Here is a 144,179-nt window from a genome sequence, read left to right as displayed (position 1 = left end):
AGGAAAGCTGCAGGACCAGACGGGATCAGCCCCAGACTGCTTAGGGACTGTGCTGACCAGCTCTGTGAGGTGGTCTCGTACATCTTCAACCTGAGCCTTAGCCTGGAGAGGGTCCCCGTCCCGTGGAAGACCTCCTGTGTGGTTCCAGTTCCTAAGACTGCACACCCCAAGGAGCCAAACCACTACAGGCCTGTCGCCTTGACCTCTCACCTGATGAAGACCATGGAGAGGCTCATCCTCAGTCACCTTCGCTCTGTGGCGAGTACAGCGATGGACACGCTGCAGTTTGCCTACAGGCCAAACATTGGGGTGGATGATGCTGTCATCTACCTGCTGCACCGGGCGCTGACTCACCTGGAGAGTGCTGGGAGCGCTGTGAGAATCATGTTTTTTGATTTCTCTAGCGCATTCAACACAATTCAGCCGGTGCTGCTGAGAGAGAAGCTGGAGAGAGCAGGTGTGGACGGACATTTGGCTGCTTGGATCATCGATTACCTCACCAACAGGCCACAGTATGTGAGACTGCGTAACTGTGTGTCTGAGGTGGTGGTCTGCAGCACGGGGGCCCCCCAGGGAACAGTACTCTCACCTTTCCTCTTCACCCTCTACACCTCGGACTTCACCTACAACACCAGCAGATGTCACCTCCAGAAGTTCTCTGACGACTCAGCCATTGTTGGCTGTGTGTCTGAGGGGAATGAGACGGAGTACAGGTCAGTCATCGTGGACTTTGTGGACTGGTGTGAGCGCAACCACCTGTGCTTAAACACCAGTAAAACAAAGGAGATGGTGATTGACTTTCGGAGAAGGTCATTACCACATACACCAGTGAACATCCAGGGCTTGGACATTGAGATTGTGGACAGTTTCAAGTACCTGGGTGTCCACCTCAACCATAAACTGGACTGGTCACATAACACCGATGCCCTGTACAAGAAGGGCCAAAGTCGCCTCCACCTTCTGAGGAGACTGAGGTCCTTTGGAGTGTGCAGGCCCCTCCTAAGGACTTTTTATGACTCTGTGGTAGCCTCTGCTATTCAGTATGCTGTGGTCTGTTGGGGACCGGGCAGCACGGACCGGGACAGGAAGAGACTAAATAAGCTGGTCAGGAGGGCCAGCTCTGTCCTGGGCTGCCCACTGGACTCCGTGGAGCAGGTGGGTGAGAGGAGGATGTTAGCCAAGCTGACATCCATCATGGACAACACCTCTCATCCTCTGCATCAGACAGTGGAGGCTCTGAACAGCTCCTTCAGTGGCAGACTGCTACACCCTCAGTGTAGGAAGGAGCGCTACCGCAGGTCTTTCATTCCCGCTGCTGTTAGGCTGTATAATTCTATGGTCTAGTCCTCTTTCTTCCCTTATGAGGACTTGTATATAGCTTTATAGTGTACTATTTTTACTTACCTTGTAAATTGTTAATTTATTTCACCTCTATATTTTTTTGTAACTGTTTATGCACACTTTTTGCACTCTTCTTGTGTTCTTGTGAGCTGCCACAACAAGTGAATTTCCCCACTGCGGGATCAATAAAGTTCATCTTATCATCTTACTTAATCTCCTCAAAATAATGGAATCATTTTGAGTTGAATTTCCCCCGGTATCAATATCTATTTCTATCTATCTATCTATCTATTTATATCTATCTACCCTATCTCACAGCAGGACCAAGACAAGTTGTAAATACCAGGACTTTCTCTAAAACTCATATGACAATCTACATAGAGAAATGAAGCTTTCTGAAGATAGACTTTCTCTCTCCCTCAACAAAGAACAGTTTTGACTTGGAAAAGTGTCCATGCAAGTGCTCCTTTATTATGGTTATTGTTGTCATTGTTATCATTTGAATGTGTCTATTGTAGCCTGTAGGAACATTAGAGGTTAGTAGTTTAATTAGATGTGATCTAAAAGACATGTTGTTGGTTGTCCTGATTGTGGTACATTTCCTAAGTGCTGGACATATGTTATCAAAGATGTTTTCTCAATTGAATTACTTTTTGTGCATTTGCATGTGTTTTCTGTAGTTGACGTGCTTTGAGCTTTTTTGGTGTCCAAACATTGTTAGCAATGATTTAATAAAAGTTTTAAATTTAAAAAGTCTTGTAAAGATAGGGTTAAAACACAGTACATTCACAACAAAAGATAAAGGTTTTTTATTTATGATATCTTCTTTGATGCTAGGAAAGCTAATTTGTGTTAAAGACAAAAAGAATGTACAGCATGTAGCAGGATGGGAAATGATGGTGAGCTAGGGCAGGGTGCTGATGAAGAGATAGTGATGAGAGGCGTATGTTCAAAGAGGGCAGATAAGGAGAAGTGCGCCTAATAACTGCTGGGTGGGTTGCCTATGGGGGATAGTTGTTTATGAAGTCTGCCTTATTATCTGCTATAGCATCCTTTACCATTCTCACCACATCATTAACTCCAGAGTTCATTAACTGTGTCACCATAGCAACCCAAAAATCTGAATTTATGTGACCTTATATGGTTGGTCTGAGATGATAAGTGCTGGGTCAGTGGGGTGTTTAAAGCTTGAACATGTTTATTTGTACAAGGACAGTAACTCTTCCCTGATTATGCTTATCATGATCATCTTTATTCTGTTTTCAGCGTGGGACCCATACGGAAAGAAAATCACAGAAGAGAAATATATTTATTTTCTCAAAATGTTCCTATGTCAACTTGGATACTGAAGAACCGAGGCAGTCAATGCATGAAAAAGCTTTTTTTGTTTTCCAGTAGGTGTCTTGAACCTGGATAGCCTTTACGCAAGAAAAAGTGTATAACATAAAGAAACAATTGCCACTTCCATCTTTCAGCTATGAATGTTGCGTTTCTCCATTTACAGTATTAGAAATGGCATCATTGCTATTTCTTTTAGGCCAGCGACATTTCGTACTGTGTATCTAGTTGGAGCTTTATTTGTACTGGGTGGAGGGATCTCCTAAGAGGAAATTCACTCTAACACAGGCAGGAAATACTGCTGTTCAGACACTGAAATAAACTAGAAAGGCACTCAGGGAGCACAAACCTCTGCTGAGGCCAATAGTTAGCTCTTATATGCAAATCAAGCATAAGCACATAAGCATACCACAACTTTTACAATTATGCCCAAATAATTTTCTTACGTGTATATTTTTGCTTCCACATTCACACTATTGAGAAAAAAGTGTTGTTACAATAGTCACTATATTGCAAATGTAATAGTTCTCGCATGAAACCAAGTGCTCCATAACGACTGCTTTCTGTTTCAACAACTATATGTGTACCCCGAAGGATTACTATCTGTGTTAATGTCATTATTAATATAATATTAATATCCGTGAATGTGGATTGTAAAGTGATTAAGATTAAAGATTAAAGTGACATATTTTGTCATTGGAGGGAACTCACTCCAACGAAATTTGTCCTCTGCATTTAACCCACCCAAGTGACGTGCACACACACACACAGCAAACCCGGGGCAGTGGGCGACCGCGTGCAGCGCCCGGGGAGCAGTGGGGGTTAGGTACCTTGCTCAAGGGTACCTCAGCCATGGACACCGGGACGGGGAATCGAACCAGCGATCCACCGGTTACGGGTCCGACACCCTAACCGCTGATCCACGACTGCCCCATGTAACATGGAGTCATCATATTTTTCAACAAATTGATATTTTTTTGTCATGACTGAATCTTGCATTTGCTTCAGAATTCCTTTATTTATCCCTGAAGGGAAATTCTTTTAAGATGTATGACATTTATCCCACTAATAGCAAATACCTGTTTGACCTTGTAAAGTTAATGAAAGTGAAAAAATAATTTGTGTGTCATGTGATTCAAATTTGCTACAAAATTTAATGGGTTCTTCCCTGACCAATGCAATACCCTTTCACCCAGTTTCATTAGAATTGGGCCAGTAGTTTTTCCTTCTGACCCTAATGAAATGTGAAAGTTTGACAAACTCTGCAAAAATTGAAATCTGGTACGGGTTTTGGGTAGGGGTATAGCAAAACCGTTCTGTAGTGCCTTGGACTTACGTGCATGACATTTGGTAGACCTGTATAACATGTTTAGACCTACAATAATGTCCTTTTGTATGAAATCTGGTGAAACACATCTGAAACACACACAACATATTTTGATAAATCAAAGGGAGTTAATCCAATTCACCTCCAAATTGTTCAGCATATTTTAAAGACCTTAAAAATGGTACATCATCAAAACCTTGAGTTTTTGTTGCAGAGCATGGCCATGAAATTACTGGTCAGGCATGACATTATGACCGCTGACAGGTGAAGTGAATAACAGTTATTATCTCATTATAATGGCAACTATGTTGTTTGTTTGTTTGTTGTTTTTATATTTATAGCATTAGTATTGTAGGTTTTGGGCTTATACCAGGACCAGGGAAACTAATTTCGTTCCACCTCATGTTTCTACATGTGTGAAATGACAATAAAACTCCTCCTCCAACTGGCAGTGGGTGGGATTTATTCGGCAGCAAAGAAACATTTTGTCCTTGAAGTTGATGTGTTGGAAGCAAAAAAAGTGCAAGCATAACTTTGACATAGGCCAAATTGTGATGGCTAGATGACTGGATCAAGAGCACCTCCAAAACTGGAACTCTTGTGGGAAGTTTCCTGTCTGCAGTGGTCAGAACCTACCAAAGGTGGGCCAAGGAAGCAAAGCCAACAGGATCATGGGCAGCCAAGGCTTACTAATGCACATGGGGAACAAAGACTGGTCCGTGTTATCCAATCAAATAGAAGAGTACAACAGAAGACACTCCTTCTTGGAAACGATATTCCCTGATAGCAGTGGCCTCTTTCAACAGGATAATGTGTCATGCCACACTGCAAAATGGTTGAAGAACGGTTTGAAGAACACAGTGAGGTGTTGACTTGTCCTCCAAATTCCACAGATCTCAATCTGATTGAGCATCTGTGGTATGTGCTGGAAAAACAAGTCCAATCTATGGAGGCCATGATGCCAGTGCTAGCAACTGGAAGTGACATGTTGTACAGTGTTACATGTTGGTGTAATCTGCCCCAAACTTCACTTGTTTGAAGAGAGTTGTGGCCTGAAGACACTTGTATGCAAAGTTTTAGCCTCAGTCTTAGCACCACCTATCGGCAACAGGAATTGACATTTGTCATGTGACATGTTGTATACTATGATGTACAAATCCTAGCAGGTTAACCAGATCCACCCCTTATTTGGTCACATTGGCCTTAAGGGGCCTTAAGACCTTAATGATGCTCACTGTTAAATGAGCTTTTATCAAATGCCATTGCCATGGCAATGCATTGTTCTCTATGAAACAGGCGATTGAGAGACTAGTGATGGTCAAAAACTCTTAAAACTTGATACAATTGTCCTAGTGATGAAAACTGATATTTGATATAGTTGTCTGGATTGTGAGTGTGGCAAAATGACTTCATAACACCCCCTACAAAATTTAAATGAAGTGGCCCTTGCAATATGTTTCAACTAGAAGACAGGCCATTTAAAGGAATCATATATTAACAAACTCCTTCTAAGGGATTGCTCTGACCTCAGACATGGTCAGCTTATATAAAAGACCTTGATGAGTAAAAGGTATTAAGGATTGTCACAAAACTTGAAAGATGTGGCAACAAAGTTTCATTGAGAAACAGGAAACTGGTCTAATTCCAGTATGCATTGTCCATTCTAAATCAAATTTTGATGTATTGCCATGAAACAGGAAGCTGTTGTAACTCAAACAGGTGTTGTTCAATCCACCCCAAACTGTCTGAAAAGTTATGGGCCTTCTGTTTTTAGAAATTATACCTAGCAGGTAAACCACTAAAGTCTAGAGACCTTGATAATGCTAGAGATTGATGCTTATACTTTCATCAAACATCTTTGCCATGATAATGCATCATTTGCTATAAAACAGAAAGCTGTTCTCACTTGAGTGTACATTGTCTAGTGAGCCTCAAATTTCATGTTTCATTTTCTCTGATGCATATACATAGAAATAAGGAGTCATAGTCATTGCACCACCTGCTGGCATCAGGAAGTAAGCCTTGTGTGATCATCGTTTGATTTACACGGTGTTGTTTACACGTTGTATGCTAGACATAACACAATTGTCATTCCGTGTTCTCTAGTGCCACATAGTGGAGAAATAAAGTGACATTTATCTCGTTTGTGTCCAAAACACATGAAAATTCAGAACTGTGTCAGCTGGTCAGTGTTCAGTAATGAGTTGCGATTGTTGCACGTCCTGAGCAATGACTGCATATAAAGATGGACAACATTGTAATTGTGACATCTATGGTCTGTCCATCCTGGAGGAGGGATCTCTCCTCTGTGGCTCTTCTTGAGGTTTCTTCAATTTTTAAAAATATTTTTTGGGGTAGGTTTTCTCACTGGAATTGAGGGTCTCAGGATGTGGCATTCACTGTACAGATTGTAAAGGCAATGTGATTCAAATAGAGTAGAATAGGGTTTGTTACCATTTGCACAGGTACTTTATAGTACAGGCACATTGGAATTCTTTGTGCTTTTCTCAGAGTCAGCTTTGTATGGAGGATAAAGGTAAAAAAAATAAAAGCAAACATGTTCAAAGAGTGCAAAAGAGAGACACTATATACATAAATAGACTTTCTGAATAAAATAGGTCAACATTATAGAGTAGGAGTTCTAATTACCCTGAGTATGTAATGTATCGCACATATTAGTCATGCAGATGGATGATACAGTGGTGTACATGGCTATACATGGTCAGCCACAGTAACAAAGACATTGTTTATAGGGGGATGGTGGAGAGGGTGTTCAGGGTGGTCAGAGCCGATGAGTCGCTCTGCAGTTTTGATGCAGTGATTGTAGAGATTTCCTCTCAGCCATGGTGGTGCTGCCAAACCACACTATGGTACCCCTGGTAAGGATGCTCTCAACAAGGCCTCTGTATGAGGATGAGGGGCTGACATCTAAGCCCAGCCTTCTTCAGCAGTCTGATTAAATGCAACCTCTGCTGAGCTCTTTCCACTGTTTGCAGTGTTTTTAGCCCAACTAAGGCTAACTAAGTCGGAATTCAGTAAGTACAAGGAAAAGGGGAACTGCTCCCCTGTCAGCATTTAGCTTAATTTCAGACTTATATATGTATATTTTTACATATACCGAAATTATTGTCTGCAAAAAACTCATCACTTATTGAACACACACATGCAGCATGCAGTGAAACACACAGGAGCAGTGGGCTGCAGTGTCAGCCCGCCCGTCGCTTTTCTGGGGAGGGGGGGACTCATTAATCACTCCACCCCCACCCAAGTTTTTCTTGCCAGTCAGGGGGGGAATCTCCGATCACAAGCCGCTTCTCCAACTTCTAGGCCATGGAATTTAGTAAGGGAGTTGTTTTGTTTGTTTGTTTGTGTGTTTTTGTTTTTCTTGTGTAAATCAAAAGAAAAAACCCGCATACTCCGATACAGTAGGTGGCGATGTGCACCTTCAAAGTTACTGTGACGTGCGATCCGGCATTAAACGTGAAGGAGAAGCGGGGGCAAAGGCAGGAAATGTAGCGGATGACGCAGTTCTTGTTGTATCGGTGGTTAGCTGCTTAATATACACATTTTCTTCCCCAGGTATACTCTCTTATTGGCTCCACTTTAGAGCTGTTCTTTATCGTTAGCCGCAGTTCGTTTTTTGTCTTTTTTTAATGTGACCTTTTCTGAATACGTTACGTTTGTGCATGTGTCTTGTATAATTGTGTTAAGCTACAGATAATTTTAGCATGTTGGCTTCAATGCTCACAGTAATATGAACACCAGTATTTCTTTCCAGTGCTTCCAGATTAATTTATTAAATTAGAAAACACCCTGACGCACAATGACTCGTCACGGAAAGAACTGTACAGCTGGAGCTGTCTACACATACCACGAAAAGAAGAAAGATACAGGTGAGACTCATAACAGGCTAGAAAACCGTCACTCAAGTAACATCTACTATTAAACTTTTAAAGTAGCAGTAAACTTTCTGAAAGCCACTTTGGAAACATCGAACGAAGACCAACAGGGCATCAAATTTTAGAAAAGTCTTGCGGAAGAACTAATTTCAGTATTTGTGATGTGATTAGTAGCGTATTGCAAATTATCTCGTCATTATTCTGAGTTTTTGCTGCAAGATGTCATGCTGGCACAGTCAAAGTGAGACAACATCCATATGGAGTAATATTGGAGAGAGGGTTACTGTAACATTTTCCTGTACACCATGTAAGTGTGGCGCATGTGTTTCTACTTCTGTTCAGCTTCATCTGGTTATGGAACACAAAGCATTCGACTAGGTAAAGATGCCATCAAGGACTTTGACTGCTGCTGCCTGTCCCTGCAGCCCTGTCAGGATCCTGTGGTCACGTATGTTTCTTTGTCCAACACATACACACACTCAAACATATGCTAGATTTGTTGATTTCCATTTGTAAACATACCTTTCAAACCCATAAGTTGAGAGAAATTGAGTGAGCAGCTCTGATCAAGTGAGCTAGGCAGTGAATGAACCGAGGGAGTGGCATTAGCAAGAACAAAGCAGTGCCTTGTAATTGCTTCACAGTAGTTAGATTATAAAGCACAAATAAATACATACTACCCCACAGAGACACATGCTTAATCCTGTCTGCTGTTTGCTGCTTTGACCTGTGTGCGTGCGTCTCACCACAACCCTTGAACAAACACTGAGACCTGCAATTCTTTCATATCCATGACAGAGAGAGCACAGAGGGAGACAGACATTTAACTGCTAGCTGCTATGTTTCAAAGAGTCCTTACCACACTCCCAGCTCACTGTTATTGCCTATGGGCTACGACTGTCCTAGGGCTGATGCCCAGGAATGTCCGAAACACTGCACAATACTAAGAAAATAAGGAGATACAGGCACAGGGCAGTCTCTCTACAGAATCAAACACTGCCCCACACTTCTAGGGGGTCATAAGTGATGATTGAGGGGGATTGTTTTATATGAGACTGTACATTGTTCTTTGGGGAAATCCCAAATATCATACTTTTAACATGTAACTACATATGTAAACATTTAATGTCTTGTTTGTTGTCCATAGTCCAGATGGATACTTGTATGAAAAACAGGCCATTCTTGAATATATTCTGCAGCGGAAGACAGATATTGCCAAAAAAATGAAGGTAAGCTCTGGTATCTGTCTGTAATGAATGTAAGCACTAGCATTTCCATGTTGTTTTTGTAGCGAAAATTGAATACTGTAAAAAGGTGAAGTTGGGTACAGACTCCAAATTCCAGGTACCAGGATTCTTTGTTTCATATGTGAACAGACAGTATGCAACCTTAATTTCAACATTGTCTCATAAAGTTGACATAAATACAAGTTAGTGACTTTGCTGCATGATCAGCTTTGTCAACGTTTAAAATGTGTGAAATGTATGGAGGAGGGTTGAATTGACAGTCTAAACACCTAAAATATCATAATGCCCACTGAGGCATTGTGATTTGTGATGTTGGACTGGAGAAATGAAATTGACCTGACCATCTCATGAGCTACATTTTTTGATGAGAAATACATTCATCAGGCACAGCTGACGTCTGCCGTTGGGTCTGTATCGATGATGTCTAGATGGTCGATGTTGTTCATATGCCTGAAACGTGTTACTGTTTGCGTGAAACCTCTGTGTTTTGATTGAACATAGAAATATTTTTGGTCTCTGCACTGGCAATAGCCATGGCTGGAGTCATTATGTTTTCAGGTTGTCCGTCTCATCTTGTGAACACAGTATATTGGGAATAGATTAACTGATTATATGTTGGTACACAAAGGTCACTGTGACCTCGTAAAAACACACGAATTGGTGACAATTCAGTATCTGACTGAATTGTAATTTTGGATGCCCACCTTGAAACTGTGTTGATTGTATAGATCTTCTGTGCAGCCAGGGTATAGATGTCTTTGCTGTAAGATCCAAATTTGAAGCAGTTTTAGTCTGCCACAAGCTCACTGGTTTTGCTGACACTGAACTTCAGGAATTTGCAATTACGCCATGTGAAAAAGCTCTTTTATAAAAAGCTCTATCAAAAAGCTGCAGCTTGACTGTTTTATCCATTTTATCCTCTTTTCTACTATTCTAACTTCAAATTCTGAATGCTCAGTTGTGTTTTCCTCCTCCAATTCCTTAGGCATATGAGAAGCAGAAGAAAGAGCAGAAGAGCAACAGCCAACTTGAGTCCAAGTCAGAGGAAAGAGAGAGGGTGGAGAGGTTTAAAACCAGGGAGAACAGCATTGTGTCCAAACCCATCAATCCATTCACAACTGGTATGTGTCTTTGGTGTTCACTCTGTTATTTCATGCCTTCTGTCTGACTGAACTGAGATACTGGGCTGTCTAATCATGAAAAGGAAAGAACATACATCCACACTGCAGAAAATCTCCCCCCTCACTGGAGTATCTGAACTGTGCATCACCATGAAGATGTGCTAAGGGGGAAGGACAGACTGGTCTCTGCTGAGTTGTAGTCCTCTTCTGTTTTGTTCCTGTCATCTCTTATATTATGTCTTAATCCAGCTGATGCCACTTAGCTGTTCCTAGGACTGCACTCTTCTGGACAGAGACCACAGATGTCATACCTGGAATCTGCTGAAGCTTCCAGCTTGAGGGTCAGAGTCCCCAGTGCCCTGATTACTACCACATTTTTCGAGCTCCTCTTTCAGCCCTTGGTATTGTTTTCAGCTTCTCGTGTTCCTTCTTCTTGATATTGCTTGGAATCACTACGTCTATCACCACTGCCTTCTTCAGTTGTTTGTTGACCACCACAATGTCTGACTGGTTTGCCATCACCTTTTTGCCAGACTGACAAAAGGTGATCTGGAAGTCCCACAGGATCTTTGTGTGGCCATTGTCAGACACCTTGGGAGGCATCTTCCATTCTGACTTTGGGAATTCCAGCCCATACTCAAAGCTGTTCCTGTATACCATGTCACCCAGTTGGTTATGGTGCTGTTTCTGCTACCATCTTACACCCTGCTGTTATGGGGCATCTTTGTATAGCCTGAACCTGAGGTCCTGGGGTGTGGTAGACCCAGGCCTCTATTGATCTTGTACCATGTACCTGTTTTTGTGCTGCCATGATTAGTACATCTGTGGACTTCAGTTCAGCCTTCTCTAGCCATTGGTAGGATTTCTTGATATCAGCCACTTCCTCTATCTGTCAGTGGTACATGCCATGCAAGGGGCTTATCCCTCCATGATGGTTTGTCCTCTTGTTCCTCATCGTTACCAGGTGTCTGTTGCCTGAGGTATTCATTCAGCAGTTCATCTCTGGGGGTCATCTTCCTGATGTGTTCCTGGATCTTTGTTGTGTCATCCTGGACAGTGGCTCTGACACTCACTAATCCTTGGCCTCCCATTTTCCGCCTCGTGAACAGTCTCAGGGTACTGAACATGAGGTAAAACCCTCCATGCATCGTTAGGAGCTTCCTTGTCTTGATTTTCTTTATTCGCTGTCACTGTACCACAACTACTTGCTCGCTTTCTCTCGCTCTCTCTCTGAACTGTTTCGTAGCATTCGTACTACGAAATCAACAACAGCTTAAAGATCTTGTGTATTATGCATTTATAAAAAGAACACATTAAGGGTTGTCTCATCAAACCTTTTCTGGAGCATTCCAGCACTTGCTCCTTATTTAATTTTACTTACTTCTTTAATCTAATTTGTTGTGTAACATTTGTTGTCTTAAGTAATTAAGTCTTCATTTATTTTTAAACTAAAAAAAATACAGCAGCCAGTGCAGCAAAAATACCTGGAAACTAATTACATGGGATAAAATCATTTTTAGTATCACGTTACAAACGATTACATTTACTATGGGCATAAGAAGTATTTTGGTATTTGGTATGAAAACATTTTCATTTAACCAGATATCCCATATCATTAATACATGTCTTGTATTCATTGTATTCATTCATTCAAACCATGCTAGTTGATGCTTAAGTGAGTAATGATGATAATTTGTGAACAAATGAGTGAATGCTGGCTTGTGTTTTAAAGTGCTTTGAGTCAGACTAGAAAGTTCTATATAAGTACAGTTTATCACTAGATTTGCAATATTAAAGCAGCAGAAACTGTCAAGTAGAACTGTTTTATCTCTTCAGGGCAGAACAAAGGAGCTGAGAAGGGCAGGACAGACAGCAGTTCAGCAGAAGTCTCCACTGGATCAGCTGCCACTTCCAGCCAAACCCTACCCAGTTTCTGGATTCCTTCCCTGACACCAGAGTCCAAGCCCACCCTGCTCAAGAAACCAGTGCGTGACTTCTCCTACCATGCAGTTATTTGATTATTAAACAAACAGGGATACAGAATTTTAGGTTGGGTTTCTGGATTTACTCAGAACAGGCAGAACTGACAGTGTTTTTCATTGCAACGTGAGTGTTTTTTCCTTCATATCAAGGGGGGTTGAGATAGGGAGAGGGGCGTGGGGTGTGAGAGAAGGAGCGCACAAACAGAGATGCCTAGTAACAGCAGTAATAGCACAAGTACGGAACGCTGCAGCACAACTACTGACAAGAACCAGCATGAGAGATCATATTTCTCCTGTTCTGGCTTCTCTACATTGGCTACCTGTAAAATTCAGGATAGATTTTAAAATTCTCCTCCTCACTTATAAAGCCCTGAACGGTCAGGCACCATCCTATCTTAAAGAGTTAATAGTACCCTATTATCCCACCAGAACTTTGCGTTCCCAAAATGCAGGGCTACTTGTAGTTCCTAGAGTCCTCAAAAGTAGATTGGGAACCAGAGCCTTTAGTTATCAAGCTCCTCTACTATGGAACCATCTTCCGGTTTCGGTCCGGGAGGCGGACACCCTCTCTATATTTAAGAGTAGACTAAAAACTTTCCTGTTTGATAAAGCTTATAGTTAGGGCTGGCCTAGGCCGGCCCCTAGCTATGCTGCTATAGGCTTAGACTGCCGGGGGCCCTCCCATGACACACTGTGCTCTTTCTTCCTCTCCCTCTCCTTCTGCACACATTCATGTCCCATTAATGCATATTACTAACTCAACTTCTTCCCTGGAGTCCTTGTGCTTTCTTGTCCCGCAGATTCCTATCGATCATGACTGGACCTCCTGCTGCGGTCCTGCTGTCGTCCTGCTCAAAACCTGCTGCAATTACTACTGTTTAGTCATAATCTGATTTAAATCTGTTACGACTCAGTACAGCTACTACCATTATTGTTACTACTATTGTTATCAAAATCACCATAATACCTTCTGTATACTTCATAGTCATTATCATTATCTACATTTCGGATACTTCTGGTATTATTACTGCTGCTATGCATCTCTGCTTGTGTGCTCCTTCTCTCACACCCCACCCCCTCTGCCTTTCTCCCTTGCTCTCGCTCTCCTGCTCTCTCTCTCTCTCTCTCTCTCTCTCTCTCTCTCTCTCTCTGTCTCTCCCTCCCCCTCTCTCTCAACCCAACCGGTCAAGGGAGATGGCCGCCCATCTTGAGCTGGGGTCTGCTCCGAGGGCAGTTTTTCCTCGCCACTGTCGCCAAGTGCTTGCTCAAGGGGGAATGTTGGGCTCTCTCTATTTACAATTTAATTAAAGAGTTTGGTCTAGACCTGCTCAAATTGGAAAGTGTCATGAGATAACTTTTGTTGTGAATTGGCACTATATAAATAAACTGAATTGAATTGAATTGAAAGTATTGGAACTGTAGATAATGATAATGACGAAGCATACAGAAGGTACTACGGTGATAATGATAACAATAGTAGTAACAATAATAATGGTAGTAGATGTACGGATTAATAATAGAATTAAAATAGATTATGACTAAACAGTAGTAATCGCAATATGTTTCAAGCAGGAGGTCCAACCACGATCCACGGGAACCTGCAAGACGAGAAAGCACAAGGACTCACAGGGAAGAAGTTGAATTAGTAACATGTATTAATGGGACATAAATGTGTGCAGAAGGAGAGGGAGAGGAAGAAAGAGCTCAGTGCCTCCTGGGCGTTCCCCTGGCAGTCTAAACCAACAGGAGCATAACTATGGGGCAGCCCTAACTATAAGCTTTATCAGAAAGTAAAGTTTTAAGTCTATTCTTAAATATAGAGAGGGTGTTAGCCTCCCGAAACCGGAAGATGGTTCCACAGTAGAGGAGCTTGATAACTGAAGGCTCTGGTTCCACGATCTGCTTTTGAAGACTCTAGGAACCACAGATAACCCAGCATCTTGGGAACGTAAATGCCTGGTGGGATAATAGGGTACTATCAACTCTTTAAGATATGATGGTGTTTAGGGCCCATAACAATAACTTCAGTTTTGTCTGAATTTAGAAGTAGGAAATTGCAAGTTATCCAGGTTTTGATGTCTTTAAGACATGCCTCAAGTTTGGCTAGCTGATTTGTTTCATCTGGTTTCATTGACAAGTACAATTGTGTGTTATCTACATAACAGTGAAATTGTATGGAGCATTTCCTAATAATATCACAGATGGGGAGCATATAAAGGGTGAATTATTGGACCAGGCACAGAACCTTGGGGAACCCTGTGACTAACTTTTGTGAGTGTGGACGATGTATCATTAACATGAACAAATTGAGATCGATCTGATAAATAAGACTGAAACCAGCTTAATGCAGTTTCTGTAATGCCAACGAAGTGTTCCAATTTGTGTATTAAGATAGAGTGGTCAATGGTGTCAAATGCAACACTAAAGTCTAACAGTACAAGGACAGAGATAAATCCCTCATCTGATGCCAGTAGAAGATCATTTGTGACTTTGACCAATGCTGTTTCTGTGCTATGGTGAGCTCTAAAGCCAGATTGAAAATTGTCAAATAAGCTATTATGTAGAAAGTCACGTAGTTAACTGGCGACTGTTCTCTCAAGGATCTTGGAGAGAAATGGGAGCTTAGATATTTGTCTGTGGTTGCTTAAAACCTCAGGATCAAGTGTGTGCTTTTTAAGGGGAGGTTTGACTACAGCTACTTTAAAAGACTGGGGTACATAGCCTGTTATTAGGGACAGATTGATCATGTCTAATAGACAGGTGCTAAGTAAGGGTAAAGCTTCTTTGAGCAGTTTAGTTGGGATGGGGTCTAAGAGGCATGTTGTTGGTTTAGATGAAAATGTGAATGAATTTAACTGATGAAGGTCAATGGGTGAAAAGCAGTCAAGATAATTATCTGGTTCTACTGTTGTTTCTAATTTTCCACTGTTTGAAGGTAGATCAATACCTACTTAGGTCAGTAGGTGTTGAATTTTGTCTCTAATGTTTTAAATCTTTTATAAAGATGGCCGTTTATAAAAGGCCATAAAGTAATTGCTGCTGAGGGTTACAGGGATACAAGGCTTGATAGCACTATGGCTCTCTGTCAGGCTGGCTACAGTGCTGAAGAGAAAGCTGGGGTTGTTCTTGTTATCCTCAGTTAATTTTGAGTAATAGGCTGCTCTGGCAGTCCGTAGGATTCAAGGATTCAAGGAGCTTTATTGTCATTTCACACATGTAGAAACATGAGGTGGAACGAAATTAGTTTCCCTGGTCCCAGTATAAGCCCAATTACCTAACAAAATACCTAATGCAAATAAATATAAACAACGCTATATAAATATAAAAAAACCCAATCAGAATAAGAGATATAAACAGTACTGCGATATTATGCAAATGGCGGAGTAGTGCAAATGAAATGAGTAGTTCAGAGTTCTGTGCAAATGGCTGCATTGTGCAATGTTCCATAGGTGGTTGTCGGGAAGGGGTGGGTGCGTGGGTGGGGTGTAAGGTATAGGGTAGCAGCAGGGGCTACAGAGGACCTCCAGAGTTCAGAAGTCTCACAGCCTCTGGGAAGAAGCTGTTCCTCAGTCTGGTGGTCCTGCTCTTGATGCTCCGCAGCCTCCTGCCTGAGGGGAGAGGGGCAAACAGTTTGTGTGAGGGGTGGGTGGGGTCCTTCATGATGCAGGAGGCCCTTTTCCTGCACCTGGAGGTGTAAATGTCTGTGGTGGTGGATAGGCTGTGTCCCACAGTCTTTTGTGCAGCTTTCACCACCCTCTGCAGAGCTTTTTTCTCTGCTGCAGAGCAGCTGCCGTGCCACACAGTGATGCAGGAGCACAGGACGCTCTCCACCACACATCTGTAGAATGATGTCAGGACTGAGCTCCCCAGTCCGGCACGCCTCAGCCTCCTGAGGAAGTAGAGGCGCTGGTGTGCCTTCCTGATGAGGCAGGAAGTGTTGATGCTCCAGATGAGGTCGTCCGTTATGTGGACGGCCAGGTACCTGAAGCTGGAGACCACTTCCACCGCTGTCCCTCCGATGTACAGGGGAGGAAGGGGGAGATGTCTTCCCCTTCTGAAGTCCACGGTCATCTCCTTGGTCTTTTTCACGTTGATGCAGAGGTTGTTCTCTCTGCACCAACCCTCCAGGCGTTCCACCTCCTGCCTGTAGTCGGACTTGTCGCTGTTGACGATGCGTCCAACCACAGCTGTATCATCCGCAAACTTCACGATCAGGAAGCTCGGATGTTGTGCTGAACAGTCGTGTGTTAGCAGGGTGAACAGGAGGGGGCTCAGCACACAGCCCTGGGGAGGGCCGGTGCTGAGGGTGATGGGGAGGAGGAGATATCATGGATCTTCACTGTTTGCGGCCTGTCCATCAGGAAGTCCAGGACCCAATTGCAGAGGGTGAAGCTCAGTCCGAGAGCACTGAGCTTGTGGATCAGTGTCTGTGGAATGATTGTATTAAAGGCAGATGTAAAATCCACGAAGAGAAGGCGGACACAGGAGTCTTTATTCTCTAGGTGGGTGAGAGCTGCGTGGACCACAGAAGATATGGCATCCTCTGTGGATCTGTTCTTTCTATAAGCGTACTGGTGTGGGTCCACAGTGACGTCGATGCAGTCTTTGATGCGGGCCTTCCTGTATGATCTAACGCTGTCTTGCCAGATTGAGCGAGATTCAATGAGTTTACTTTACTATGCGAACCTCAGTATTATACCATTATACCAAGTCTCTTTTGCTTTATGTGTTACTTTTTTAGCAGAGCAATAGAGTCGATTGCTGTCTTTAATGAGCTTGCAGCACTGTCCACAAAATGGTCGATTTGAGACGGACTACAATGGGCATAACACTTTAGTATTGTAATGTTCTGCAGCGCCAAGACATGATTCTGAATTAAATGACAACAGAATTGCTTCCTTAAATTTAGCACTATTAGACAGGTACCTAGTGTAGGAGTATTTTCTTGGTGGTATGTGGTCAAGTACTATAAACTCAAAAGTTATTTAACAATGGTCAGATAAAAGAGGATTTTGTTCAGAGACAGTTAAATGTTCTATTTCAATGCCATATGTCAAAACAAGGTCAAGAGTGTGATTCAAACAGTGAGTGGGTTTATATACACACACAGAAGCCGACTGAGTCTAATAGAGAGATAAATGCTGTGCAAAGGCTATTGTTATCATTGTCCACACAGATATTGAAATCTCCCATAATAATAACTTTATTAGTTTTAAGGACGGGACTCAATAGAAACTCTGAAAATTCCAGTAGAAATTCAGAGTATGGGCCAGGAGCGCGGTACACTACAGCAATAAAAAATTGGTTGTTTTGTTTTCCAGGTAGGGTGTGAGAGTCTAAGAATAAGGCTTTCGAATGAATGGTAGGCTTGTGGAATGTGAGTATTAATATAACGGGGGAGTGGATTCATTTAGGCGGACATCTGAAACCTGGCCAGGTTTCGGTAAGACAAAATAATTATAATAATTCCCCTATTTGTTGTAGCTGTAGGGATGTTGTTGTTAATCTTTATTAGATTTTTATAAATAATTCCTCTTTTAGTATCTGGTTTAATTAATTTAGGTGGTCGAGGGACAGACATAGTCTCTATCGGATTTTCGGTGGGTAACTATGCTAATGGGAGCGCGGAGAGGCGTGTAGGACTGCAACTCTGCCTCCTGGTCTCAACTCAACAAGTTCAAAACAGCCGTCACAGCTACAGCTTTCCACTGCTAGACTAAAGTGCAGGCAAACATTTTTTAACATAGTTTTTTTTGTCGAAAAGAAGTCACATAACACACATAACAATGGGAAAATAACTGAGAGATCAATTTTTAATCACCACTCTCCTTTTCTCTCCTTGCCTTCTGTTTGTCAGAGTAAAGTTGTTTTGTGTCCCATGTCAGGACGACCCATTAAGATGAACGAGCTTATTACAGTGCATTTCACCCCACTGGACTCAAGCCTGAACCGAGTGGCCCTGCTCACCCGCCAGGTCAGTTTGCATCTGCCATCATCTAAGTACCCAGGCTTGATAGTTGTGAGCATCTTAATTTAAAAAAAAAGTAAAAACAAATGATTGGTAAAGAACCTCTCATTAAAATAACATAACCAAACATTACTGATAATACAGATATAATAAGACCCACTACCCTGGCTCTGTAGAGGGTGATTTATGCCACTGTCCTTCAGTGCCTTTAAAAAGTATTCTTCCCAATTGATGGTTTCCCCTTTTATTGCTTTTATAAATGGAATTCTAGTCAATACAGTTTGGCTTTTTTATTTACAAGAAAAAAACTCTTCAGTCAGTGAAAACAACTTTCTATAAGGTAATGTCAGTTAATTAAAAATATATAATTTATTATAAATAGGTTCATTTTATGAAGCTTGTTCAGTAAGATTGCAATTTAATCATACAGAAAGTTACTAGAGATGTCATGTCACAGCATTATCATAACGATGTTTCATAAGTTTATCTCAGCATGAATTCATTAGTTCTTGTATGTAGATGCGCTGATACCAAAGTTTGGTATCAGTCTGAGACTATTATTGTAAAATTACTCTGATGGAACAGCAACTAATACCACTTTGTTGTAACTTGATGTTCACCTTTTGTCAGTTGAACAGGTTAAAGGAGTATATTATTGCATAAGTGATGATGTTAAAAGTAGAGTAGACTGCACAAATTTTCAAGTTCAACACAAGCAGTTTGATAAAACCGTTAAAGTAGAGTCCCAGGGGTTAACTAAGGTGTTGCAGGTTACATTTAAGTGAAATGTGTTGCCTTGCCATATTTGTTCTAGAAAACACAAAGTTGAAAGTTAAAATGCCAGCTTATAATGACTTATAACTTATAACTAATGATAATGATAATACCATAGATCATGATGCCATAAATGTTGTTTGTGCAATGTAATTGCCAAAGAACAATGATTGGCATTTAGATGGCGGCCATAATGCCAAGTTCACATATGTCATAGTGCCATCTTGGTTTTTTAAAAATAGAAGTGAACATATGTGCACATGAGGATGCACATTGCTTCGTATCTGTCCTGACTGGATCTGACTGAAAATCCACGACATTCTGTAGCCGTGATTTGTCACACACAAGATAGCCACACAACAAATGGAACCATAATTTATAAACCTTACCTGTTTACTGAGATAAAAGTTAGTGAGAAGTTTTTAATTTTCTCATAGGCTTCCACCCAGTTTTACTTCTTTTTGACAATAGTGGAGTTGCTGGGCATTAGAAAGAATGCAGGTTTAATTACACTGGCTTCACTTTTCAGACCCTGATGCTCCTTCCACTTATAGTTCTGTCTAGGACACTTGGTCTGAAAAAAAAGTGGTATCGGTGCCTCCCTTTTTGTATACACAGTCATTTCAGTTACATCTTATGGACAACTTGTCATCACTGAGCAGAGCAATTGGAAATGATTTCGGTAATCTCAAGCCCCTTCATTATGTGATGCCAGCAGTTTGCTTTTTTGTGATAATAATTAAAAGTATCAGAGTATTCCATCATACACTACAAGTGATGTTATATTCTTATCTTTCTTACTGGTTCTCTGAAAAATAAGAATATGCTAGAATAGGCCCTGCGATTGACTGGCGACCAGTCCAGGGTGAACCCCGCCTCTCGCCCGTAGTCAGCTGGGATAGGCTCCAGCTCCCCTGCGACACTGATGGATAAGCGGTATAGAAAATGGATGGATGGATGGATATGCTAGAATAGAAAATACTTAATGAAATCATTCCCAAATCTTGTTCTGTGTGTTGTGAACAGATGTATTTCCCCTGTGCTATTTGTCTTTATGCTGTCCCTATGCTGTCTTTAGGATAGGTATGTATGTGCCGTAACAAGAGATGTCCTCGGCAACAGTGTCCCCTGCGCTGTTCTGCGACCCTCGTGAGTACACTCTAACATTCAGATATGTTCACTGTTCAGATTCTGAGGGAATAACTGACAAACTCTCTGTCCTGTGTTCAGGGGTGCTGTGGTAACTCAAGAGTGTGTGGAGAAGTTGATCAAGAAGGACATGATTGATCCTATGACTGGGGACAAACTGTCTGACAAAGACATCATACCACTGCAAAGGGTATGGGTGTACTTCTATGTGTGTGGGGGGGCAGTTTGCATAATTCCCTTAGGATTTACATAGTTTCTTGTTCAGTGGATTTAATTATCTCCTGGGTAAGGAGACAAACGTAAGTTTGCTTTTAGACAAAGAGTATTTGTTGCTACCATCTCCATTGTTTTCCAATTTTGACATGCTGTGCCCTGGGGGCAGACACAGCAGCTGTAGTAGCAAGCTTTTAGGGTTTCATTTTTCTGTTTACTGCTGTATGTTGCACACTAATGCTGAAACAGTATTTACTAATGTTTTTAGGCCTGCAAATAGTGCAAAAGTGAAGCTGATGGTCTCATATGTTCTTACAGGGTGGGACTGGCTTCACAGCCTCCGGGGTTGACCTCTGTGCCAAAGAAGCTCGTCCAGTGATGCAAGTGTGAGAAAATGTAGGATCTGAGAACTTCACACCATTATCACAATTTTATGTACATCCTAATTGTAGTTCTATGGAGTGTAACTGGCCTTTGTTGTTTGCTGGCATGTTTTCCTTGTTCCCATGGGTAACTGCCAATCTGTCATAGATGTTATTCATGTGAAATAAAATTCCTTTCTAAATGACATTTTATCTTTAAAAGTTGAACATTGATTGAGTCCATGTCCATTTTAAGGCCCTGCATGAAAGTGTATGGATGACATGCTGTCCAAAAAGCCTAATTAACCCTCTGGAGTCATGTATAATTGTCAGTTTTTGACTATTTAGACTACTTAGAAATTTTTTACCTTGTCATGTTTGGTATCATTTTTGTTCAGCACAACCTCACAAGTCAAGTCAAGTCAAGTCAACTTTATTTGTATAGCCCATTTTTACAAGCAGTTTGTCTCAAAGGGCTTAACATAACATCAGCAACATCCTCTGCCCTTCGACCCTCACATCGACTAAGGAAAAACTCCCAGAAAAACCTTTAACAGGAAAAAATGGAAGAAACCTCAGGGTGAGCAACAGAGGAGGGATCCCTCACCCAGGACGGGCAGACGTGCAATGGATGTTGTACAGGCAGGAAAGCAATTAACAACATGAGAAATGACATTACTAAAAAGATAAGCAAAACAAAATCTCAACTGTTTAGTTTCACTTTTTGCTACCACCTCAATATGATTTTAACATTTCACAAGTTATAAGAAAATTATAATGAACTGCTGTAACATTCATGTATTCTTTTTTTTTTTTTTTTTTTTTTTATGTGATGTTGAGAATCACTATCCTATCAGTTCGATTTCGGCCCGTAGGGAGAACCACCCCGCCCATAGTCGGTACATAGAGGAATGACAGGCAGATGTCAACAATACACATTGGGTTGGTCATAGATCCGGCTACAGTTCAACTTGAAGATCTGGATGGAGAGATACCTGCAGAAAGATACAGAGAGAGAGAGAGAGAGAGAAAGGGAGGGAGAGACACAAGACTATGAGGAGCATTGGACACACAGTTAGTGACATAAAATAATGAACTGCATGTTAATCTGACGAGGGGAGAGGATAGAAGAGGAAAAGGAGGAGGGGATACTGCTTGGTTGATAATGTTTGTGTCCCCTGGCAGCATAGGCCTATAGCAGCTTAGCTATGATAGAGATTTAAAGATTAACAGTTAGTCAGACCTATTCTACCTGTGGCTATATATCATGAGGTGAGTGAAACTATGCCTACCAGCCCTACACACTTTATTTGGTGCTAACTATATGCTTTACTAAACAGAAAGGTTTTAAGTTTAGTCTTAAAAGTGGAGGTGGTGTCTGCCTGCCGAACCCAGATTGGCAACTGGTTCCACAGCAGGGGTGCCTGATAGCTAAAGGCTCGTCCTCCCATTCTACTTTTATAAATTCTGGGAACTGTAAGTAAACCTGCGCTCTGTGATCTGAGTGATCTATTGGGAATATATGGGACTATTAGATCCTGCAGGTATGATGGGGCTAGTCCATTTAGGGCCTTATATGTAAGTAGGAGAATTTTAAAGTCTATTCTGAATTTTACCGGAAGCCAGTGAAGAGAAGCTAAGATGGGGGAGATATGATCCCTTTTACTGATTCCTGTTAAAACTCTAGCTGCTGCATTTTGGATCAGCTGCAGGTTATTAATAGAATAATTTGGACATCCTGACAATAGTGGGTATATAATAGATCTGTTTAATGTGATGAATAAATGACACGTCTTGATCAAAGATAACACCGAGGTTCCTCGCAGTCGTACTGGAGGCCAAAGTAATGCCGTCCAGAGAGAGAATATTATCAGCTATTCTATTTCTAAGGTGTTTGGGGCCTAGAACAATGATCTCAGTTTTGTCTGAGTTTAATAATAAAAAATTGGAGGTCATCCAGTCCTTTATGTCCTTAAGACATGCCTGGAGTCTGGCTAACGGCTCTGTTTCTTCAGGCTTTAAGGATAAGTACAGCTGAGTGTCATCAGCATAACAATGAAAGTTTATGCCATGTTTCTGAATAATATTTCCTAGAGGGAGCATGTATAAGGTGAACAGGATCGGCCCAAGCACTGAACCTTGTGGAACACCGAGGCTAACCCTTATATATGAAGAGGAAACATTATTAACTTGAGCAAAGTGAAATCTATCTGTTAAATATGATTTGAACCAGCGTAGCGCAGTCCCTGTGATCCTAGTCTCATGTTCTAATCTGTGTAATAAAATGCTGTGATCTACAGTGTCGAAAGCAGCACTGAGATCTAGCAAAACAAGTATGGAGACAAGCCCGCGGTCTGATGCCATGAGGAGGTCATTTGTGACTTTAACCAGTGCTGTTTCTGTGCTGTGATGGGCTCTGAAACCAGACTGAAACATCTCAAAGAGACTGTACCTGTGTAGGTGATCAATCAACTGATTTGCAACCACTCTTTCGAGTATTTTAGATAAGAACGGGAGGTTGGATATCGGCCTATAGTTTGCTAAGATGTCTGGGTCAGGTGAAGGTTTTTTAAGTAAAGGTCTAATACAAGTGTGACTTTACTGTTATTTTTTTCATTTTGACATACTGTATGAACACACTGGACCTAAAATCACACAAAAACTATAAAATCCGAGTGGGAAAAATGCGCTGAAGTGTGCTGAATGAAGTGCGCTCAATGCGCTGGTGTTTACTGCGTCTTCTTGCATAAAACTCGCACCAAACGCGCAACAAACGTGACAGCAATGTTCAGGAAAAAAACATTGCGTATATTGTTTATCATAACTCAGGTTTTACTTGACATATTAACAAAATTTAAAAACCTGTATATAGTTTGAAGTGCCCACTTTCGACACAAATTAAAACGGAGATTCAGCGAGGCTGTGTCTTGCAGCTACGTCGTCTTAAATTGGTCTTGTGATAAGGACGCACCGGCGCGTCTGTCTACTCCACGGTGTTAAAAGAGTGGTATGAGCGTTGTTGTGGTAGTCCCTCTGAATGTCTAAATGAACTAGGAACTTCAACTTTGTAACTAATGTAACTTTTAACTTAATAATAACAGTAACTTCAGTCAGACACCAATGACAGGGGGTGAAATCCTATTTAAAGAGGTTTACTGAAAAAAATTCAACTTCAGTTGTGTTTTATGGTAGACAAATATGCTCTCTGCCTGACTATGGTACATCACTGTTAGAAGAAGTATCATTAATCAACATTCAATATATATGTGCCTTTACTTTGTTCAACTACTTAAACAATTAAATTATGAGCTACAAATTTTGCTGTATATTTAAAATAAGAAAATATAATCTCACAATTTGAGACTATATTAAAAGAAATTTCCAAGGCTAAAGTTTTCTGGACCCACACTGCAAGAAACACATAAGACTCAGACACAGTGGATAAAAAGTTTTCATTTATACAATGTTTCTCAAAATGAGGTTGGAGTTCTTTACTATTAATCAAACCTTCATCCAGAAGGCTCAGCAGAGGCAAGTAAGTCTGGAGTCCTTGGAGGCCAGTCTGACAGGTGAGTGTTTGTGGTCTGGTGGAAACAGCAGAAAGCCAGGTAGAATAGTGAATCAAAGAGAGTAGGGAACCCTAACCCCTAAATAAAGACACATGCAACTCAATGCAAGAAACAGGAGCAGGTATAACTGGACCTGAGGCATAAGGAAGCGTTTTACCATAGTAGCTGACTGAAGAATTGGTGAATGAGAAGGTCCTTACGCTGAACGAGGTGGAGTTGAATCAAATGCAGCTGGTGAGCTTATTATATTAGTAAGGAACTTGAAAAACATTGTAGGCCTAATATTAATTAACGCTTTGATGTGTTGATTGAAAGCCAGTGATGGAAAATGTAGAAGAGCTTAAGTTGGGGCAGCTGGATTTCAGTTGAAAAGTGAAGACGTTTCACCTCTCATCCAAAAGGCTTCTTCAGTTCTGATTAACTGGGTGGGAGTCCCAGGTATTAAACCTAGATGGTAGAACCACCCAGCGAAAAGAGTCTGCCAAAGGGGTTGAATGGGTCATTGTCACACACAGCCATCATGTGAGTCGTTAGAATCTCATGTGTCCAGGTGTGAAAGACCGCCCCCCCCCAAAAAAAAAAAAACATCACTGAGGATTTTCTCCTGACATGACATTGCAGTACACTTCACCACCACACACTACACCCTAAGACAGAAACTGGTTCATCCTAAGGACAAAACTCCGAAAGCCAACCTAGTACAATCCAAATACATGTGTGTTGTCAGACTTACCTGACACCAATTGCTCTTGTCGTCTCTGGTGACTGTGTCAGTCCTGTCCCTGGGAGTTTAGTCTGAAGGCATTGGGGAAAACTATATCAGAATCTGGTAGTGGTGGACTGAATGCTCTGGTAGCCGATACCAGACAGCAAGATTGTATGTGAGGGATGGCTGTCATCCACGATGAGATAAGATAAGATTTCCTTTGTTGTCCCACAATAGGGAAATTCACATTGTTACAACAGCAAAGTTGTAGGCAGTTGTAGGTTGTAGGTGCCTACAACAATACAGTTGTAGGCATTGATAAAAAAAGAAGTTACAATTTACGTAAGTGTAGGAAAAAAGAAGAGAAGAGCTAGCAATATATCTATATCTTTATATATATCTATCTATCTCTATATATATATATATATATATATATATATATAGATAGTATAGAAAGAATAGCAATATAATATAAAACACTGTGTACAAGAAAAGACAACAAAAACACAAAACAGATAACAACACAATAGCAACAGTTGCACATGGGCTAATAAATTGCACAGTGGGACAGTGGCATAGTAGAATAGTGATTATTTCACATTAATTATTGCACATTATTACTATTATTATTGCTGAGATGTATTTCACAGTATTTAAGTGATTGAGTCCTTAATTGGGTGTGTGTGTGTGTGGTCTACTGGGGGAAATGCTGATTGTTAAACAATCTGACAGCAGCAAGGACCTACCATATCTCTCCTTCACACATTTGGAGTGAAGGAGTCTATCGCTGAAGGAGCTGCTTAGTGCACTGATGGTGTCCTGCATGGGGTGGGAGACATTATGGTTATACAATACTGTTGGCTGTGTGGGTGCACTGTGTGGTGTAAAGGTCAGTGATGGAGGGGAGAGAGACTCTGGCGATCATCTCAGTTGTCTTCACTATCCACTGTAGGGAGTTGCGGTCCAAGACTGTGCAATTCCCGAACCAAGCAGTGATGCAGTTGCTCAGGACACTCTCAATAGTCCCTCTGTAGAATTTAATCAGAATGGAGAGAGCATTCAATGAACTTTAGTGTTGTTTCACGAACTCATCCTGCCACGCTCCTGCACATTACACAAAATAAGTTAAAATGTAGCTACAAAATTTCCCTGTTGACCAGCCAGGCCTCTGCCTTGACAATGCATGTGTATGTGGATATGGAAACCTAGAAAACATCCATCCATCCATCCATTTTCTATACCGCTTATCCATCAGGGTCGCGGGGGAGCTGGAGCCCATCCCAGCTGACTACGGTCGAGAGGCGGGGTTCACCCTGGACTGGTCGCCAGTCAATCGCAGGGCCAACACACAAAGACAGACAACCACACACTCTCACACTCACACCTAGGGGCAATTTAGAGTAGCCAATTAACCTAATGTGCATGTTTTTGGTATTGTGGGAGGACGCCGGAGTACCCGGAGAAAACCCACGCAGGCACAGGGAGAACATGCAAACTCCACATAGAAGGGTCCAGACCGGGATTCAAACCTGGAACCCTCTTGCTATGAGGCAACAGTGCGAACCACTGCACCACCGTGCCACCCAACCTAGAAAACAAGTATAAGAAAAATCTAATCTACAGAGGACACAGGAAGACTGAGGAGGCAGAGACAATAGATTCAATAAAGTAAATAATTTTATTGAAATACTACAAATTAATCAAAACAAAACCTAGAAGAATGAGGGATGTGAACTGCTGGGGAAAAAGAAAATGCATACATATGATAAATATGACAAATGGTTTTATTAATGGCCAGCTACAGCAGTAAAATTCTAATAACTGTAACAGAAAAGTAAAATCAGTTGGCTGGGTCCTCAGGGGGAGGCAAACTACTAGGGAAGTGCCCCTGCTCAACCTGGTTGCAACACTGCAAAAAAATAAATAAATAAAAAAACACAACATACACTAAAAGCATCCCAGTGCCTATTTGCATGCAAATGTGAGGTCCTAACCACAGTACCTATTCAATTCGATTCAGTTTATTTATATAGCGCCAATTCACAACAAGTTATCTCATGACACTTTCTAATTTGAGCAGGTCTAGACCAAACTCTAATTAAACTGTAAATAGAGAGAGCCCAACATTCCCCCTTGAGCAAGCACTTGGCGACAGTGGCGAGGAAAAACTGCCTTTTAGAAGGCAGAAACCTCGGAGCAGATGGGCGGCCATCTGCCTTGACCGGTTGGGTTGAGAGGGGGGGGGGGGGTGTAGAAAAGTAGCACACAAACAGAGATGCATAGCAGCAGTAATAATACCAGAAGTATCCGAAATGTAGATAATGATAATGACAATGAAGTACACGTAAGGTATTATGGTGATTTTGATAACAATAGTAGTAACAATAATAATGGTAGTAGCTGTCCAGAGTCGTAACAGAATTAAATCAGATTATGACTAAACAGCAGTAATCGCAGTAAGTTTTGAGCAGGATGACAGCAGGACTGCAGCAGGAGGTCCAACCACGATCGATAGGAATCTGCGGGACAAGAAAGCACAAGGACTCCAAGGAAGAAGTTGAGTTAGTAATATGCATTAATGGGACATGAATGTGTGCAGAAGGAGAGGGAGAGGAAGAAAGAGCTCAGTGTGTCATGGGAGGGCCCCCGGCAGTCTAAGCCTATAGCAGCATAACTAGGGGCCGGCCTAGGCCAGCCCTAAATATAAGCTTTATCAAAGAGGAAAGTTTTTAGTCTACTCTTAAATATAGAGAGGGTGTCCGCCTCCCGGACCGAAACCGGAAGATGGTTCCATAGTAGAGGAGCTTGATAACTAAAGGCTCTGGTTCCCAATCTACTTTTGAGGACTCTAGGAACCACAAGTAGTCCGGCATTTTGGGAACGCAAAGCTCTGATGGGATAATAGGGTACTATTAACTCTTTAAGATAGGATGGTGCCTGACCGTTCAGGGCTGTATATGTGAGGAGGAGAATTTTAAAATCTAACCTGAATTTTACAGGTAGCCAGTGTTATTGGGGCAGCCTGATAGAAGGGAATTACGATAATCCAGTCTAGAGGTAATGAATGCATGGACTAATTTTTCTGCATCTTTATGACTCAGGATGTGCCTAATCTTTGCGATATTGCGGAGGTGAAAGAATGCAGTCTTTGAAATATTCGCTATGTGTGAGTTAAAGGACATGTCCTGGTCAAAGATAACTCCTAAATTCCTTACAGTGGAGCTTGAGGTCACCGCTAAGCCATCTAACACTGCTATATCACTGCATAATTTGTTTCTAAGGTGTTCAGGGCCCAGAACAATAACTTCAGTTTTGTCTGAACTTAGAAGTATGAAATTGCTGGTCATCCAGGTTTTTATGTCTTTAAGACATGCCTGAAGCTTGACTAGCTGATTTGTTTCATCTGGTTTCACTGTACAAAATGTGTCATCCACATAACAATGAAAATGCATGGAGTGTTTCCTAATAATATCACCAATGGGGAGCATATACAGGCTGAATAATATTGGCCCAAGGACAGAACCTTGGGGAACTCCATGACTAACCTTTGTGAGTGTGGACGATGTATCATTAACATGAACAAATTGAGATCGATCTGATAAATAAGACTGAAACCAGCTTAATGCAGTTCCTTTGATGCCAATTAGGTGTTCCAATCTGTGCAGTAAGATAGAGTGGTCAATGGGCAGGAAAAATTTGAGTGTGGTGGAGTGATAATGTCCCCACCCCCCATTAGCCGGCTGATGTGCCCTTGAGCAAGGTACTTAACCCCCAATATGCTCCCCAGGCACTTGATACAGCCCACTGCTCCTGTGTGTTTCACTGCATGTTGCATGTGTGTGTGTTTCAATCAGTGATGGGTTAAATGCAGAGAAGTAATTTCCCAGCTTGGGATTAATAAAGTAAAGTAAAAAAAAAAAAAAAAGAAAAAAAAGAAGACAGAATCGCATGGTCTCTAGGATTTTGTTTGGTGTATAGAATATTCAGTAGCCTACGTGTGTTGTGAAAAGCTTGTCTGCCAAGAACGAATCCATTCTGGTCGTTAGCAATTAAGTTGGGTATTAAAGATTCTATCCGCCTGGCCAGAGCCTTACATATCTTGGTATCACATGACATTGAAGATATGGGGTGATACAATGTTTTGTCCGAGGGACATTTATCCGGCTTTAAAAGGAGGGAAATTACAGCAGTTCTTAAAGATGGGGGCAAAATTCCTTTTTCATATGATTCATTAAACACCTCTAAGAGGTGAGGTAAAAATTTCCCTGCAAATGTTTTATATAATTCTATGGGCAATGAAATGCCTCATGTTAAACAAAACATCACCAGGGATCTCAACCATTTTGCTAGTATGGTGGCTGACAAAATCAGACGGTGAGGGCTTGCACCCCAAGTCAAGGCAACAGAACACCTTCCAACAAAAAGAGAAAGTCTGTTTTGACTGGAACCACAAATATGAAGGTTTGGGGAAGAAATAAAAATACTGATCCAGAGATGCATGACTGAGGCAGTCACGAAACCAGACAAAAAAACAGACATCGGGCTGCTATCAGCAGAACTTCACACAGCATCCTCTTCACTCACTGCCTAAGCTGATTTCTTAAGGCAGGGAAGTGGACCAGGGGAGCGCAAGACACCCCCTGAACTCCCTGAAAACCCTCCCGATGCTGCACCCTCTCCTTTTTGCAAACTTCTTGGATGACACCCCCAAACCACTTAGTCCTGACATCAATTTGTCAGTCCCAGATGAGGGCAATGTCACCATCACACACCACAGGCACTTGCAGCATTCTGGTCTGAGAGGTCCACTGTCAAAGCTTGTACAAAGACTCTCCTCCCACCTTCGTTTGGCACAGCCACCACCTTAGGTCCGCAGATGTACCACAAACTCCTCTCAAGACAATTGGAGTATGCATTCCCTCTGTGCAGAGTGGGAGCATGAGGACCAGACTCCTCACAAGGTGACAAATGCCTCCCCACACGTGCATTCACCAAGTGGAGTGCCTCCCAGCACCTAACAACAATCTCTGGCTGAAGAAACCAAATCATTCAAGTTTAGCCTCAAACCAACTGGGCTTACCACCACATTCCTTAATCATGTGAACTAGTCATCACTGTGTCCCATTGAGCACCCTGTCAGCATGGTTGCACTTGGGTTCCTCCTTAGTGGGTGGTTCATCACAGCAAATGCTGCATGCAAGCACATCCAGGGGCTAAAAACCAAAGGGATGTTCTCATGCCATGTGACTGAGATTAACAATAGAGAGGCCTGTATGTTGCTGAAGCCAGGATTTGTTTGAATGAGCACCAAAATCTCATTCTCCACACCTAGGTGTGACGTTTAGTTTAAATTCAAGCTCACCTACAGAAGCAGAGAGCTACCACCTGTGTTTTAGCTGCAGTGTGCAGGTGAATGGCTAACAGAAGACCATTCTGACCAGGTCCTCAGCCAGACGTTCCCAGCAGACTCTCACTGTTCATTTAGATCCTCCAGGTCTATCCGTCCTCCTCCACCACCACCAGGCGGTGATCAGTTGACAGCTCTGCTCCTCTCTTCACCCCAAGTGCCCAAAACATACAGCTGCGTATCCACTGATAGGACTGCAAAGTTGATCATCGACCTGCGACCTAGGCTGTCCTGGTGCCAGGTGCACTTGTGGACACCCATGTTCAAACATGGTGCTAGTTATGGACAAAATCACTGTCTTATGTGTCTTGTTTTTTTAAATAATTTTTTATTCAACATCATTTTTCTTCCATTCATTTCCTCTATTGAATATCTAATTCTGTCAGATGTCTATGCTTAATCTTAATGCCATTGTGGGGGTAAAATTTATTTTTCCATTTCTTCTTTATCTTTCATTCCACAAAAACAAAGTTGGAAAGATGGGCTTGGGAGTTAAAGGGACACTCAAATAGTTTTACACGTGAAGGTCACGTTTACTCACCCTGAAGAGGACTACTTAGTCAAAACAATTGTACAATGTCATGAAAAGGGTTGAACAATGTCATTAAGTTGCATTATGTAAGTGTGAAATGCAGTGTTTTTGGAGCTTGCCCTTACAGTATACCGAGAACAAAACATTTGGATGTCTTAGTTGTAAACAATTTACAAGCAGTAAATGTAACAAAGAGCAACTGACATTTAGTGAACCCAAGGCTTTCAGGAGCTGTCTTTGCGCAATTTGTTTTGAATGTTTGGTGCTATAGAGGAATCAGCAGCTGTTATAGCTACTAGTCCCTAGCTACTCGACTCATTTATTGCAAGCAGTCTCATCTTTTCTTGAGCCAGGATACTTCTCCATAGCACTAAAATCTAAACCAAAATTTCTATCGGTTTCAACACAATGTAATCCATGTGATATTTTACTGTAGGGAGATCTGCCAGAAACTACTAAAACACCACCTACAGAAGCAGAGAGCTACACTGCTGAATTGATAATATTTTAGCATTTAGTGTTTCATTTTTCTAACCCTAACCCTATAACGGAGTATGATCTAGACCTGCTCCATCTCAAGTGCCATTTGGGACTTGTGATTTGGCACTATGAAAAATAAAGAAGAATTTCTCAGAATTACAATCAGTAAAGTAAAAAGGGTTGGTACAAAATACAAACTTGTAGAAAAAGCAAGACATTTAATATTCAAACCCAAAAATTAACACAGCCCTTCAGTTACAAACTTATTCGTTTTCTCCTAATTATGCATTTCATACACATTTTAACTGCAAACTTCCACATTTCAAATACCTTCTGAGATATGCAACCATATCAGTCTCGCAAAATGAAACTCTGTATGCCTAGAACTGGCTTTTCTTAAATTACATAAGAACAACTATACACCCCCTGTGTTAAGATCACCTTCGTACTATTTAGACAAGAGCATCATTTCAACTGGATGCCAGCACACTGTGGACATTATTCACACTTTTGCTGGTTTGTAAGTTAGATTTTTTGGGTATACAGTTTCCACTGAACAACAACATTTCATCTGTGTGGATATGAAACTCAGTTAAAAATCAGATGTATATGTAAATAAAACAAAAGGAGAACTCTTTGTGTGTATGTGTGGAATCATTAGCATCATCTGTATTTCCATACACATTGAATGTACACATTGAATTAGAATGTCTGAACATCTGAATATGAATATGAAGGTGTGTGGGTTCAAGGTTCCTTACTTCACCAATTTCAATAAGTCCCTCTCCATATCATCAAACCATTGTAACTCTCCAGGGTAATGAAATATAAACCCAAATGAAAACAGCTCAAAGTTCATCATGTCTCTTCGTTAAATCTTCCCCATAATTGGTCGCTTGGCTGCCCACAAACATGTTCCAGTTGGCCAGAATTTCCTTCTTGGTTATTTTCTCGTCCTGATTGACAGGATTCCATCCAACATTGGTTTATGATGGGAAACATGAAAGGGAGGGCGAGAGGATGAAACACATTAGTAAGAGAAACAAAGGCACAAAGAGAATGTTAATAATTAACTTAGAATTACTTCAATTATTACCACTAAGTTAACATACTTGACAGTTCAGAAAAGTGATGGACTATTAGTCTGTGTGTCAGTACATTTTTGACCTCTCACCCTACATGCACTATATTTGACAAAAGGATTGGGCCAACTGACCATTACACCAATAGGGACTTTAATGACATTGCATTCTAAATATATGTACAGCTTTGTAACAATAACATGAGTATGAGTATACAGACTTGACTGGACTGCAGGAACACCCACCCACAGTGCAGAAACATCCAGGAGCAGACGTGTGATCTTAATATCAGCCATAAATGATACGAGCAGATTCCCAGAGGCATTTGTCAGTCCAGGGCAATTCTTTCCTTTCAATTGTTTCAAATGGCTACTGTTATTTTTCCGTTAGCAACAAGACAGTAGCAATATTCCGACCACCTTTCTTGTTTTTTTCTTGACAGTGCTGGTGATGTATTTTTTTATTCATGTACAAGACAAAAAAGACAGCATTAGTGAAATGAGATTGAGTTTTTTTATTATTATTTTTTGCGGAGATACAGGAGTGAATGACCACTGCAATCGATATTTAAGAATATTTAAAATATTTAAAAGGAACAGCTGGCCCAAAAAGCAATTCAGTCATTATTAGTCAGTCTGGGAAAGCTTTCCACAAGATTTTTCTGTGGAGTATTTCTGTGGAAATTTTTGCCCATTCATGCAGTAAAGCATTTGTCAGGCACTGATGGTAGACAAAGAACCTGGCTCACAACCTCTATTCAAGTTCATCAAAAAGTGTATGATATGTTTTGAAGTCAGGTCTCTGTGTGGGCCAGTCATGTTCTTCCACACCACCTCATCCAATGTCTTTAAGGACCTTGCTTTGTGCACTGGGGCAGTCCCACTATATTGTTGAGTATGCACAGTCCATATTGAACACTGAATTTGAGAATGGAGTATGGACTTGTTTTTGGTTCAGTCTCAATTAATATTTTTTTTTTTATTATTTCTTGTTATTGTTTATTATTAGATATTTAAAATTTTTGTTTCATTCATTTGGTCTGTGATGCACAGTCAAAATATAAATGCAAAACTTTTGTTTTCCCTTTCATTTTTCATGAGTTGAAATAAAAGATCTTAATGATAAAACACTGCATACAAAAGGCTTAAAAGTGCTGGTTTATTCCTTTCATCATTATGAATCTCATCTTGTGGACGCATTAAACATTTCAACTTCAGTTACAGTAACCGTGGATGGAATTTCAGTGGCAATTTAAAACTCATTAAAACCATGTTTATTGCCACATACTGGGAAATTATTTTTTGAATAATTAAGTGATTAAATGTATTGGCAGTTACTGTGCCTTGCTACAAACTTGTGATGTTGGATGGTTCATATGGAAGGGAGGTTCAGCTTCTATGGCATGTCAAAGATAACATAATCTATGGCACAAGGTTGGAGCAGTGGCAGTTTACCTTGTCAGTGTCAGTCTCATGGATCAAGTGTTTGGCTTCATTGTCAGCATGGTCAACTTCTCCTGGTAAAATCCAGTGTGCCACCTCACCAGCATCTAGGTAGCCATCCTGTATAACAAACAATTGCATTACTCAGGATGAGGCTAACTGTTTGGGAAACCTTCGGGCGTCCATTAATAATTTGCTTGTTGTTGATTTTTTTTTTTTTTACCGCAATGTGGGCAACATGCTCTCTCCTGTGTCTGTTGGGGGGGGGGCGCCCTCCCAAATACAGTATAGGGGAAACACTGGGCATGATACATTCTTTTCTGAAAATACTGATTATAGCTGCTTCACACAGTTGTAGTCAAAGTTATTATTACATGCATTTGTTTGGTCACTCTTTTCTTTAATCCCACCCAGGAAAATAGCACATAGCTAATAGCTTTGGTCAGCTGTCACAATATCATGTTGCTGTATTGAGAAAGTAACTCAAACTTGGAAAGCTGTTCAATTTTGGAGTGAGTAGCTTGTACCTTGTTGGCATCTCTGAAATCTGAGAAATGTTTCCTCTCTGTTTGGACCCAGTCAGGCTCACTCTCCTCATTCTCTGGTGTGTACATATCACCTGTAGAGCAGAAGCAGTACACTGGCTCAGGACAGATGACCCACTGGTTATGAGTAGAGGGGGTAACTGGTCACAGATAAATGGGAACCACCTACCAATGTATTCTTCTAAGTTGATCTTGCCATCCCCATTCTTATCAATGTCTTCCATGGTTTCCTAAATTTGAAAATGAATGAATTCTCTTGTTGTTCTACATGTAGTTCCTGCTGCAAAACAGAACTTAATGACCCAGTAATTTTCTTTGAAGGTTGTAAACATTAGGAGCAATGTGACCTGACTGTACTATCTCACCATTATATAAACAATATCATAGCTGTCTGGACAGAAGCATTGTGAACAGACATTTGAAGATGAAAGATGAAGATGATGAAAGAAAGATGAAAGTGACATATTTTGTCATTGGAGGAAACTCACTCCAACGAAATTCGTGCTCTGCATTTAACCCACCCATGTGACGTGCACACACACACACAGCAAACCCGGGGCAGTGGGCAACCGCGTGCAGCGCCCGGGGAGCAGTGGGGGTTAGGTACCTTGCTCAAGGGTACCTCAGCCATGGACACCGGTACGGGGAATCGAACCAGGGATCCACCAGTTACGGGTCCGACACCCTAACCGCTGATCCACGACATATGTCACTTTCATCTTCATCTTTCATTTCAGTGCATCTCAAATCCTGCCAAATACACAATTCTGCTTAATTATATGTGCTGTGTGTGCCTGGTTTGATTTTAACCCAAAAGAAGAGGCTCCCCAAGGATGTTAGAGCAGAAATAAATAATGATGTGAAAATCCATGCTTGGATTACTAGTGGTTGCAAGTGTACACTTATGCTTTTAAAACAATGGGACATGCAACAATATAAGCTCTGTACCAATTTTAAATGTCAAATCTCTCAGCACAGCTGCTGTCACTGACCCATGCTTTTGTCAGACAATGATGGAGTCAAATGTGCGGTGAATGTCTGTACAAAATTTGGTCCCAATCAGTAAAAGCTGAGATACTTTAGTCAGAAACAAAGCCATGGACAAACTAATGACATTGCAGTGCCTCGTAATTAGCATGGTGAGTAGATTCTACCTGCACCACCACATCTTTCATGTAATCAAACTCCTCAGGATGAAGGAAGGCCGTGAACTCCTCACGTGTGGCAACACCATCACGGTCTCGATCAGCTGTCTTAAAGCGCCTTTCGTCCCGGATGAGCATGGACTTATAGGTGGCCTTGTCCTCAATGTCATCAAACTCCTCATCTGGAAATAAAGCATCAATTTTAAGCACTACAGACATTCAGACAATGTTTCTTAGTATCTCTGTGTGGTTAAGTCATCTGTCTGGTCAGATACACATCTATTCCTAAAAGGGGTCTTTTTTGTGTAGAAGCCATGATAAAGGTGCACAGAAGAATGGACGTTTGAGCATAGTTTCATCTGCTGGTGAAGACCACATGAAAGCTCCAGAATAGCTAATACATGGATCTTTTTCCAGCTGAGCCTGAAAGGTCATTCTTTGGCATGTGTGACCAAATAATTTTCACCCAAGACAAATAAGCCAGTTCCATGTCCTAAAAAAAGACAGTGGGATTAAGTGGACATTTGAGTTGAGATTATTTTGTCATATTTATTTTCTCAAGTGTGCGTAAGTGTGAATTTATTTGTCTGTTTATACCACATACGTGTCAGCCCTCTGACTGTCAATCACACGATTATAAGTGGTTTACTCTGGGGAAAATTTACTTTTCTGATTGGAAGATCTGCATTTAAGAATGCCTGTTAAGTGAAGCAGGGTTCAAGCTGTCTCTTCAGTCATAAGCGTAGTGGTTTGATCGAAGATACTTCTGTTTCCTAAAGCACTAAAACACAATTACCCAGATAATAGCCATAGGTGATGTTTTTGTACTCCTCCCAGCCTATCTTGCCATCTTGGTTCTTGTCGTAGTCATTCCAGTGTTTGTTCACATTCTCCTCGATGTACCTCCTCTGTCGGTGTTTGATCCAATAGTGTAGCTCAGCATGACTGACATAGCCATCCTTGTCAGTGTCAATGCGGTCCACAATCTTGCTGTGGGCAGAGATGGGGTCAGGGTTACAGATAAGGTTGGTGCAAATCATCTGCTATCTCCCTGACCCACCCACACTCCAAAAGCAATGATATCTGCAGCCCAAAATAAAAAAATGAAGACACACAAATCCAAACCTTTAAGTTTTAGAGGCAGCAATTTCTTATGACTGTTGCTAAGGCAGTTTGTAGCAACAACTGTATAACAATGCCCAAGGCCTATAATACCTACGCTAATTTGTCTTTGCTCTCCTCAGGTGTTAGCTGGTCAAAGGTCTTGGCTTCCTCCTTGCCCAGGAAGGCCTCGTGGTCATACTGGAAGCCGTGAGCATCATTGTGGACATGATCACTCAGATCAGCGTGATGATGTATTCGCTTCTCCTGAGCAGGTACAGCAAATGCAACAACAGCCAGGATGCAAAGAGATGCTATTGACTTCAGCAGCATCGTAATTGAATGGTAGGGGGCTAGCGTAGAGAAAACTGAAAAACAGAGGTGAGCATGGTGAGTGGCACAGAGACACAGATAACACAAACTGCTCTGAATACAACTGAATATAACAGAAGACAACTATATTGTTCACCAAAGTCAAAAACAAAAGGAAGATTAAAGCATAAAACATAATGACATAAAATGAAACACTGTGGAGTAGGATAGGCAGCTGAGTTTTACATTTTGCATACCTACAGTTTTACTTTTACATTGCTGACTAAAATGCTGAAAGACTACAGCTTATAGCTGGAGGTGAGAGTTTAAAAACTGAAAGAATATAGACAGGGAAATGTCCCTGACATCTCAAACAGGGACACTCAGATTCATCTGGGCTTTACTTATTCTTGTGCTACCATGCCATCTATTCAAATCAGCTTCTTCATGAGGGCACAGTTCAAGCCACAAATCTGGGACACACTTTTTGTAGAGTGTTACTAAAATTATTTTTATTATTTCTATTTTATCAATTGTTAGGAGAGGAGGCCAGAGTTAAAGAAGAGGAGAAAAATATAGGACTGGAGGGGATGAGGGGAGAGGGGGCAGGAAAACAGAAGACAACAACACACTACTCATAAATATATATAAGAAACAGCAAAACCTTGGCCACAATATCTGGACTTGACTTCATATGACAAAGCATAGATTTCTGTTCATATGATTATGATGGTGGTGGTGGGGTAGAACTGGTCCCACCCTAGTGGAACCAGACACCATGGTTTTACAGCCTTGCCTTCACATGGGGCAGGCTGTGCTGTGAAATCCTACTTCGCAAAAATAATAATTTCTTTAATCTAACACATACATCAATGTCCTATGTGTTAGTTTTGAATATATACATACATATGTATACTGCTGGCAGTAAAAGGCCAGCTAAGACCATGTGATCACCATAATTTGACTGGCAAAAAATTTTAAATCATAAATTCATATACGATTAGAATCATACAGGACCAAGAGCACATCACCGAGAAGCACCTGAACTCACTGAGAAAGTCATGCATCATTTCACTGACTGTTTGTGGTCAACAGAAAGAGTTTTTTCATCTACAAGTCACCGTTAACCCCATACTGTTACACATGTGCGTTATCATACAGTTAAAAGCTTAACAAAAATACACAGAAATCATACTACTGCAATAAAAATTAGCATGTAGTGTTCTTACTTTCCGATAGCCGTGCAGTCTACACTAATCCCATCATTTCCCATCACACTTTCGGACTTTTACTTCATACTGCTGGATAACATTTAAACCACAAAAGCTTTGAACAATTTCCGTAATCCAGTGTTCTTCCAAAATAAGTTGTTAGCGGCAAGATGAAATGACTTACCACTGTCTTTACAGCTTTTTGCAACGCCTCCTTATGTCGTTTGTTAGCCGTATAACATTCCGCGTTGGCACTCTGCACGTTTAAATAACAATGGCAGGTAGGCGGGCGTTGTTGTGGGCCCGCTGCCCAATCACCAATGCCCTACAAGAATTCTAACAAATAAAGAGAGCTATTTCAGTGAAATACAGTTTGGTGAATTCTTATTGGCTGTTAACCGCCACGTTGTCACGCGTGCCACCATGGGGGAGTAGGATCATAGACATAACAAAGAGTAGACACTGTATCGACCGCTACTGCCTTTTGGCGCTGACGAGCCGTGGGGCCGCCATCTTGGACCGGTCAACCACTCCACTCAGTGTAATCTGTTTAGCAGGCGCAATGAAGTGTCAGCCCATTTAATCAATTCACTGATTTTCACGAGTTTTTTTGCTGCAAACGTCATACATGTAGTTATGATACAGGACACATGGTTTGGCCTATATTAATATTCATAGTGGGCTAAACAGTAATAGAATATTCTGAAATATGATATATGCAGTGGCGGTTCTACATTGAATTACTACCCGGGCGAGACCCCCTCCAAGCGCCACCCCCCCCCCCTCAACTATTGCAATTACAACAGGAAAAAAGACAATTAACACAATTCTGCACAAAAGAGTATAAGTTATCAGAACTTAAAAAATATACATAAATGTGGAAAAAATATATATAATCAGATATATAAACCAGACATTCATCCATCCATTTTTTATACTGCTTATCTGTCAAGGTCGAGGGGAGGCTGGAGCCTATCCCTATAAAACAAACAATGATATAAAATATTAAGAATAATATACATATATACAAATAACACACTGGCAAATGTTCATCTTTGAAACTACCTACATATATGAAAATTCTGTTGGCTAATTACAGGATCCAACGTGATGGAAATAACTTTTAACTTGTAACAGTTTTGTTGCAAAGCACAATCTTATGGTGAAATTAGATTCAGTGTTTGTTAAGATGAATTACTGTTGTATAAGCATAGCAAGCATCATAGCAAGAAGGCTAACAAACATATACCACCAATTAACATTAGCCCTTCATTTATGACATGGATACTGTAATCATACAGAGAGAACATAGCAAACCTTCATCTTTTGCTCGTTTCACCTCTCCTTCTTTTCTTTTTTTCTTAAATTGGGAATCTGATGGCTTTGGCCTTTTTTCTGTCCATCTATGCGTTTACTTGACACTCGACAATCAACAAATTTCCCAACGCTGTCATTCACGACCAGGAGTCGACTAAGGCAAATCACCTTGGTGACCACATAATTGTTTTCAATTACCTATTTTTCTTTGGCCATTTCACACAATTCAGAAAAACAAAAACGTGCAGGAATTATAGGCCTGTATGTATAATATTATGAATGAAATGTGCTTTATATGGAAGAAAGTCAAGGTGTGACTGACTTTAGCCATTTTATACAGTGGATTCCCCCCCGCCCGTTCAATTTGGGAGAGACCCAGAGGTGAACTGTCCCCCGCCCCTCCTTTCTTTCCTTTCTCACACACAGCTTCAGTGCACGGCACCTTCTCAGCAAGCAGGTGCGCCTGCAGCTGAAGGGGGCGCCAATTTGCCGATTCTCCACACGGTGATATCACAAATAATAGAAAACCATGTAGCGGTGCAGATTTTTTTTTTTTCCAAGCGCTCATCCCTACCCCCTTGTGTAATGAAAAAATGCCACCCCGGTTCGCCCGTGCCTAAAACAGCTACAGGATATATGTGATGTATGATAGGTATTTAGCAAACCACACAATGCAGAAGCAGATAGTGGCAGTAAAAGTAGTACTCAGCAAGGAAGTGGAAATGCTGCTACACACTCTCATCTTGCATTTCAGACTTGCTTAACAAAGCGGGGAGAGAATAAAAATGTAGATTCTCAAGTTGAACACAAGAAATTGACACCCCCTCGCCCCAAACCACATTTACACATGTACAAAGTCGCTGATGAAAGTTTTAGTTTTTAATTTTTTTTAATCATGAAAGTTTTTTAAAATTTTTCCTCAAATCCCCCAAAAGACTCTTTACTGTGGTGTTTGCCCTCTTTTCTCTTGCCATGGCATTCTTCTTCTCTCCTTCCAGATTTCAGATTTTGTGTGTGTGTATGTGCCAGGAATGCATGTTCAACATGTCTTCACTTGTGTGTGAATAGGTTTATTTGTGAGTGTGTTTAATATGAGTGGCAGCAGATAAGTGAGATTTTAATATGTCCAGGATCATTAAGATGTTTAAAATAGAAATACTCACATCATTAGGCTGAGGTTGTGGGTGTGAGGTTGCAGTTTTTGGGGCCTCTTGAGAGGCTCTTCTGGAGGAAGCCCTGCCCTTTTCCAATTAAAATGAAGAAGAATAATACTAAGTGATATGATTGATAATAGAATATTTACATTTATGAATGCTAATAGTCTTATGATGATACACCTTGACTCCTCCTGCGTTGGGTAACGTATTGCGTATGCAATGCGTGCACTTCCTGTTCTCGCACTACTCATTCACTTGCTAGCGTTTGGTGTTCGGTGGTATTGGTGTACTTGAGTCGACATATTTTGTGTTAGCTTTTACTGTGGTTGGTTCTTACAAATAAGTACACAAGCACTTTAGGAAAAGTTTATTAACCGCACGATCATCTAGATTCTTTCCTTTTCCGATCCCCGTCCTGTTTGTCGTTAAGCTTAGCTTAGTGCTAACATGGCTTCTTCCACTCACTCTCCCTCTGCCTCTCCCTCTCCCGTCTTCTGTAAGGTGTGTGAAATGTTTAGCTATTCCTCTGCCTCCTTTAGTGAGAGTGAGATGTGTAGAAAGTGTAACTTATTCATAGCCTTGGAGGCGAGGCTAAGTGAGTTAGAGGCCCGGCTTCGTACTGTAGATCACAGTCCATTAGTCCCGACAGCTAGCCAGCAGCAGTTAGCCTGTGCGGACCGGCCTATTTTAGCTACTTTAGCTGATGTCAGCCGTCCCCCGGCAGCCCCCGAGCAGCCGGGAAGTCAGGGAGGTTGGGTGGCGGTTCGAAAGAAGCGTAGTCCAAAACAAAGGCCCGTGGTTCACCACCAACCGCTTCATGTGTCTAACCGCTTTTCCCCACTCAGCGACACACCCGCTGAGAAACCGACCCTGGTTATTGGCGATTCTGTTTTGCGATATGTGAAGCCGACACCAGCGACCATAGTCAAATGCATCCCGGGGGCCAGAGCGGGCGACATAGAGGGCAATTTAAAGCTGCTGGCGAGAGATAAGAGTAAATATGGTAAGATTATAATTCACGTCGGCGCTAATGACACTCGACTACGCCAGTCGGAGGTCACCAAAGTCAATATTGAGTCGGTGTGTAATTTGGCAAAAACCTTGTCGGACTCCGTAGTATTCTCTGGTCCCCTCCCGAATCTGACCAGTGATGATATGTTTAGCCGCATGTCATCGCTCCGTCGCTGGCTGTCACGGTGGTGTCCAGAAAACAACGTGGCCTTTATAGATAACTGGGAGACTTTCTGGGGAAAACCTGGCCTCATTAGCAGAGACGGCGTTCATCCCACTTGGGGTGGTGCGGCTCTTATTTCTACCAATATGGCCAAGTTTATTAGACAACCAACACCCTGACAACCCAGGGTCGAGGCCAGGAAGCAGAGTCGCTGTCTTACACACTTCTCTGCTGCTTCTGTAGGACTGCCGCCCTCCGTTAAAATTAGAATAAATAAAAATATAAATTCACACAGTAATACTAAGATTAATAATCCCATAGAAATAGTGTCAGTGCCTCGTCCTCCCATAGTCCAACCAGCACAAAATTTAAGAAGTGTTAATCATAATAACCTCATAAAAATATAGGACAGTCAGATGTGGATTGTTAAATATACGATCCCTCCACTCTAAATCCCTCCTAGTCAGTGATCTAATTATTGATCATCAGTCTGATATATTCTGCCTCACTGAGACTTGGTTACGGGATGAAGAATATGTTAGTTTAAATGAATCAACTCCATCTGGTTATATTAACTATCATGTTCCTCGAGGCACAGGCCGAGGAGGAGGAGTGGCAGCAATCTACCACTCCAGTCTTCAGATTAACCCCAAACCTAAATCCATCTATAGCTCATTTGAGAGTCTCACTCTCAGTCTGTCTCACCAAAACTGGAAGTCAGAAAAGCCAGTTTTATTAGTTGTTGTGTATCGCCCACCTGCTGCTGCTTACTCAGAGTTCCTGTCTGAGTTTTCTGACTTCTTATCTAGTTTAATGCTCAGCACAGATAAAGTCATTATAGCAGGTGACTTCAACATTCATATGGATGTTGACTCTGACAGTCTTAAGACAGCCTTTAGTTCACTCTTAGATTCAATAGGTTTCCTTCAGAGAGTGAATGAACCAACACACTGCCACAATCACACACTCGATCTGGTTCTCACCTATGGCCTAGAAACTAAGAACCTGTCAGTTGCCCCTCAAAACCCTCTCCTTTCAGACCATTCGCTTGTAGTTTTTGAACTAACTCTAGAAGACTTTACAGCACACAACAAAAAGGTCTATTACACCAGATGCCTCTCTGAAGATAGTGTAGACAGATTTAGGGATGCAATCCCATCACAGCTCCCCTCAGCTCCATGTACCAGTACAACAGACCGTACTGATTTAAACGTTACTCCTGCAGTAATTGATTCCTTTGTCAACAACACTGCAGCCATGTTGCACACAGTTTTAGATATGGTTGCCCCACTGAGAAAGAAGGTTAGAAATCATAGGAGGCTAGCTCCTTGGTATAATTCAAATTTACGAAAACTTAAACAAACATCAAGACGGATGGAGAGGAAGTGGTACTCCACCAAATCAGCTGAATCCCAGAGAGCCTGGAAAGATAGTCTATTGACATACAAAAAGGCCCTTCGTGAAGCCAGAACTGCCTATTATTCAACATTAATAGAGAAAAACAAGAACAACCCACGTTTTCTCTTTAACACTGTAGCCAGGCTGACCAAGAGTCACAGCTCTGTTGAACCTTGTATTCCTGCAGCTCTTAGCAGTGAAGACTTCATGAGTTTCTTCACCAATAAAATCAATAACATTAGAGAAAAAATCAATAAAGATCTTCCCAGAATAGCCAATATAGTGCCATCTCCAGTAATCTCTTTTAATCCTACTCCATCCCTGGACAGGTTCCTGCCCATAGACCTCCCCGAGCTGACCTCCAGCATTAACAAATCTAACCCAACTACATGTCTCTTAGACCCCATCCCAACTAAGCTCCTCAAGGACGTCTTTCCCTTGATTAGCGTTTCCCTCTTAGATCAGATAAACTTATCCTTAACAACAGGTTATGTACCACAGGCGTTTAAAACCGCTGTTATTAGACCTTTACTTAAAAAACCTTCACTTGACCCAGACATCTTAGCAAACTATAGGCCGATATCCAACCTCCCGTTCCTATCTAAAATACATAAAGGACTGGATGACCTCCAATTTTTTATTATTAAACTCAGACAAAACTGAGATCATTATTCTAGGCCCCAAACACCTTAGAAATAGAATAGCTGATAATATACTCTCTCTGGACAGCATTACTTTGGCCTCCAGTACGACTGCAAGGAACCTCGGCGTTATCTTTGATCAAGACGTGTCATTTATTCATCACATTAAACAGACCTCTAAGACCGCCTTCTTTCACCTCCGTAATATCGCTAAGATTAGGAGCGTCCTCTCTCAGAGTGATGCTGAAAAACTTGTTCATGCTTTTGTTACTTCTAGGCTGGACTACTGCAACTCACTATTGTCAGGATGTCCAAATTATTCTATTAATAACCTGCAGCTGATCCAAAATGCAGCAGCTAGAGTTTTAACAGGAATCAGTAAAAGGGATCATATCTCCCCCATCTTAGCTTCTCTTCACTGGCTTCCGGTAAAATTCAGAATAGACTTTAAAATTCTCCTACTTACATATAAGGCCCTAAATGGACTAGCCCCATCATACCTGCAGGATCTAATAGTCCCATATACTCCCAATAGATCACTCAGATCACAGAGTGCAGGTTTACTTACAGTTCCCAGAATTTATAAAAGTAGAACGGGAGGACGAGCCTTTAGCTATCAGGCACCCCTGCTGTGGAACCAGTTGCCAATCTGGGTTCGACAGGCAGACACCACCTCCACTTTTAAGACTAAACTTAAAACCTTTCTGTTTAGTAAAGCATATAGTTAGCACCAAATAAAGTGTGTAGGGCTGGTAGGCATAGTTTCACTCACCTCATGATATATAGCCACAGGTAGAATAGGTCTGACTAACTGTTAATCTTTAAATCTCTATCATAGCTAAGCTGCTATAGGCCTACGCTGCCGGGGGACACAAACATGATCCACCAAGCAGTTTCCCCTCCTCCTTCTCCTCTTCTATCCTCTCCCCTCGTCAGATTAACATGCAGTTCATTATTTTATGTCACTAACTGTGTGTCCAGTGCTCCTCGTAGTCTTGTGTCTCTCCCTCCCTCCCTCTCTCTCTCTCTCTCTCTCTCTGTATCTTTCTGCAGGTATCTCTCCATCCAGATCTTCAAGTTGAACTGTAGCCGGCTCTATGACCAACCCAATGTGTATTGTTGACATCTGCCTGTCATTCCTCTATGTACCGACTATGGGCGGGGTGGTTCTCCCTACGGGCCGAAATCGAACTGATATGATAGTGATTCTCAACATCACATAAAAAAAAAAAAGAATACATGAATGTTACAGCAGTTCATTATAATTTTCATTACTATAATTTTCTTATAACTTGTGAAATGTTAAAATCATATTGAGGTGGTAGCAAAAGTGAAACTAAACAGTTGAGATTTTGTTTTGCTTATCTTTTTAGTAATGTCATTTCTCATGTTGTTAATTGCTTTCCTGCCTGTACAACATCCATTGCACGTCTGCCCGTCCTGGGTGAGGGATCCCTCCTCTGTTGCTCACCCTGAGGTTTCTTCCATTTTTTCCTGTTAAAGGTTTTTCTGGGAGTTTTTCCTTAGTCGATGTGAGGGTCGAAGGGCAGAGGATGTTGCTGATGTTATGTTAAGCCCTTTGAGACAAACTGCTTGTAAAAATGGGCTATACAAATAAAGTTGACTTGACTTGACTTGACACCTACTCTTTGGAGATGAATTGGGAAGCTGAAGATGGATGGAATAACACCATCTCTGAGTCGGACAATCTGACCTGTCCTATCAAAACACCCCTGTTTAAAATGTTCACTGCAAAGTACGGGTGAATCACTAGCAGTGAATCTTTCCCTCCTCAAAACCACTTCCCACTTGCGAAACCTTCAAAATGAAAACGGGAGAAACATTTTACAAAGGAAGTCAAGCTTATTTTCTACCTTCTTCTTCCTATTTTTCTATATCCTCTCTTCCTATTTCCTATTATTCCTATTTACTTCTTCTTCATATTTCCTTCCTTCAAATGTCTTAGAACTTTTCTTCAACAAAACTCCTATTTTGATGTTGATAATGAACCAAAGCTGCTGAAATTGTGAGTAAGATAATTTGCAAACTATTCTACAATCATTTGTTCTGTTGTCTGATTTTGCTGGTGGACATAAATACAGTACAGTAATGTTCTGTTCACAAAGTACAACCAATAATAATGTTCAATCTTACTTGTGAAAAGTAATCCCCCAAGCCCTGTTTTCAATAGTCTGCCGATTTGTACAGCAATACGCCGCGCAGTGCTCAGACATCTTGCTGCTTTGGTAGTTTGAATGAATGACCGGTTCAAGATGGCGGCCGCATTTCTCGTGCCCCAGCAGCCAATGCGGCATCTACTCTTTATTATGTCCATGAGTAGGATCAATTTAAACCAGCCATTGCTCGCCCCTTTAAGAGAGTATGATCTATTCGTGATCTATTCTTTCCAATGGGAGAAGGGAACATAAGCAGAGGTTACAGCCACCTTATAGTCACTAAAGTCTACATAGGACCTATTTTGCACAAGGGTAGTATCTTCCCAACATTCTGACACTAAAATGACATTTTTCAGACAGACACAAAACGGACTTTGTCTTAAACCTCTCTCTGTCTCAGCAGCATATTCCCGAGAGATTTGGAGACATGTCTATTTCAACAACAGTTTCTCAAGACAAAATTTATAGTGAAAACATTAAGACAACACGGACAAGCAATACCCCTCAGTAATGTAGACTTTTTGTGAATTAAGAAAATAAATGCCAGGCTGGGATGGGGAGAGAGGCGGTCGTACCCATCTAGCATACCGGAAGTGTATACCATTTCATTCTACGCAATGTAATATGTTAGTATGTTATGTTATGTTAAGGCGTGTTAGGTCAGGCAACATCTGTTCCTCCACCATCACACTCAACACAGACGTACCACAGGGCTGTGTGCTGAGCCCATTCCTCTACTCCCTCTTCACCCATGACTGTAGGCCTGCACATGGATCCAATTCCATCATCAAATTTGCTGATGACACCACAGTTGTTGGCCTCATCAGCAACGACGATGAAACAGCCTACGGGGAGGAGGTACAGCACCTGGCCACGTGGTGTGCAGACAATAGCCTGCTTCTTAACACCAGCAAGACAAAGGAACTCATTGCGGAATTCAGGAGGGAGAGAGGAGGCACGCATGCCCCCGTTCCTGCATCTCAGAGGACCTGACCTGGACCACCAACACCTCCAGCCTTGTGAAGAAGGCTCACCAGCGCTGAGGACACTGAAGAAACACCATCTGTCTTCAGCCATCCTGGTGAACTTTTACCGCTGTGCAGTCGAAAGTATCCTGACCAGCACACAGTATGGTATGGGAACTGCTCGGTTGCAGACCGCAAGGCGCTACAACGAGTGGTGAAAACCGCCCAGCGCATCACAGGGACTCCACTTCCAGCCCTTGAAGACATCCAGAGGAAACACTGTCTGCGTTGAGCTCGCAGCATCCTCAAGGACTCCTCCCACCCTGCTCATGGTCTATTTGCACTCTTGCCGTCTGGCAGGCGCTTCAGGAGCCTCAAGGCCAGGACCAGCAGGCTGAGCAACAGCTTCTTCCCCAGGGCTGTCTCCTTACTGAACTCAGCCCCCCACTAACACCCTCACCCTACACCACACTCCACTACACCACCCTATCCTAACTGAGTACTACGTACTGAGTGTTGCACTAGTTCCTCTACCTCACTGTTAATATAGTTAGCCTACTGCCTATCGCTGTACACACCATATTGTCCATTGCACTAGTGATTTATAGTTAATTTAACATCTGTAAATATAATTTGTAAATTGTGTTATAGTTTCCGCCTACACTGGATGCACATTTAAGCACATATCCATCTGTATAGTATGTTCATAGTACTTAGAAACCCTGTATATTATGACAACTACCTGTATATCATGTTTATATTATATCTGTAGCATAGACACCTGTACATACCCTGTACATACTGTAAATTATTGTATATCTGGCACTTACTGCTTATTGCACTTCTGGTTAGATGCCAAACTGCGTTTCGTTGCATTGTACTTGTACATGTGTAATGACAAGAAAGTTGAATCTAATCTAATCTAATCTAATCTAGTAATTTAAGCATCTTAATAAAAAATACAAAAATGACAGCAGACATAATATACTGACGGACGTTGGTATATCATATCTGCTCTCAGATATAATATACTGACAGGTGGATGGTATTAAGAATATGTTTAAGGACAGATGTATGGTAAATATTGGATAGCAAAGCGGGGCAAACATTTATTATTGCAGAATTAAATATGACTGGGAGCTTGGAGCGGCACTTTGGTGCAGTGGTTAGCATTGTCACCTTACACGGCCAGATGGTTTAAGGCTTGAATCTTGGTCTGGGCCCTTCTGCGGAGTTTGCATGTTCTCCCTGTGCCCACATGGGTTTTCTCTAGGTACTCCGACCACAATCTCCCACAATCCTTAAAACATGCACATTAGGTTAATTGGCTACTCTACGTTCCCCTATAGGTGTGAATGTGTGCGTCCAGTCATTCGCAGGGCTGATTGACTGGCGACCCCAGTCAATAGCAGGGCTGTATGCAGCAGGGCTTTCTCGAGACCTAATACTACTACTACTTTTTTTTTTTTTTTTTTTTTAGGACAATGCATCTCTTGAATTCCTCCCACTAAAAATGTGAAACACAAATATTTAGCTTATAATTAAATGACTAATACAGCTTCCCATAACATCAAGAATCCTCAAGGCTTTTGAGATCTACTGTACATAATTTGTCACAGATTACAGATTCCGAACACTCTTAGATCACTAAACGATTTTAGTGATCTAATGACTGTTACCAAGATCAAGAATGACCTAATTTCTTTCACCCTCAAGAAATAGGAAGTCTACTAAGTTGCTCAAAACTTTTATTCATCACAGTACATAAACAGTGTTTTACACATAACAACAGTTAGAGTCATCTTAAATTACATCAATAATCATCAATCTCAGATCACAAGTGCAAATAGTTATGTCAAATGTATTGCGGTCATCACAAGTACTCAAGGGCACTGACAGACAACAAGTAGACTGTTGTCATCATCACCAATGTATTGCTCAACCTCAACACTTTATAACTTAACCCTACTTGAGTTGTTAAACTAATTCAAGCAAGACAAAATGACACTGTAAACTATGTATAACAAATACTTTACATTAGGCTTACAGATATCATTTCTGCAACATGAATGTACAAAGATGTAAATATATTCATATTTATAATAGATTATAGCAGGTCAATAGTCAGAAAGAACACTTTTTATGAACTGCTACACATTCCATGGAAGCTCCATGGAACATTTACAGATACTGATGAGGTTCTGAATCAATAGTGTTAGCTTGAGCATATTTACAGATAGAAATGGCAATTCTAATGGTATAAAATTTGTGCTGTGAAGTTTTAGACTTTAGATGTCCAACATCTTGTATTAGGCATGACCTAATGTGATTACAGACTATACTGTTCAATGGACCTGTGCATAAAGTTCAAGTTGAGCAACAGTTTAGGAGCAAGCTAGAGCTGTTTGGGTCTGTCTCAACAACTAGAATTTAATTGGACACTGGCATTTTCTAAACCAACCAGTTGAAAGTACTAACAACAGCATAAATCTCATCTTTGTGTTGCTTCTCAAATTTGTTTTCTAGTGTGGAATGAACTACTAGTTACCACTTAAGGCCATTGGAGAAAATCATCCAGTACAACTGGGGCAGTAATGGGTCTTTGCAGCTTGGTCCACCACAATAAGATGAAGAAGATATCACATTTGACAACATAATTGCAAGTGACACAAAGGTGAAGTTTATGCTTTATTGAAAGTGTTTTCAAAGTTTAATCTGAAGTGAAGTGTTTTCTGTGGCTCAGTTTAAAATGGGACTAGTAAAGAGTATGATTGGCTACCTGTAATTAACAACTACTACATCCATGAAGATTCATAGACAGACATACATCACATCTGTGTGAACCACCCTATAAAGGTTGAATCCCTCTAAACTGAAGACACCTTTTAGATGACAGTAAAACGTTTTCAAGAATCTAAAGCAAGCCCAACTGCCTTTGAGTTAACACCATACAATATAATCTGTTGTCATCTAACATAACATGCAATTGTCCCTGAAAACAAATTGGAGTATTAATATATTTTTAAAACTCTTAGCATTACGTTACATCACAAAAGCATTACATTATCATGGGATTACACATAACTTAGTGTATCTAACATAATGCATAAACTTATGAAAAAAGCTACAACTGGATGGACTGCCTGTAAGTACAGTAATACAAAAGAAAGGTAGTAGCAGTTAGCTGGCTGAGCTATAAGCACAAATCCATGATGTTTGAGATTTCACATTTATAGTCTATTGTATTTGTTGCTTTTTTGGAGGTAATTAAGTTTTGATTAAGAGTATTTGTGTCACAACGTTTCTTTTCTTAAACAATTTGGATAAGGGGGGCAGCCGTGGCCTCGAGGTTGGAGAAGCGGCTTGTGATTGGAAGGTCGCTGGTTCGATTCCCCCACCGGACGGGCAGGAAAAATTTGAGTGTGGTGGAGTGATAACGTCCCCACTCCCCATTAGCTGGCTGATGTGCCCTTGAGCAAGGCACTTAACCCCCAATATATGCTTCCCGGGTGCTTGATGCAGCCCACTGCTCCTGTGTGTTTCACTGCATGTTGGATGCTGCATGTGTGTGTGTTTCAATCAGTGATGGGTTAAATGCAGAGAAGTAATTTCCCAGCCTGGGATTAATAAAGTAACTTAAATGAAAAAAATTAAAGTAAAATTTCGATTTAGAGTGCATTTCCTTCTTGTTTGTGCTTTCTCTTAAGTTATGTGTTTTGTCCTTGTTTGTCTACATGACAACATTCATCATCTTAGAAATAGCTATATGTCAACTGAAAATAATCAGTTTCACTGCTCAGTGCTTAAGGTACTTACACTCTCTCTGTTCTGCCAAGTTAAGTGTTAAATATAAAATCAAGTGAAACATGAAAATGAAAAGGTTGAATGAAACAGGTTTTCAGAAGTAAATGTGGCAACTGATATGAAGCTCGTGTTCAAGAATAAAGTGAATGTGTCCAGAATTTTATTCAATTAATGTTACCAAATGGCTGTACTCTGATCTGAAGGAGTAAAAAAGAAAAAACTAACACATTTTTAGCACATTTAAGTGACATGGAAGTAACAAATAATCATAATGACATTTTTGTGGTCTGTTTAAGATTCACATTTTTCTGGGATGCAACATTTCAAACTGAAAAGTCATTCATATTGAGAGCAACACAACAGTCAGAAACATAACAAGGGCATTTCTAATGGACAGCGTTAAATAACATGCAGGCTGGTGCCTTAGCTTTACTGAGTGTTCCTACATTAAGTTATCACTGAAGGAGAATTCTGCCTGCCTTCTTAAACAAGCATGAAGAGTAACTAAAGTCACAGGCAGTGAGATGATGCTGGCATATCAGCACTAAAATGAAACTTTGTTTTGAGCCATTAGGGGAGGTTAATAAGGAGTTCTAATCTTGTACATCTTACCACATTTTTTGCCTCGGCTCAGACCTCTGAATTCAAAACAGAAACTTCTGGGTTTGCTGACATGATTCACTTTACAGAAACTGAAACAGGGGTCATCTGTTCTGAATGGTTTTCATGTACATCTTTAATGAGTGTACCTGGATATCATCATTATTATTATTTCTTGCTCAGGAGATGAATATTTGTCAGAAGTTACAGTTATAAATTCAACAGGCCCCAGACCTTGAAACACAGGTTATAATGGGTATAAGTGTGACTTAATTGTTTGTGCTTATCATGAAATGGACTGTCTGGACATTCCCTCCCACCATTCTGTATGATCTTGTTCAGTGTCACTCCAGTTCCTTCAGGGCTGAGATTTATTTGTGCTGGGCCAGCACGTCATTGAAAATGTTGAGGAAGATGTGAACATGAAATTCTTTGAAAACCAGTGCTGGACGGAAACGGATTGATCGATCCCCACAACCTCCCAGGAGAACACCTGTCAATAACAAGCAATTTTACTACACATGTATATCCACGCAGATCAATGACAGCCAGTTATCATCAATTGGTATCCGTGTTCACATGAATGCTACTGGTTAAAACAACACATTTTATTTTGGTTTATTTTAGAAAGTGCAAAACCTTCTCAAAAATGTGTTGGTGTTTGTACTGCCCATTGACAGTTTGAGAACCTGTAGAGCTAATGTGTTGTATTTTTACCACTACATTCACTGCAAGTAGCTGCCATTTCTAGTCATATTAACTATTTTGAGATTGTGTCAGAGTGTTACTTTTTGTGTGCCTGTGTGATCATGCCAGGAAACCTTTTTTGCCTTGTCTTGCCATGCCATGCTAGGAGTTATTTGCCACAGTTTATCATTGATCCCAAGACACAGTAAGAGTGTGCTTTTTTGAGTTGGTCTTTTGATTTTGAAAATAAAGACCATTGTTTGGACCTCTGCCTCGCCTGCCTGCCCTTTTTAGACTCTGTATCGGGGCTCAGCTTTTTCTGCGTCAGCGACGCCAACTCTTTTTGTAAATATATACTTAACATTATGCAATGGTGGTGCCTTTATGTACTTTTGGTCCTTATATGTACAGATGTGACTACACTTAAAGGTGTGGAAAACAGGGCCATTGTGATGTTGGATTTGTTGGATTTTGTTTTACTGTAAATTGCATTATAGTACATTATATGTGTCTTATACACAAATATACTGTACATACAACCTTGATTTCAAAAAGGTTGGGATGTGTAAAACCTAAGGTATAAAGAGATAATTTGCTAATCCTTTTTGACATATATTTAATATAAAACAATAACATTGTATTATCTCATCAACTTCACTGATTTTTGTAAATATGTGCTTATTATGAATTTGATGCCGGAACCAATGTTCATGCACTTAGAATGCAATGGCAGCAAAGTCTCCATTGTTGTAATGTCAGTCAGTTGTTCCAATACTTTTGTTTATAAATAGTGTGTGTATATGTGTGTGTGTATGTGTGTATATCTGTAAATATTGCTCTGTGCTCAGGCTTTCTGGTAGATTATTTTGCTAATCTACTGGGCTAAAACCAGTTCTTGAATATAAAAGCAGTATAGAAAATGGATGGACGGATAATCTAAAATCCGCTCTGTTCAAGTGGATATTCCAAAAAATACTTGCACTTTATGGTAAAATTCAAATTCTACATAAAGCATAAAATTAACATTTCTAAACATGAAATAAGTGTCAGTTGTTGTATTTTCAGTCAGCTAACATGTCATTACAGCATTAAAATGAACACTTTTACATTGTTAAATTATCCATCCAAATTCTTACATCATCAGTACAATGTTAATACAATATTATATCAGGAGATACATTATTTCCTCACATTAAGTTTAATTTTGGATATGGTTAAATGGAAATTATATTACAATTATACAATTGCACAAATTATATAATTATACAATTATATACAATTATCACATATTCACAAAATAATTACATTATTGTGTGGTACAAAGGGTGATGTAGCCTGCTTCATACCTTTGTCTCTGGCCTTGAGCAGGATGCTGTTGCGTGTTGCATCATCGCAAATGTCAATGGCACAGAAAGTCCCCTGTCCTCGCGCACGGCTCAATATAGAAGGGTACTGAGCCTGGGGATCAGATACATGTAGTTCATGTTCACAAACATTTAGGTCAAGTCCATGTCAAACATGCTCCATGTAAATTCCATAAAGCCCATTCATGATTGAGAACATATAATTTCAATACTGTTGTACATCAACTCTGATCTATGATTTACAGCTTAGGAAACAATGGTATAACACACACAGTTATTATGGGGATAGCTACTGCAGTAAAAACAGCTTGACAAAATCTCTGAGGGTTATGGTAGGTATCAATAGTATTACTACTCGGTTTTACTACTCATTTTTATTGCTGTACAAGAAAAAAATCAACAAAATGGAAACAGGATTAGATTTTGTTTATATTTTTTTATTAGTAAATATTCTAAACTGGAAACAAGTTGATGTAACTATATTATATCCCTGAAAACAAATCTATATTTCTAAATAAAATTAATAATATTCTTGACATTAAAACGCTGATTAAAGTTTAAAGGAATGTATGCTGCTGAGATGTTGGTAGTGCAGTCAAAAGAGTCAAGGCTGCAACCATGACCATAGATTATCTAATACACTCTAATTACACTCTCTGGTTTCTTCAAGTATTTATTCATTTAGAACCAGTTCCAGTTCAACACAGGTTTTTGGGAGGCATCCCAAATGAGGGTAAATAAAGTTATACTGTCTCGTTTTATAAAATATCATATTACACAACACTTTATGAGTTTATGAAGACTGAAGACATCAGAGATCAAGTATTTCTTGAAGTTGTAAAAGCTGAAAACTTGCCATAACAAAATCAACCTAGAACATTGAGTCAACATGAGGTGACGAGGTGCAAGAAAGCACGTACAATATCTATACAGTACACATTTTATTTCTCATGCTGCTATATTCATTCTTAGCTGAAGTGACTTAAATTTGGGTGGTCTGAACCTCGGCAAATGATATCCCAAAATGAATAACAAGTTCTAAAAATTAAAACATAATAAAACAAAGTGCACCTTTACACATGCAAACCCACACACACAAACACATTACCTGTAGCTCATAAAGGCCATTTAGCAAAGCTTTCCCAGAACGGGACACCTCCTCCAGAAGGTTTTCTCTGCGAATAACATTGAGAACCTCAGCCAAGAACAAGTTCTTTGATGGGTCACCCATCCATGTGTTAAAGATCCGGTATGGCTAAAAAGAAGCAAAAAGAAAAAACAAAAAAAAAAAACAGCAAATACACCTGTAAGTAACAAATGGCAATGATCATATGAATGACAGTGACATAACAGTACAGCACATCTGACATATCCAAAGGCAACTAGACTTGTTGAGGTACCTGAAGACTTTTCACCTCTCAGTTTAAAATTGAAGAGGTTTTTTGGATGAGAGGCATCTTCAGACCCTTCAAGACTTGCAAGACCCTCAAGCAAGTCCAGAAGCCTTTAGGTAAGCTTTCAGATATGCTGTGACCCGGAAGACTGAGAATCTTCATAGACAACTCTACAACACTACTGAATTGACTTTAATTTTTGTCTCAATAACACAAGTTTTAAAGACACTATGTATGTTTGACAGCATGTAAATACACAAAAACCTAGGGTTCAAAATACACCCATAATGCTGATAGAGGTATGTTGTTTTAGGTCACGGCACACATATAAATTAAGAAGCAAATAGCTAGATCATCAGTATATTGCATGGTTTACCCATTAAATTCATACTGTAATAAGATCAATGTGTGAATCGAATTTCTTTTTATAGAACGCACAAAAGAACCAAACCTTATCAGCCTGTAACTCATCCCTGTAGTAGTAGCCACCAGTCAGAAGCTTTTTGCTAAAAGAGACAATGTCAGCAGGATCATCCATGCCCCAGTGCTCATGAGCCCAGAACTTTCCTGTGGTCCCTCCACCAGTTTGGACTTCATCAACATGGAAAGCACAGCCATGCTGGGGGGATAAAGCATTTTCTTATGTAATCCCTTATTTAAGCACATAGTCTGATTGAGATTAGGATCTCTATCTGACCTATGTTAAAAATCCTAACATACAATTCAAGCATGGACAGACACACAGACAGTTCACACACATACATACAGTACATTATCACAATAAAAAAACAAAACAAAACAATTACAAGTGAGATTGCAAATTTGCAAATACAACCGTAAAATGTTCAAATGAAATAAGAGATTTTAAGTTTATCATTTTTGGAGTTCATTCCACTTGTTTGCAGCTTACTATACAAGCTCACTTTGCCAAGTTCACTGTGAACAGGAGAGTATAACTAATATAACTAATGTTTAAATGTCCTCTGACCTGACACTGTAAGTACCACATTTAAATTCAACCAGAGAGCAAAGGTATCTGCGTAGTTTTTGTAACAGAGCCGTATAAATAAACTACATACAATGCTGCTCATTCTGTTTTCTAAGAGGACCATTCCACATTTTCATATAAGGTGCAATGGTGAGTGAGAAATATGTCAAATGTGATGACATGCAGTGCACTGTCATACACAGAGACAAGAGACTTTAAAGTGGAGGGGGAAGCATCCAAGCATGTAATTTAACTATAATGAAGTGCAGAAAAATGTAGATTGTACAATGGCATTTCGTTTAGCTGCGGAAAAAGAAGGACAAACGAAAAAAAAACGAAAAAGTTGTTTTACATGATGCAGCCCAATCCAGTACTGATTAACCAATTATTACTCCATAGTAAGATGTTGTTAGTGGTGATATTTGATGTCCCCAGTGTTCAGCAAGCTCAAAATATTCCCGCAGTCTATTGATGTAAATATATAAATTAAAAAATTGCTATGCTATGACAGGATTTGCAAAATAAAGAGATTTAACTACTGGTGATAGTCTTCATCAGCATTCTGTTAACCTGCTAGGCCAGGGGTCAGCAACCTTTAGCATGAAAAAAGCCATTTTGCCCGTTTCCCACCAAATTAAAACCCATTCGGAGCCACAAAACCTATTTGACCACTAAAATGAAAGTAACACATACACATATAGTTTCCTTAAACTTATGCTTTATATATGAGAACTATAATATGTTACTTTTATGAAATCAATAAACAGACACATTTTTATTTTCCATTTTTAACAGCGCAAAACACCTAATTCTTTTGTACTTTGAGAGAAAAAGACACTGGCACTTATACATTTATTTTCAAATAAAATAAATAAATAAAAATAAATAAATATATATAAATATGTAGGGCTGTGGCAACATTAACGTGTTATCGCATTAGGGCTGGGCAAGTCAATGCTTAAATTAATTAATGCTGTCAATTATTATTTTTTATTTTATCGCGCATTAATGCAGTTTTGTAGTGAGCAAGTGAGCATGAAAGATGATGAAAGATTCGCATGCGGCTCCAGAGCCACGGGTTGCCAACCCCTGTGCTAGGCAATGACTTGAATTTAAAAACCGTTTATTTACAGGAAAGTACTGCACATGTTCAACAAATTTACATCACTAATATCATTTCTAGTATTACTGAACTCTATGTGTGGTGCTGTCGCCATACCCCAGCAGAGAAGCTGTGGGTAACCATACAGACTCCATGGTAACTGCCTTGAACTGTTACCTTGCGTGCAATGTTGCGGAGGCTTCTGAAGAACTCTGGGGAGGCATGGTTATCTCCGCCTTCAGCCTGGATTGGTTCAATTACAATCCCTGCCACAGGCTTCCCTTTTTGCCTCCACTTCACAATTAGGTCCTCCACCTGGAGATAACGACACACACACTATTTTCTCAGAGGTATGTTAGTAGCCATAAAATTGGTCAAATTAATGAAATAATAAAGAAAAATGCTTACGTGAAACAACCATTGCATATTGCTACAAACTGTATATGTATATGTATATGATTCTGAACAGCTGGCCAGACAAACTAAATACATCATCATTAGATCATTAATGAATCAGTAAAAGATTGTAACATACAAACTTTGTTATCTGTATGCATCCTGCTGCTGAGATATGATAATGACACCTGTGAGTAGGCTAAAGCATATAAACCAGACACTGTTTGTTTCCCTGATGATGTCAGCACAATGATTATTACAACAAGCATTGGGTAGATGTCAACAATGAAGCAAGTGATGCTGATAGTCCTGCAATTTCACATGGGAATCACATGGGAATCACATTGTAACGGTACAGCAAAAGCAGTAAGTTGCAACATGTCTGTGAAATTGACATTTGGACATTTTCATGACACAAAGATAGTAGATAGTGCTCGGACTGTTATTCTTCTTTTATCCTTTCTATTCATAGTATGCTTGAGGAGCCATGGCGCTCAAAAGCTGTCAGTCTCAAAGACAAAAATGACCAATTATTGGATAGGATTATCTTAAAGCAATGGTCGTCAAGTGGCAGTCCCTTAAAGCAATGATCATCAAGTGGCAGTCCATAGGTCACACTCAGCCCTTGCTGAACCAAGTAAGTTTATTGTGGGTAGATCATTTTGAATTGGCCATTTTAAAAATGGCTTGCACACCAAAAAAGTGTGGGCACCCCTGCTCTACACTACGGACTCACCATCAAACTTTCTAGTTCTCAGGCTGACCCATGTCTGTAGCCTAGCTGAGAGCAATGCACTGGCCAGATTATTGGGATAACTCAACTGTAATGGACAATCACAATGACTGTCTATTAGAAGCAAGAGACATTACTTGGGTTTCTTTACATGGATGGTACAGTACTCATAAAAACCAAAATTCATTATTTGAACTGTCAGTTTTGTATTAAGACAAGACAACTAGACAAGACAACTTTATCTGTATAGACCATTTTTACAAGCACTTTGTCTCAAAGGTCTTTACTTAACATCATATCAACATCCTCTGCCCTTCGACCCTCACATCGACTAAGGAAAAACTCCCAGAAAAACCTTTAACAGGAAAAAATAGAAGAAACCTCAGGGTGAGCAACAGAGAAGGGATCCCTCACCCAGGACAGGCAGACGTGCAATGGATGTTGTACAGGCAGTAAAGTAGTTAACAACATGAGAACAACATTACTAAAAAGACAAATAAAACAAAATCTTAATACAAAGGATTAATATTAAGATTAAAACAAAAGATTAATATTAAGCACTGAGTGTCTCCTTGGTTGAGGTCTGACAGCCACAGGTGCACTAATTGCAATTTTTTGGCCTGATTTTCCAAATTTCCAATGTTTTTGTAAGTGTGACCTACTGATTTTTGCCAGTTCTGATTTTTTCTTTCTAAGAACTATAATTGACAGCATATACAAACAAAATTAACTTGCCTTTAATGTAAAATTGTACTTTAATAATGAAAGAAATTCTTAAACTTTACAGTTTCCACAGAAAACAAAGTGCTCTGCAACTGGAAAGAGCTACAAATAACATTAACTGAAGATAAGTTGTACAACCAGCTTTATCTGGCATATTTTACTTTACCAAACAAAAGCAGGTACAACCAGTGTTGGGAACGTTCACTTTCTACATGAACTAGTTCAAAGTTCAGTTCACAAATTTCTAAATAATCTGTTCATTTCGTAGTTCATAATTGAAAATTTTGAACTACGTTCAAGGTTCCAAAAATGAACTAGTTCATAGTTTCTTTTTTTCTTCAATACGCATCTGCAAGCTATCCTTTGTCAAAATTATTGCCACAGACCACAGACAGTAATTATTTTAGACAGTAACTATTTTATCAGTTTTAACACTGAAACTATCTGTCAGATTCATCTTCGTATACAATTTTGAATCCTTATCCAACCAGGGTTTACATTTGCATTTCCCTAACCCACCAATTCAATCCACTTTAGTGGACTGAATCTCATATTCACTTTCAGTTTCACTGATCATTTTTACCATCTGGGTTAGCACTGACATTTGCATAAAATTCTTTAAAAAAGTCAAATGCCGTAGAATCTGAGCTGTCCGAGCTAGTGCTGCCGTCGTCCATGCTCCATATTTTGATAACATATTCGTTAGTGCTACAGCTATGACAGCTGTTGCCAGGTTGAGTGGTTTTTCCGCTATATGCAGTCATGGAAAAAATTATTAGACCCCCCTTGTTTTCTTCAATTTCTTGTTCATTTTAATGCCTGGTACAACTAAAGGTACATTTGTTAAATATATATATATATATATATATATATATATAATGATAATATAATCAATTATAATATAAATATAATGATAACAACAAAAAAGGCTCATAAGAGTTTAATTTAAGAGCTGTTATCTAGTCATTTTCCATGGTTTTCTTGATAATAACCAAAATCACTTAATTTCTTACATCAATAGCAATGGCATTGTACTGCCCAAAACAGTGCTTTTAGGCATTCCATGTTTTCTTTTCTGTCTGTTAATCACAAGATACACACAGTAGTTAGTACTTGATTGCATAATCATTATTTTTGATGACTGCAGCCATGCTTCTTGGCATGCTCTCCACCAGCTTCTGATTATTCTGCTGTCACAGCAGCCCATTCCTGTTGCAAATATTCAAACAAATTTTCTTTTTTTTTTTTGGGCTTGTGGTTCTCCATTTTGAGTTTGATGATGTTCCACATGTATGAATGAATGAATGTATTAAGGGCTGTATACAGTGTGTTTAGCGTGGGTTTTCACGTGAAAGGCTCTATGGAAATCTGGTGCGCTCTTGAACGAAGTTATATTATGAGAGAGCGCCATTTACAGTAATGTTCACCAAGTGGAAATACAGCACGTTCAGTTCACGTTTGCCCAAAATATGAACGAGTTCATGAACGATTGTTCATTGAACGTGTTCAGGCAACACTGGATATAACAAATTTATGTGACAATACAACATGTCAGTTACCTGTATTATTTTATAGAGAGTTGTGAAGCCTTTAAGGCAAAGGGTGGTCACACCGAATACTGATTTGAATTTATATTTCTCTTCTGTTCATTTTCTACATTTTGTTAATTGATGAAAATGAACTATTAACACTTCCATTTTTGAAACCATTCGTAGTTTAAGTATTTTTTCACACCTGCCTAAAAGTTTTACACAGTACTGTATATATTTTAAATATGTGTCACCGCCATGTATTGTCTGAAAATACAGCACATACACCTTACCTCTTCCAGACAGCGAGCCTCTTCCTGTGCATTCTCTCTGGTAAATTCGTCAAGTGGATACTGCAGTCTTGGGAATGGGGCGATTGGCCAATCAAACGAAGGCACATCCAACTTGTGGATTGATTTGGAGTGTGTTGTTGCCAAACAACCTTAACAAGGCAAAAACACTGTGTTAGACATGAATCTAGTAAGTCTAACTTTTATAAAAGAAAAGATAGACATGAAGATATTATATGTATTTTGTTGTTCACATTACTAGTTTCTGTCTTAAAAATGTATCATTCTAGTATGAAAGGATAACTCTGAAAAGAGCTGCTACGCTCACATATCTGAAGTCTAGCACAGGAGAGAGGTCTATGTGGTCCCCCTACCACACAGCAGCACAGGAGAACAGAAATTAGTTGTGTTTATGTAAGTTAAGTACCCATCGTTCTTCCATGGAATCCTCCCATGAAAGACAAAATACTGAGGTCTGGACAACCTGGGGCCTGAGACAGAGAGAGAAACATAAATAGAAAGACAACACAGAAGAAGTAAAGAAAAGTTTAGTATAATATAGATAATAATCTATCATTTACTCATGATTTTTGAGATTAGATAATCTTTTATTAGTCACACAGTGGGGACTAATAAAGGATTTCACCCACCTGGTTTATCATGCAGGTGCTGAGGTCTTCATCGGATGGTGTGTTTTGGCCTCGCTCCTTGCTCTACAGGAAAAGCAATGTTAGGACGTCACACTGAGATAAAGCTAAATGAACATTTGATTGTTGAGATAACATTTAAGTTTTTATTTCATCAAGTTTTTATCTTGGGAACAGAAAAATGAACATATATACAAAACAAAACTTGTCATTTGGAATGAATGAATGTAATGAAAATCCCTCTAGGGGTTCCAGAGATATGCTCACGGGAATGGGATCTACAATGCTGATACTGATGACATTTTTGCGGACAACCCGCAGTAATACGTGCAACAGACTACAAAATCCATAATTGTTATTATTTTGCCAACACCATCCATCTTCTTCCATTTTATCCAGAACCGGGTCAGGTCGGTCATGACCCAAAGTTCATGACCATAGGTGAGCGTAGGAACGTAGATTGACTAGTAAATTGAGACCTTCACCTTACAGCTTAGCTCCCTCTTTACCACGACGGACCGATACAATAACCGCATTACTGCTGTCGCTGTACCGATCACGTTCCCATCTTCCCTTACTCGTGAACAAGACCCCGAGATACTTAAACTCCTCCACTTGAGGCAGGAACTCTCCTCTAACCTGAAGCCTGCCAACAGTGTGTGTAGTAGTGTAACCATGTTTACCAGCTTTCACAGCGTTTTAACATTGTAGCCTGGCAATGTTTGCTGCAGGAGGATACCATAAGTATTATGAATGCTAAGTAAACTAAATTGCAATTATGCAGCTGTTACTTTTCTGTCAATCTAGTTCACTTAATTTTTCTATATTTATTAGATTACACAAAGATTACAACAGCTTCAGACCTAACTAGAATGCATTATGGATCATCCTAGCCTCGTGTGTTTGAATGTGTTGTCACTACAGAATGCAGTTAACATCTGCAGAGCGAACTGGGTCCTTAAAATCTGAGAGGAATAAAGCAGTAAGTTATTATTGTAATACAAATATGATTGAGAAAGGAAATATAACAAATCACACCATCATGACATAAATAGTGGAAGCGCACAAAACAGTTCACATAAATCTTTATTAAAAGAAAGATTGCTATAACAAATGCCAGACAATTTTTGTGATAAACTTACATAAACTTCCATTACAGTTACCCACCCAATATCCCATAGAGACTGTGTCTGTCCCCCGATGACTTAAATTAATTAAATCAAATACAAAAAAAGGAGTTATACACACTAATCTTATAAAGATCAACACCAACACCCCCATAGCTACAACAAATAGGAGAATTAAATGTGGACTGTTAAATGTTAGATCTCTCTCATCTAAAGCTGTACTAGTAAATGAGTTAATATTGGACTATAATATAGATTTATCTTGTTTAACTGAAACCTGGCTTTGGCCAGAAGAATATGTCAGCTTAAATGAATCCACTCCCCACAGTCATATTAACACCTACATTCCTCGAGACACCGGCCAAGGAGGTGGAGTTGCAGCCATTTTTGACCCAAACCTATCATTCAATCCAAAGCCCGAAGTCAACTACCATTCACTAAAAACCCTTATTCTTACTCTCTCACACCCTACCTGGAAAATAGTACAACCAATTTTTATAGTTGTAGTGTACCGCACTCCTGGCCCATACTCAAAAAATTTGTACAAGAATTTTCAGAGTTCCTATCGAGTCTCATCCTTTAAACTGATAAAGTTATTATTGTGGGAGATTTACCTACATCCACGTGGATGATAGTAATGATAGCCTTCGCGCAGCATTTATCTCTCTCTTAGATTCAATCGGCTTCTGTCAGTGTGTACATGAACCCACTCACTGCTTCAGTCACACTCCTGACCTTGTTCTGACATATGACATTGAAGTAGAACATTTAACAGTCTTTGAACAAAATCCTCTTCTATCTGACCATTGGTGGAACAGCTCCGGCCCATGGTCCAACCACTTCAGGATCCCCTTCAGTTCGCCTACCAGCCCCGCCTTGGAGTGGACGATGCCATCATCTACCTGCTGAACCTGAGTCTACACTCACCTAGACAAGCCGGCAAGCACTGTGAGAATCACGTTCTTTGATTTCTCAAGTGCGTTTGACACCATCAGGCCGGCTCTGCTGGCTGAGAAGCTGACAGCGATGCAGGTGGATGCCCCACTGGTGTCCTGGATCGCAGACTATCTGACGGGCAGACCGCAGTACGTACGCCTGAAGTGCTGCCTGTCAGATGAAGTGATCAGCAACACCGGGGCTCCACAGGGGACTGTCCTCTCTCCCTTCCTCTTCACTATTTACACCACAGACTTTACGCACTGCACAGAGTCCTGCCATCTTCAGAAATTTTCTGATGACTCTGCAGTGGTTGGGTGTATTACTGGGGGGGATGAGAGAGAGTACAGGATGGTAGTGGACAACTTTGTCACATGGAGCGGGAAAAACCACCTACAGCTCAATGTGACAAAGACCAAGGAACTGGTGGTGGACCTGAGGAGGACTAAGGCTCCAGTGACCCCTATCAACATCAAAGGGGACACTGTGGAGGTGGTGGAGGAGTACAAATACCTGGGGGTGTACTTAGACCACAAACTGGACTGGTGCAAGAACGTGAACATGGTCTACAGAAAGGGCCAGAGCCGCCTCTACTTTCTGAGGCGGCTGAGGTCCTTCAACATCTGCAGGACGATGCTGAGGATGTTCTACGAGTCGGTGGTGTCCAGTGCCATCACATATGCTGTTGCCTGCTGGGGCAGCTGCCTGAGGGTGAGGGACACAAACAGACTCAACAGAATCATCAAGAAGGCCAGCCATGTTGTGGGAGAGGAACTGGACTCTCTGACAGTGGTGTCTGAGAGGAGGATGTTGTCCAAAATAAGAACTATACTGGACTTTCCCTCTCACCCTCTCCACAATGTGTTGATCAGCTACAGGAGCTCGTTCAGCAACAGACTCATACTGCCACGATGCACCACAGAGCGACACAGGAAATCATTCCTGCCTGTCGCAATCAAACTGTTAAACTCAGCACTGTGACGGACACACTCACTTGTATATACAATGTACATATTGGCTACTTTTACACATTGTACATACCTGTATTTTTAAATTTTCTTAAAAAATTTTGAATACAGTTTTTGTAAATACCTGTACTTGAGATTTTAGTTTTTGTTTTATCCTATTTTTATACTCTGCACTTTTCTCCTTTCTTGGTCGGGAATACTGCATGTGCAATTGTCTGTAGAAACAAGAATTTCCCTCCAGGGATTAATAAAGGAATTCTGATTCTGATTCTGATTCTGATTGTTTAATAACTTTTGAATTTGTACTATTTGACTTCATACCACCAAGTAAAAACTCCTACACTAGATGCTTGTCTGATAGTGCTGTGGCTAAATTTAAAGAAGCAGTTCTATTGTCATTTACTTCAATATCATATCCTGATAATAGTGAAAATTACAACAATCCCTCTCAAACTGACCATTTTGTGGACAGTGTTGCAAACTCATTAAGGACAACGACAGACTCTGTTGCCCCGCTAGAAAAGAAAGGCATTAACATTAAGAATTAGCATTAAGCATTAAAAGAAACTTGCACCCTGGTATAATACAGAGGTTTGCAAATTAAAGCAAAATGCGCAAAAACTTGAGAGGAAATGGCGTTCCTCCAAACTTACTGAATCTCAATCTGGCAAGACAGTCTTAGATTATATAGGAATGGACTGCCAGAGCAGCCTATTACTCGAAATTAACTGAGGATAACAAGCATAATCCCAGGTTTCTCTTCAGCACTGTAGCCAGGCTGACAGAGAGCCATAGTGCTATCGAACCTTGTATGCCTGTGACCCTCAACAGCAATGACTTCATACCCTTTTTTTAACGACAAGATTTTAAATATTAGAGACAAAATTCAACACCTACTAAACTCAGCTGCTACTGACCTACCATCAAACACTGGTGCCTTAGAAACAGATAATCATCTTGACTGCTTTTCTCCTATTGACCCTCGACAGCTACATTCACTTATATATTCATCCAAGCCAACAACATGCCTCTTAGACCCCATCCCTACTAAGCTACTCAAAGAAGCTCCACCCTTACTTAGCACCTGTCTATTAGACATGATCAATCTGTCCCTGATAACAGGCTATGTACCCCAGTCCTTTAAAGTAGCTGTAGTCAAACCTCTCCTTAAAAAACACACACTTGATCCTGAGGTTTTAAGTAATTATAGTCCAATATCTAACCTTCCATTTATTTCCAAGATCCTTAAAAGAACAGTCGCCAATCAGTTATGTGACTTTCTTCAAAATAATAACTTATTTGAGAATTTTCAATCTGGCTTTAGAGCTCATCACTGCACAGAAACGGCATTGGTCAAAGTCACAAATGACCTCCTAATGGCATCAGACAAGGGACTTATCTCTATCCTTGTACTGTTAGACCTTAGGGCTGCATTTGACACCATTGACCATTCTATTTGATTACACAGATTGGAACACCTAATTGGCATCAAAGGAACTGCACTGAGCTGGTTTCAGTCCTGTTTACCAGATCGATCTCAATTTGTTCATGTTAATGATACATCGTCCACACTCACAAAAGCTAGTCACGGAGTTCCCCAAGGTATATATATTGTTAACAAAAATCTGCCATTACAAAAGGTTTCACAGAAACAATATTTCTGAACTAAGTATGAACTATACTATAAATGGGTATCATCATTGACTGAAAAATTATTAATACTCTGCTAAGCTATTACAAAAACTTGGAGTACAGAAGCTTTGTGGGGGCTTTCTCAGCCGGACAGACTGAGCGGTTCTGTCTGCCTATGTGGTGCTATGGACAGGCTGGATCCGAGAAAACCTTCTCAAGGTAGAGGTCCAAGAGCTCATCGGTGTAATCAGTAGCATAAAATAAGAAGATTTTGTATTCTTTGTGAATCTGTCCACTGCACATTTGTTTTTCTTTTTTAATTAATTCTGTATTATTTACATAGTTTTCAGTATTAGCCTCTACTTATTATGACAGCTACAACTATTTTATATTATATATATTTTGCTTGCTGTATAATGGCTGTCTGCACATTGTATCTCACAGGGTCCATTTAAACCAATGCCTACACAATGGGGAACAAACAAATAGATATCCCATAACCATTTATGCAAGTAATCCAAAGTATTCCATTAGAATTTTTACAGTATTTATAGTTTTGATAGTTGGCCAATGCGAGCTTTACACCACAGGCAGTCAGTTACATCTGTAAGCAAAATAGTGATGAAGTTGTTTCATTCTGCGCCGTTATTTACTAAGCATACAGAATGGACAGTTAAAGCATTATCATTGCTTAAACATAAAGAAACAATAATCCTGTTGCTACAGAAGCAAGAAAAAATACTATTGGGGATACTAATCACATGAGAGTGAATCGCTACTCTCTGATGTTTCCAGGTTAAAAACCTGCACAGCAAGAGAAATGGGTCGCATCCTAAATAAATTAGGGATTGCACTGCTGTAGCCATATTATACTCAGTTTGCTCAGAGACTATGTCTCCGCTCATTACAAAACAAACACACATAGTTTCATACATACATATACGGTTAACTCAAGTTCATTTTACATTGAAATGAGAAAGTTAACGGGGGACTGCAGCTAATAACAGATAACTTTACATGTGATATTTATCTCAGCTGTTAGCGTGATTATTTTTTAAATACTTTAATTTCCTTTAACTGCAGTTTTACCATGGAGTGTTGGTATTGATCCCTCTTTAGCAGCAGTTTCTGATCATCTTCAGCGTTGTACTGACCCAGATTGTAGAAGCAGTCGGGCAAAAATTGGCTAATTAGTAAACGCAAACAGTTTTTCTTTTTTTTGGCGAGTGTTGTTGGGATGTTGCCATCAATAAATAAAGTTAATCCACACAGCTTTTATGTCCTGTGAGACTGGAGGGCAATAAAGCAATTTATGCTAGTCGATTCAACCAAAAACAGAGCAGTTCCCATGCTTAGCTCTAACCTTCGACATAATGCTTGCTGGTCCTGCATTTGAGAGCTTGCGAACTTGCACAAAGGGAGATCTGTGGGTGTAGATATTCATTTATGGCCGGGCCTGACTACTGCCACACCTGTTCTCAATCAAGAAATCACTTAAATAGGACCTGCCTGCCAAAGTGGAGTAGACCAAAAGATCCTCAAAAGCCAGACAGCATGCTGCGATCCAAGGAAATTCAGGGACAAATGAGAAACAAAGTAATTGAGATCTATCACTCTGGAAAAGGTTATAAAGACATTTCTAAAGCTTGGGACTCCAGCGAACCACAGTGAGAGCCATTATCCTCAAACGACAAAAACATGGAACAGTGGTGAACCTTCCCAGGAGTGGTTGGCCAACCAAAATTACCCCAAGAGCGCAGCGATGACTCATCCAAGAGGTCACAAAAAACCCCAGAACAACATCCAAAGAACTGCAGGCCTCACTTGCCTCAGTTAAGGTCAGTGTTCATGACTCACCATAAGAAAGAGACAAAAATGGCCAAAAAGAGTTCCAAGATGAAAACCACTGCTGAGCAAAAGGAACATGAAGGCTTGTCCCAGTTTTGCCAGAAAACATCTTGATGATCCCTAAGACTTTTGGAAAAATACTCTGCGGACTGACGAGACAAAAGTTGAATTTTTTGGGAGGTGTGTGTCCTATTACATCACACCAACAGTAAAATATGGTGGTGGTAGTGTAATGGGGCTGTTTTGCTGCCTCAGGACCCGGAAGACTTGCTGTGGTAAATGGAACCATGAATTCTGCTATCTACCAAAACATCCTGAAGGAGAATGTCGGGTCATCTGTTTGTGATCTCAAGCTGAAGCGCACTTGGGTTCTGCAGCAGGACAATGATCCAAAACACACTAGCAAGTCCACCTCTGAATGGCTTAAGAAAAACAAAATGAAGACTTTAGAGTGGCTGTGGTATCATTTCTAAGTAAGTGGTGATGAGCTAGAGTTGTAGTATGCAATGCCTTACGATAGCATGAAGTAGTCATGTTACGTTCTGATTATGATTGAAAGAAAAGCAAGATACAGTTGTATTAAAAAGGTACAACTGTTTAAGGGCTTGTAAGCTATGGAAGGTAAAAACTGTGTAGTTGTGAACTGTTTATGATAGTTAAACACTGTCTATGGTAATAAAACACTGTTTATGTAACCTCATTATAATCCCCGTAAGTCTGAAAAGAGCATCTCATTGTAATCTTGTATAAAATAATTATTTTTAAAAAATATTAAACAAAGAGGCCTGGAAATAATGGTGTCTGATGCCAGCAATAACTTAGGCTAAAACTGGAAGCAGGCCAGGGGGAGAGAAAAATTTGTGCTTCAGAAGTAATTAAAAAATAAAGTGGAAAACCCCTGAAACAGCCAAGGAATAGACAAGCAGGTGCAAGATAAATTAAAATGAAGCCTATGGAAAGTCCGCAACAGACCCAGGACAAAAAGATGACTTAATGGTGTAAAAATGAAGATGGTAAAGGGATGGACAATAGGTGTGGAAAGATCCAGACCCTAAGGTATATAAGATGAAGCTTCCAGCCATTTTATTCAGAGGCCTCCATGTGTACACAGTATGCACTGTGTACTGTTATATTTTTTGTCGACATTAAAGTGTTTTCTGGTCAGAATCCCGTCTCCTGCTGATGATTCTACTGGACTTCGAGAGAAGATTTTTTCTGAACAATTTTCTGAACAATGTCTGTGGCCTTGAGCCTTGGCTCTGAGTCCACGCGACATGGCCTAGTCAAAGTCCCGACCTGAATACGATTGAGATGCTGTGGCATGACCTTAAAAAGGCGTTTCATGCTTGAAAACCCTTCAATGTGGCAACAATTCTGCAAAGATGAATGAGCCAAAATTCCTCCACAGCACTGTAAAAGACTCATTGCCAGTTATCGCAAACACTTGATTGCAGTTGTTGCTGTTAAGGGTGGCCCAACCAGTTATTTGCTTTAGGGGGCAATCAATTTTTTCACACAGGGCCATGTAGTTTTACCTTTTTTCCTAAATACCTTCATTTAAAAATTGCATTTTGTATTTATTTGTGTTATCTTTGTCTAAAATTTAAATTTGTTTGATCTGAAATATTTAAGTGTGACAAACATACAAAAACAATAAGAGCTCACGAAGGAGGCTAACACTTTTTCACACCACTGTATGTCCCCTTTAATATTATATCACCATCCACACCACTTACATTATCTTACCTTTTTCTTAAATGCCAGGGTGCTGGCTTGCATAGTTTTTTTGCTGCTTTCAGTGTAACTCAAAGTGTAAAAGTATAAGAATTTGGTCCATAAATCTGTTTTTTTACAAGAACCGCTAATATCACAATGGTACTAAATTCAAAATGCTTCTTATTAACAGTAGTGGAACAGATCATGCAGCTTTGATTTAGCTGTCTTACTTGTTCCACGTCTCAATGAGAGATATTTTGACTGGTGGGTAAACAGGAACAACAATAATAACGACAACAAAAATAATAATAATAATGATGATGGTGATAGTAGAATTTCCTTTAACTGTTGTATCCAAGTTGTACTAACCGTTATACCCTACTGACCCAAGGCTTTAAAGTCAAAATATTGTCTGTTGCATCATGAATTCTGATCTCAAATTTTAATTTTTTCCCTGCCTAGCATTTGTTTTTCTACCTTATTTTAGACCATGGAATAGTTAACAAAAACCCACTGCACACGCACTCACCCTGTACCAGAAAAACATTGCTTTGTAAGCATTTTCGTTGGAGCAAGATCCACAGGCCATTGTCTGGACACGTGTCATTCCACTGGGAGCCACCTGACACGAGGGAAGACAAATTGTAGTACTGTTGTTTAATAAAGCATATATATGTATATAATTGTGCACAGTTTCAATACAACAATAATAAAAAAACAAAAATTATAGTATTTGATGATTGTATTTGAATTCTGAGTTGTAAGTTTGTGTGCCCGTGCCACTAACAGAGAGCAGACTTTCAGTGAGCTTGTCTGGAAAGTTCTCAGGTGGCAGGATTCCCAGGGCAGGGCGGTTCACAAATGTACTCTAGAAGATAGAGAGGAAACCCTGATCAATTAATTGAAACACACATACAGACACGCACACACACACACACATACACAACAATCAAAAATCATCAAATCAAAATTTTTAAGTCAATTATCTTTGACTTTCTATACTCTTAAGCTTGATTTTATATGCTAAAGTTCATAAAATAGATTTGTGAATGTGTATGTGAAGGTGACCTACCAGATTGTTGGGATTGGACATCAGTTTGAGGAGGGCAGGGTGGTTGTATCCTGAGGGAGAACAGAATGGGATTGAGAGTGGATGGAAGGAGAGAAAACATTTGACTGAACAACTGTATATGTGTAGTAGCCAAAAGGCCAAATTGTGTAACTTAAAGGATGTATTTTGACCAAAATAACTCCCAGATTCCTCATGGTGCTGATGGAGGTGTGTGCTTTCCTGCATGTACAACATCCATTTCACGTCTGTCCGTCCTGGGTGAGGGATCCCTCCTCTGTTGCTCACCCTGAGGTTTCTTCCATTTTTTCCTGTTAAAGGTTTTTCTGGGAGTTTTTGCTCAGTCGATGTGAGGGTCGAAGGGCAGAGGATGTTGCTACGATGTTATGTTAAGCCCTTTGAGACAAACTGTTTGTAAAAATGGGCTATACAAATAAAGTTATCTTGTCTTGTCTTGTCTTGTGTGTGTGAGACTGTGAGTGGATACTGGTACTTCCCTTAAAGCTAAGACTGTAAAGTATAATCTTTTGTGGTCGCACACATGATAATAAAGCTTTGAATCTTGCATCTTAATAAACTGATCTGGCTGCCTTATGTAAATTGCAGTACTGCTACTCTTCTGACCAGCGCAATGATTACAATAAAGGTTTCCATGTATTTGAGGTTCGCTCAGTTTTAACATTGTATTCTTTCAATAATTTGACTCAGCTGAGTAGGATAAAAGAACACCAGCCTGTGCTTCATTCGAAGCTTTTTCTGCAGAGTTACGCAAGGTCTTCGGGCATGGGGCTCATTCTACTGATGCTAGTGGTCTTTTAAGTCTACGCCAAGGGAATAACTACGTTTTTGACTTTTCCTTTGATTTCCGCACTAAGACCTGTCTAAGTGGATGGAACGAGGGAGCTCTTTGTGATGCCTTTCTGCATGGGCCGGCGGATTACATCAAGGATGAACTAGTGTCTCACGCCCTTCCATCCTTCCTCGACGACGTCATTGCCCTAACGGCCAACATTGATCTGTGCATCCAGGCTCGCAGGAGAGAGAGACAGCAAAGGTCTTCAACCAAGTTGCCTGCCCCCTTATCACGAGGATCTGCTTCTGATTTGCCCCAAACCATGCCCTGTGCTGAGTCCTCGTCCAGCAATTCTGAGCCCATGCAAGTTGGTCACACCAGTATGACTCCTGAGGAACGGGAGCAACGTCACAGGGCCAATCTCTGTGTTGTGGTCGGCCAGGCCACTTTATCTCCCAGTGCCCAGAAAAAGGGAGGGCTCATCAGTAAGAGAGGAGATACTGGTGAGTCCATCCTCTTTCAAAGCCTCCTCAGTTTTTGATCGTCCTCTTTTCCTAGCTAAGCTCCTTCTGCCTGAAATTGCTCAAGCTTTGTCCTCATTAATCGATTCTGGTGCTGACGCTAACATAATTGATGAAGAGCTAACTTACCAGTTGGGTATTGAGCTATTACCTTTGCCTGAACCTGTGCCCGCCCAAGCTCTTGACGGTCATCTGTTAGGGACGGTCACTCACTGACCAGACTGTACCAATCAATTTGCTGATGTCTGGAAACCATCATGAGACCATTCAATTCCATGTCCTGCCCTCACCTCGCATTCCTCTGATCCTTGGCTTCCCATGGCTTTGCCGCCACAACCCACATATAGACTGGTCAGCAGGGGTAATCTGAGGTTGGAGTTCTTTCTGTCATCAAGTCTGCCTCACACAGGCAGCTGCTCCATCTCACTCTTCCTATGCCTTCCTATGGCCAGCCTGATCTCTCTAAAGTCCCACCAGAATACCATGGTCTCTGCGACATTTTTAGCAAGCCTCATGCCACATCTCTTCGTCCTCATCGGCCTTATGACTGTGCCATTGACCTTCTACCAGGTACCTCTCCCCATAGGGGACGACTCTTTTCACTCTCTGGCCCTGAAAGGGAGGCCATGGAAACTTATATTAATGATTCCTTGGCAGCGGGAATCATCCAACCATCCTCATCCCCTGCTGGTGCTGGATTTTTTTTGTCGAAAAGAAGGACAAAACCCTCAGACCCTGCATTGACTACAGAGGACTCAATGACATAACAATAAAGAACCATTATCCATTGCCCCTAATGACCACTGCTTTTGAACTTCTCCAGGGGGGCAGTGTTTTCACCAAATTGGACCTACATAATGCCTATCATCTGGGCCGCATGAGACAGGAGGATGAGTGGAAAACGGCGTTCAACACCCCCACAGGCCATTATGAGTACTTTGTTATGCCTTTTGGTTTAACTAATGCCCCAACTGTTTTCCAGTCATTGGTAAATGATGTACTTTGTGATATGTTAAACCATTCTGTTTTCGTTTACCTGGGCGATATTCTGATCTTCTCCAAGACTATGAAGGAACACATTCACCATGTCAAAGCTGTCTTGCAACAGCTCCTGGAAAACTCTCTTTTTGTCAAGACAGAGAAATGTGACTTCCATCAACCCTCAGTGTCGTTCCTGGGCTACATTGTTGCTCAGGGGAACCTACAAATGGATCCTGCCAAGGTGTCAGCCATGTCAGCTTGGCCCGTCCCTGAGAACAGGAAACAGCTGCAGCACTTTGGGATTTGCACATTTTTATCAGAGGTTCATTCGTGGCTATAGCACCCTTGCAGCTCCCCTCGCGGCCCTCACTTCTCCTAAAGTCACATTCTCCTGGACTCCTTCAGCCAGTCAGGCTTTTGAAACCCTCAAGACCCGTTTTATCACTGCCCCTATTCTCAAGTTGACCGACCCTGAACGACAAGTTTGTTGTGGAGGTGGATGCCTCTGACATAGGTGTGGGAGCTGTTTTGTCTCAATGTTCGCTCAATGTGCCAAGCTCGACGGTCCCTTTTTTTCACAAGGTTTAATTTCTCTCTATCCTAGGCCCAGAATGGGCCTGGCCCAGAATGTTAAGCCTGATGCTCTGTCACGCCAGTTTGTTAAGGACAGTTCCCCGGTGGAGTCAGCACCCATTTTTCCTCCTTCCTGTCTGGTCGCCCCTCTCTTCTGGGACATTGAGGACAGGGTGAAGGCCACCTCTGTGGATCAGCCTGGACCTAGTACATGCCCACCTGATCAATTGTTTGTACCTGATTTGCTAAGGTCAGAAGTTCTACAACGTCACATTCTTCCAAACTCACCTGTCATCCTGGTGTACTCAGAACCAAGGAGTTTTTGCAACGACGTTTGTCCATGTTGGAAGTCCAACATGGACAAGGATGTATGTGAGTTTGTTGAAGTTTGCCCCACCTGCAACCAACACAAACCATCACATGTCCATGGTCTCACATATCTCTGGATTTTGCCACTGGTCTTCCCCCCTCGGCAGGGAATACCACCATCCTCACCATAGTTGACAGGTTTAACAAGATGGCACATTTCATTCAACTTCAAAAACGCCCATCCGCTAAAGAAACGGCCGAACTCATTCTCTTGCATGTCGTCCGTCTTCATGGCATCCCAGTAGTAGAGTATCTGATCGTGGTCCCCAGTTCACATCCATATTCTGGCGGAAGTTCTGCAAATTGATGGGGGCCTCTGTTAGCCTATCCTCTGGTTTTCACCCCCAGTCTAATGGCCAGATCGAGACGAAAAACCAAGAAATGGAAGTCAGCCTCCGCTGCCTTGTGTCATCCGACCCCTCTGCCACAACACCTTCGTCAGCTCAGCCAACACACCTGGGCACAGGCCCGCAACTCCCTTCAACGCTCCACTGATCATTATGCAACCAGCATCACTCTAAATTCGCTGAGTACCAGGTGGGACAGAAGGTTTGGCTGTCCACTAAAGACCTGCCTCTCCGTGTTGAGTCTAATAAATTTGCGCCCAGGTTCATAGGTCCATTTCACATCCAGAAGATTATCAATCCTGTTGCAGTGAGACTCCCTCAGTCAATGCGCATTCATCCCACATTCCATGTCTCCAGAATCAAACATGCTCCAAAAAGTCCCTTGGTACCCGAGACCCCCCCTCCTCTTCCTCCCCGGTTGACGGTGGTCCTGTTTATGCTGTCAGACCTCTCCTTCATTCCCACCGCAGAGGGTGGGGCATGCAGTATTTGGTTGACTGGGAAGGCTATGGCCCTGAGGAAAGGCCTTGGGTTCCTGCCAGTTTTATTGTTGACCCGCATCTTATTGCTGATTTTCACCGTGATTACCCTGACCAGCCCAGTCTCTTCCTCTGCTGCCCCTCCTGCCCTGCAGTCGCACCCCCTACCTTCAGTTCTGTTGGATGCGGGACCTCAGGGCAGCCAGGACTACCTTTTGGTAAAGTCGTCTCTGAATTTTCCCTTCATTTTTTGAAGAAGAAATTTTTTGTTGTGACTTAATCTTTTGCAGAAGAGGTTTATGTTATTGGACCTTTTTGTGGAGGTTTTTTTTAGAAAAAGCTTTTTTTTTGTTTGTTTGGCTAAATTTTTGCTGAAGAGGATTTTTGTTATTTAACCCTTTTGTGGACATCTTTGACCTGCCCCACTCCCTGGCTGACGTTTAACTGCCTCTGCAAAGCTTCCCTTATTAATAAAGAATTAATAAAGTTTTTTGCTCCTTACTGACTTTGTCTCGTGTGTTGCATTTGGGTCCATATAACTTCCTGGTTTCAATCTACATGTGGAATTCTTTTAACAGTTCCACAAAATATTGACTAATGCATAAAAAGTAAAAGCCATACTTGACAAAATGCTATGAGCTATATGAGCTTGGCCCGATACATTTTAAAAAGAAATTATCTGGTGATGTAGTTGGATTACCTTGGCATCCAGCACCACAGTAAGAAATCTGGGAGTTATTTTTGATCATTATTACCTCCAGGCTGGACTATTGCAACTCCCTTTTATCAGACCGCCCCAATATGTCCCTAAAGACTCTCCAACTAATCCAGAATGCTGATGCATGTGCACTGACAAAAATTCACATTAGAGAGTATATTATATTTCTCCTGTATTGGCTTCTTCACACTGGGTGTCTGTAAAGTTCAGAGTAGAGTTCAAAATTCCCCTCTTCACATACAAAGCCCTAAATAGTGAAGCGCCATCTTATCTTAAAGAGCTCATAGTATCTTATCATCTAACTATAATTCTATGCTCCCAGGATGCAGGATTCCTTATGGTTCCGAGAGTCATCAAAAGTAGAACGGGAAGCAGAGCCTTTAGTTATCAAACTCCCTTCCTCTTGAATCATCTTCTGGTTTCAGTCTGGGAAGCAGACTCCCTCTCTATGTTTAAGAGTAAACTTAAAACCTTACTTTTTGAAAAAGTTTATACTTAGGGCTGGCCTAGGCTGGCCTCAGTAGTGCTGCTATAGGCTTAGACTGCCAGGGGACCTCCCATGATCCACTGAGCTTCTCTGTCTTCCTCTAATTCTCTTTCCACACATACTCATGTTCCATTAATACATGTCACTAACTTGACTTCTTCCCTGGAATCTTTGTGCTTTCTCATTTCGTAGGTTCCCATGGATTGTGTCTGTACTTCCTGCTGTGGTCCTGCTTCACACTGACGACTTATTATTATTACTACTACTACTACTACTACTATGACTATTATTATTACAATTGTCATTATTATTGTTAATACTGTTATTGCCATTCCAATACTCTGTTGTTATCACTGTTGCTATGCATCTCTGTATATGTTTCTGCCTTCTGATGTTTTTCCTCAGACAGACAACTTTTGTTGTGATTTGGTGCTATATAAATAAATTGGACTGAACTGAATAGAATAGAACCTGGTATGTATCACAGTATTTATCAATACTGCAATATAAAATGATATAGACTATATAGGTAGACTATTTTATCCATGCTACCACCTCTTACAAGCTGCGTTTAAATGGTTTGCTACTAACCAATTGGGATGGAAGAGATCTGAGTGTAAATATCCAGCATGCGGTTGCTGTCCACATCCACCAAATAGTTCCCCCTGCTCTCCTCATAGTTACAGAAGAAGTTGACTGCACCAACATTCTGGGAAGAGACATGATAAGAAAAGTATACAGTAGTACTGAATCTTCCTGTACTAACTTGGTAGCAGACAAACATGAATAACAAATGTACTTGAAATGACACACACACACACACTGAACAACACAACAAAAACATAACACCAGTCAAAACAAAGCATACATATAATGGTGAGAGTGGTACAGTCAGTATGAATATTCTAAACCCACTTGACCCTAACTTCATAGGGAGCTGTTCACATTGACATTTTCTTTCAGAATAATGCAGGATCAGTATATAAACACATATTTTGTCTAATGAAATACACCTATCAGCCATAACATTATGCCTTCTAAAAAAACTTTTCTCACAACTGTTGCCAAGTTCTTGCTTACGGTGGTTTTGTTGGGTCTGTCTGTACTAAAAACTAAATTTAAGAGTTTGATCTAGCATCCAAGGCTAACTGATGCACTTGGGGAATGAAGGCTGGCCCCCGTTGTCTTAAAAAAAAAGTAGTAGCTGTAGCTCAAATTGCTGAAAAAATTCATGCTGGTTCTGACAGAAAAGTGTCAGAACACCCAGTGCATTACAGCTTGTTGCTTATGGGACCATGTAGCCCCAGAAAAGTCAGGGTGCCAATGCTCACCTGAGTTGATTGCCAGAAGTACCTGTGAACGTCACAAGTAGATCATGGATCACTGATAGAAGGTGGCCTGGTCTGATCAATCATGTTTTCTTTTGCATCATGGATGGTCGAGTGCATGTGCATCGCTTACTTGGAGAAGACATGGCACCAGAATGCACTTATGCAAAGAAGGCAAGCCAGCAGAGAGAGTGTGACGCTTTGGGCAATGTTCTGCTATGAAGGTTCAAGAAGTTTGAGGTCAGTAATGAGTTTGAGGTGTTGGCTTGGTCAGAACTCAGTCCAATTGAGCATCTCTGACATATGTTGGACAAAAAAAAGTCTGATACATGGAGATCCCAAATTACAACTTGCAAGACTTAAAGGATCTGCTATAGCTTGGTGCCAGATACCACAGCGTACCTTCTGAGGTCTAGTGGAGTGGGTCAGTACTGTTTTGGAGGCAGAAGGGGGATATATTCAATATTAGGCCTTCATAATGTTATGGCTGATTGGTCTAGTCACTTGACAGCAACCACGAAGTCATAATTTCTTTTAATGACTTGGCTGCTGGATATGAAAAAATGAAATTCCACTGAAACAGCAATTTCATACTTCTGTACTTTTGTACATACTATATACATGACCATTAGTATGGAGGCACATACAAATACACAATGTCAGCTCACCTGGATGTCTCCCAGTTGTTTCATTAGCTCCTACAAATTGAAAAAAAATTTCATCAGTTCTACCTGAGGAACGGATAGTGTATTGATTTGTGTGTATGTACAGTCATGGAAAAAAAAAATTATATACCTTGGAAATACAATTAAGCTTAAGCATGTCAAATAGGGCATAAAATATTATGGAATCAGCTGCATTGTTTGTTGTGTTCATTGTATTCTTCAGGTAATATACCTTTAGTGGTACCAGGAATTAAGAAAACAAGGGTGGCCTAAGAGGTCATTTCATGTCATAAGCAGCACTGCACATGGAAAGGCCTTGAGTGGTTTCCTGCTTACATACAAGCTGTAGCACAACTCAGAAGTTGTCAGCTCTCACATAATGCCTAAAACAAAAGAATTATGTGAAGCCACAAAGGCAGCTATCTTGGCACTGCTGGAAATTGGCATGAATGAGAGACAGGTAGCCAAAAACTGATGATCTCCAAGACAGTCATTCATTACACCAAGAAAAAGCAAGCCCAAACATGGTACTACCAAATTGCTAGCTGCTCGAGGCAGGAAACGTCTTTCTACTCCATGAGACGACCGTGCACTCATCTGTTCCTGTTTCAGGAATCGTCGTCAGACCTCCAGGGACCTTAAAAATGAATGGGCACTGTCGAAACCAACTTCTTAAAGCTGGTCTGGAGTCACACAGGGCACGGAAGGAGCCCTTCATCAACGAAAGGCAGAGGAAGGCCCGGTTACTCTTTGCTAGGGATCACAAGGATTGGACTGTTGATGACTGGGCTAAGGTTCTCTTCAGTGATGAATCCAATTTTGAGTTGTTGCCCACGCCAATTTACTCGTTAGGAGGAAGCCTGGAGAATCCTACAAACCAGACTGTCTTGCCCCTACAGTAAAACATGGGACTGGGTCGGTGATGATCTGGGATTGTTTCAGTATGGGTGGAGCAGGGCAAATGCAATTGTGTGAAGGGCGAATGAAATCATATTTATCAGATATATTTCACTTTGTTCACGTTAATGATTTTTCCTCTTCACATATAAGGGTTAACCTCAGTGTTCCACAGGATTCAGTGCTTGGGCCGATCCTGTTCACCTTATACATGCTTCCTCTAGGAAATATAGCTGTTAGCCAGGCTCCAAGCATGTCTTAAGGACATAAAGGACTGGATGACCTCCAATTTTTTATTATTAAACTCAGACAAAACTGAGGTCATTGTTCTAGGCCCCAAACATCTTAGAAATAGAATAGCTGATAATATTGTCTCTCTGGACGGCATTACTTTGGCCCCCAGTACGACTGCTAGGAACCTCGGCGTTATCTTCGATCAGGACGTGTCATTTATTCATCACATTAAACAAATCTCTAAGACCGCCTTATTTCACCTCCGTAATATTGCTAAGATTAGGAGCGTCCTCTCTCAGAGTGATGCTGAAAAACTTGTTCATGCTTTCGTTACTTCTAGGCTGGACTACTGCAACTCACTATTGTCAGGATGTCCAAATTACTCTATTAATAGTCTTTAGCTGATCCAGAATGCAGCAGCTGGAGTTTTGACAGGAATCAGTAAAAGGGATCATATCTCCCCCATCTTAGCTTCTCTTCACTGGCTTCTGGTAAAATTCAGAATAGACTTTAAAATTCTCCTACTTATATATAAGGCCCTAAATGGACTAGCCCCATCATACCTGCAGGATCTAATAGTCCCATATATTCCCAACAGAACACACAGAGTGCAGGTTTACTTGCAGTTCCCAGAATTCATAAAAGCAAGCTATCAGGTGACAGGCAGACACCACCTCCACTTTTAAGACTGGACTTAAGACCTTTCTGTTTAGTAAAGCGTATAGTTAGCCTCAAACAAAGTGTGTAGGGCTGGTAGGCATAGTTACTGTCACTTCTTGATACAGCCACAGGTAGAATAGGTCTGACAAACCATTAATCTTTAATCTCTATCGCAGCCTGGCTACTATAGGCTTATGCTGCCGGGGGACACAAACATGATCCACCGAGCAGTTCCCCCACCTCCCCAATACCACCACCATCTCTAATCCCCCACCTACTCTCCTCTCCCCTCATCAGAACAACATATAATTCATTATTTTATATCACTAACTGTGCGTCCAGTTCTCCTCGTAGTTTTGTGTCTCTCCCTCCCTTTCTTTCTCTCTCTGTATCTTTCTGCAGGTATCTCTCCATTCAGATCTACTTGTTGAACTGCATCCGGCCCTCTGACAAACCCGATGTCTACTGTCAACATCTGCCCATGTCATTCTTCTATGCAGTGCTGTTTTAACAAACGTAAACAACATATCAGCTAAAAAACAAATACATACAATACATAATCTTCAGAATTCCAATTATAACAACCTGTCATGTCTGTCCTTTATAATTTATGATGTTCATTGCATGTATGTTTCTTTCTCTCGCTTTCTTTCATCCTCTCTGTCCTGTCTACCTCTTCTTCCCCCCCTTCACCTGGCCGACTATCAGCAGGATAGTTCTCCCTTGCCAGCCGGGTCCTGCTCAAGGTTTCTCCCTGTTAAAAGAGAGTTTTTCCTTGCTACTCTCTGCTTGCTCAGGGGTTCAGGCTCAGGGTCTCTGTAAAGCATCTAGAGACAATTTTGACTGTATAAGGTGCTATATAAATAAATTGAATTGAATGACTGGATTTTCCAACAAGACAATGCCCCTTGCCACGTAGCTGCTCAATCACCAGATCTAAATCTAATTGAAAATCTGTGGAACATCATCAAACTCAAAATGGAGAACCACAAGCCCAAAAACAAAGAAAATTTGTTTGAATTTTTGTAACAGGAATGGGTTGCTGTGACAGATGGAGAGCATGCCAAGATGCATGGCTGCAGTCATCAAAACAATGGTTATGCAATCAAGTACTAACTACTGTGTGTATCTTGCGACTAAAAGACAGAAAAGAAAACATGGTATGCCTAAAAGCACTGTTTTTGACAGTACAATGCCATTGCTATTGATCTTGGTTATTATCATGAAAACCATGGAAAATGTCTAGATAACAGCTCTTAAATTAAACTCTTATGAGCTATTTTTGTTGTTATCATTATATTTGTCCAAACAAATGTACCTTTAGTTGTACCAAGTATTAAAATGAACAACAAATTGAAGAAAGCAAGGGGAGTCTAATAATTTTTTCCATGACTGTAAGTCTATTTGTTACTTGTGATCGTGGTCCAGGGACTGAAGTTTTCATGGAGGGTCCATCATAGTCAAACTCCACCTGAGTCTTAGGTGCTGCCTTGCTGACATATCTGCATACTGGTGGAGAAAAGATCAAAAACAAAAATAAATAAAAGGTAAAGGCTGCACTGGAGTACAAAGCAGGTAAAGTATAATTAATAATTAATTAATGAATCATATAATTATTTTGAATAAAGTCCAGATACAAACAGTTCCATGCTCACATATTCTGACTACGCAGTTTAATTGCTACAGGGACAAAACTATTTAACAGCCGAGTAGTCTCTGCTTTGATACTCCTGTATCTTTTCCTGGACACCATTCGCGTGAACGTGTAAGAGAAGGGGTGAGTAGAGTCCTTTCTGATGCTGTCTGGAAATGCAGCGCTGGGTGTAAATGTCCTGCAGAGATGGGAGTGAGGCATCACTAATCTTCTTAGCAGTTCTCAATGTTATGTTCACTTTATCTTCTGCTGTTTCCTAACCAAGAAGAAATGCAGTAAGTGAGAATGCTCTCAATCGAGCCTCTGTAAAAGATGGCCATGGCTGGAGTTGGTAGGTCGACTTTCTTCATTTTGTGGAGGAGGTGAAGTTGCTTTTAGGCCTACTTAATGACAGTAGTTGTGTTGTCACTTGAGGTCAATTGATGGATATCAGATGGACCCCAAGGAACTTGGTGCTGTGTGTTCTCTTCACCTCAGAGCCACAGATGGTCAGTGGGTAATGGTGCCTATGACTGGATCTCCTAAACTCAATAACCATCTCCTTAGTCTTGTTGATGTTGAGAGCAAGGTTGTGTTTTCCGCATAAGGCTGACGGCCACTCCAACTGACTCCTGTATGCTGACTCATCTTCATGATGAGACCTACCACTGTAGTGTCGTCGGCAAACTTTATGATGTGGTTGGTGCTGAAACAGTGTAAACAGTAAGGGGCTCAGAACACACTCTTGGGGTGATCCTGTGCTCGCTGTAGTGGTTCTTGATGCAACGCTGCCAAGTCGGTCTGCTGTTTCTCCATCAGAAAGTCCAGTATCCAGCTGCAGATGCCAGGATCCATGCCCAGCAGCAACAGCTTTCTTATAAGCTGTTTTGGTAAACCAGTGTTGGATACTGAAGTGATATCAATCACCTGGCATAAGTATTTTTATTTTCAAAATGAGTCACTGTGAGGTGAAGCAGGGTGGAAATAGCATCATCTGTAGACTGATTCACTCTAGCAGGGAGACCGGGATTCCGCGGTGAGAAAAAGATGTTGAAATTATCTGGTAGGGAGGAGTTGTTAGAAGTTGACCATAAAGTCGGCTTTGTAGCATGTAGCTGTCTGGAATCCTTGCCATAAGCGCCCTGTGTCTTGGTTTCAGTGAAGTGACTTCTAAGCCTACGTCCATATAGCCTTTTTGCTAACCTTATGCCTTTTTTTATCAAACAAACAAATCTTTCATAACTTGTTAATTTAGATTCAACTAAGTATATGTCAGTCTGGTTAACAATGTCTGTCTAAATGCCTAGACTTGGTTATTGAAATGATCTGATAACGGGTATTGTGCATTACTTGCATATTGGCAAGTAATGTCATTGATTATAGGGAATAATCATTGAAATAAATTAGTGTATTTGTTATACATGTAAAATCGGGGCACCAACCTGTCACCAGTGACCAATAGCCAAATTAATGCGTAGAAGTAACAGTCTCTTATGAGCTAATGAAGGGTGAATCCAAGCACTGACTTTTGAGAAACGAGCTGTTATCACAAGTACGTTCACACTGACCACAGACAATGACAAGTTAAATTATAACAGGATTTATTAACATTGCAACAATTATCAGAAGATAAGTATTATTTTGTACTAAACACTATTATAATCCAATTTTATCTGCACACATTAATTACTAACTACGATAGGTAAACACAGGTACATTGGCGAGAATATATATCTATATATGTATATGTGTGTGCATATATAAAGATCACCACCTCAGTTTTGAGTCCCACACTACCACCACACAATAGCAGAATCAGTAAACCAAAGTTTATCTGGTCAGGTATTGGTCTTTTAACAGGTGATATGTGAGCTCACAGGACTGGTAAGAGTGGGCGATCTGTAACACAATAAATGAATGCAGCACGTACAAGTTACAAGTCATAAACAAATAACTCTATTCTAACAATGCCTCTGCCCATACATAAGCCTCTTACTGTGTGTTGCTCCGATCCCTCTGCGTTTGGAAAGAAATAATCTGTGTGAACGTCCACAGTGCTGAACAGTCCATTATCTTGCTCTTCTGGCAATGTGGCTGATGCGTCCCTCTGCGACAGAGGGGAGGATCACGGCTGAAAAACTAACTTTGTTATTTTTTTTAAACAAAGTTGGCACGCAGTTTTTGTTAATGTGAGATCAGCTGATTGCACAGTGATCCACGTTGGAAAAGAGGAAAAAAAAACAGCAGTCTATTTCTTGGTCTGTGAGTTGAAGACTGTGACCCAGGGGTTTAAAGTTGATGGTAATGGGTTGCTCCCTTTCAGCAACCAAGTTGTAGAAAACCTAGCAGTCCTCCACTGTACTTGACGCAGAGGAAAAAGCGATGTATGATGGTTGCGATGCCTTTTATTACCTGGGTGACCCCTGTGGAGATGGCTGGACCACAGCCAATGTCCCTGCCAGCCTGCATTCGAATTCAGATTTACATCTAGGTTTAGATCATGGGACGGCTCCCTAACGGTCAGTCGCCCTGGCTCAGGCTTTTGGAGGGACATGTAGGCCTCTCTGTTGTTCAACTGCACACATGGCTAGAGATCGCAACGCTGGTCTACCATGTGCTAGTAAAAGTCTTATAATGGTCTGGAATGCTGCAGCTAACTAAAACCAGAAAATGTTAACGTATATATTATACACAAGTTTAGACACAAGACAGATTAGAACACTGAGGGAAACCCAGCAAAATGTTAAGCAATTCACACACAACTCTGTCAATAACTGCATGTAGACCACTTATAGTAGACTCCCTGTCCAGCTGATCAGTGTACTTCTTCTACTGTTGTAGGTGAGGCAGAGGTGAAATTCACCGATCTTTTGAAACACTGAAAGAAAGTTCTGTGGCATCTTGCTTACACAGGCACTTGAATATTTTCAATTTGTGCATGTTTGAGTACATTGTGGAGTTAACCATGCATGTATATGTGTGTGTGTGTGTTTCTATATAAACACAGATCTCAGAGCACGTGAGGATCGTTACTGATCTTGAGCCAATACTTAACACATCTTGCTATCCAGTTGCTGACAGCACACTGAAGAGCTACACACAAAAAATACAACATTCCAAAATGTCTTGTTCATGACCCAGTTTAAGGGAGGTTTGAGCTCAGGCCAGGCTACAGCAGGTCAGTTCAATTCAATTCTTTCCTTTTTGTAAAATTACATTGTTCATATTTGTCTGTTTTGCCACAATTGCTTGGTGCTTCTTGTTTTAGTACCCTCTACTGTCACTGTGGGGAAAAAAAAAAAAACATCCATCTGCTTAATGCGGTGTTGGCATGTAAAATGACCACTCAATTGGTGTCTCTGGGTCTTTTTTCTCTATTCCCTTGTAAATTATATTCTGTAAATTTGTCCTGTATATTAAATGTCATTGTGTATAAGTTGTTTCTAAAAATTTAATCCTATTAAATAAGTTATATTTCATTTTCATTTAAAAAAAAAATATGAAATGACCACGTCCACAAAATTCCACTGTCTCAGGTCTGCCCACTGGCTCAGGTCTGCCCCCAGAGTTAAAAACAAATCAGCTGCCTACAGGGCCTTTCGTACTGTGCCCCCTTGGGCTATATATAATTTGCTTGTCTTGAATGTCTACTATGCGGTTTAAGTAGATAAGTAAATTGGACTCAAACAGACAGGCCTGTTGATGATTTACAGGAGAAAAGACCTTTGAGGCATGACTGAGTCACCAGCCTCTGAGAAAAATGCACATCCAGATGAAGTCAGTCACACATTTATAATGATTACATCATGCCAATTGATCTTGGTTTCATGATTTCTATAAGAACATAAGAAGTATTAAGACTTAATATTTAGTTGTGATATTTCATTTTCAAAAACACAAATACTTCCAAGTTCACTTGGAAAAAGTCTTTGAATTTTGTTGCAACACGTCTCGTTCTGTGTTGATGTGACAGAGCTGGGAGCAAGTTTAAAATTAATGGTAGGTACAGTTCTTTGAGCCTCTTTCTTCAAAATTCCATCTGGTTTAATTTATAGATGATGTTGCTTTCTCAGACTCTGCGGTTACTTGATTACCCTTACCACAGAGAATTTAAAACTAATTAATTGACGAAAAGGTGTGTCAGTTTCTAAGTAAACAAAAGCTTGAACTAGCAAAAGCTTGAACAGCAAAACAGACGTACAACAACTGCTCTGTGAAACCAAGTTCTCCAGTATTGCGTCCTATTGAAGAAATAGGACGCACACTTCAAGGTTAATCTACATGGGAGACAATTGTAACGCAACAGCATGTCATTACCCGGTGAAACTCTTCATGCCGATTGGAGTTTAAACAATTTGATTTCAATTAAAGAATAAATTACCTGGAGCACTGAGCCACACGTTTTTTTGCAGGGAGAGAGCAAACTGACGGGTGATCAAGGAGAACGCCATGACACACGTGTCAGCAGAGAAGAAGTGCAAGAGAAAGGCAGCAACTGCTCTTGGAGTCTAACTTCACTAAGTCACCTACAGAAAGAGAGAGAGAGAGAGAGAGAGAGAGAGAGATAAAGAGAGAGAAACAGGGAATGGGGATCAATGATACTTAGATGTGAACTGGAGAAGACATATTCGCAGACTAGATGAGAGTTGGTATCACTCAAAGCTGCAAAGTTACTTTACATTGTTTATTTGATCATTCTAACAAGTAGGAAAAACATAAAATTAGAAAAACTAGAATAATCAAGAAATCTCGTATTTTCAGACTAGCTAACAGGCTGAACAGAGAGGCGTGCTACAAAGTGAGATTAATGGGTTAGCAAGGTATTTTCCAACGTCATGAAGGTGGCTGTCTTTTAACCTAGATCGCCATGAAAATTTGTGCTAACGTGGTTCAGAGGAAGTTATGTTCAGGTTTGGTTTAAATGTCTTACTCCCACAGTGCAACACAGAGTAACATGGAAAATCATCCCTGCCTGTTGCCATCAAATTACTGAACTCTGTACTGTAACAGACACACGGACATACATTTCCAGGGAAATGTATCTATATATATATATACCTATACCTATATAGATATAGATATATAGATATATACACATATATATACATTTCCATTTGTTCCTATCTTTTCATTTTCTTGGTCGTATAAATAAAGAAATTCTGATTCTGATTTTGAAGTGCAGCCCTTTCACTAATTCTTTTCCTGACTATTTTCTGTATGAGCAATATAGACTCTAAGCTGATGGATAGCGTTATGTATGCAAACTATTGGTAATATCACAAAGCCATATAATTACAGTAGAACAGTACAAATTGTATGTATTGCATTGTGGTAACATGTTAACACTTACAATTTTACACAAGCAAAGCAACTATAGACCAATTTGGATTAGGCCTATGTTATGCTTTGCTGTGCCGAGCCGAACTTTTAAAAATAAGGGACGGTTCGAGCTCTATGACCACAACCACAACAACAACAACGGCCTTACTCCAACTCGCTGGGCAGACTGCAGCTCTTGAGAACACCGGACTGGCATAGCAGTTTACGCCGGACGGAGGGCAAGAGGAAGCGGTGTGCGCGGAAGCAGAAGAGGGGCTCTCCGAGTGGACCGTAACCAGCTGTCGGGAAAGCCCGCGGGGGCAGACTATGTGTCTATGTTAATAAAGGTTGTTGTACAAACTGCACAAGGGTTAACAGCCACTGCTCTGAGGCGATAGGCCACACTATCTGCCTCGGGAGTTCACGGAGGTGCTTGTTATGGCTGTTTACATCACGCCGGGTGCTAATGCTAATGAAGCGCTACGGGAGCTACACAATAAAATCAGCTCGCTTCAGAACAAGCACCCGGAGGCTTCCTACGTGGTTGCGGGAGATTTCAACTACATAAACCTGACAGACTCTCTGCCAAAGTTTTACCAGCATGTCACCATACCGACACAGGGAAATAACACGCTGGACCGTGTTTACACAAACAAACGAGACGCATACAAAGCTGTCCCCCACCCCCACCTCGGCTTCTCTGACCACATCTCCATCATGCTGGTTCCTGCCTACCGTCCGCTGCTCAAACGCCACACGCCAACACAGAGGACCATCACCGTGTGGCCCAGTGATGCAGTCCCTGCACTACAGGACTGTTTCCAGCGCACAGATTGGCAGGTCTTCAGGGAAGCAGCTGTCTGTGAGGGAGAGGTGGACCTGGAGGACTATATATCTGTTGTCCTCAGCTACATCCACAAATGTACAGAGGATGTCACCAGTACCAGGACAGTAACAACCTACCCAAATCAAAAACCCTGGTTGAACGCGGAGGTCCAGTCTCTGCTGAAAGCCAGGGATGCTGCGTTTAGGTCAGGTGACAGACTGGCACTCAGGGTGGCGAAAAGAGAGCTGACTGCAGGAGTGAAGAGGGCCAAGACCGCATACGCCCAGAGGATCCAGGGACACTTTGCATCCAGCGATCCACGGAGCATGTGGAGGGACATTAAGTGCATCACAGACTATAACACCAAAGATGCACAATGCCCCACGGACCCCTCTCTGCCTGAAGCCCTCAACAACTTCTTTGCCCGCTTTGAGGACCCGGACACCCCCCTCAGCACCAGACTCACCCCCCACCTGGTGAAGAGCCCCTCAGCCTGACCCCAGCAGACGTCACTGTGGACCCACACCAGTACGCTTATAGGAAGAACTGATCCACAGAGGATGCCATATCTTCTGTGGTCCACACAGCTCTCACCCACCTAGAGAATAAAGACTCCTATGTCCGCCTTCTCTTCGTGGATTTTACATCTGCCTTTAATACAATCATTCCACAGACACTGATCCACAAGCTCAGTGCTCTCGGACTGAGCTCCACCCTCTGCAATTGGGTCCTGGACTTCCTGACGGACAGGCTGCAGACCGTGAAGATCCACGACAACTCCTCCTCCCCCATCACCCTCAGCACCGGCTCCCCCCAGGGCTGTGTGCTGAGCCCCCTCCTGTTCACCCTGCTCACACACGACTGCTCACCGCAACATCCAAGCTGCCTAATCGTGAAGTTTGTGGATGATACAGCTGTGGCGATGCGTCCGACTACAGGCAGGAGGTGGAACACCTGGAGGGTTGGTGCAGAGAGAACAACCTCTGCATCAACGTGAAAAAAACCAAGGAGATGATCATGGACTTCAGAAGAGGAAGACTCCCCCTTCCTCCCCTGTACATCGGAGGGACAGCGGTGGAAGTGGTCTCCAGCTTCAGGTACCTGGCCGTCCACATAACGGACGACCTCACCTGGAGCAACAACTCTTCCTGCCTCATCAGGAAGGCACACCAGCGCCTCTACTTCCTCTGAGGCGTGCTGGACTGGGGAGCTCAGTCCTGACATCATTCTACAGATGTGTGGTGGAGAGCGTCCTGTGCTCCTGCATCACTGTGTGGCACGGCAGCTGCTCTGCAGCAAAGAAGAAGGCTCTGCAGAGGGTGGTGAAAGCTGCACAGAAGACTGTGGGACACAGCCTATCCACCACCACAGACATTTACACCTCCAGGTGCAGGAAAAGGGCCTCCTGCATCATGAAGGACCCCACCCACCCCTCACACAAACTGTTTGCCCCTCTCCCCTCAGGCAGGAGGCTGTGGAGCATCAAGAGCAGGACCACCAGACTGAGACTGCATCAAGAGCAGGACTGTGAGACTGTTGAACTCTGGAAGTTCTCTGTAGCCCCTGCTGCTACCCCATACCTTACACCCCACCCACACACACACCCCTTTCCTGACAACCATCCATGAACATTGCACTACTCTGCCATTTGCACAATACCTCAGTACTGCTGTAAATATTGTTGCTCCCTGTTCACTGTTTACATATCTTTTATTCTTGTTTATATCTTTTATTGTGATTAATTTTTTTTATTTATACAATGTTGTTTTATATTTATAGCATTAGGTATTTTGGGCTTATACTGGGACCGGGGAAACTAATTTCGTTCCACCTCATGTTTCTACATGTGTGAAATGACAATAAAGTTCCTTGAATCCTTGAATCACCTTCCACACAGCAGATCACCACATTTGTTGCACTGAAGGAGGATCAATTGCAGAGCAATAACATTAACCCACTGATTGAGGAAAACCACTCCTGCATGGATACTACTCCTCTTAAGACCAGCCCTCTCGAACACACTGTTTTTCCACATTATTACATTATATTATACGGTCTTTCAGGTATGCTAATGTCAATTCTCAATCAGGCTAATTTTGCTTTTGTTCAACATCCTACAAATCTTAGTGCTGTGATTATTGTTATTAGTTCTATAGTTTAGGCTATATGCTACTTTGCTAAGTTAAATATAAGGTTACTGTAATTTACTCATTTTACTTATTTTGTATTTTGTATGGTGCACAGGACAGAGAAAAATCCGGAGTCAAATTCCTTGTATGGTCACACATACTTGGCAAATAAAGCTGATTCTGATTCTGATTGTGTTGACGTCTGATTGGTCTATGAGTTGGAAGCAGGCATGCTGTATCACTAGAGAAGAGTCACCTCTCTAGCATTTTATATTTACCAAACCAAAGGGACTGGTTTCTTTGCGGTTTCTTTACTTGATGTACATAGTTAAACTGTTCATTATCTCGCTCTCTCTCTCTAAATATATAGTTTGTGTTTTAGGGCAGATTGTAAACCTGTGTATGCCTTGATTTGCAAGGCATCCTTAAATGCAGTTGTGAAGAGCTGTCTGGCAAGGAGTTGCTTGGTCATTAATCTTTACAATGGCCGCAGTTGTGACTCAAAATACTCTGATTAATGACTTAAATATACTTAGTTGGAATGAATAGTACTATTAAACATACGCAATGCCTAGAATTCCTACATTGCAATAATGCAGATGCTGCACTAATTCAAGAATCCCACTTAAAACAAGAGGACGTCTTGGTTTTCTTTGATTTGTTTTCGCACCCTTGATAGCTGTGTTCTGGAAATATGTCATTCAAATGATGACCAATTTTATTGAAGTCAGTATAATATTGGACCCTGGTTTCTGTTTACTGAATGCTGATCCTTGTTTAACCTTGCAATGTTAGAAGGGACTACTTCCAGGTTGAATAATGCTAATTTATGTACACGAATGGAAAGAACTTTGTTTATCCATCATGAATACTCTGTGTTCACTGCAGTATTATTGGAGTGTCCTTGATGCATGATGAAGAGAAAAAAACGATGCCACATTTAGTTCATTTAGACATGATTAACATAACATTTCAAGATGTGAATTTGGGGGTTTACACCTGATTTGTGACTGTCCGCGGTGGGAACTGGGTCTTAACTGAAATAATCAAAGTTTAAGGACTCCACTTCGGCAATTTTGTATTTACTTTTGACATTTAGACATGGTCAATAACTATAGTATAGTATATTGTATATGTAGCGCACTGGAATCATTATTTTATGTTTCAGGTTTATTTTTATTTCATTGTGCTCACTTAAGTTAATATAGAAAAAAAAATGTTATTTTGTGATTTTGGTTGCTGTTTTCATGAGATCAGATATTATTTTTGCCTTAATTTTCATTATTTTGGTGAGAGAAATTGCTATACTGGCGTTGCCCCTCTAAGGGCAGTGTTGTTGTTACCTGGCTGAGAACATGTGTTGCTGTAGCCTGCTGAGGGCATGTTGCAATAAAGTAAGAAAAGTGAAGATGGATGTGTGTTTTGCCATTCGTTTTAGAGGCGCAACTTACAGTATAGTACAGCGAATGTAAATGTAAAATTTTGCCATCACACAATACAGACTGGGAATATATGTGATTCTGACCATTTGGGGCTTGAACCCTAATAAGAAACTATAGGCATAGGGCAGAGTCTCTGCAGATAAAGACACAGCAACTCACTTCTTGAGGATCATAATAAGTAATGGTTAAGAGGGATTATTATGTATGACTCTTTAGTTCTTTAGTTTTTAGGATTGATTGATTCCTTAACTTTCGAGCCTTGTGGACAGTTAATTTTTTAATTTATTTTTTTTTAATCAGCTGTTTATCAACTCCTTCCCTCATTAAAAAAAAAGAAAACAAAAAGATGCTGGTGGGAAAACTGTGCAGCTTCACTCTGCATCTGCAGCTATTCACTGCTCTAAATTGTTGTAAATTGTCAGCAATCGGGACATGCAGGGTTAGCTCAAATAATTATGCTCAGGTGATAAAAATTGTGACCTATTTGTTGCAGTGATATACAGTTAACTATAACTTTAATGACCACACTTCACTTATTCATTCCAAATGTGAACATGTACTCAGTGAAGTTTCTGCAGTTTGAGTGCTGCTGAACTGAGACTACTAAATGAGGACAGGGACTAAAATTTCAAGACAAATCAAAGCTTTACTAGTTTTATTTATTTGTACTTAATTTAGAAAATTTTTGGAGCTATATGTGTATTTATTAAATTTTTCTAGTGGGAGATACCTAAAGTTCACTGTTGCACAATTTAAGTAAACTTATGCCTAAAGGCATTAAATAAGGTTTTGCATTAGACACTACAATTTTGATTAGTAATTTGCCAAGCAACATACATACACATGCACTCCTTTCTTATACTGGATTAATTGAAAATTTGACTGGCTCTTGACTTTATAATAAAACAAATGTTAAAGAGAACAGGCAGAGTGGGGCAAATATCAGCAGTGAGGCAAAGAAAGGCTCTCTCATCTTTCAAGCTCTTATGTAATACTTAGCAGCAAGAACAGGAAAATTCCAGATATCTTCTTTCACACAGCAGAGGAAACCCTGACCCTTCACACACATGCATGCACTCGCAAGCATACACATAAACACACACATATGCAAATAACCACTGAGCCAGTTTCTTGGCAACACCTCATGAACTGGATGAAACTGGTTTAGAGTGTGAGAGTTACACAAGACTGGATCTTGCCCAGGAGGGGTGGAGTGGGCTATGTAAGGGGTCTATAGGAAAGTGATGGAGGATGGTTTAAAGAGTTTGAACTGGGATATGTTGGAATCTGAACATAAAATGAATGCAACAGCAATTATGCCTGATGAGTGGTCTTAACCATAAATAAAAATGAGTTTATAATGAAACTAAGGATTATGGTCACTGATTATCCATTTATAATGTTCATCATTCGATTTCTCATGTACAGTGACAATAGGAAGGTTTGCCTTATTTACCCAGGAAGACTTAGGACCAGGTTATGCTAGAAAATAACTAGTGTCTAAAGTGTTTATAGCTGGCCCAAATGACCACACTTGAAGGTGGGGTGTAGATTAAGAGAACAAAAACAGCCCTGAGTGAAAAAAATGCATCTGGTGGGCCTCTTGTTAAGGGTACCACTGAGATGAAGAGCTAGGATATTCGAGTAATAAATCCATGAGGACTTACCAAAAACCCAATCAATATATAATGGTTTATTTGAAAATGTACAGTATAAAGTTTTGACAGTTGAATTAATTGTAAAAGTGATTTCTAATTGAACATAAATATGATTGTTTTTGATTGTTTTGAAATGTTTTTTTTTAAAATACAATTTCTTAACTTAGAAGGCTGACAGTCTTCTGAAACACCATTCACACTACAGCAAAATACAATTAGACACAACACTCTATATCAATGGCATCTATACTAACCAAGCCATGAGGAACATATACTGACAATGAACTGCTTGCTCTTGAGGTGGCTTTGTACATAACTGACAGACTATTTGGGAAATTGTCTGATATCTGGAACACTGATGGTGCAGTTCTCATATCTACAAATCTGATCAAGTTTCTTAGCAGAACAAAAACATGACAACCCAGAGCTGAAACCAGAAGGCAGAGTTGTGCTCTTTACACTCCCATTCTAGGGCACTTACCCACCCAAAATACATTAAAGACTGTGTCTGACCCCTGGTCTTGTGGTGGACAACATTGCTTCAAATAAGGATTTGAAAACATGGATACTTCAAACAGATCTTTAACACAGCAGCACAGGGATCTATACAATCATCACAGATTCAATGTAAACATCCACGGTTCGTGTCACCAATTCACCAATTCAGTATTTATACAAAATGTGAAATGCGGTGACAGTACTCCCTCCTGCTGTTGTATGTTAATTCACGGAGCACTCCCAAGCATAGCCTTGTGCGCATGCATCGATACGTGTGCAGCCTGTTACAGACACTCCCGATCTTCTTCACTGTTTTCTACTGTTTTTATTATATTTTCGCGACTCTTTTTACTTTCTTTTACTCTGGACTACACTGTTTTTCTATCCACCACACACCAGGAAAGTTGTGGGTCTTTTCGTGTTTTTGTTCATCGCTGAACTACACTTTTCGGAGCAGCGATGCAACTCCTCGCTGCCCGCATTGTTTACACTCGGGATCAGCTGATGGACCTGAAGCCGGCCACCGCTCCAGGGAAAACACTGAGAGTAATCCCTGCTGAATGCTGGATCAAGACTCACAGAGGATGCATGGGAAATAAAAAGTTATGGAGGAAGAGGGAAGCTTCGAAACAACGGAGGCTTATGACTAGGAAGTTTAAGCCGTGTCTCCCCTCTATCATCATGGGAAATGTGAGGTCACTCGCGAATAAGATGGACGAACTGACGGCACTGTCGCAGAGTCAGAGTGAATACTGGGAGTGCAGCTTGATGTGCTTTACAGAGACATGGCTGCACCAGGACATACCTGATGACAATGTGACAGTAACGGGCTTCCATACGGTCCGAGGGGACAGAGACTGCGCTGTTAGCGGTAAGCACAAAGGGGGAGGGCTTGCCATGCTCGTTAACAACCGGTGGTGTAATCCAGTTCACATCACGGTGAAGGAGCGCATCTGCAGCCCGGATGTGGAACTGTGTGTCATTGGACTACGTCCATATTACTTGCCCAGGGAGTTTTCACATGTTGTCATGGTGACTGTTTATGTTCCCCCCTCTGCAAACCCCAGCAGGACATGTGACACTATTCACTCTGCAATAGCCCGGATACAGACTCAGCACCCAAGTGCATTCATTGCAATCTCGGGTGATTTCAAGCATACTAACCTGGACAAAACACTCGCCGCTTTCACTCAGATTGTGAACTGTCCTACCAGAGAGGGAAGAACAATAGATCTGCTGTATGCTAATGCAAGGATTGTTACAGCTCTTCCCCCCTCCCCCCACTAGGCAGGTCAGATCACAACCTGATCCACCTCTCCCCCTGCTATGTGCCTCTCGTAAAGCGTCTGCCCACAACTTCAAGGACTGTGAGGAGATGGACAGACGAGGCCAATGAGACACTCCAGGGCTGTTTCGAGGTTACAGACTGGCAGGCACTCTGTGAGCCCCACGGCCAGGACACTGATGCCTGCCTACATAAACTTCTGTGTGGACACCATTGTCCCAACCACGACTGTAAACTGTTACCCCAACAACAAGCCCTGGGTAACCAAGGACATCAAAGCCATCCTCAATGACAAGAAGAGGGCTTTCAGAGCAGGCAATAGGGAGGAGATGAGAGATACTCAGCGAACCCTGAGATTAAAGATCGGGAAGGCAAAGGAGAGGTACCGGAGAAAGTTGGAGTGAAAACTTCAGCAGAACAACATGAGAGAGGAGTGGAGTGGCATGAGGACCATCACAGGTTACAGGCCAAACAGCGGAGGAGTTGATGGCGGTGTGGAACGGGCGAATGAGCTGAATCAGTTCTTTAACACATTCGACACATTCGACACCCCAATTCACGCTTCAAACGATTCCTCAGCAGTACGGTTGCAGCAACTAGCCACTCCAGCCTCTCTCCCTCCCACCACATTCCATCTGGATGGCCTCGCTCACACCTCGTCCCCAGAAGCCTGGGTGGACCACTCTCACCTGGGTACCACATGCACTCCTCCCCCACCCACCACCTCAACGATGACCTTCACAGCTAATGAGGTGAGAAGACAGCTGCAGAGACTCTGTGCAGGCAAAGCTGCAGGCCCAGATGGTGTGAGCCCCAGGGTCCTGAAAGCCTGTGCCCCCCAGCTAAGCGGAGTACAAATACCTGGGGGTGTACTTACACCACAAACTAGACTGGTGCAAGAACATGGATATGGTCTACAGAAAGGGCCAGAGCCGCCTCTACTTTCTGAGGTGGCTGAGGTCCTTCAACATCTGCAGGACGATGCTGAGGATGTTCTATGAGTCGGTGGTGTCCAGTGCCATCACATATGCTGTTGCCTGTTGGGGCAGCTGCCTGAGGGTGAGGGACACTAACAGACTCAATAGACTCAATTTATATAGCGCCAATTCACAACAAAAGTTATCTCATGACACTTTCCAATTTGAGCAGGTCTAGACCAAACTCTTTAATTAAATCGTAAATAGAGAGAGCCCAACATTCCCGCTTGAGCAAGCACTTGGCAACAGTGGTGAGGAAAAACTGCCTTTTAGAAGGTAGAAACCTCGGAGCAGACCCCGGCTCAAGGTGGGCGGCCATCTGCCTTGACCGGTTGGGTTGAGAGAGAGAGAGACAGAGAGAGAGAGAGAGAGCAGGAGAGCGAGAGAGCGAAATAGAGAGCAAGGGAGAGAGGCAGAGGAGGTGGGGTGTGAGAGAAGGAGCATAGCAGCAGTAATAATACCAGAAGTATCGGAAATGTAGATAATGATAATGACAATGAAGTATACAGAAGGTATTATGGTGATTTTGAAAACAATAGTAGTAACAATAATGGTAGTAGCTGTACTGAGTCGTAACAGATTTAAATGAGATTATGACTAACTAACTAAAGGCTCTGGTTCCCAATCTACTTTTGAGGACTCTAGGAACCACAAGTAGCCCTGCATTTTGGGAACGCAAAGTTCTGGTGGGATAATAGGGTACTATTAACTCTTTAAGATAGGATGGTGCCTGACCGTTCAGGGCTTTATAAGTGAGGAGGAGAATTTTAAAATCTATCCTGAATTTTACAGGTAGCCAATGTAGAGAAGCCAGAACAGGAGAAATATGATCTCTCATGCTGGTTCTTGTCAGTAGTCGTGCTGCAGCATTCTGGATTAGCTGGAGAGTCTTTATGGAATTATTGGGGCAGCCTGATAGAAGGGAGTTACAGTAATCTAGTCTAGAGGTAATGAATGCATGGACTAATTTTTCTGCATCTTTCTGACTCAGGATGTGCCTAATCTTTGCGATATTGCAGAGGTGAAAGAATGCAGTCTTTGAAATATTTGCTATGTGCGAGTTAAAGGACATGTCCTCAGAATCAGAATCAGAAATTCCTTTATTTATCCCTGAAGGGAAATTCTTGACCTTGTCCTGGTCAAAGATAACTCCTAAATTTCTTACAGTGGAGCTTGAGGCCACGGCTAAGCCATCTAGCAATGCAATATCACTGCATAATTTGTTTCTAAGGTGTTCGGGGCCCAGAACAATAACTTCAGCTTTGTCTGAATTTAGAAGTAGGAAGTTGCTGGTCATCCAGGTTTTTATGTCTTTAAGACATGCCTGAAGCTTGACTAGCTGATTTGTTTAATCTGGTTTCATTGATAAGTACAATTGTGTGTCATCCGCATAACAATAAAAATGTATGGAGTGTTTCCTAATAATATCACCAATGGGGAGCATATACAGGCTGAATAATATTGGCCCAAGGACAGAACCTTGGGGAACTCCATGACTAACCTTTGTGAGTGTGGACGATGTATCATTAACATGAACAAATTGAAATCGATCTGATAAATAAGACTGAAACCAGCTTAATGCAGTTCCTTTGATGCCAATTAGGTGTCCCAGTCTGTGCAGTAATATAAAGTGGTCAATGGTGTCAAATGCAGCACTAAGGTCTAACAGTACAAGGACAGAGATAAATCCCTTGTCTGATGCCAGGAGGAGGTCATTTGTGACTTTGACCAATGCTGTTTCTGTGCTATGATGAGCTCTAAAGCCAGATTGACAATTTTCAAATAAGTTATTATTTTGAAGAAAGTCATATAACTGATTGGCGACTGTTCTTTCAAGGATCTTGGAAAGAAATGGAAGATTAGATATTGGTCTATAGTTGCTTAAAACCTCTGGATCAAGTGTGTGTTTTTTAAGGAGAGGTTTGACTACAGCTACTTTAAAAGACTGGGGTACATAGCCTGTTATCAGGGACAGATTGATCATGTCTAATAGACAGGTGCTAAGTAAGGGTAAAGCTTGGTGAGACAAGGTTGGTAGGGATGGGGTCTAAGAGGCATGTTGTTGGCTTGGATAAATATACGAGTGAGTGTAGCTGATGGGGATCAATAGGTGAAAAGCAGTCAAGATGATTATTTGTTTCTACTGTTGGTTCTAAGACACTAGTGTTTGATGTTACATCAGTATCAGCTGAGGTCAGTAGGTGCTGAATTTTGTCTCTAATGTTTAAGATCTTGTCATTAAAAAATAAAGGTTATAAAGTCATTGCTGCTAAGGGTCACAGGGATACAAGGCTCGATAGCACTATGGCTCTCTGTCAGCCTGGCTACAGCGCTGAAGAGAAACCTGGGATTATGCTTGTTATCCTCAATTAATTTTGAGTAATAGGCTGCTCTGGCAGTCCGTAGGGCCTTCCTATATAATCTAAAACTCTTGCCAGATTGAGCGAGATTCAATAAGTTTGGAGGAATGCCATTTCCTCTCAAGTTTTTGCACATTTTGCTTTAATTTGCGAACCTCTGCATTATACCAGGGTGCAAGTTTCTTTTTTAGCGGAGCAACAGAGTCTAAAGTCGTCCTTAGTAAACTTGCAGCACTGTCCACGAAATGGTCGATTTGAGAGGGATTATTGTATTGTTCACTCATATGGGGACATGATACTGACGTTAATGACAATAGAACTGTTTCTTTAAATTTAGCCACAGCACTATGAGACAGGTACCTAGTGTAGGAGTTTTTTCTTGGTGGTATGAAGTCAAATAGTATAAACTCAAAAGTTATTAAACAATGGTCAGACAGAAGAGGATTTTGTTCAGAGACAGTTAAATGTTCTACATCTATACCATATGTCAGAACAAGGTCAAGAGTGTGATTGAAGCAATGAGTGGGTTCATGTACACACTGACAGAAGCCGATTGAATCTAAGAGAGAGATAAACGCTGCGCGAAGTCTATCATTACTATCGATACTTACAGTATCTTGTTTTGTTTATCCTATTTTTATACCTTTCACTTATCTTTCTTGGAATACTGCAAGTGCAATGTCTGTACGAAAAAGAATTTCCCTTTGGGAATAATTAAAGGAATTCTGATTCTGATTCTGATTTTGCAGACCCACCACCTGCAGCATTATATTCTGGATGGCAGGCAAAAGCAGACCCTGACCATGCTGACCCTTGGCAGCAGGCTGGGGATGGGGATTGCTATTTCTCTGGTGGGGAAGGAGCCTTTGTTGGTCCAGGAGGTGGAGTGGTACCAACTAGATGTAGTTTGGTTTATCTCTACACACAGTGCAGGTTCTTGTACAAAACTCATAGAGAGGGGCTCGACTCTTCTCTTCTGGAGTCGCCCAGCTGTTACAGGTCGATGATCAATTTTGCATCCAAATCCTCAGAATTGCAGCTGTTATGTCTTGGACACACAAGCCAAGACAGAAGCAGAACCATCAAATGATCACCAACTGGTGGTGAGTTGGATCAGATGGTGTGAGAGTGTGAGATACTGTGGGCCAGAAGAAGGAGTACTGAGGAGCTTCTGAATCTGACTAACATGTCCCTCAATGGACAGGAGACAGAGCTTGAAGACTTGGGGAAAGACTCACCCATATCCCTGGCAGAGGTATTCAAGAAGTTCCTCAGCAGCCAGGTTGCTAACATTTTAGCCAGCTACAGACTGAAAGAAAGAAAGAGTTTGGTCTAGACCTGCTCTAATTGGAAAGTGTCATGAGATAACTTTTGTTGTGAATTGGCGCTATATAAATAAACTGAATTGAATTGAATTGAATTGAAACAGACCTACAGTACTGTGCAAAAGTCTTACACCACCATTAGATTTGTTTTTTTAGCACTGCTATAATGACCATGTAATTATTTCTCAGTCTCTGTATTAGAATACAACCAGAAAATACAGCAAATGTGTATGCAGTATTACAAAAGAGAAAAAACAGCTTCTATAACCCAAATGCAAGCATTTACTGTGACCTAACCCTTACACCTGAGTAATAGCAGGAACCTGGCTCTATTAAACCTAAATGGAACACTAATTAATGTCACTGCTACAACCTGCATTTGCCCTGCTAATTCATATCAAAATGACTGCTGTGAAAAAGGTCTATTACACCAGGTTTGTCCAAAACATGCTTGAGAATTACGTACACGTTGTGTGAGTTTAACTCATTGGAAGCTTGCTAACCAACTTTCAAAAGACCATTCAAAATGCCAAAGATCACAGAATGTGACAGACATAAAATCATAATTTTGCAAAACCATTCTCAAAGGGAAATCAGCAAAGAAATTGAATACTCAAGATGGGATATTCAAACTGTTCTAAAGAAAATCTAAAGAAGTCTTAAGAATCTTGAGAAGTTAAGGACAAAAAAGGAATGGAAGGCCACAAAAACTTTCAAAATTTGATAAGAAGTTTCTCAGAGTTTCTTCTTTGAGAGACCAGAAGAAGTCCAGCTAGGATGTGGCTCAGCATCTGGCAGCTTCACTGAGATGCCAAGTTGACACTTCTACAGTTTGAAGAAGCTTGATCAAGAATGATCATTGTGGTAGGGTAGCAGCCAGTAAACCACTTTTTCAGAAGGGGAACAGGGAGAAAAGGCTGAGATATAATGATAATCAGATAATGATAATCAGTGGAAAAGAGCATGGAGTGATGAATCCAAGTTTGAAATTTTTGGGTACAATCGTCAACAATATGTGAGCAGAAGAATTGGATGGAAGAATGAGTGCTTGCTGCCTTCAGTGAAACACGGCGGAGGGTCTGTCCTGGTTTGGGGCTGCGTTTCTGCCAGTGGTGTTGGCGATATTGTCTGATCTTGATCAGATCATGAACGTTAAAAAGAACAAACAAGTTTTAATTCAGTAGAAACACTGTCGCCTCACAGCAAGAGGGTTCCAGGTTTGAATCATGGTTTTCTCCAGGTATTCCGGCTTCCTCCCACAATCCCAAAAACATGAACATTAGGGTAACTGGCTACAGTTACCCTAATGTGAACAGTGAATAAAACACTGAAAGTCATGGACTGACCTGAATATTATAAAGGCAGTATGGGATCACCTGGACAGAGAAAGAAATAAAAGATAGCCAAAATCTGAAGAAGAACTCTGGGAAGTGCTGAAAGAAGCCTAGTATAATATAGCAGAAGATTACTTCAGAAAACTACACAACAGCCTCCCCAAAAGAGATCAAGATGTGCTCAGTGCCCAGGGAGGGTCACACTAAATACCGATTCCTGCCTGTAGAAGCCATTCTGTTCTGAAAATTGTGTTTTTTAAATTTGGTGTACATATTTCCATATTTTCTGTTTACATCTTAATAAAGAAACCAAAAAATAACTGTGGATGGTCATTAAAACTTGGCTAAAACCAACGAATCTAAATCTATCGGCGGCCTAAGACTTTTGCACAGTACTAACCTTCCCTTTCTACTTAAGATCCCTGAGAACAATCACCAACCATTATCAGAATCAGAATCAGAATTGTCTTTATTGCCATGTAAGTGAAGAGGTTTCACATTACTAGGAATTTGTCTTGGTGATTGGTGCATACATAGAACGTAAGAACGAGTAACATATAATAATAGAATAAAATAAAATGGAATAAGGTAAAACAAAATAAAATAAGTAAAATAAATATGGTTCTGGAGGTACAGTACTTTTCGGACTATTACTCCTGAATCACTGAAAAATTAAAATTTAAACATAAACTTATAACTTTGCAACTGAGAAAGACTGAACAAAAATGTCCCCAAAAAGAAAATCATACCCTGCAGATTGCAAGCTGCAAGTTGTGAAATATGCAGCAGAAAACGGTAATCGAGCAGCTGAAAGAAAGTTTGCAGTGAGCGAGAAACTTGTGAGGGACTGGCGAAAAGCGGAGGATACTCTAATTGCAATGAAGAAAACAAAAAAAGCTAATCGCGCGCTAAAAGCTAGGTGGCCACAGCTAGAGGAACAAGTTCACAAATGGGTGCTTGAACAACGTGCTGCTGTCAACGGTTCAGTTACGCCTCCATGCCCAGGTAGTCGCCAAGGAGATGAACATCACTGACTTTGCGGGAGGTCCTTCTTGGTGTTACTGCTTCATGCAGCGCAACCACCTCTCTATCAGAGCACGGACAACGATGTCCCAAAAACTGCCAGCAGACTTCCAAGCAAAGGTCGACAGCTTCCATGAGTTTGTTGAAAAGCAAGTAACTGAGCACAACGTGACACGGGAACATATTATTAACATGGACGAGGTCCCCCTCAGGTTTGACATTCCCATGGGCCGAAGTGTCACAGAGAAAGGGCAGAAGAGTGTGAATATAGTGACAACTGGTCATGAGAAATCACACTTCACAGTGGTGCTGGCATGTTGCGGAGATGGATCAAAACTGCCACCAATGGTAATTTTTAAAAGAAAAACCATGCCAAAAATCCAATCCCCCTCAGTTCTCGTGGCCATGAATGACAAAGGCTGGATGAATCAAGAAATGATGAACTTTTGGCTTACAAAGTGCTACACTAAACGTCCGGATGGCTTCTTCAGAACTCACAAAGCCCTGCTTGTGATGGACAGTATGCGAGCGCACATCACGCCATTTTTTAAAGATAAATTAAAAGTTTTCAACTCCATCCCTTCCATCATCCCTGGAGGCTTAACCAAAGTGCTCCAGCCACTCGACATCTCTGTGAACCGGAGCTTTAAGGTAGTCCTGCGTCACCTGTGGGAGCAGTGGATGATGGATGGAGAACACAGCTTCACGGCAACCAGGAGGATGTGCCATGCAACTTTCCTGGATGTCATTGGATGGATCGACAAAGCATGGACTTCAGTGACATCCGAAACCATCCTGTCGGGATTCAGAAAGGCCGGAATAATTCCGACTGGAACTGATGCTGAGTCTGAGTCTGACAGCCACACAGAAGAAGAAGCGGCGCTCCGTTTACCTCCGGAGTTGGCAGAGTTGCTCAGTGACACCGAGGATGAAGAATTCAATGGATTTAGTGATTTGGAGTGAGCTCGAGAGTTTGGTAAACTTATGTTGTTTATGTTATAGTTATCTGAATATCTGTTAATGTGTTACATTAACATACCAGACACCCATTCAGCCTGTTGTTCTCTAATCTATTGTTATTACTATAATTTACTGTTCAGGATGAAATGTCTGTTCTTGGTCTCTGATTTTATAAAATAAATTTCCCCCCAAAAATGCGACTTATAGTCCAGAGCGACTTATATGTTTTTTTCTTCTTCATTATGCATTTTTTGGCTGGTGTGACGCATGCTCCGGAGCGACTTATAGTCCGAAAAATACGGTAGTACAAAAGTGAGGTAGTACAGAGTGGAACTAGTGCAAGTAGGTGAGGTAAACAGTGCAAATGGTCAGCAGGTGAATCATGACATGAGCATAGATCAGTGACTGTACTGTAGTAGCTAAAGTGCAGATATTTTAATCAGCTGGTGTTGCTGCAGGAGCAGCAGCAAGTTGTGACAGCTCTGTCCCCTCTTCTCTTCTTTTTAGTTTTTTCTACTGTTTTTTGGCGTGTTTTACCTGTTTTGTTTAATGTGGTTGATTCCTGTCGCAAATGTGCACACAGGGACACCACTTTTATTAGTTTTGTTTTTTGCTGTTTTTTTGACCTTTTTGGCACACCACTGGGATGGAGCTGAAGGGGTTCCTTCAGCTTCAGCCATGGCTCTATTAGGGATCAGCTATTAGCTCTATGTGGCCCTGCTCTTCTCCATGCGGAGAAACCAGAGATTCCTGCGGAAATACGGAGGAGAAGGAGAGGCTGCGGAGCGGGATGAAAGATCCAGGAGAGGTGACGGAGGTACAGGCCATATTTACGCTCCGTTATTATGGGAAATGTCCGTTCCCTCTCCAATAAGACCGACGAGCTTACGGCACTGATCCAGCTGCAGAGGGAGTACAGGGAGTGCAGCCTTATGTGTTTCACTGAGACCTGGCAGAATGGATTGATACCGGACTCTGTGGTTTCCCTGGATGGTTTTAAACTTGTGTGTGCGACCAGAGAGTGGAGGACTGTGGTAAGCGGAAAGGCGGGGGGCTGGCGGTGTTTATTAATGAGAGATGGTGTAACCCGGGGCACATCTCTGTTAAGGAACAAGTCTGCACTAAAGACATCAAGTTACTTGCTGTTGGCATTCAGCCTTATCACATACCAAGGGAGTTTTCGCACGTTATTGTGTTTAATGTGTACATCCATCCCTCGGCCGATGCAGCAGCCGCCTGAGAATTGCTCCACAGTGCAGTCACCAGGATGCAGACACAGCACCCACAGTCCCTCCTGCTTATCAGTGGAGACTTCAATAGAGCCTCTCTATCTTCCACTCTCTCCACATTCACACAGTATGTGAAGTGCCACACCAGGGACAACAAGACACTGGACCTTTTGTATGTTAATGTCAAAGACGCATTCACCTCTGCAGGTGCACCGCTGCAGGACCAGACATGATCAGCCCCAGACTGCTTAGGGACTGTGCTGACCAGCTCTGTGAGGTGGTCATGTACATCTTCAACCTGAGCCTCAGTCTGAAAAAGGTCCCTGTGCTGTGGAAGACCTCCTGTGTGGTTCCAGTTCCTAAGACTGCACATCCCAAGGAGCCAAACCACTACAGGCCTGCCGCCTTGACCTCTCACCTGATGAAGACCATGGAGAGGCTCATCCTCAGTCACCTTTGCTCTGTGGCGAGTACAGTGATGGACATGCTGCAGTTTGCCTACAGGCCAAACATTGGGGTGGATGGACGCGGTCTACCTGCTCCCCCGAGTGCTGACTCACCTGGAGAATGCTAGGAGCGCGAAGGGTAGACACACGCTGATCCACTCAGTGTGGCGCGCGTGCAGCCCCAGACATCTAAGGGCATCACAGACCTGTTATTGCTCAATCTCGCGTGGCTGAACGCCACTTGTCCCTCTAAGAAGTTGGACACCGACCGCACGGGGCCGCGTAACTAGTTGGCATGCCGGAGTCTCGTTCGTTATCAGAATTAACCAGACAAATCGCTCCACCAACTAAGAACGGCCATGCACCTTCTACACTTCAGACTTCACCTACAACACCAGCAGATGTCACCTTCTGAAGTTCTCTGATGACTCAGCCATTGTTGGCTGTGTGTCTGAGGGGAATGAGACGGAGTACAGGTCAGTCATCATGTACTTTGGGACTGGTGTGAGCACAACCACCTGTGCTTAAACAGTAATCAGTAATCAGTAAAACAAAGGAGATGGTGATGGATCTCTGGAGAAGGACTTTACCACATACACCAGTGAACATCCAGGGCTCGGACATTGAGATAGTGGACAGTTTCAAGTATCTAGGTGTTCACCTCAACCATAAACTGGACTGGTCACATAACACCGATGCCCTGTACAAGAAGGGCCAAAGTCTCCTCCACCTTCTGAGTAGACTGAGGTCCTTTGGAGTGTGCAGGCCCCTCCTAAGGCCTTTTTATGACTCTGTGGTAGCCTCTGCTATTCACTATGCTGTGGTCTGTTGGGGACCGGGCAGCACGGACCGGGACAAGAAGAAACTAAATAAGCTGGTCAGGAGGGCTGTCCTGGGCTGCCCACTGGATTCCGTGGAGCAGGTGAGTGAGAGGAGGATGTTAGCCAAGCTGACATCCATCAGGGACAACACCTCTCACCCTCCGCATCAGACAGTGGAGGCTCTGAATTTCTCAAAGAGTCCGTGTCCAGGATGAGAAGAGTCAGCTGTGATCCGACCTGCACACCTCAGAGTCCTGGAGATGTACAGGTCTTGGAGAGATGGAAGGCTGCAGCCGATCACCTTCTCAGCAGAGCGCACAGCACGCTGCAGTCTGTGCTTGTCCCTGGCAGTGGCCCCAGTGTACCACATGGTGATGGAGGAGGTGAGGACGGATTCAATGATGGCCGTGTAGAACTGAACCATCACCTTGACTGGCACCTTTAGTTTCCTCAGCTGACGCAGGAAGAACATCCTCTGCTGGACCCTTTTGCTTAAGGGAGCTCAGATTTTGTGCATACCTCATATTTTGTGCATACCTACACGCATCACAGCCTCTGAAGTTTGTGATGTCTTGTATGCCCCGCCACACCTGTTTTTGTGGTGGGCCTGGCACTGCATCTGAGGGTGGGGGGAATGCTAAGGAAGGCAGGAGGGAAGGATGGTCTGACTGGCCGAGGTGGGGGACGGGTAGCGCTGTGTTTACAATGGTACTAAGGCTCCAGTGACCCCTATCAACATCAAAGGGGCCACTGTGGAGGTGGTGGAGGAGTACAAGTACTTAGGGGTGTACTTGTAAGTTTGCGAACGACATATCTCATATCTAACAATGATGAGACCCACTACAGAGATGAGGTCCAGAACTTGACACAGTGGTGTTCCAGGAACAACCTCATCCTGAACATCAGCAAGACCAAGGAGGTCATAGTGGACTACAGGAGGTCCAGTAAGACAGATCGCACTCCCGTCTGTATACTTGGGGAGGCGGTTGAGTGGGTGGACAGCATTAAGTTCCTGGGCATCCACATCTCCTCTGACCTCTCCTGGTCAGTGAACACCTCACTCCTGGTGAAAAAGGCCCAACAATGACTCTTCTTTCTCAGGAAGTTGAAGCGGACTGGACTGTCTACTCAGCTGCTTGTGAAATTTTACAGGGCCACAATTGAAAGCATCCTGTGTCTTAGTGTGACTGTGTGGTATGGCAGTTGCACAGCACAGGACAGAAAGGACTTAGCCCGGGTGGTGAGGACAGCGCAGGGGATTGTGGACTGCAGTATACCAGATCTGGACTCAGTTTACACTACCCGAGTCCAGAAGAAGGCAGGACGCATTGCCACAGATCCCACCCACCCGGGCAACGAACTGTTTGTACCGCTTCCATCAGGAAAGCAGTACAGGAACATTAAAACCAGCACAAACAGTCTGTAAAAGCAATAACCCCCCTACAGTGAAACACTCACATCCCACCCCCCCCTACAGGACTTCACACATACACCCTCCCCCGTCTAGCCACATACACACACACACAGCGTGTGTGCACTTTATTTACCTCACGTGTATTTTGTATTTTATATTTTTCTTAAGTGTGCAATTTTAATTTTCTGCTGCTATTTATAAGTGTGCTTTTAAGCCAAGAATCTGCACAAATTTTCGTTATGCTTGCATAATGACAATAAAGACTCTTGAATCTTGAATCTTGGATCACAAACTGGACTGGTGCCAGAACGTGGCCATTGTTTACAGAAATTTTCTGAGGCAGCTGAGATCCCTCAACATCTGCAGGACGATGCTGAGGATGTTTTACGAGTCAGTGGTGTCCAGTGCCATCACATATGCTGTTGCCTGCTGGCAGCTGAGGGTGAGGGGCACTATCAGACTCAACAGATTTTTTAGATTAGATTCAACTTTATTGTCATTACACATGTACAAGTACAATGCAACGAAACGCAGTTTGGCATCTAACCAGAAGTGCAATAAGCAGTAAGTGCCAGGTATACAGTAATTTACAGTATGTACAGGTGTCTATGCTACAGCATCATCAAGAAAGCCAGCCATGTTGTAGGAGAGGAACTGGACTCTCTGACAGTGGTGTCTGAGAGGAGGATGTTGTCCAAAATAAGAACTATACTGGACTTTCCCTCTCACCCTCTCCACAATGTGCTGATCAGCTATAGGAGCTCGTTCAGTAAGACACAAAGATGGCGGCGCGTGTGCATGCTGCGGCTTCAAGCTCTCCCTTCTCGTGCACCTTTTTATTGTTTTTTGTGTGTATTTTTGCGTGTTGTTCGTCTAACCCGGACTACAGGACTCGCTACAATCGTACGGACCTACTAGATATCGGTCTCCAGCAGGAACTGACCATTTCTAGTGACTTTCACCACACTCACAACATTCCGGATGAGATAGCGAGACCAGCGGGGTCGCCCTGGATTGTTATCGGGCCTAGCAAGCGTAGGAGGCAGCGACGCGAGAGGAAACAGAAGAGAGGCTGCAGAGCTGGCCTGCTAACGAGGCTACGTAAACAGCCACACAAACCTCCGCTACCAAGCCTCTATCTCTCTAACGCCAGACCCCTGGTAAACAAAACGGACGACCTGGAACTGCAGCTGGCAGGGAATCGCTACGTTCAAGAATGCAGCACAATAATCATCACGGAGACCTGGCTACATCAACAAATCCTCGACGCTTCGGTGCAGCTAACAGGCCGCACACTACACAGATCGGACAGAACTAGCGACTCGGGGAAAACGAGAGGCGGCGGACTCTGCATTTACGTGAATGAAGGTTGGTGTAACAACAGCACTGTACTGGACAGACATTGTTCACCGGACTTAGAGTTCATGGCGGTCAGATGTAGGCCATACTTTCTGCCCAGAGAGCTAGCTGCCATCATCATTGTAGCTGTGTACATTCCACCAGACGCCAATGCTAAAACGGCTCTCTCTCTACTGCATGATGTCATAAACAAACATCAGAGCGCCTACCCAGACGGCGCGCACATCATCGCAGGAGATTTCAACCAAGCAAATCTCAAATCTGCATTACCAAAATTCCACCAGCATGTAAAATGCAATACCAGAGGTGGAAATACTCTAGACCATGTTTATCCAAACATCAAATGCGCATACAGAGCTATTCCCCTCCCCCCCCTGGGCCAGTCTGACCATCTCTCACTGTTCATGGCCCCAGCTTACACCCCCCTGTACCAACAAACAAAGCCCACAAGACGGACCATTACCACCTGGCCCGACGACGCCCTCCCCCAACTGCAGGACTGCTTTGAACAAACACAGTGGGACATTTTCAAACATGAAGATCTGGCTACATTCACAGAGACAGTACTATCATACATCAAGTACTGCATGGACATGGTTACTGTGGAGAAAACCATTCAGGCCGTGGATGACCAGCCAGGTCCGCTCACTCCTCCGGGCCCGCGATGCAGCCTTCAGATCCGGCGACAGGGCACTCTACAGCACAGCCCGCGCAGACCTGAGAAGAGGCATCAAAGCCGCCAAAGCAGACCACAAAAGGAAAATAGAGGAGCAACTCAGCAACCCGAGACAGGTATGGCAGAGCATACAGGCGCTGACCAACTACAAGGGCTCTGCTGTAACACCAGGGGACTCAGATGTAGCACTGGCAGAGGAGCTTAACAGCTTCTTTGCCCGCTTTGAGTCACAAGCGCAGCACTCAGCCACCTCACCACAACCCCTGCTACAACCCATACCAACCCCTGACACCCCCCTCACTCCACTCACTGTAAACGAGGATGAAGTGAAAAGGGTGCTTAGGGCCATCAACCCAAAGAAGGCCACAGGCCCGGATGGAGTACCAGGGAAGGTGCTCAAGGCATGCGCTGAACAACTGACACCAGTATTCACAGACATCTTCAACCTGTCACTGGAGCAAGCCTGCATCCCAGCCTGCCTGAAATCGGCCACCATTATCCCGGTCCCCAAAAAGTCACCTTCCACCGACCTCAATGACTTCCGCCCAGTAGCACTCACCCCAGTCATCACAAAGTGCTTCGAAAAACTAGTGCTGAGACACATCAAAGACTGTCTCCCCCCCACCCTCGACCCACACCAATTTGCATACCGGGCCAACAGATCAACAGAAGACGCCATAGCCACTGCCCTCCACTCCGCACTGGGCCATCTGGAGAAAAGGGGGGCCTATGTCAGGATGCTGTTCATTGACTACAGCTCAGCGTTCAATACAATCATACCGGACATTCTCATACCCAAGCTGGCCAACCTGGGTCTCCCACTCCCCATCATGGATCAAGGACTTTTTAATCAACCGGCCCCAGCACGTGAAGCTGGGGCCCCACACCTCAACCACCCGCACGCTTAGCACCGGCTCCCCCCAAGGCTGCGTGCTGAGCCCACTACTCTACTCGCTCTACACACATGACTGCAGACCCACCCACCCCGAGAACATCATTGTGAAATTTGCGGACGACACAACAGTGGTGGGGATGATCACAGAGGGAAACGAGGCAACCTACAGAGACGAGGTCCTTAGACTCAGTGAGTGGTGTGCCCTTAACAACCTGGCACTGAACATCTCAAAGACTAAGGAGCTCATCCTAGACTTCCGCCGGAACACAGCTGTCCACGCCCCCCTGTACATCAACGGTGAAAGTGTAGAGCAAGTGGAGACATTCAAATTCCTTGGAGTCCACATCTCTGCCGACCTCTCCTGGTCAGCCAACACTACAGCACTGGTCAAGAAGGCCCAGCAGCGGCTCCACTTCCTGAGAGTGCTTAGGAGGGGGCAACTTGACACCAGCCTGCTGGTGACCTTCTACCGATCTGCCATAGAGAGCCTGCTGACCTATGCTGTGTCAGTGTGGCACTCCAGCTGCACAGAGGCTGACAGAAAGAGACTGCAGAGGGTGACCAACATCGCACAGAAGATCATTGGCCGCCCTCTTCCTCCCCTAACCTCCATATACGACTCCCGCTGCCTCAACAGAGCCAGGAGCATCGTAAAAGACTGTACACACCCTGGCTTCCACCACTTCAACCTGTTGCCCTCTGGCAGGCGCTACAGGGCCATCAAAACAAAAACAAATAGACTGAGGAACAGCTTCTTTCCTAAAGCTGTCACTAGACTCAACACAAGTCTAGCACAAAAGAACTGACAGGCTTTGCACATTACTGGCAATGCCACCTACACCATAATGCTGCTAAATCCAGGAACTCCTGGAACTCTTGTCACCTGCACTATCGCTGCTCTACTGTATGTTGAGGTTGTTGTATACTGACATATACTGCCATATATATTTATTTTTATACTTTATTTATTTATTTTTATTTATTTTTTTTTGTACTTTATTGTTTACATTTCTGTACTTTATTGTTTACTTTATTGCTGTGTGCACTTTATGGGAAAGCGGAAATCTCGTTGTACCTGTATAATGACAATAAAAGCTTTCTATTCTATTCTTCTATTCTACTCTTACTCCCACGATGCACCACAGAGTGACACAGGAAATCATTCCTGCCTGTCGCCATCAAACTATTGTGTACTGTAACACACACACAGCCAGACATTTCCCTGAAAATGTATAAACTTATAGATATAAGTAATTAAATGATATTTTCTGTTTTATATCTTATTTTAGATTTTACCTTCCAGTGGGCCTCTATTTTGTTACTATCTTTCATTTTCTTCGTCAGGAAACTGTAATGCCTGTAAGTAAAATGAATTTCCCCCTCCGGGATCAATAAAGGAATTCTAATTCTTCATTTAGTTTTCTCATGAGCTTGTAAAATCTGAATACATGAAACATAACTGAATAGCAAAATACACAGACCACTGACATGTAGCCCCTGGTTAATCACACTGCTTGTGGATGCAACTGTGATCCATGCATCACTAGTCTGTGTATTTAGAAAAGTATTAGAATTCTGTCAAAATACCGTTGTGTTTAGACGCACCATTAGCATTACCTCAATCATCACTTGACCCAATACAAGTGTGAAGTGGTATCTGCAGACCCTGTCTCTGTAGGTATTTTTCTTTTTTTTTATTTTTGCTTATTATTACTATTATTTATTTAGCATTGGGGACATTTCTTGACAGCAGGCTTGTTGCCCCCAGTCACATTTTATTTCTCTGAACTAACTGCTTTTTGTGGCTAATGCTGCTCCCTCTCCTTATTCCTTATCTTGCTCACATCCATTTGTTGTTGTCATGTATTATTTTGCACTTAGTTGCTTGCATAGACTAGTTTATTTATGTTTAATATCTTTTTGGTGTTGCTGTCCTTGTTGTAGCTGCAAGTCTGGTGAATATCTTCCTCTTGATCTCATTGTTCTTGGCACTGTCTAAAAGCACACTGAGAGTAGGGTTGAGTAGTATCAGATTAAAAGGAATTGGGATGTAATCAGATTACAAAAATAAGTAACTAAATTCAGATAAGGCTAAATTAGAAGGAAAAACTGTTAAACAGATTATAGTTTCATGGGATTACCCGGTTACAGATTTGAGTATGTCTTTGAAATATGTGCATTTTCAAATTCTGAACATTTTTCATAAACCAGTTTTCTATTGACTGGTGAAAAGCTTCTCTGACATTCAGGGTTTCTTAAACAAGTGCTCCACTTTGTGGTGGTTGTGGAAGGGGGGAAAAGAATGGTGTTGAATCAAGATGGAAGGCTCACAGAGCAGCAATGTCTCCAAAACAGCATTCATTCCTGGCAACATCCCCATTGTATCACTTTGGCTTCAAAAATATGCAACACAATAACATCAGTTTTTAGTGTAATTTGCTGTTCTCCACAAAGACCCTAATTTCCATCCAATGAATTGCACTGCTAGTTACAACAATTGCTATGTAATTTGTATACAATAACTGACTACTTTCAAAGTAATCTGAGTTAGAGACACTGGAAAAGTTATCAAATTCCTTCCAGGCCTGAACATACATAACCTGTACAGGCACATAATTAATTAAAAAACATCAATAAATAAAGGACTTGCAAAGGTCTAGTAACCTGTAAAATTAACTTATTAAATTCTTTACTTGCTGATTTCTTCTTTGTCCAAGAACCCCCAGAAGTCCTCAACAGGACTGCACAGTGAGCACAATGAACAGAAGCATTGTTTTTGGGGGGTTTTTTTTAGATAAAATATTAACAGGTATTTTTCAAGACATTTATCTCCCTGTGGCTATTACTCTGAGTTACAGCTACACTGAATCTTAACCATCTCTTGATAAGGTAAAATTAAAATATTCTGGAATAGCGCAGTAAGGCAAGGACTGCTGTCCGATGCTTTTCAAATAACGACCAGAAAGAAGCCCATCATCTAAACTCACAATAAAACGATGAATGTGTGGACAATAAGGGCTTTTTCAAACTTGCTCAAAACGATGTGTTGTTGAGGTTTACAATCTGAAGGAAATCTAGTTCCGACTAGATCTGGCTGGTTGACAGACGAGCGGTTATGGATTATTACCCATTAGCCTGCTGATACGTCGAGAAAGATGCTTCGTCAACTGCTTTCCTGGCATGGACGATGCCACTCGGCATCCCGATGCTTTGATGGTTCAACAACACAATACTTGCCAACGAAATTAGAGTCAATACGTCATGAAAGCGGTCTCATCAAAACAACACTCGCTGCAGACCAGGTTGTTCATAAACCGTGTGTTAATAAGAGGGCCTTCGAGAGCACTTACCGAAGATCCGCCGACGGCAGTAAGATCTGCGCGAATATCACCGAATTACTGTTCGACTGAAACACGTAAACTCCGTTTATCTCAGATTTTTGCCAGCCAGGCCCGGTACTTCGTAGGAGGAGGGGCTAATTCTCTCTCGCTCTCTCTCTCTCTCTCTCTCTCTCCCCCTCTCTCTCGTATTTACACTCTTCAGTCGACGTACTGTGACGTGTTCACTGTCAGTTCACAGCCATTAGATCTAGTGTGAGAATCTAAACCTTTTTGTGGTCAAACTTCAAATTATAAGTATAAAGAGATACAAGGTTTATAACATTACTATTTAACAGCATAAATAGGAATACTCATAATTGAATTTAGAGTATAAAGACAGAAGAATGACATGTATATCTATCTATATATATACATATATACATATATCTATGTATAATGCAATATTCATGGACAAGGGCAGAAAGAAACCCAACATCAAGATTAACAAAGAAACAACTTCGAGTTCAGTGTTCCAACATCCACTAACAGCAACTGCTATTACAACTAGAGACATGCAACTAGACAAAGATGCTACAGCAAAGTGGAGTCCATAATGGAGACCAACAAAATGATGTATATCACAACAGCATCAAGAAGATGGCCCCCAGAGATGCTATACTAACTGCTAAGTGAATACCTCAGGCAGCAGAGACGTGATGAGGAGGAGGAGGAGAATGGATCATCATGGAGGGACCAGCTCCTGCACGACTGTTTTGTTCACCTGCATGAACACACTAAGAAACAGGTAACTTCAATTTAAAAAAATAGCCACAAAGATGAATGAAAGAGCTCTCAAAGCTAGTTACCAAGTAGCTGAAATCAAAAATGCCACACACTGTGACAGAGACCTTACTACCTGCCCGCAAACCCACTGTAAATGAGATGCTTGGCCCTGATGCAGTTAAAGAAATAGCTAAAATCCCTCTCTCAGATAACACAATTGCCAGTCGTATTGATGACATGTCTGCAGACGTTGAAAGTGTTGTTTTGCGAAAGATATGCATTGGTGGGAAATTTGCATTGCAATTTGATGAGTCTGCAGATATTAATGGACATTCTAAATTCTTGGCCAATGTGGATGGTGGATGGAGACACCATCAGAGAAAGCTTCCTATTTTGCAATGCATTGCCAGAAGAAACAACAGGAGAAAACATTTTTGGATCACATCCAAATATACTTGAACAAGGAGAACTCAATGGGGAAATGAGTGTACTGATGGAGCAACAGCCATAGTAGGGCACACCAAAAGCTTCATTAGCAAAGTGAAAATACCTTCTGTATACTTCATTGTCATTATCATTATCTACATTCGGTTACTTCTGGTATTATTACTGCTGCTATGCATCTCTGCTTGTGTGCTCCTTCTCTCACACCCCACCCCCTCTGCCTCTCTCCCTTGCTCTCTCTCTTGCTCTCCTGCTCTCTCTCTCAACCCAACCGGTCAAGGCAGATGGCCGCCCATCTTGAGCCGGGGTCTGCTCCGAGGTTTCTGCCTTCAAAAAAGCCGGTTTTTCCTCGCCACTGTCGCCAAGTGCTTGCTCAAGGGGGAATGTTGGGCTCTCTCTATTTTACAATTTAATTACAGAGTTTGGTCTAGACCTGCTGAAATTGCAAAGTGTCATGAGATAACTTTTGTTGTGAATTGGCGCTATATAAATAAATCAGAATTCCTTTATTAATCCCTGGAGGGAAATTCTTGAAACTGAATTGAATTGAATTGAAAGAGAGACACCCGGATGTTATTGTTCTGTAAAGAAAAAGACCTGTAAAAAATCACGTTTGCATCTATGTGAGAGGAAATGGAAGCGGACATTAAAGCCTTATTACGCCATACGGAGATCCAAAGGTTGATGCACAGTAAAGGACTGGGCCACGTGTATGAGCTGCAGTAGAAACTTAAAGTGTTTTTGACTAATGAGAGGTACAAAAGGTACACAAAGCTGCTTGCAAGTGATGAGTGGTGTGCAAAGCTGGTATACATGGCAGATATATTTCAGCATCTGAATGAACTGAACACACGAATGCAAGGCTGAATTGAAAACGTGTTACAGATAAAATAAATGGATTCCATTCTAATGTGCACCTCTGGCAACAACATCTAGAAAATGACAACCTTAAATTCTTCCCACTCATCCAGAAATGGTTGTCATTTTATTTCCCCTCAGCCTGCACTGATTGCTTTGACTGGGTTAGAGAGCAGTAGTTTTTGGAAAGGACATGACTTAGCTGGAGTAGAAGGAACTAACTGAACTGAGATAAGATCATGGTTTAAAGCTACGCTTAGTTGATCTACCTTTGGGCAGTTTTTGGTTGACTGCTGGCCTTGATTCCAGTGGGAGCTGGCTTTGGAGAGGACTGGCTCCCATCAAAGCAGTAAAATCATACATCTGTGGGGGTTACTAAAATGCAACATCATTATATTGTTATCACAAATAAAGCTTTTATTTCTTTCATTGTATTGAATAATATTATGTTAAAGGTAGACAAATGGCATAGAATAAACATATTGTCCAAAAGAACTACACATTACTGTTAGGTGCATACTCCCATGAATGCAGCATGTTTGCACTTCACCACCACACAACTATGCGGCACAGGAAAATGTGGCACATACTGTCCTTTCGAGAGCTTCATGCTCTCAGAAGAACCATTTGCTCACTTTGGTTTTGTTCAGTGGGTTTCGAGACAAACAATTAATAAGTTAGACTACTGGTCATTGTTTGTTTTGGATTTATTACCAAAAAACAAAAAATAACTTTAGACAACAGTCTAAATGCACATGCTAGCATGGTGCCTAACATTAACTCTGCAGCTGTAAAAAATGCTAGCTCTGTTACCACTACCACACCTGGTAATGCTGCTGCTGAGTGTGGGACCGACGATGACGTTGCATCAGAAAAGGAGGCGAGGCAGGGCCTGGGGCTGATACAACGAAATGACTGCCAGAGAAATGGGAACTCAATCAGCGGTGACTATGGAAGGAAAGAAATCCCTGGCTCTTTACAGGAGAGGGAGTCTTCAATTCACTTCTAGTAGAGAAGCAAAGATTCTGTTGCTTTCAGAGAAAAAAATGGATGTACATCTGTTAGATGCCTGAATCAGTGGGATAATGAGTAAAGAGCAGAAGCAGTTGTGTAAAAAAAAATTTATGTACACAATGACAGTATTGCTCATAAATGAGCTGTTGAAATAGCCTTCCAACAAAAGTTGTAGAACTCAGTTAATTTATGTTCAAGGCAACAGCCAGTTCATTCTGGGCAAAGAAAGGTTACCTTACACAAAACTGAACCCCGTTATGAAGCTTAATTGCAACATTGCAGATGAGATGAAAAAGAAATTTATTTCCTATGTTAATTCATTTGATTCCTGTATTAGCATACGGCTAAATAAAAGTTCTATTCAGGGATGTGCATACATGATTGTTTATGATTATTTTAGGTGCAATGTCAGTGTTAATGGAGACTTGGACAATCTGTTTTTTGAAATTGCTGAATTGGATGAGGGCACAGATTCGGACTTTCTGTATAACCCACTAAAAAACAGTTTTCAAAGAGTAGGAATGTATAAAGAGTTTCTTCAGAAAACCTTGATAAGCATAGCTACTGATGGGGCTGCTGTTCTAACCAGGAAACTGGAGAGTCGACTGATACCAAAGCCTTGACAGTAGCAGATGACTGGACACTCACTGGGCAAATCTTGACACTGTGCTTAACACTATCCTGTTTAGGATATTTCAACAATGGAGTAGATGTTTAGCTCTTTCATTATCGTCCATTCTGGGACTTTGCGAAGAATGGGCGTTCTCTAAGTTGCATAAAAGACTAATATCAGGGTATCATGTGTCATGTCCAAGAAACAATGTTAAGTTTATTTAATCAGTTTTTGTCTCATGTCTATGTTGTCTTTTGATTTCCTGTTTTATGTTGTCACTCCTTCCTGTCTATTGTCGTCAGCTTTGCTTTTTCCCCCTTTGTCTGTTTTCCCTCCTTTGGGATTACCTGTCTACACCCTGATTGTTTCCAACTGTGCCCTTACCTTGTGTGTATATATAGTCCTTGTCTCCCTTGTCTCTTGTTATTTTGTTACTTTGCTTTAGTGATTTACTGTTTTCTTTTCCTAGCTTCAGTCTAGTGAGTTTTTGTTTCTTAGATTAGTGTAGGTTTTTTCCTCTGTGAAGAGTGATTTTTAGTTTGTACTCTATGAATAAAGACTTTATTTTGAAACTCTGAGAGTTGTGCATTTGGGTTCTGTCCATAGTTCAGTCATGACATAAATAAAGGAATTCTGATTCTGACATCATGGGCAGAACTGGGGAACAACTGGAACAGTGCAAATACTTGGGGATGTACTTGGACCACAAACTGGACTGGTGCAAGAATATGTATGTATATATATGTATGTATATATCCATCCATCCATTTTCTATACCGCACTGGTCGCCAGTCAATCGCAGGGCCAACACACAAAGACAGACAACCACACACTCTCACACTCACACCTTGGGGCAATTTAGAGTAGCCAATTAACCTAATGTGCATGTTTTTGGTATTGTGGGAGGAAGCCGGAGTACCCGGAGAAAACCCACGCAGGCACAGGGAGAACATGCAAACTCCACATAGAAGAGCCCAGACCGGGATTCGAACCTGGAACCCTCTTGCTATGAGGCGACAGTGCTAACCACTGCACCACCGTGGTGGTACCATACCTGTATTTTTTTAGATTTATACTTATCTTGTTGTTTATCCTATTTTTATATCTTTCACTTTCTTTCTTGGTCGGGAAAACTGCAAGTGCAATGTCTGTACAAAAAATAATTTCCCCTCGGGGATAAATAAAGGAATTCTGATTCTGATCCTGATCACACGCAGAACCTTGTACTGGTCACTCCTGATTCTCCTTGAGCTCAAGTTCACTAAATCTTTCAACGTAAGACATCCAGGTCCAGCATCATTTTTTCACCATTGCAGTACGGAGATTTTCTCCCTAACAATTGGCATCATGAACAGGATTTCAACAGAATAACAGGAGGTAAGTGCGGTGTTTTAATTCATGCCTTACTTTGACTGTATTTGACGAAATCAAACATAGTTTGCAGTTGAAATGGGGAGATGTTTTGTAGTTGATAATGTTTTAATATGGTGATATAAAGTTTATAAAGATTGTGGAGCACGTGCTCTGTGTCCTGGAGGAAACATAGAGGTCCTATGTGTTGATCAGTAGAGGCTTGGGCGCGGACTAGAATTTGTGATGCAGGCTGTAAGCTGTCATATTCCTGATAGGGAGACTGAGAGGTTGGAAATATGTTTTCCTGTTTTCATCATTTAAATGTGAATGGACAAAATTTGCTGTTAATCCTAACATGGCAAATGCATCTTGGGATTATTCGTACATGATAGAATGTATGCAGATGTGGCTGACTGTTGCTAATCAGAAATGTGGAGTGAGAAGCGCTATAGATCGAATATCTGAATGTTTGACTGGAAGCCAGATGCCACTGTTAGGGACAACATTACAGACAAAAGCAATAGAGATGATGAAGATCAAACAGAATCTTGCAAATAACACCAAGGCAAGGGTAAAAGCTATGCTTTATGTTTGGGTGAAATAACAGCCTAAAAGTGCCATGCCTCAGGAGTTGTATAAAGTTTTGAGAGAGTCTGGAATAACCTGGCCAAAACTTTCAGGGAGACCAAGCTGTGCAAAAAAATTCCCCAAGTTAAATGCTACTACAAAAGAGGATGAATTGCTCCTCTATGTGGCTGCTCTACAGCTGCAGCAGCCAAGAAAGATGGGAGGGGCTGAAGTCAGTGTTAGAGCAGAACAGATAGTGGAAAAGTAGTCTAGGGGAGTACAGGGTAAACAATCTATAAGCAACGCAACTGGATCTGAGACAGACCCCCTAAGATCAGAATCAGAATCAGAATTCCTTTATTTATCCCCGAAGGGAAATTCTTTTTCGTACAGACATTGCACTTGCTGTATTCCCGACCAAGAAAGAAAAGTGAAGAGTATAAAAATAGGATAAACAAAACAAGATAAGTATAAACGTAAAATCTAAAAGTACAGGTATTTACAATGTGTTCAAAATTTAAAAAAAAAATTGTAAATATGTCTGTAAAGATATAAAATGTATATGAAAGATGTCATCTAAACAAGTGGCCTCCACCCTCACCTCCAACTCCGGCCCTGTTCTCGGTGTCTGACAACACACAAGACACACACTATCACCCTTGATGGTTTTGCATACCATCAGGGTGATAGTGTGTGTCTAGTCAAGTCAAGTCAAGTCAACTTTATCTGTATAGCCCATTTTTACAAGCAGTTTGTCTCAAAGGGCTTAACATAACATCAGCAACATCCTCTGCCCTTCGACCCTCACATCGACTAAGGAAAAACTCCCAGAAAAACCTTTAACAGGAAAAAATGGAAGAAACCTCAGGGTGAGCAACAGAGGAGGGATCCCTCACCCAGGACGGGCAGACGTGCAATGGATGTTGTACAGCAGGCCTATTCAAATGGCGGCCCGCGAGCCACATGCGGCCCACACGCGGCCCAGATGCGGCCCGGACGCGGCTGACGTGATGCGTCACTAATTCCATATAGGCCAATACCACGAGTCTCCAAAACTTAGTACATGCATTTTCATTACCTGATAAAAATAAACCGATAATGTTGTAATAATTATTTTGCGCACTTTTGTCCGATGGCTGTCCAAAGGCCGAGCACTGGATCGCTTCTGTCATCTCCGAGAGGAGATAGCGGTTTTTCTGCGCAACAACAAGCACAGGAAAGCGCATATCCACTTGAATCGCATGCGTGATGATGCATTCATGTCTTGCTGTGTACTTTCTAAACGACATATTCAAGCATCTGAATGACCTAAATTTGGCATTACAAGGCAGAGATAAAACGGTCATTGATCTTGTGGAACAGATGAGGGCATTCCCCGTCAAACTGGATCTTTTCGCCACTGACCTTACAGGCAGAATGATGCATTTCCCGACGCTCCGCGAATACATCGCATCCCCGGCACAAATCACAGACGTGATGAGGGATTTCATTGCAAAGCTGAAAGAAAATTTTGCTGCACGACTGGATGGACTTGCTCTGCCCACGGAGGTTATGGCCTTTGCCAGAGACCCATTCACTGCTGCAAAAGAAGGAGACTTATCTGCCAGAGTAAAGCGAGCGGTCCCTTCCATCGACGAGGGTAAATTCATTCTTGAACTTGTTGACATGCAGTCATCTGTTATCCATGGATGGTGTGCTTCGCAACGATGGGCCAGCAAAGTTCTGGAGTGATTTGAACTCACACCAATTCCCCAACATCAAGAAAGTGGCAATCTTCGTGCTCAGTATGTTTGGATCAACATACACTTGCGAATTGAGCTTTTCACATGTGAACGCAATTAAGAACAGTTATCTGTGCTCCCTAACTGACAACAAACTTCACCAGTGCCTTCGGATTGGGTTGACATCTTATGCACCAAACATCACAGATCTTGTGCAAAACAAAAAATGCCACTTCTCACACTGAAGGCAGCAGTGGGCTAATGTTCTGTTCAGTAGCCTAATAAGCAATGAGAAATGTTGATAAATGTTGAAATTTTTGTTTGTTTTAAATAAAGGGCACAATAAAGAGTGTTGTTCAAGTGAATTTTGATTAGGCCTCTTCAATGTTCAAATAAAAAATAGATAGATAATCGGCTGTGCCACTTGTTAGTGACCTCGGAGAACTTGTGGCCCAGCTCAAGCTCTTGGATTCAAAATGCGGCCCTGAAGGGAAACTAATTGAATAGCCCTGTTGTACAGGCAGGAAAGCAGTTAACAACATGAGAGTGACATTACTAAAAAGACGTAAAAAAGTAAAACAAAATCTCAACTGTTTAGTTTCACTTTTGATACCACCTCAATATGATTTTAACATTTCACAAGACTGAAATTATAATAATGAAATTATAAGGAACTGCTGTATCATTGATGTATTTTTTATGTGCTGTTGAAAATCACTATCCTATCAATTCTATTCAGTTCAATTTCGGCCCGCAAGGGAGAACCACCCCGCTGATAGTCAGTGCACAGAAGAATGACAGGCAGATGTCAATGGTAGACATTGGGTTGGTCATAGAGCCGGCTACAGTTCAACATGAAGATCTGGATAGAGAGATACTTGCAGAAAGATACAGAGAGAGAGAGAGAGAGAAAGGGAGGGAGAGACACAAAACTACGAGGAGAACTGAACACACAGCTAGTGACATAAAATAATGAATTGTATGTTAATCTGACAAGGGGAGAGGATAGAAGAGGAAAAGGAGGAGAGGAAACTGCTTGGTGGATCATGTTCGTGTCCCCCGGCAGCATAGGCCTATAGCAGCTTAGCTATGATAGAGATTTAAAGATTAACAGTTAGTCAGACCTATTCTACCTGTGGTTATATATCATGAGGTGAGTGTAACTATGCCTACCAGCCCTATACACTTTATTTGGGGCTAACTATATGCTTTACTAAACAGAAAGGTTTTAAGTTTACTCTTAAAAGTGGAGGTGGTGTCTGCCTGTCGAACCCAGATTGGCGACTGGTTCCACAGCAGGGGTGCCTGATAGCTAAAGGCTCGTCCTCCCGTTCTACTTTTATGAATTCTGGGAACTGTAAGTAAACCTGCACTCTGTGATCTGAGTGTTCTATTGGGAATATATGGGACTATTAGATCCTGCAGGTATGATGGGGCTAGTCCATTTAGGGCCTTATATGTAAGTAGGAGAATTTTAAAGTCTATTCTGAATTTTACAGGAAGCCAGTGAAGAGAAGCTAAGATGGGGGAGATATGATCCCTTTTACTGATTACAGACAAAGTGAAATCCACCCATCCATCCATACATTTTCTATACCGTTTATCTGTCAGGGTCGCGGGGGAGCTGGAGCCCATCCCAGCTGACTACAGGCAAGAGGCGGGGTACACCCTGGACTGGTTGCCAGTCAATCGCAGGGCCATCACACAAAGACATCCACACACTCTCACACTCACACCTAGGGACAATGTAGAGTAGCCAATTAACCTAATGTGCATGTTTTCGGGACTGGGGGAGGAAGCCGGAGTACCCGGAGAAAACCCACGCAGGCACAGGGAAAACATGCAAACTCCACATAGAAGGGCCCAGACTGGGATTCGAACCTGGAACCCTCTTGCTATGAGGCGACATTGCTAACCACTGCACCACCGTGCGCCCACAAAGTGAAATCTATCTGATAAATATGATTTACACCAGCCTAGTGCTGCCCCTGTGATCCTAATCTCATGTTCTAATCTGTGTAATAAATGCTGTGATCTACAGTGTCAAAAGCAGCACTGAGATCCACTAGAACGAGTATGGAGACAAGCCTGCAGTCCGATTCCATGAGGAGGTCATTTATAACTTTAACCAGTGCTGTTTCTGTGCTGTGATGGGCTCTGAAACCAGACTGAAACACTTCAAACAGACTCTTCCTGTGTAGGTGATCAGTTAACTGATTAGCAACCACTCTTTCAAGTATTTTAGACAAAAATGGGAGGTTGGATATCGGCCTGTAGTTTGCTAAGATGAAGAAGACGGGAGAGGGAAAGGCAGAGGGAGAGCGAGTGAAAGAAGCCATGCTAGCACTAAGCTAATCTGAGCTGAGCGACAGAGACAAAATGAGGATCGGAGAAGGAAAGAATCCAGAAGATCATGCAGTTAAAAAACTTTTCCTAAAGTGCTTGTGTACTTATTTATTAAAACCAACCACAGTGAAAGCTAGCACAAAGTGTGTCGATTGAAGTAAATCCACAACACCGAGCACCAAACGCAGGCAAGTGTATGAGTAGGACAGAGCAGAACAGAAACAGGAAGTGACGTAATACGCAATACGTTACCCAACCGTAGACTCTGTTCAATGAAGAGGGATAATGAGATTATGCTAAAGGACATATTAATGTTAATGGTCTTGTGTCAGATTACTGTTTTGGCCACAAGATATTTTAAATACTGAATGATGGAATTAATAGCTGAACTGAAGTCCAGGAACAGCATCTACACATGTGAGTTCTTCTCCAGGTCTGCAAGGCTCAGGTGAAAAACAGAGGAGATGGCATCCTCAGTGGAGCGGTTTGACTGGTAGGCAAACTGGAAGGGGTCGGACGTGGGAGGAAGTGAGGAGATGATGTGCTTCTTTATCAGCCTCTCAAAACTCTTCATCATGATGGGAGTGAGTACGACAGGCCGATAGCTGTTGAGTGAAGTGGTTTGGTTTCTCTTCGGCACTGGGATGATGGTGACAGACTTAGAGCATGAAGGGACTTGGACTTGATCAATGGAGGTGTTAAAACGTCCGTTAGGACGTTAGACAGCTGATCTGCACATTCCCTGAGCAGCCACCTTTTTCACGCATGACTGCTCTGCTATCCACCCCACAAACATGGTTAAGTTGGCGGACGACACCACTGTGGTGGGTCTCATATCTAACAATGATGAGTCCCACTACTGAAGTCCAGAACCCACACACACAGACACAGTGGTTTTCCAGGAACAACCTCATCCTGAACATCAGCAAGACCAAGGAGGTCATAGTGGATTACATTAGGTCCAGGAAGACTGAACAAACTCCCGTCTGTATGCTTTGGGAGGCGGTGGAGCGGGTGGACAGCATTAAGTTCCTGGGCATCCATATTTCCCCTGACCTCTCCTGGTCAGTGAAAACTTCACACCTGTTGAAAGAGGCCCAACAACAGCTTTTCTTTCTGTACCGTATTTTCCGCACTATAAGGCGCACCTAAAAGCCTTCAATTTTCTCAAAAGCCGACAGTGCGCCTTATAATCTGATGCGCCTTATCTATGGATCAGTATTGGTCAATCGTGGCTACCGTAGTCAGGGGGCGTGGCCGAAGTAACAGATTTAAGCGCTGGTACGGTGAAGAGGAAATCCAGTACAACACCATTTGTGTGTGTGTGAAGACCCCGAGATGGCTCCTTGCAAGAGACACGCTTACAACGCCGAGTTCAAGCTGAAGGCTATCAGTCATGCAGTAGAACATGGGAACAGAGCAGCAGCGAGACACTTCAACATTAACGAGTCAATGGTGCGGAAGTGGAGGAAGCAGCAAGATGACCTACGCCAGGTCAAGACTAAACAGAGTTTCCGAGGGAACAAAGGGAGATGGCCACAGTTAGAGGACAAACTCAAACAGTGGGTTGTTGAACAGAGAGCAGCAAGTAGAAGTGTCTCTACAGTCACTATTCGAGTGAAGGCAACAGTGCTAGCACGCAAAATTAACATCAGTGAATTTAGAGGCGGTCCTTCCTGGTATTATCGGTTTATGAAAAGACGTAATCTCTCCATCCGCACACGCACTAGTGTTTCGCAGCAACTACCGAAAGACTATCAAGAAAAGCTGGCCACTTTCCGCGCATACTGCAAAGACAAGATTGCTGAAAAAAAGATCCGGCCAGAGCACATCATCAACATGGACGAGGTTCCACTCACTTTTGATATTCCTGTGAACCGCACTGTGGATAAAACGGGAGCACGTACGGTGAATGTTCGCACCACAGGGAACGAGAAGTCGTCCTTCACTGTAGTTCTCGCTTGCCAGGCTAATGGCCAGAAACTACCACCCATGGTTATTTTCAAGAGGAAGACCTTGCCGAAAGAAAACTTTCCAGTCGGCGTCGTTATCAAGGCTAACTCAAAGGGATGGATGGACAAAGAAAAGATGAGTGAGTGGCTGAGGGAAATTTACGTCAAGAGACCGGGTGGCTTTTTTCACACAGCCCCGTCCCTATTGATCTGCGACTCCATGTGCTCCCATATCACAGATGGAGTCAAAAAACAAGTGAAGCACACTAATTCAGTGCTTGCCGTCATTCCGGGTGGATTGACAAAAGAACTCCAACCGCTAGATATTGGTGTCAACAGGGCGTTCAAAGCTAGACTGCGAACTGCGTGGGAGCAGTGGATGACGGAAGGCGAACACACGTTCACCAAGACAGGGAGACAGCGCCGAACGACATACGCCACTATCTGCCAGTGGATCGTAAATGCCTGGGCTGATATATCAGTCTCAACTGTGGTCCGAGCTTTCAGGAAGGCTGGAATCGTCGCTGAACTACCAGACAACAGCAGCGACACTGACTCGGATAATGACGACGTTGACGAGATGGATCCGGGAATGTTGGATGCCGTATTCGCCCAACTGTTCAATTCGGACACTGAAGAAGAAGAATTCGAGGGATTCGTGGATGAGGAATGAACCGATAAAGTGAGCTTTACATGTTTCGTTTGTGTGTTCACAACTGAACAAGGTTGGTCATATTGTGAATATGGACATTAACGTTTGAGCAACGTTGAGTTATTGTTAAATGGTTATTGCTTTGCACTATATCGAGAGTTACTATATTGTTATTGCACTTACGTTTGAGTTACCGTAACAGTATCAGACTCTTTTACGTGTTTACTGAATCGAGGAAAAGTTCCCGTCCACTACGTGATAAAAATGTTGCACTACCTGTTATACCTTGCTGTTGTTAAAAGATAAGCTGTGTCGCGAAAATACTACGTCGCTGACATTACCTCGGGAAAAATAATAACACAGCAGTTTATTCATTTTGGGAGTGAACGGGGCTGTTATATTGTTATTACTTTGCACTATATCGAGAGTTACTATATTGTTATTGCACTTTCGTTTGAGTTACCGTAACGGTATCAGACTCTTTTACGTGTTTACTGAATCGAGGAAAAGTTCCCGTCCACTACGTGATAAAAATGTTGCACTACCTGTTATACCTTGCTGTTGTTAAAAGATAAACTGTGTCGCGAAAATACTACGTCGCTGACATTACCTCGGGAAAAATAATAACACAGCTCTTTATTCATTTTGGGAGTGAACGGAGTTGTCAGAACGCTGGTTTGTATTCCATTAATAAAGTTTGACTGACTTATCTGACTGTTTTGTTGACATTCCCTTTAGCGCAGCTCCATCTAGTGGACGCAAAACGCAACCCAAGCCACTGCTGTAGCTTCTATCCTATGCGCCTTATAATGCGGTGCGCCTTATATATGAAAACAGTTTTAAAATAGACCATTCATTGAAGGTGCGCCTTATAATCCGGTGCGCCTTATAGTGCGGAAAATACGGTACTTTCTTCTCAGCTGCTTGCAAACTTTTTTAGGGCCACAATTGAAAGCATCCTGTGTCTCAGTGTGACTGTGTGGTATGGCAGTTGCACAGCACAGGAGAGGAAGGACTTAGCCCAGGTGGTGAGGTCAGTACAGGGGATTGTGGGTTACCGTCTACTGGATCTGGATTAAGTTTACACTGCCCAAGTCCAGAAAAAGGGCAGACGCATTGCTACAGATCCCACCCACCCGGGCAACGAACTGTTTGTACTGTTTGTTCCACATGTTGACCCTCTGTAGAGTTCTCTGCACATCAGCTGTGTCAAGGCAGAGTACCTTTTCATTCTGGTGGGGAACAACCTTCACTGCAGGGTTGCTGTCAGGTGCCTTGAACCTTCCAAAGAAGCTGTTAAGATCGTTGAGGAAGTCAGTGTCATTGGCACACGCAGAAAGGGCTATCCTGTAGTTTGTGATAGCCCATATGCCTTGCCACATGTCTCTGGTGTTAGCAGCATCGTAGAAGGAGTCTTGGATTTTCTAACTGTATGCACCTTTTGCAAGTCTGATGGCACAGTTCAAGTTGGCTCTTACTGTTCTCAGTGCCTCTTCGTCACCAAACTTGAAGGCTGAATTCCAGGCTTTTAGCATTTTCTGTAGTTCATTTTCCCGGGTGGTGAACATGTACACATTGTGGCGCTGATGTCATCCATGCATTTGTTGATGTAGGCCAGGGGTCTCAGACTCGCAGCCCCCGGGCCAACTGCGGCCCCCAGGACGATAATTTGCGGCCCGTCTTAATATGAAAGATTAATGTTAGTGCGGCCCGCAAAATTGATATGAATGACACCTGTTGTGTGCGGAGCTGAATGAACCAATCACGGTTAGGTATATGGCTCTGGTGGGCGGGACATCGGCCGGGCTGTCCTGTGCCTCACTCGCTCATTCATTCATTCCTCCAATCAGCTGCGCGGAGGAGAAGCCGTGAAGCCCCTCACTCCGCTCGGCGCCCTCAGTCCTCGCTGCTCTCAGCTCAGAAAGGAAGGAGGCGCTGTAATCTATGATCCAGCCTTCGTCTGTGTCTGTAGCCATCTCCATCATGGCCGATCGCGCTCAGAGAGCTGCTGTGTGTTTGTTCTTCTCAGAAACTCCGACCTACTCATTGTAGGCGCGTCGCGAGTCAAACTGAAACTTAACAGTAAAGCCGGGTATACACTGTGCGATTTTTTTCAGTCGTGGCAAAAGCTACTGCTCACACTGTACGAGTGAATCGCTCAGAAAATGCTCCTGTCTGTTAAAGTATCCGACTTGCGCATGCTTGAACTGCGTGGTGAATAATAAACGGAGCGGACTTTCATGTCTTGTTCTCTGTGTTTGAACATGAGCATGACAGCTCCTCAGGACATGCTGGACTCAACCGGACCAATACAGACAGTCGCCACACACACCACACTACATCACTGTGGCTGATTGGCTGAACCAAACACACAGACTCCCTGTCAAAATAAGAGCGTCAATAACACCGTCACTGTCAAAATACGCTGTATATTACCACAGGCTGAGGTAAATGACAAAATAATGAATTAATTTAATTCATTATTTTGTGTTAAAAATAAAGGTATTTGAGAACATTGGAATGTTTTATCAGCGCTTTTCTTGTGGAAATCCTGATGCGGCCCAGCCTCACCCAGGCTTTGCCTCCAGCGGCCCCCAGGTCAAATGAGTTTGAGACCCCTGATGTAGGCTGATGCAGACATGGTGTACCCATTAATGCTGGTGTGGTAATCAGGAAAAAGGCCCAGCAGAGGTTGTATTTTCTGCGACAGCTGAAAAAGTTCAACCTGCCTCAGGAGCTGCTGACCATCTTCTACACCTCCATCGTCCAGTCTGTTCTCTGCACTTCCATCACTGTCTGGTTTGGATCGGCCACCAAACAGGACAGAAACAGACTGCAACGGACAATCAGGTCTGCAGAAAAAATCATCGGGGCCGACCTGCCCTCCATCCAGGACTTATACCAGTCCAGGGTCAAAAAACGGGCAGGAAGCATCACTGCAGACCCATCTCACCCTGCACACAAACTATTTGATCTGCTTCCCTCTGGTAGGCGTTACAGAGCTCTGTATGCCAAGACTACCAGACACAAAAACAGTTTCTTCCCCCAGGCTGTCTCCCTGATCTCCCCGTAAACCACCTGCCATTGTGTGAACCATCACACTGTTTGCACTACCTCATTCCACTGTTTGCACTACATGTATATATATATACATATATATATATATATATGTATATTTTTTTTTTTCTCTTGTAAATATTTTATTCTTCTTTTTATTATTATTATTGGTATTTTGTATTTTGCACAGGACAGAGAAAAATCCGGAGTCAAATTCCTTGTATGGTCACACATACTTGGCAAATAAAGCTGATTCTGATTCTGATTCTGATTCTGGTTGCTGTAGGTAGCAGCTCCGTTGAACATGTCCCAGTCTGTGCACTCAAAACAGTCCTGGAGTGCCTCCATAGCCCCCTCAGACCACAGCCTCACCCTGCATCACTGTAGGTTTTTCTCTGATCAGCAGGGACTTATATGCAGGGATAAGCATAACAGATAGGTGGTCTGAAAAGCCAAGGTGGGGTTGGGTGTTCACTCCCCTGGTGCACAATCCACATGCTGGTGAAAAGTGGCAGAACTGTCTTCTTGTTGGCCTGGTTCTCCCTGATAGTCTGGTAGAACACTCGTAGCCACGTTTGTGTCAGCACTAAGGGGCTTATAAACAGCAGTGATGGAAATTAGAGTAAATTAGAAATTAGAGTAAACTCCCCAGGCAAATAGATAGTCTGCAGTTTACATTCAATAGCTCAATGTCCAGCGAGCAATGGTTCGAGACAAACCTAGCATTTTTACCCACACCGGTTATTGTTGATGTAGCTGTGGATACACAGTCCTCCCACGAACCCACCCACCGCCCTGCTCCCATACTGTATATGTAACGAAAGAGTAGCTCGTAGCACTGTTAAGATATTTGCTATTTACTTGCTCTGACCCTTCCTGTAGAGGGCGGTGGTGTTTTTGTCCTATCCAGTTTGTTATCAATATGTACACACAGGTAATTGTTGTCCTCTACAATCAGACAGTTCAACATGCTTTAGAATTGATTGACAATTCAATCATACTTTTGCTCTCTAGATATTGTTTTTGGTCTGGTGGTGCAATGCGGTACACTTGTCACATGTCACTTCTGTCACTATTTTCAGTGTGGTCTGTTTTGAGCAAACAAAAAGGAGACACAGGAGAGGGACGGAGGGAGGTTTATGAGATCACAACTCAAGCATGTATGGTAAAAGATCACAAACAAAATCGGTTTCGTCATAAAATGAAGGGATCCCCTCAGAGGGTGCATGGATATCAGTAATGTTCTTCCACTGTTGCACAAACTGTCCCACTGAAGGCTTGATCGGGGAAGCAATTATATATTTTTTTTAACATGAACATTAGCAATGCAAAAATCACAGTTGTAGTCTACAGAGGAGTTCAAATATCAGCATTATGTACAATAAGAATATTCTGTACAAATAAGAACACTATACAATTATAAACAGAAAGTGCAAATAAGATAGAAATGGAACAAATAAGAAAAAATAATGAGGTTAAATTTTTCAGGAAAATTACTTTTTTTACCTAGACTCACACATTTTGTTAATATTCAGTTTTCCTGTTAAAATGGTTTGTTGATTCAATCTGAATATGTTGAACAATTATTAATATAAGACGAACTTTGTTGATCACACAGTGGGGAAATTCACTTGTTATGGCAGCTCACAAGAAAAGAAAAAGAGTGAAAAAACAGTTACAAAAAATATAGAGATAATAAATTAGCAATTTCCAAGTGAACACAGTACAATATACAGCTATATAGAAGTCCTCATAAGAGAAGAAAAGAGGACTAGACTGTTGAGTTGTATAGTCTCACAGCAGTGGGAACAACGGACCTGCGGTAGCACTCCTTCCTGCACTGAGGGTGCAGATTCAAGAGTCTTTATTGTCATTATGCAAGCATAACAAATTTTTGTGCAGATTCTCAGCTTAAAAACACACTTATAGATAGTCAGAGAAAATTAAAATTGCACACTTAAGAAAAAATATAAAAATATAAAATACAAAATGAGGTAGATAAAAACAAAGTGCACTTAGTGCCAGACTATGTGTATGCTGTGTGTGTGTATGCAGATAGATGGGGGAGGGTGTATGTGTGAAGTCCTGTATGGGGGTGGGACATGAGTGTTTCACTGTAGGGGGGTTATTGCTTTAACAGCTCTGGGGAAGAAGCTGTCCCTGAGTCTGTTGGTGCTGGTTTTAATGTTCCTGTACCGCTTTCCTGATGGAAGCGGTACAAACAGTTCGTTGCCCGGGTGGGTGGGGTCTGTGGCAATGCGTCTTGCCTTCTTCTGGACTCGGGCAGTGTAAACTGAGTCCAGATCTGGTAGACTGCAGCCTACAATCCCCTGTGCTGTCCTCACCACCTGGGTGAGTCCTTTCTGTCCTGTGCTGTGCAACTGCCATACCACACAGTCACACTGAGACACAGGATGCTTTCGATTGTGGCTCTGTAAAAGTTCATGAGCAGCTGAGTAGACAGTCCAGTCCGTTTCTACTTCCTGAGAAAGAAAAAGCCGTTGTTGGGCCTTTTTCACCGGGTGTGAGGTTTTCACTGACCAGGAGAGGTCAGAGGAGATGTGGATGCCCAGGAACTTAATGCTGTCCACCCGCTCAACCGCCTCCCCAAGTATACAGACGGAAGCGTGATTGGTCTTCCTGGACCTCCTGTAGTCCACTATGACCTCCTTGGTTTTGCTGATGTTCAGGATGAGGTTGTTCCTGGAACACCACTGTGTCAAGTTCTGGACCTCGTCTCTGTAGTGGGTCTCATCATTGTTAGATATGACACAGTGGTGTCGTCAATGAACTTAACGACTATGTTTGTGGGGTGGATAGCAGAGCAGTCGTGTGTGTAGAGTGTGAATAAGGCAGGGCTGAGTACACAAACCTGTGGCGTGCAAGTGTTGAGGATCAGTGGGGCTGATGTAGACTCCCCTATCCTCACCACCTGGGGCCTGTTGGTGAGGAAGTCCCTGATCCAGGAGCAGAGTGAGTCTGACAAAGGTTGTGGAGTTTCAGGGCCAACATATCCGGGGGGACGGTGTTAAAAGCCGAGCTGAAGTCCACAAATAGCATCCTAACATAGGTGTTAGGATGCTGCAGGTGAGTCAGGGCCGTGTGAAGTGCTAGCGAGACGGCATCCTCCCTAGAACGGTTCTCCCTGTAGGCGAACTGCAGACTGTCCAGGCCAATGGGGATGGCGTCCTTGATGTATCTCAGGAGGATCCTCTCGAAGCACTTCATAATAACCGGGGTCAGAGCGACAGGTCGGTAGTCGTTGAGGCAGGTGATGGTTGATTTCTTGGGCACAGGTACAATGATGGAGGACTTCAGGCACACAGGGACCGTGGACAGCTGTATGGACAGGTTGAAGATGTCCAGGAAGACTTCTGCCAGTTGGTCAGCGCATAACCCACTTCAGTGTGCGCCCTGACAGCTTATCTGGACCTGCAGCCTTGTTGGTGTTGATCCTCCTCAAAGCAGAGGTCACTTGGTGCAGCTGCAGGACGAGAGGCTGCTGCTGCAGTCTGCCGCTGAAGGAGCTGCTCAGAGCCTCCACAGTCTGATGCAGAGGGTGAGAGGTCTTGTCCATGATGGATGTCAGCTTGGCTAACATCCTCCTCTCACCCACCTCCCACGTAGAGTCCAGTGGGCAGCCCAGGCTCAGCCTCTTTCTATCCTGGCCCGTGCTGCAGACCACGGCATAGTGAATAGCAGAGGCTACCACAGAGTCATAAAAAGTCATTAGAAGGGACCTACACACTCCAAAGGACCTCGGTCTCCTCAGAAGGTGGAGAAGACTTTGGCCCTTCTTGTACAGGGCATCAGTGTTATGTGACCAGTCTAGTTTATGATTGAGGTAGACACCCTGATACTTAAAACTGTCCATCTATCTTTACAGTCTTCCTCCAGTTTTTATTAATCTCAAAGTCATTAGGAGTCACATACACACTGAACTTCAGAACTCAGGAAGGTTCTTGGATGAGAGGCGAAACGTCTTTAAGAACCCTAACAAGTCCAGATGCCCTAAGAACTTACTACACAGACCATGACCTGGATGACTGAGAACCTTCACCGACATCAGTAGGCTAGTACTATCATCCATGTCACGTCAGCATGCTTGTTGTTGCAAAGGACAGACCTACAAAACAGTATTAACTCAAGTCAAGTCAGTTTATTTATATAGCACCAATTCACAACAAAAGTTATCTCATGACACTTTCCAATTTGAGCAGGTCTAGACCAAACTCTTAGTATTATGTGTATTAAACTAGCCAATTCAGAAAAAAAAATTGTACTCCCCACACACTTTAATGACGGTCGCCTTGCAAACGGGCACCTTCTCCGTGGGACTGTTGCAGAACATCTTTACACCACGCTGCCAGCTGGATGTGAACACTGGAGCAAGCTGAATGGCACAGTGCCTTAGTGTGGCTGGGAAGACGCCATCAGGTCCCGGGGCTTTCCTTAATTTCAGCCACACAAAGAGCTTGTGGACATGCCTTTTAGTGATGGTGAGGGGAGTGGAGGTGAGTGACAGTGGGACAGCCTTATTGCAATGCACCATGTGTTGTGGAACGTGAAATTTGGGAATGTATTTTTATCGTTATTGTTTGTTCTTTACTTATTTATTTGTTGCAATGACCTATTAGGGCAGCACAGTGGTGTAGTGGTTAGCACTGTCGCCTCATCACAAGAGGGTTCTAGGTTCGAATCCCCACCCTTCTGCGTGGAGTTTGCATGTTCTCCAAGTGCCTGTGTGGGTTTTCTCCGGGTACGCCAACTTCCTCCCACAATCCCAAAAACATGCCCATTAGGTTAACTGACTGATTGACTGGCGACCAGTCCAGGGTGTACCCTGCCTCTCGCCCATAGTTAGCTGGGATAGGCTACAGCCCCCCCTGCAACCCTGACAGATAAGCGGTATAGAAAATGGATGGATGGACCTATTGAATAGCTTTAGCTAAGAAGTAATCATGCCATTGACAGGGACTTGTTGATTATGTTTCTGACTGTTGACTGCATTTTGACCCTGCAAAACTCCTGGAATAATGAGGAAACACAAACACTGGTATGCTTCTGATTCCAATCTGTCGCTCCACTTCCAATATGTTAATCTAACACCCTTAAAATATTCCATCTTAAGCACTTGAAGCAGTATTAGCTTGTTGCATTTCATTCCTGGAATGACAGTGAAGCAAGATAGTCAATCTGGAACTAGCCTCTGAGTGGTTAAAAGCCTTTAGTCCCTCCGCTTCCAACTGGTGATTTCCATCCATCCATTTTCTATACCGCTTATCCATCAGGGTCACGGGGGAGCTGGAGCCTATCCCAGCTGACTACGGGCGAGAGGCGGGGTACACCCTGGACTGGTCGCCAGTCAATCGCAGGGCCAACACACAAAGACAGACAACCACACACTCTCACACACACACTCTCACACTCACACCTAGGGGCAATTTAGTGTAGCCAATTAACCTAATGTGCATGTTTTTGGTATTGTGGGAGAACATGCAAACTCCACAGACCGGGATTTGAACCTGGAACCCTCTTGCTATGAGGCGACAGCGCTAACCACCGCACCACCGTGCCGCCCCAATTGGTGATTTTAAATCAATAGACTACAGATTAAATAACCTTTTTAGTGCCATCTGGTGTCTGTTTTTAGTAATTGTACAATACCAAAAAGAAGATTCCAAGTGGGGTATTCTCACCCCTTATAAGATTTGGAAGAATCCCAAACCACCCAATTCTTCCAGTTTGGGTATTCTGGCCAATGTTAAAAATTCCAAAAAGTGAAAATACTCCCCTCCACCCCAATTATTAATCTTAACCCTAAAACTTTCCCCATTTTGGTTTTGGGCCCGGACCATTCTGTTGTTTCTCCTCAGGATTCTCCCTCAGTTCCCTGCGCTAACCCTACTCCTCCATCTTCCTCAAACCCTCTCTGGACTCTAAACCCGGATCCTACCTGGGTTCCCCCCAGACCACAGAGAAAACCTCGAAGAGGATTTCCTCCAGATTGAATGTTGGTGACTGGGAGTGGGAGTTTTGTTATTTTTGTTTTTGTTGCAATAAATGGGAACATCACTCAAAGGAGAACAACTTTGCACAGTATTCTGTTTTGCCTGGAATCGAGTTAAGTTCAGTCCTCCACCCACCAATATGTGACTAATTAAGTGGATTTTTTCTTTTGTGGATAGTCACCACACAAGTAAGAACTACCCTGGCATTATTGAAAAGAAGCTGCTGCTTGGATCGGTGTGGCATGGATTTCGAAAATATCTCCTCTCTTCACCAGACAGTGCTGCAGATGAATCCCCACGATGGCGCCGCGGACGGTCGCCTCGGAGTTTCTCTCCACCCTGTGGACGATCTTTTTTGTACTTTTTGTTAGTTTTCCGGTAGTTTTCTCATTCCAATACACCAGAGAAGAACTCTTGAGCATAAGAGATACATCTCTACCCAATTTTCCACCACTTTTCTCTCTATGGAATTACGTGGAGACGGAGACGCCCTCGAGGGAAGCGCGCAGGAGCGCTCGTCACGGCACTCCCGTCTATTCACCTGGCAAATGTTTGCTCCCTGTTTCTTATCAGAGATTGGAAAGCATCTCTAAAGAAGTAAATATTGCTTTCGTGGTTGGAAAGTTGCTCCTATGAGACAAACCACAATAACCAGGCTTGAACTTACAGCCGCTGTATTAGATGTCAGAGTGGACAAGATTATTAAGAAGGAGCTTCAACTCGAATTGGGCCAGTCAGTTTTCTGGACTGATAGTACAACTGTGCTTACCGTATTTTCACGACGAAAAGGCACACCGTACGAAAAGGCGCAGTCTCAGTTATGTGTGCAATTATTGTATTTAACACACAGATAAGGCGCATCTGAAGATAGGGCGCGGGTTTTATATACACGTTTTATATACACGTCCGCCCCTGTGTGTATTCATATACTACGTACGCCCGCCTGACAACACACACGTGCATATTTAAAAATAGATCGGGAGCAAAACTGAGTTTGGTTGTGCTTTATTTAAGTATTAATTACAACAACACTAAAACAAGCACATTACCGGTAACAGTCACTCAAACCCATTGAAGTCCTCATCCTCTGTGTCGGAATTGAACAGCTGCGCTAAATCACACATGGCAGGTTCACGTTCCTCACTGTCAGAGTCAGAGTCCGTGCCGTGCGGCTCCCCAGAAATGATGCCGACTTTAGCAAAAGCTCGAACAACAGTGCCAGCAGACACGTTAGCCCAAGCAGCTACAATCCAGTCACAAACTGTGGCGTAACTCGCCCGGCGCTGCCTTCCAGTCTTTGTGAAACTGTGGTCTCCTTCGGTCATCCACCGCTCCCACGCCGCTCGCAGCTTCACTTTGAACGGCCGGTTCACGCCGATGTCCAGCGGTTGGAGTTCCTTCGTCAGACCTCCCGGAATCACAGCAAGCGTAGCGTTCATCTGCTTCACTTGCTTTTTGACGTTGGCGGTGAGATGGGCACGCATGGAATCACAAACCAGCAGCGATTGTGATGTGTGGAAAAAACCACCCGGTCTCCGTACATACACCTGCCTCAGCCAATCCTTCATCATTTCCTCGTCCATCCAGCCCTTTTCATTTGCCTTAATAATGACGCCTGGTGGAAACGTCTCTTTAGGCAAAGTCTTTCTCTTAAAAATCACCATCGGCGGCAGTTTCTGTCCGTTAGCATGGCAGCCGAGCACAACGGTAAACGAAGCCTTTTCGTACCCCGTTGTGCGTATCGCTACCGTGCTGGTTCCCTTCTTTTCCACCGTGTGACTCACCGGGATGTCGAACGTCAGCGGCACCTCGTCCATGTTGGTGATGTGGCTCGGCTGGATGTTTTTGTCGGCGATGTGTCTGCTGCAGAAAGAGCGGAAGTTCGCCAGCTTCTCACAATAATCCGCCGGACGCTGCTGCGCTACCGTCGTCCTGCTCCGGATGGAGAAAAGGCACCGCTTCATGAACCGGAAGCACCAAGACGGACCTCCGTGGAAATGTTGAATTTTCATTTCCTCCGCTAACTTTACTGCTCTAAGCCGAATGGTGACCGTCGAAACGCTCCTCCCACCCGCTCTTTGCTCGACGATCCATTGCTCCAGTCTTTCCTCCAGCTCTGGCCACCTTGCCTTGTGTCCGCGGAAACTCAGCTGCGTTTTTTTCACCTGTCGCAGCTCGTTCTCCAGCTTCCTCCACTTGCGAACCATTGATTCGTTAATTTTAAATTCTCTGGCGGCGGCTCGATTCCCGTGTTCCTCGGCGTAGCTGATAGCCTTCAGCTTAAACTGAGCTTCGTAAGCGTGTCTCTTTGCCATTTTCAGGGTTGTTAAGACAGCAATGTTCTGCATAAAGCACATACCTGTTCTTTTATACACAAATCACGCACCCATGTTCTCTATCACGTCCGCAACATCATGGTTCTCACCTACGTCCGCACACAGATAGGGCGCTCTGGACGATAGGGCGCGCTGCACATTTTGAAAAAAATCTAAGACGTTTATATGCGCCTTATAGTCGTGAAAATACGGTAATTACATTTCAAGTGAAACAAAGAGATTCCACACATTTGTGGCAAACAGAGTGGCTGTTATACGTGAAGCTACAGAGGTGGACCAATGAAGATACATAGGATCTAAGCAGAACTCTGCTGATGAGGCCTCGAGAGGACTGTCAGCTGATGATTTTATAAAATGTGAGCAATGGCTCGAAGGAGCCACGTTTCTTCTGACTGATGAAAAGGACTGGCCAATACATGAAGTAAACAAACTTGCCATCACCTTGGATGACCACGAAGTCCAACAAAACATCATGGTTAATGCTTGTAGTGTTGAGGATGCATCCAATGCTACAAACAAGCTTCTCAACTATTTTTCAGATTGGGAAAAACTGAAAACTTCAGTAGCTTGGCGTTTGAAATTTAAAGATCTACTTCAAGAGCTGTGAAAACAGTAAAGTAAGTAAGTAAGTAAATCAACATTCATGCAATAAGAACAAAAGGCAGCAGACCCACAAAACAAAGATAAAGGTTAAACCATTAACCCGGGGTGATCTACACAATGCAGAACTGGACATTGTTCGCTTCTGTTAAAAACAAAGATTTCGAAAGGAAATCTCTCTCCTGGAGAAAAGGGCATCATCAGTGCAAAACAACAGTGACATCCACAGGTTGAATCCTGTACTCAAAGATGGGATGTTGTGTTATCTGCCGTTGTCTTCAAGGGAGGGTTGGAGAACAAAAAATGTCTGACCTTCCAGTTGAAAGAATTTTGCCAGACTTGACACCATTTACTAATACAGGGGTAGATTATTTTGGACCTATTGAAATCAAGAGAGGTCGCAACCTGGTCAAAAGATATGGAGTGGTCTTCACATGCATGACTAGTCGAGCAGTACATCTTGAAGTAGCCCTTTCACTTATGTTGTGCGCTAGTAGGAGCAATTTGGTTATTGGCAAGAAAATCAATGGTTATAGGAAATAATAATTGAAATTAATTAAGTGTATTATTTACACGTATAGAATCGGGGAACCACCCTGTCACCAATTTTCAAATCAGTTTCACTTCAATTTATTTACATAGCGCCAATTCACAACAAAAGTTACCTCATGACACTTTCCATTTTGAGCAGGTCTAAATCAAACTCTTTAATTAAATTGTAAATAGGGAGAGCCCAACATTCCCCCTTGAGCAAGCACTTGGCGACAGTTGCGAGGAAAAACTGCCTTTTAGAAGGCAGAAACCTCGGAGCAGACCCCAGCTCAAGATGGGCGGCCATCTGCCTTGACCGGTTGGGTTGAGAGAGGGAGAGGGAGAGAGAGAGAGAGAGCAAGGGAGAGAGGCAGAGGGGGGAGAGAAGGAGCACACAAGCAGAGATGCATAGCAGCAGTAATAATACCAGAAGTATCGGAAATGTAGATAATGATAATGACAATGAAGTATACAGAAGGTATTATGGTGATTTTGATAACAATAGTAGTAACAATAATGGTAGTAGCTGTACTGAGTCATAACAGATTTAAATCAGATTATGACTAAACAGTAGTAATAGCAGTAGGTTTTGAGCAGGACCACAGCAGGACCACAGCAGGAGGTCCAATCATGATCGATAGGAATCTGCGGGACAAGAAAGCACAAGGACTCCAGGGAAGAAGTTGAGTTAGTAATATGCATTAATGGGACATGAATGTGTGCAGAAGGAGAGGGAGAGGAAGAAAGAGCTCAGTGTGTCATGGGAGGGCCCCCGGTAGTCTAAGCCTATAGCAGCATAACTAGGGGCCGGCCTAGGCCAGCCCTAACTATAAGCTTTATCAAAGAGGAAAGTTTTTAGTCTACTTTTAAATATAGAGAGGGTGTCCGCTGAAACCGGAAGATGGTTCCATAGTAGAGGAGCTTGATAACTAAAGGCTCTGGTTCCCAATCTACTTTTGAGGACTCTAGGAACCACAAGTAGCCCTGCATTTTGGGAACGCAAAGTTCTGGTGGGATAATAGGGTACTATCAACTCTTTAAGATAGGATGGTGCCTGACCGTTCAGGGCTTTATAAGTGAGGAGGAGAATTTTAAAATCTATCCTGAATTTTACAGGTAGCCAATGTAGAGAAGCCAGAACAGGAGAAATATGATCTCTCATGCTGGTTCTTGTCAGTAGTCGTGCTGCAGCGTTCTGGATTAGCTGGAGAGTCTTTATGGATTTATTGGGGCAGCCTGATAGAAGGGAGTTACAGTAATCCAGTCTAGAGGTCATGAATGCATGGACTAATTTTTCTGCATTTTTCTGACTCAGGATGTGCCTAATCTTTGCAATATTGCAGAGGTGAAAGAATGCAGTCAGAGTTAAAGGGACCAGGGACCAATAGCCAAATTAACAAGTGGGGAAAAACAGTCTCTTATTATTGGGAAGGGTAAACTCGAGCACTGACTGTCACATACCCAGCTGTTGTCACTACTACATTTCATAATAAACACAGACCACGACGGATTAAAATTATAATAGAATTTATTAAAAGCAACAAACATCCAAAGATAAATGAAAGAAAGTGACATATTTTGTCATTGGAGGGAACTCACTCCAACGAAATTTGTGCTCTGCATTTAACCCACCCAAGTGACGTGCACACACACAGCAAACCCGGGGCAGTGGGCGACCGCGTGCAGCGCCCGGGGAGCAGTGGGGGTTAGGTACCGTGCTCAAGGGTACCTCAGCCATGGACACCGGGACGGGGAATCGAACCAGCGATCCACCGGTTACGGGTCCGACACCCTAACCGCTGATCCACGACTGCCCTTCATAACAAAAGCCATTATAATCCAAGTTTTATGCGCACACACTACTAACTACAATAGGCATACAGGTACAGCAGCAAAAGACATCCATAAAAGTGGGTGTATGTGTGTGTGTAGATATATATATATATATATATATATATATAGGTATATTGCGTGTGTGTGTATGTGTGTATATATAAGAGGGAGGATTAAAAATGGCAGCAGACAACAAACAAAATGGCGGCTGATCACGTGAGTGGGGAGACTACAAAACAAGATGGCAGCTGATCACGTGAGTGGGGAGACTACAAAACAAGATGGCAAATGGCCACGAGTGGGGAAACTACAACCAAAATAGCAAATTACCCCGTGAGGGAAAATCAGCACACAAAATGGTGAACAACCACACAAACGGTGACTCAGCACACAAAGCAGCAAATGAACACTCGAGTGATGACTCAGCAAAACCAAGACGGCTACAAAAGAATACACCGGGCGTATTATTCAGAGCCAAGATGGTGATAACCCACATGATGTGGCTTACGTGTCCACAGAACAGAACAATGGGTGCAAGCCTTTGGGCGCCACGTACCCGTTTGTTACGATGCTCGGACTTTCGCCTCACTGTTCAGAAAGAAGAGTGCAAGGAAGAAAGACAGGAATGAAAAGAGCAGAAAAGATAGATAGATAGATAAATAGATATACTTTATTGATCCCAGGATGGGAAATTGCAGTGCAGCAACAGCAATACACACAACAATCTAAACAAAATGTTAAAAATAGCAAAATAAAAATATATAATATATATATAATATAATATAATATATATATATATATATATATATATAAACACAACCCAATAAAAATAATCCACTCCAATTCTTTGGAGTCCCACGTATCACCACACAATAGCAGAGTCAGTAAACCGGAGTTTATCTGATCAGCTATTGGTCCTTTAACCGGTGATGCGCAGTCTCACTGAACTGGCGGAAGTGGACGACCAGTAACAAAATCAACAAATGCAGCACTTACGAGTTACAGAAAACATGTGTAAACCACCCAACTTTACACTATTTCTAAAGTTTGAAAGTTAATAATCCGCTTAAACGTTCGCAGCGTCATCCTCAGTGGGATGCTGGCGATCCATTGTCTCAGGCAATGCGGAGTATTGACCCCTTGGCGGCAGCGGGGAAAATCACCGGTGAAGAAAACAAACTTTGTTTCGCTTTAACAAAGTCGGCGCGCAGCTCGTTAGCGTGCGATCCGCTGATTGCAGCAATCCATGTCGGCAGAAAAAAAAAGGAACAGTTACAAAAAAACACCAGTCTGTTTCTCGGCATCGAGCGAGGAGAAGACTGTGACCCAGGATTTTGAAGTAATGATAATCAAACGTTTGATTGTTGCTCCCTTTCGGCGACTTGGACACCTGGAGAGCCTGGAGCAGCTCTCACTGTCACAGCACGAACGGGAAAAAGTCACGACTGAGAGTTGCAGTGAACTTTTATTACCTGAGTGACGTCACCTCAGACCCCTGTGGAGATGGCTGGCACACAGTCAATGTCCGTGCCGGTCCTGAGTTCGAATTCAGGATTTTATGACTAGGTGTACGCCATGGGTTAACGGTTCGTCACTCTAACTCAGGCTTTATGGAGTACTTGTAGGCCGCTCTATTGTTCTCCAGAGCGCATGGCCAGAGATCCCAACATTTACTACAGATTCATGTATAAATGCCATTCGACGGTTTACGTGTCGACGTGGACAAGTCTCCAGCCTCAGGTCAGACTATGGTACAAATTTCGTTGGAGCCGAGAGAGAGCTGAGGGAAGCTCTCAGAGGCCTGGATCACAGCAAAATACAAAGAGCTTTAGCAAGAAGAGGAATAGAATGGACATTTAAACCCCCTGCAGGATCTCATCCTGGTGGAGTATGGGAGCGGCTCATTCCTCTCATAAGGAAGGTGTTGTACTCCATCCTCAGACAGCAAACATTCGATGATGAGAATTTTTGTACTGTTCTCTGTGAGGTTGAAGCCATTCTTAATAGTTGCCCAATCACTAAACTGTCTGATGACCCTATTCAATTCAATTCAGTTTATTTATATGGCGCCAATTCACAACAAAAGTTATCTCATGACACTTTCCAATTTGAGCAGGTCTAGACCAAACTCTTTAATTAATCTGTAAATACAGAGAGCCCAACATTCCCCCTTGAGCAAGCACTTGGCGACAGTGGCGAGGAAAAACTGCCTTTTAGAAGGCAGAAACCTCCCTAACCCAGACCCTAACGATCTGGAAACACTTACACCAAATCACATTGTGCTGTTAAAGGCCAAAACATTTCTACCTCCTGGACTTTTTGAAGAAAATGACTTGTACATTAAACGGAGATGGAGACAAGTCCAGTACCTGTCAGATTTATTTTGGAAGCGGTGGGTAAGGGAATATCTTCCACTGCTTCAGGAGAGGCAAAAATGGATGAAGCCACAAAGGAACTTCTCTGTTAATGACATCGTTATTATCATGGACCCCTCTGCTCCACGAAATTCATGGCTGATGGGCAAAGTGACCAAAACCTTTCCAGACAGGACAGGAGTTGTCCAGTCAGTTCAACTTAAAAACCAAGACAGGTGTTGGGATCTCTAGCCATGTGCTCAGGAGAACAATAGAGAGGTACCCAAGAGACCTGAACTAGAGTGACTAACCGTTAGAGACCCCCCCATGATGCACACCTAGTCATAAATCCTGAATTCAAACTCAGGAACAAGCTCAGCTCTGCAGTTGCTTTATTTATGTGCTCTGCATCTCCAGTGTTGTATAAAACACTCCCATTTGCAAAAACAGAGCAACGTATCTGTTCAGTGGTGAGTGCACGGCCACAGTGGGTGATGTGAGCAATGAGAGGGCAGATGGGGTTGTGAATGAATTGCAGCAACTGTAACGAAAAACAGTAACACTCATATAAAAAGTCGGGACAGTACGAAAAATTATCCAGATCCTCACCCGACGCAATCACATTTCTCTGCAAATCAGTATTGCTTCTTCATCTACAGGGTCCCCCAGAAACAGACATTCGATTTTCGTAAACTTTGCAGGTTCAACGGAGACTCAGTGAATAAGGAAACGGTTCAGGCTTATGTTCTGTAAAGGGGAGGAGTCAGAGACAAAATCGATGTTTCTGGAATAAAACCCGCTCCCGACCAGGTTATGTTCACAGACTAAGTTGCCGTGGTAACAGACTCTGAGCATGAGTTACCTCACTTTATGAAACGGGCTTAACTTACTCTGTAACTGACCGATCTGGGGGTTAACTTACCTCGCTTATTGAAACGGTTAACTCAGGGTTTCGCTGATTTCATGCTTAACATACTCAGAGTTTCCACATAACCTGCTTCATGAAACAGGCCCCTGATCGCCGAAAGGAGCAACATTCAAACGTTTGAGTATGATCACTTTAAAATCCTGGGTCACAGTCTTCAACTCGCAGGCTGAGAAACAGACTGCTGTGTTTTTCTGTAATTTTTCCTTTTTTTTCTTCTTCCACACTGGAAAAAAGGCCACTCCAAAAATAAGAAAAAAAAATTAATACAAGATTTTTTTGCTTGTAATAAGCAAAAAAATCTGCCAATGGAACAAGTGGAAATTCTCTTGGTAAGATTTCTTGAAATAAGACATTATATATAAGCCTCATGAGATAAGAGTGATCTTGAAATTAGCTGGAAAAACTCATTTTTAGCTATATTTTACTAGTATTGTGAAGGTTTTGTGTCTCATAATAAGCTTGTGATGCTCAAAAATAGTATTTTCCCCTCAAAGCTAGCATCTATCATCCTGTTTGTTTCAAGTGTATTTAACTAAATTTTAATTCTATAATTGTGACACTGTACTAGATTTAAGTCCACCACCTACTTGAAATAAGATTAGAAACTGGCATTTTGAGACAAAATGTCTTAAAGTTAGCATTCCTGACTCATATTAGGCAGTGCCCTTTTGTCATAATAAGCTGTAATTTACCATCCCGTCATCATCTCAAGTGTATTTACCTTATTGTAAACTCTACAAAAGATCAAGACATTCACCTACTAGATTCAAGACATTAACTACTTCTTATAAGACAGAACAAATGAAAACTAGTCTTGCACTTAACCACCTTTTTTTTTTATTTAATCAGCAAAAAGTCCCAGAGGACTGCATAAAAGGGAAACAGCTTCATTTCAACGTATTTATGGAACTGCAATATGTAAACATAGCAGAATATACCAAATATGCGAGTGAGTTAAGGGCAGGTCCAGACATCTGACCAATCTGCCCCTCAATACACGTACAAAACTCAAACACTCAAAGCATATAGACACACTAGGGACACTAAAACTGTCTCAACTGTGACATTCATTCTTTATACAAATGTTTAATATTGTAACATTCAAATGAAAGGTTCTGGGTTTACATGAACAACTAGTCCCTCAATACACCATTAACCATTGTAACATTATCATTACGGATGCACCATACTGGACTTTTTGCCGATATCAGCATGTTGGCCAATATTGTTGTGCACCCCAAATTAACACTGGGCTAACTTAGCCAAATACTGACCAAGAATCAATAGCAATGAGTATGGATTGTAGTACCCTTGGAGGGAAAGAAGAAGCGCTATCCTACACCATATGTGACCACTGGTTTTATTGGCCAATAAAAGCTTTCCAATCAGCCATGCTTTTCTTGTAAGATGATGTGAGATCCCTCTCATGGATTCTGTCTAAGAGGACCTCCGTCTGTATGACTGAAAGCAGAGTGACTACACACTTTGGATAAGTCAGGTGTAGGGTATAATAGTAGGCCATAAGATATAAAGCACTCTCGGTAAGCTTGACTTTTGGAAAGGTGGTTATTGCCACATCTCCTACCACTAGGAGGCAGTTGGACGGACTG

At 42.0% G+C, this 144,179-nt stretch overlaps 3 protein-coding genes across 8 annotated transcripts; 1 reads left to right on the top strand and 2 right to left on the bottom strand.

Annotated features, from left to right (window-relative positions):
* The first annotated feature begins 7,327 nt into the window (after positions 1 to 7,327).
* Positions 7,328 to 20,929, top strand: LOC124072967 (nitric oxide synthase interacting protein). 3 transcript variants are annotated; one of them, XM_046414795.1, is made up of 10 exons: positions 7,328 to 7,346; positions 7,785 to 7,899; positions 8,248 to 8,353; positions 9,053 to 9,134; positions 10,138 to 10,273; positions 12,110 to 12,258; positions 18,113 to 18,229; positions 20,076 to 20,146; positions 20,228 to 20,336; positions 20,678 to 20,929. In XM_046414795.1, the coding sequence occupies exons 2-10, from the start codon at positions 7,830 to 7,832 to the stop codon at positions 20,747 to 20,749; spliced, it is 912 nt and encodes a 303-aa protein (XP_046270751.1). In that variant the 5' UTR covers positions 7,328 to 7,346; positions 7,785 to 7,829; the 3' UTR covers positions 20,750 to 20,929. The 3 variants fall into 3 exon arrangements, with proteins under 3 accessions (XP_046270751.1, XP_046270752.1, XP_046270750.1); XM_046414794.1 differs by lacking the exon at positions 7,328 to 7,346 and adding an exon at positions 7,413 to 7,585; XM_046414796.1 differs by lacking the exons at positions 7,328 to 7,346; positions 18,113 to 18,229 and adding an exon at positions 7,402 to 7,585.
* A 3,227-nt stretch (positions 20,930 to 24,156) lies between these two features.
* rcn3 (reticulocalbin 3, EF-hand calcium binding domain) lies at positions 24,157 to 38,585 on the bottom strand. 4 transcript variants are annotated; one of them, XM_046414792.1, is made up of 8 exons: positions 38,438 to 38,585; positions 36,849 to 37,098; positions 36,426 to 36,619; positions 35,639 to 35,811; positions 34,654 to 34,714; positions 34,467 to 34,558; positions 33,952 to 34,059; positions 24,157 to 24,305 (listed from the first exon to the last, which is right to left on the bottom strand). In XM_046414792.1, exons 2-8 carry the CDS (start codon positions 37,061 to 37,063, stop codon positions 24,231 to 24,233), a joined length of 918 nt encoding a protein of 305 aa, XP_046270748.1. In that variant the 5' UTR covers positions 37,064 to 37,098; positions 38,438 to 38,585; the 3' UTR covers positions 24,157 to 24,230. The 4 variants fall into 4 exon arrangements, with proteins under 4 accessions (XP_046270748.1, XP_046270746.1, XP_046270747.1 ...); XM_046414790.1 differs by lacking the exon at positions 24,157 to 24,305 and adding an exon at positions 30,712 to 32,371; XM_046414791.1 differs by lacking the exons at positions 24,157 to 24,305; positions 38,438 to 38,585 and adding exons at positions 30,712 to 32,371; positions 38,272 to 38,403.
* Positions 38,586 to 51,396: 12,811 nt separating this feature from the next.
* Positions 51,397 to 112,795, bottom strand: abat (4-aminobutyrate aminotransferase). The gene is made up of 16 exons (XM_046414789.1): positions 112,647 to 112,795; positions 85,702 to 85,846; positions 81,099 to 81,196; positions 77,900 to 77,929; positions 76,495 to 76,612; positions 70,639 to 70,688; positions 70,354 to 70,434; positions 70,096 to 70,188; positions 61,343 to 61,405; positions 61,120 to 61,183; positions 60,696 to 60,844; positions 57,199 to 57,336; positions 55,383 to 55,550; positions 54,646 to 54,792; positions 53,520 to 53,631; positions 51,397 to 51,979 (listed from the first exon to the last, which is right to left on the bottom strand). The coding sequence occupies exons 2-16, from the start codon at positions 85,769 to 85,771 to the stop codon at positions 51,858 to 51,860; spliced, it is 1,503 nt and encodes a 500-aa protein (XP_046270745.1). The 5' UTR covers positions 85,772 to 85,846; positions 112,647 to 112,795; the 3' UTR covers positions 51,397 to 51,857.
* Between the last annotated feature and the right edge of the window lie 31,384 nt (positions 112,796 to 144,179).

Source organism: Scatophagus argus, chromosome 16 (genome assembly GCF_020382885.2).
Source record: "Scatophagus argus isolate fScaArg1 chromosome 16, fScaArg1.pri, whole genome shotgun sequence".
Classification (NCBI taxonomy): Eukaryota; Metazoa; Chordata; class Actinopteri; family Scatophagidae; genus Scatophagus; species Scatophagus argus.
Note: the sequence above shows the minus strand (reverse complement) of the source record. Positions and strands in the feature narration are given on the sequence as shown.

Coding starts and splice junctions, on each gene's coding strand:
- rcn3 (XM_046414790.1), bottom strand. CDS start 37,063: ATGCTGCTGAAGTCAATAGCATCTCTTTGCATCCTGGCTGTTGTTGCA. Junction 35,812..36,425: donor CACCTATGGCTATTATCTGG/GTAATTGTGTTT, acceptor CTTTATTTCCAG/ATGAGGAGTTTGATGACATT. Junction 34,715..35,638: donor TGAAAGATGTGGTGGTGCAG/GTAGAATCTACT, acceptor TTTCAAATTTAG/GAAACCATGGAAGACATTGA.
- LOC124072967 (XM_046414795.1), top strand. CDS start 7,830: ATGACTCGTCACGGAAAGAACTGTACAGCTGGAGCTGTCTACACATAC. Junction 9,135..10,137: donor ATATTGCCAAAAAAATGAAG/GTAAGCTCTGGT, acceptor CCAATTCCTTAG/GCATATGAGAAGCAGAAGAA. Junction 20,147..20,227: donor TGCGCTGTTCTGCGACCCTC/GTGAGTACACTC, acceptor TCCTGTGTTCAG/GGGTGCTGTGGTAACTCAAG.
- abat (XM_046414789.1), bottom strand. CDS start 85,771: ATGGCGTTCTCCTTGATCACCCGTCAGTTTGCTCTCTCCCTGCAAAAA. Junction 70,189..70,353: donor TCACTGAAAGTCTGCTCTCT/GTTAGTGGCACG, acceptor CCCTCGTGTCAG/GTGGCTCCCAGTGGAATGAC. Junction 54,793..55,382: donor ATGAGTTACAGGCTGATAAG/GTTTGGTTCTTT, acceptor GCTTCTTTTTAG/CCATACCGGATCTTTAACAC.